The 144,179-nt window shown below is 32.1% G+C and overlaps 2 protein-coding genes and 2 long non-coding RNA genes across 9 annotated transcripts; all 4 read left to right on the top strand.

The window, feature by feature from the left end:
* The first annotated feature begins 14,133 nt into the window (after positions 1-14,133).
* LOC127714403 (uncharacterized) lies at positions 14,134-25,588 on the top strand. Of its 5 annotated transcripts, none has more exons than XR_007987717.1 (6): positions 14,134-14,290; positions 17,155-17,320; positions 19,181-19,315; positions 22,131-22,271; positions 23,069-23,223; positions 24,995-25,588. XR_007987717.1 is itself a non-coding variant. In XM_052220457.1 (6 exons), the coding sequence occupies exons 1-6, from the start codon at positions 14,206-14,208 to the stop codon at positions 25,318-25,320; spliced, it is 918 nt and encodes a 305-aa protein (XP_052076417.1). In that variant the 5' UTR covers positions 14,134-14,205; the 3' UTR covers positions 25,321-25,588. The 5 variants fall into 5 exon arrangements, 4 of the variants coding, with proteins under 4 accessions (XP_052076417.1, XP_052076416.1, XP_052076418.1 ...); XM_052220457.1 differs by having other exon boundaries at positions 22,131-22,241; positions 23,129-23,223; XM_052220456.1 differs by having other exon boundaries at positions 22,131-22,241.
* Positions 25,589-36,452: 10,864 nt separating this feature from the next.
* Positions 36,453-47,945, top strand: LOC127714411 (uncharacterized). Of its 2 annotated transcripts, none has more exons than XR_007987720.1 (5): positions 36,453-36,617; positions 44,859-44,922; positions 45,333-45,455; positions 46,818-46,978; positions 47,522-47,945. It is a non-coding gene; the product is annotated as an uncharacterized LOC127714411 (long non-coding RNA). The 2 variants fall into 2 exon arrangements; XR_007987719.1 differs by lacking the exon at positions 44,859-44,922 and adding an exon at positions 44,730-44,837.
* Positions 47,946-59,915: 11,970 nt separating this feature from the next.
* Positions 59,916-75,225, top strand: LOC127714412 (uncharacterized). Its single transcript, XR_007987721.1, has 6 exons — positions 59,916-60,210; positions 65,615-65,786; positions 66,325-66,432; positions 67,016-67,123; positions 73,015-73,196; positions 73,927-75,225. It is a non-coding gene; the product is annotated as an uncharacterized LOC127714412 (long non-coding RNA).
* Positions 75,226-81,473: 6,248 nt separating this feature from the next.
* On the top strand, positions 81,474-137,996 carry LOC127715807 (uncharacterized). The gene is made up of 10 exons (XM_052221945.1): positions 81,474-81,517; positions 82,733-82,752; positions 89,869-90,004; positions 91,216-91,329; positions 102,211-102,300; positions 105,754-105,864; positions 109,238-109,342; positions 119,725-119,823; positions 125,333-125,502; positions 136,486-137,996. The coding sequence occupies exons 1-10, from the start codon at positions 81,474-81,476 to the stop codon at positions 136,752-136,754; spliced, it is 1,158 nt and encodes a 385-aa protein (XP_052077905.1). The 3' UTR covers positions 136,755-137,996.
* Positions 137,997-144,179: the final 6,183 nt, after the last annotated feature.

Below are 144,179 nucleotides of genomic sequence, written 5' to 3'. Positions count from 1 at the left end.
GGTAATTCAGCTTTTTTCAATATAAAAATAATTACTGACATATTATGCATACTTCAAAATAAAACAACTTTAAAAGACTCTTGTTCAGTTGATACTGCCGTTCAACCCCGGTTTGAGGTGGGGTTTATGTTGCTTAGTCTTTTTCTATGTTGTGTTTTGTATACTCTTGCTTGTCTTTGGTCTTTGTCTTTTTGTGCCATGGCGTTGTCAGTTTATTGTCGACTTATTAGATTGAATGTCCCTTTGGTATCGTTCGCCTCTCTTTTAATTCACTAACATTGTAAGTAACAGAAATGTTACACAATACAAAGGTAACATTATGTATTTGCTGTCGTAGCTATACAAAAAAATCTTATAAATCATGTTTCATATCAGCATCCAATAAATGTTTAACTACACATGTCTCTGTTTTTTTTTTAATTATGCTTTTACAACTCAAAAATTAGGAAATTTATATGCATTATTGGGATTAAGATTGGTTAATATTGGTAAAGGCTTCTGGAGTTCGAAAAAATCTTTAAAAGTCTTTGATAAGTTACGATCCTTCGTTTCATGGTTGTTTTGTTTGTTGATTACGCTACCACACAGTCTAATCAAATATAAAATGTCTCTTCATAATTTTAAATGTACAGTAACAGTCTTTTCAATTCCCCTTTCGGTAATTGTATTACAATTACTGTGACTTGACTGTTAGTGTTGCTCTCCACCTATTGCAACTTATTTAAATTTTTATTGCCAAATTGCAATTTGTTTTTTAAAACCAAACTGTTCAACTGGTCACAAATTTGAACAAACTGCTGTAGAAAACAACAGTCAAGTCGTGAAAGTGCAAGGTGATAAAATAAAGCATACTTACAATCCTATAAGACTTTAATTCCACTTCAATGTTATTATGAAAAATCAGTCTAACAGTTTGTATAGAAATTTAATTGTTATTGTCATGCTAAAGGTGATGGATAGAAGTTTTGAATTTCTATAAAAATGTCCAAAATAAGGTTTCATACAATTTTTCTTTCTAAAAGTCTTCTATATTCATAAGTATCAGACATCATTAAAATTAAAACATTTTATATTCAGTAAAATATGTGTGAAATTACAATACGTTGTTAGGAAGTTTCCATGGGAGATAATCAATTTTTCTTTCGAAAAGTCTTCTATATTCAAAAGAATAATGTTTTAGGTTATCTCCCATGGAAACTTATTAACAACGTATTGTAATTTTACATATATCTTACAGAATATAAGATGTTTTATTTCAAATGATGTCTGATTCTTATAAATATAAAAGACTTTTCGAAAGAAAAATTGTATGAAAGCTTTGTTTGGACATTTGTATAGCAATTCAAAACTTCTATCCATCACTTTTAGCATGACAATAACAATAAAATTTCTATACAAACTGTTAGACTAATTTTTCATAATAACATTGAAGCCGAATTAAAGCCTTATAGGATTGTAAGTATGCTTTATTTTATCACCTTGCACTTTCACGACTTGACTGGTTTTCTACAGCAGTTTGTTCAAATTTGTGACCAGTTGAACAGTTTGGCGCTATAAAACAAATTGCAATTTGGTCAGAATTTTGAATAAGTTGCAATAGGTGGAGAGCAATACTAACCGTCAAGTCACAGTAAAAACTTACTGGACAAGACATGATTAAGACCATTAATGTTTAGCTTGATAATATGTGTGTGTTAAAGAGAAAAGGAATACAGGCAAGTGATTTGTAATTAGATGGAAACTTACTGTGTTTATCTAATTGCAAATTTATTCTTTTACTGTTTTGAATCACTATTTATGGCAAAACAACTTAGAAACCCGACAAACCACTACACTAAGATGATATATACCATATTAAAAATCAATATATTTCTAAATAGACAAAGGGGCTTCGGTGGCAAAGTTGTCTGAGTAGTTCGTCTATAGTTATCACTAACACTACAAACCTGCAAAAGTCTGAAATGGGCTTTTTTTGTACTCGACTGAGATTTACTGATCTTACAAACTAGTGAATCCATTTGAATTATGCCAATAAAAATTACACACTGAACCCCAAAACGATGTGATACCGAATATGTCGACATAATTCAACCGCCAAGCAAATCTAGAATCAAAAATGTTATGATATGGAAAAGGAGACAATCGAGATTTTGATAAATGTCGATTTCATACTTACTTCGGTTTTTTTTCGTGAGGAGTACAATCATTTTCGTATGAGTATGTGCACATGCACGCATTTACATACAACTTGAACTTAATTTATAACAAAACAATTTAAGAAAAACAAATATGACAGACATGAATCAACGACATCCACTGATCTACCAGCTCCTGACATTGGGACAGGCACATGAAGAATGTGACGGGGTTAAACATGGTAGCTGGCGCCAAACACTCTCCTAACATGGGACAGTGGTGTACCAGTACAACATAAGAACAAACTATCAAACAGTTGAGAAGGGCTAAACACATCAGATCGATGCAAAGCTGTTTGATACTGATCATCTATCTTAAGGGCTTAACTGAAATAACTTTAAAAAAGGGCATCAGAACCCCCAACCCCTTGTATCTTTTGAAAGGTTTAAATATATCTAATTTTATGATCATTAGAACAAAAGATTAACTCGTTAATTATATAGTTTTTGTTGTTTTATAACCACAGAATAAAGATGTCGACCGCACTGTAGGAATTAACACATGATATATTAATACCACTGACTTCGATGTAAAAGAGAAAGACAAAGAATTTATGGTGGACGTAAGTTCATGATGAAGCTACGATTACAAGATTTTTATTTATAATTGCTTCATTACTTCACAATTTATGAAAATGTTTTAATTGAGGTTGCCAATGCAGAACATTATATTGTTGCTGTCGCGGCATTTCAAAAGTAGTGGATTCGAAATCTGTCGTTTAGGGTTCTGACACGCATTTAATGTATTGCCATGACTTGTCAACAGTTGCCATAGTCGCTGTTCTAATTGTTTTAAGTCTTTATAGACAGCTGATCAATTTAAATGCATTTCGACTGTGTGTATAGTAAGTCAACAATAGTGTTAAATTGATAGAATTCAAGCTTTTTACACAACAGCTGGAACACTTCATGTTATCTTTATCTACCAAATATATAAACAAAGGGATATTACGTGCAATGTCGATTTCGTGTCACGTCACTGTTCTTCACAATTTGGGGTTTGGTTAGTGATAAGTAATTCGTTTTATTTTTGTTAACATTTTTATAATTATATTTGTATCCATTTTTAGCTCACTAGTTAACAAATTTTCATGTGAAACAGTTCAGTCTTTCAGTCCATTTTTCAAGCGTATTCACTGCGGTACATTCGGTACAGTACATCATATTGAATTGTCTTAATATATACTGAACATTATTGAATTGACAGCAAAATAACTGTCTGAACAGTACTGAATTGACTGCAAGCGAAATGCTTAAGCTGTACTGAATTAACTTCAATGGATAATTCTGAAAATTGACTAAAAGTCTGAACATGACCGGATAATTCATTGTTTAGACTTTTTAGATGATGTTAAGTTCAAATTGACTATGTTAGACTAAATTCATTTACTAGTGGCTGAAGTGTAAAAACAACATTAGATCAATGTCAGAAAAACATCACAATTTTGTATTCGACAGTTTCTAAGCCTTATACAAAAAAGTTGACATGTTCCTGACATTGCCCTTATATTGCATACATATATTTGTGGTAATAAAGGTAATAACTATAATCTCACTAACATAATAACATGATGTATGTCCTGAATTGTTGTCTGCCTCACTACGTGATGAGAACGAAAGCATAACTTGTAATTAAAACTGAATAAGCTGTTTATGCAAAAACTCAAATTCAAAAATTATTGTTAGTTTCTAAAAATACTTTACCAAAAAATTATTTTCAAACATTATAATATGGTTGCTAAGAAGCTATACGAAGGAAAATGCCAGTAACCAATGATTTCTTTTCACAAATATTCTTAATTCAAAATTAACATTTAAATCTATTTAGAGTAATTTAATGTTTTGCCATTTTGTAAGGGATTTTTTGTTTTGAACTTCCTTTGGAGTTCGGTATTTTTGTTATTTTACTTTTAAACCGTGCAATGAAATTGTCTTCAGACAAACAATGTACTCTGATTGGCATATAATTATAATATTTTTTAATATTGAAGCAACTGCTGCCTAGGTTAATGAAGAATCATAGAGTTAAAACACATTGTGCATATTTTCTCCAGAATGTACATGTAAATGTATATTATTTAGTTAATGGCAATATAGCATTACTGAAATTCTACATTGATATTATCCTAAACTATGTCAAATCTAGGCAAACATTTACACCACCTCAAACTAAGTGTGCTTTCATACTGATTGTTTGTATCTTAGACATTTAATGTTATTAGTTCTAATTTATATAAAGATATTTTGTATATAGGCCGAGTGGTTAGACATAGTGTAGGCGATTGAGGGAAGAACAACAATTTTGAAGATCTAATTTTGTTGGGCTAATTTCGAGACGAAATATATATATTATTAGTTACACATACAGTGTGCTAGTGCCTATTAGAGAATTTGAGGATTTTGATGTACTTTATAACGTAATTTACATTAACATTTCAAATAAATATTTATTGTCATTTCCTTTTGGCCATTACACTTGTAAATAAAACAAACATCGTATATGTTGACGTTCGTAATACGCCTAAACTTGGTGATTGTATCATTGTGTTTGTCTCCCTTTCATCATTTAGTTCAAATCAGAGAGTTTTCATTTACATTTGAACATACGAAAGGGCAACATTTGTTCGCAGGGAACACAGGTATATTCTAAATGATATACAGTTAATAATTTTTTCTATCTTCGTAGAAAAAGAGTTTATTTTCAAATAATTTGTCAATATGGCGTGATGCGTTCAAAGCGGTTACGAGAATATGAGTTTTCTGAACGTGTTTCTTCTAAAAAGGATAACGTTGATCAAAGTTTAATGACACAAGTTCAGTTATTTAGGTATATATATACCTGTAGATTGTAATATTTTTCTAATATTTAAACATATCAAAATACTCCGATTATTTCATTATCAGATCGTATTAGGGGTGATCATTTGACTGCCGTTAAGGATTTTTGTTAATATTTGAAAGATTACCAAACATGATTTTCTTTGGTCTCAGTGATAACTAAGTTATTTTTTGTAAAAATAAATGATCTGTGTCATGTGTGAGGCATTAAAAATAATCTATCAAGAAAAGCAGTTTGGAAACTTTAACCTAGGAAAGCGTGGCATGTTTTTTCCTAAATAAATAATGTTATGTTGTTTTTTGAGAAAAAAAAAATTTTGACTAGGGAGGTATAAAAAAGAAATCTCAGACTGGAATTTTACCATTTAAAATAATGTAAAAAACAATAAGATGTCGCGGTTGAAAACCAAACAAACTTCGCGAAAACATCATTCTTACTTCAAGTTTCAAGTTATATGGTGGGTCCCTAACTGATATAAATCGAAGGCGCTTACAGCACGAATATAAGACTACCTCCTTTGAGGCGGACACTTAAGACACTAGAGTAATCCTAAAACAGTTTGAAATTGAAATTTATACGAGAATATACTACGGTTACAAAGTAACTATGAAAAATCATAATACTTGTTGGCCACCTGTTGGGTAAGCTCCCTATAGAAATGCTCCTGTTATGTTTGATAGAACTCGTCGTACAGGAACTGGGATTTCTATGTGGGTGTTGTTAATCTGCGTGCAACACCCAGTGCGCCAGCACCTTAAAGTACCACAACTACAGTGTTCTGGTACAAAGCAACTATATTTTACATACAACTTTTGGCTATAATTATGTCGGCTCCAAAATGCATGCACATTCGGCTCTTAAAATATCAAACAATTTAACGCACTATAATTGCACCACCAGTTAACACGCGCTTTAACATTTTGCTTTCTAAATCCTTTCCGCACACCAACATTTGGCATTATTTTTTTTCTTTCCAAAACGGCGGAATCCTCTCAAACTTTGGCATTACATTTTTAATTTCCAAATTTCCAGTACGGGTTACGGTAGTCCTCTTTTACCATTGCGTCCTACAGTGGGTTTTTTTTGGTGTTTTTTTATATAACTTATTTAACTTTCAACATTATTACTTTTTTTTTTATTTCTTTTTGGCTTCTTTTTTTCATTATTTATAACTTTTAATTATTTTTCTTTTGTTTCTGTCTGGTTATTTAATTTTCATTTGTTGTTTTTAAATACTTATATATAGATATTTTAAAATATATCAAAGCCCGGCAAAGGACCGTCAGTTCGATTTGAACGCCGACCATGCAGACCTATTTGTATTTAGGTATAGTTATGTCGTTAAATCATTCCCGAAAAGAGGGATAAAAAGAATAAAAAGAATGAAAAAAATTGACTTTCAAACCTTTAAACAGACTTACTCAGAAGGGATATAGTTACGATACTGTTGTCAGTTCATTAAAGATGACACATTTTGGAATTAATATTGATTCACTCATATGGTTTTGCATCGGAAATAAACACATTTATTCTAAAACTAGTTGTTGGTATGATACGGGTTATGTTCTCCTCATATATTTCATGATGGTATGATACTAAACCCCTAACGGGAGGGATTGTGCTTGATTTTCATATGATGAAGACATAATCTTTCAATCAGTTTAATTGAGGTATGGAGCTGGCATGTCATTAACTGCTAGTAGTCCTTTGTTAATTTATGTATCATTGTCATTTTGCTTAGTTTGTTCTGTTACCTATTCTGATATCGGACTCGGACTTTTTTAAACTGAGTTTTACTGTGCGTATTGAAATGTGTTTGTTTATTCTACATTGGCTAGAGGTATAGGGGAGGGTTGAAATCACATAAAACATGTTTAACGCGCCGCTTTTTTGCGCCTGTCCCAAGTCAGGAGCCTCTGGTCTTTGTTGTCTGGTATGCTTTTCTTATAAATTCTAGTTCATTTACGTCCATTTTCACTAAACAAGTACACATTTTTGTTGAGGGGCCAGCTGAAGCCCGCCTCCGGTAGCAGGATTTTCTCGCTGTGTTAAAGACCCATTAGTGGCCTTGGGCTGTTTTCTGCTCTTTGGTCGGGTTGTTGTCTCTCTGACACATTCCCAATTTCCATTCTCAATTTTATTTTAAATAGTGAAAACGTTTGTGGAAAATTATTGTTTATATATATATGTGTTATTTTCTAATTCTTGTTCACATTTTACTTTCGTTCAGTTGAAAGAATGTCCATGTTTTTGATAAAGGAGCAAACATTTGATTTTTAAGAGAGAAGAGTGCTTGGATAAATTTGGATTTAGGTGCGAAACAGAATATTGTTTTGGCAAGCTTCGCCAGCCAGATGATGTTAAATTAAATATATGAAAATTTTGGTTTAAAATTATCTTAAGGAGAAAATGTGGGCCATTTGTTTTAACTTGAGGTGCTAGCCAATTTGATTTCAGTCAAAATCAGGGCCAGGATTATTTTCATCTTAAAACCCTAAGCAACACTTTTATAACTTTCTGACTAAAATGCTGAAACCGGCGAAGGGAGACAACCACAATTCATATTATGTCTTATAATTGTAAACGTTAACGTACTTTAGTATCGTTTGAAACTTAAACATTCTCTAATAGTAATTGCGATACATACGTGGTCAATAGATTACCTAATGGGCGAGAGCAACAACATTTGATTTTTCTCCACCATACTTCAAGTATTTGTACTTCCTTGTCTATTAGCATGTTAGGTTACCGATGATTTAACTATTTAAAGCGACATGATTCTAAAAAGATGATAACAATACGGTGTTATACAATGTTTGTTAGTTGTGTTTTCCGATATAAACGACAACGTTATACCCGTCTTGATAAATATTAAAAACAGGGATTTTATGTATTTGGCGTCGATTAATTACTAGTTTATCAGAAAATGTATTTAAATGCTAAAATATTTTTATAATTTTCAGCATGCAAGGAGAACGTTCCACTTTGAAAAAATTGACTAGTTATGTAACAAGACATACTCTTCCTAAAGTATCTGAGGAAAAACTAAAAAAAAAAAAAAGAAAACTACTAACAAAAACAACACTAAGACCACGGGAAATTAAACAACTATTTGATGTTGAACTCTTTGTTTAAAACGTGGTTGAAATTATATAGAGTGTATATTTGTTAAAATAAAATCTAGCGAATGATATTTTTTTAAATTTTATTCGATAGCATACGTGAACTTAATTTTGATGGAATATCAAGAGAAAAATGTCCATATTAATATTCGTAATTTTTTTTGTAGGTGAATGTGATTTAAAAGACGTTTTGACTTTGAAACATTTAGTATATATTGTTTGTTCATGCATTAGGATACATGTATTTATATGTACCGATTGATTATATATTTGTTAATTATATCTTACGGTTACACAAGAGACATCTTCTTATCCCTGATGCCTAATCCCTAAGAATGACTTGTAGACTGAATGAATAACACTGCGGGTGTCACTAGTGGCGGAGGAAATTTGTTTTTTGTTTTTTTGGGGGGCATTTTGTTCTTTTTTCTGTTCTTTTCGCATTAATTGTTTGGCTTTACCCTTGGTATATTTTAGTTATTGACCAGGCAGTTACATCATACTTGTCTTTTTGATACTAACATCATAATCGAAGTTATGTTTTGACTTTTATGTTATGCTCAATACGCTATGTTCAATATGGCAGCAAAGATTCGATATAAACAAAGAATACCAGTTGCTGACTTAGGATGGGCACATGAGCACATGGTGGGTACTACTAGTTTCTATTAGAATGTCACTCTGTCAACGTATATTTGTTCCGCCTAACAGAAGTTCTCCTGTGAACTTTGTTATAAACAATGCCATTATATCTTTTCCTATTGGAGCACATATTCTATAATCTTTATTCCGTAAGGAACAATTTCTGTAATATGTGTTCCATTGGAAATACTATTACAGATTATTTCTTCCGTTTGGAACTTATATAATGAAGGAATTTTCATTGGATAGCAACCCCACCTCTTGGGAATTACGGTCGGTGGAATAAAAAAGTACATATTTTGCTTGTGAGAGAGCTTTATATAAATGTTCTATTTCTTTTATTGAATTTTATCCCTACCCCTTAACTTCTATGTCATTTGGTCCCTTGTAGGAGTTGTCTCATTGGCACTCATGCTACATCTTCTTATTCTTACAGTTACTGCAGGGTTTGTTACTCGTTCTGTGTGGATGTAGTAGAGTGTGTCCCCGTGCCTGTAGTGTATGCCCGTATATTTTACAGTTAGGGTTTTTTGCTTGTGAAAGAGCTGTCTACATATTCCATTATATAAATTTTATATATTTCTTTTACTGTATGTTATCCCTGCCCCCTTCTATGGTTAACTTCTATGTCATTTGGTTTCTTGTTGAGAGTTGTCTCATTGGCAATCATTACACATCTTCTTATTTTTATATTTATCGAAGGGTTTGTTACTAATGCTGTGTTGTTGCAGTATAATGTGTCCCCGTGCCTTTTAGTGTATGCCCTTATATTTTACAGTTAAGTTTGTTTTGCTTGTGAGAGAATTGTCTACATATTCCATTATATAAATGTTCTATTTCTTTTACTGTATGTTATCCCTGCTCCCTTCTATGGCTAACTTCTATTTCATTTGGTCTCTTGTTGAGAATTGTCTCAATGGCAATCATTACACATCTTCTTATTTTTATATTTACTGCAGGGTTTGTTACTAATGTTGTGTGAATGCAGTGAATACAAGAGGGAACAATAAACAACATCATATCAAATTATAAGCGCAGTTACTGAAAGAAACTTCAAAGTAGCTTATTTGCTAATATGAAATGATACTGTCCACCAGTCTTATATCGATGGATTTATGTTTCATGTAAAAACACCAAAGATAGTACAGAAGGATACGATCCTGTAATATTGTCAATAAAATAAATCTATGCTGATCCAGGGCAAGTTACTGTCAGAAATTCGAAGTTTTTCTAAAATATTTCGAACAGGAACTCCGTTTACAAATATTCTTTGTAACATTTAAATGGACATCAAAAGTTAGGATTAACACCACACTAGGCTCGAACTTTAAATTTTCGTACGCACAACGGAAGCCTGGCAAATGCTGTGGCGATTTTGTGTGAAACATTTTGGATACGAAGACCAGTTGCCGCCATTTAAGATTCTTGCCTTTAAATAATAGAAATTCCCACTTGATCTGAATGTAAACCTCGTATTTAGATATTTGGTGGTAAGGAGAGGAGGAACCATACATATTTTCATTTCGTTTGTAGATCCTGAAGCTCTTATTCCTGTTGCTAAATCTGAAGTTTTAAAGAAAAAGGCATGTATGTGTCTTGTTCGGATCATACGAAACAAAGTTTTTAAACATGGAAGTTGTCAGCAGATAATAGCAAAACGGCGTCTTTACCCTACGCCTCCATTTTTGACGGTGACCTTCTTCGATAAATAACATGTAATATAAAGTATTTTGATTTGATTGAATCGTCTAATTTTTAAGAAAATAAAATTGTCTTCCATATTAAGGTCGCTAAAAGTTTCAGAGATATCACAAGCTTTTAAAACAATCATATCTTAATTCTGAATAAAAATCGCACATTAACAAAATATTTTTTACATCTTCAACATAGTTCTTAGTATAGTATATGTATATACAAGTACGCCCTTGTAAAAAAATGATTTTCTGGTGTAGCTACCGATTTTAACTGCACGTGATTAACATTCCCTTATAACGTTTACAAAACTCGTTTGTGCTGCATATACAAATGAGAGGTTTAGCTAGCTATAAAACCAGGTTTAATCCACCATTTTCTGCATAAGGAAATGCCTATACCAAGTCAGGAATATGACAATTGTTTTCCATTCGTTTGATGTGTTTGAGCTTTTGATTTTGCCATTTGATAAGGGACTTTCCGATTTGAATTTTTCTAGGAGTTCGGTATTTTTGTTATTCTACTTTTTACAAACTAGTTTTACATAAACAATATATCTAAAACATTTTGCTTTCTCTCTATAAATACGTTACTTATAACTATTACCTTGAATAACCTGGTTAGTGTGTGTTGCTGCTTGTTCATATTTTTCGTCTATACAACATTTTGTCACTCTGTTGAATATGAAGCTTGTACTATGATGTGCGATTATTCATAGTTTAAAAGCAATTATATGTTTATCTATATTGCGGTTAGCTTGTATTGTTGGTTTTAACTCTGATATTCTTTTATTCATATTACATCAAATATACACAATGTTATGGTCGTACTAAAAGCTGAAGCGATAACATAATTCATAACATACCTTTTTTAAATTATCCCTTGATAAGTTGATAGATTAAAACTAAGGTTCCAACTCGTTCGGGCAAAGTTGACCTTAGATGGATTAGGTATTTCTTTATATGTTCAGTTGGATATATAATATCTCTACAAGTCTCCAAGTATCTATACATCCTTGAATTTCGAAAGATCATAGTGAAGGTTAATCCAAAATTTACGCAAGCAAAATTGACCTCAGGCGTATCATGCTTTTCTTTATAGGCCGCCTTTGGCAATAAAGGTCCTTTAATGTTAAAGTATTCATACGTCATCTCCTTTCATAGCATTGGATTTGGGCGTTCCTGATGAAGGCAAATCCAGATAACCGCTTTAGACGCACTAGCGTTTTATAAAGTTATTTTCATTGACACAAAAAGCGTATACGTGTTTCGTTATTCCCCTTTTTGAATTTATTTTGGAGTTCGGTATTTCTTTGTTAACACTTTGTTTCTACCTTAAAAAACTATATCGTAATGTACATGTACTATTACCAAGGTTTTCTTTTTTTATTTAATCTATTATTTTCTGTGATATAAATTATGTTTCCGCAACTTGGTCAAAAGTAAAATCACAAAAATACTGAACGCCGAGGAAAATTCAAAACGGAAAGTCCCTAATCAAATGGCAAAATCATGATAAAACACATCAAACGAATGGACAACAACTGTCATATTCCTGACTTGGTACAGGCATTTTCAAATGTAGAAAATGGTGGATTGAACCTGGTTTTATAGCGCTAAACCTCTCACTTGTACGACAGTCGCATCAAATTCCATTATATTGACAACGATGCGTGAACATAATGTCACAAATAGGGGTACAACAACAACACGAACCCCACCAAAAACTGAGATTGATTTCAGGTGCTCCGGAAGCGTAAGCAGATCCTGCTCCACATGTGGCACCCGTCGTCTTCATGTTATTACAAAGCCGGTAAATAGTCTAATTCGGTAGGTCACATTCGTGAAAAGGGAACGGGATTGTAGTTACGACATAAGAAACATATCCGATATCATCTGTATAACGGATATTCTATAACGGTCAACTAACTCGTGATTGCGTTCGTAAAATTTACGAAGTGATGCTTTCAACTTCACCATTTGGAACTTTTGGTTTAAAAATGAAAAGGTCACAATTGGGAAGCTGAAATCATCTCCTTTGTCGTAAAGTTTTGTTTTCAACCAACCTTCATAGTCAATTTCTAGATATAAGTCCTAATCAAATGGCAGAATCCAAAGCTTAAACACATCAAACGAATGGATTACAACTGTCATATTCCTGACTTGGTACAGGCTTTTTCTCATGTAGAAAATGGTGGATTGAACCTGGTAAATATTGTGACAAAAAAGATACAAATTGTTGGATCGAATATAAATGTGTAATTTCATACCATTTTTAAGCATTTTATATTTTATTATTGTTTCATCGTTTACAAATGCATATGAAGATAATATAATGACATTATTGATCATTATTGTTTAAGTACGATTTTCCGTTTGGAAGATCACAGTTATAATGGATTTACCGGAAAATATTTTGAAAAAATGAAATAAAACTTGTAAATTTCGTAAACAAAGGTTTATTAATTGCCCCATTAAATTTGAAATCCAGAGTACTCTGAGGAGAAAAACACGAATTTTCATATATATTGACGGACTTTAAAAATTCAACTCTAAATTATTGTATTGAATTCTCATTTTCAAATATGCAATTTTTGTAAATAGATGTATAAACATAAATTTCATTCATTACTTGGTTGTTTAAAAAGTTTGCAGTTGAATTGATTACATCAAGTTTAATGCTCAAATCATGTAGTATGCACTGAAACCCTGGTTTTCCTCTTATCAATGGATGTTTCACCGTCGAAGGCAATGACTGCCTGTAACCAACGCCATACTTAACAATAAACAATGCATGGAATCGTTTGGAAGAATCAACATTTTGAGCAAACATGTACTTTAGGATTGGACACTATGTAATTAACCATCGAGATTGGCATTCACAGATATATATAAATGATACATGTATAAATATACAGGTAGGCACGTTCAATAGTGCAATGACGATTTTTCAAGTTCCGTTTGATTTCATATCGTAGACAAAAAAATAATTCAAATCATCATTTTACCAGTTATGGTATAAGAATGATTTTTTTAACGGTCCGATCAGACAAAGAAACCTGTCTTTCTGCTAGCTTCTCATTAATCCTCTCTCTCTCTCTCTCTCTCTCTCTCTCTCTCTCTCTCTCTCTCACGGATGAACGAACGAGCGAAGTGAAAAGGTAAATTTTTGAGTTATTGGATTGGTGTTTTATTTACGTATACTCGATATCTCCTTTACTAATTTACCAATGTAAGAGCGGCTATACAAGTCTTACGCTTAACAAAAACTAACACTAACCCTTTGATTGATATATTTAACCTCTTTGACTACTCTGTATAAATTCTATCGGTTCAAGGGTAATACAATGTACTATACTTCAGGTGTTGAACTAAATTAGTTTATCTGTGGATTTTATGGGGTTCGCAACTCTCAATCTTTAGTTATCTGTGTTGTTTTAGGACTGCTATTTGCCTGCTTGTCTTTGATTTTGTAATGTACATGTAGTTGTCTGTTTTTCTTCGATTTATCGATTATGATTGCCTGCTCTCTTCTCTTGGCAACCATTTTTATTATAGTAGTAAACAAAATACAAAAATTTACCACGTGACTCTATAGTGCTCTTGAACAACAGGGACATCCTGTTCTCTTTTATCAACGACAAACCATCAATTGATGGGTATTTTAAAGTACCAATCCACATTAGTATGTTTCCGAATAATTATGTTTCGTGTTAATGTATATGCGTGTTGGAACGGAAAGCGAAATTTCAACCATGTTTCTACAATTGATGATGCTCTGCATAATTTACAGTACCCACGGTAAGCCATGGTCAAATATGACGTTTATTGAATAAATAATCATATTATGTATTGAATTTATATGAGTATTACATGAACCAAAAACTTGTTTTACCACACTCAGTCTGTGACTTTAAATTGTGAATTGTTTATTGATATAATGCATGTATGTTTATATATCTATCCTCAAAACTTAAATAAAAGATATTAGTTGTAAAATTGAAAATTTTAGCAAGATATTAGACCTACTTAAAATTAAATCAATACACAGGAGTTTTATTATTCTTGATTTTTGTGAGTTTTCAAAATGGTGTTAAGGTTACTTCGGTCTTTAATATCGACTACTAGTATTCAGCTCGTTTTACGGAAGTTATCTAATTATTATTATTATAGTTTGAAACAATTATTCAAAATGCATGCACATTGTATTCAGTCGTTCTTAAATTCTCGGTGAATAGTTTAGTACAGTTACAATTACAAATGGACACATCGGGTGTAAGTTAACTAAACAACAACCAAACGATCAAAGCAAATTCTAAAAGACGATTTTCAAGGATATTTCACAGATTGTTTTTCTGTGTAATATTTATACTTTATCGTAAGCCCGCTTTACAAACAGGATTATATTTATTCTTTTATATTTTATTATGTGATACCTATACATCTATTTACTGCTCGATAAAAAAAATTTGCAATTCTTTTTTTTTTCTGAATCATTTAATATTAAGAAAAAATATAGTTAAATTTCCCTCATAGAATTAATTCAAAGAATCGATAGTGAATTATAATTATAGTGAATATCAGTAAAAGTCTATGGTGTTATACCATCGGATGTAATTATTTCATTCAGATTAATCGATATTTGTGTCAGGTTTCTTTTATTGCTCATTTTTGTTCGTATTACGTTCTTATGTCGTATATAGATATCTATATCCTTCCACGTCTTACTCATCCACCACTGATTCAACAAAGGTATAGGTGCACAACTTAACGTACCAGTTTATACTATATAGCCATTCTTCAAAGTTGGGTTATTTACAGATTGTTGTTAGAAACTAAGTGACTTCAGACATATCCATACATAATTAATAAGCTGTTACAAGTGTTCTAGACATTGAACGAGATGGTGCATTCCTGTTCTGTGTATGACTATGCTGAAATATCTATACTAATAAATTTTTAGACCAACATTTTTTAGCCGGTTTGTCTCCAATCTGTTTCTATACAATGAATAGATTTTGCATATTGTGATCTATAGCCTAAAGCTATCCCAACTGATCTAAAGCTAGTAAATTTGTTCCTGTTTTTATAATGAAAGGTAAAATCTTCAAAATTAATTTCATCTAAATCGTCCTGTTTTGTTTCAGTAAGACATAATGAATTATTAAATTTTAATAAATCCCTAAATTCTGAGAAATGTTTTAATCATCAGTGTTCTAGATTGTCTTCATCTTCTCTGAGTTATTTCCTCCGTTCTAGGAGCACCTGTGTAACACCGAGACAGAAGCTACTAATTGGACATTCAAACTCCTATGGAAGAAGAACTGACAAACTAATCAAAACTATCAACATAATACATCAATGCATAAAAACAGTTTAAGAAACACGAACCGAAGACTTGTATCACCATAAACATTTCAAGTAGTCTTCAAGCCGCGTTCGCGCGGGTTTTTTCATGTATACCCTCAAGTACATCAATCGGTATATGAGTGTAGAAGAGCATTAGTTTTACATCATTAGATCTAGTATTTTTAGCAGTCGTTCAGTAATTGCTAGCATTCTTTGATACGGTATCGAGTATTTTCTTTATTTTTTTAACCGCCTCGGTGGTCTTGTGGTAACGTGTTCGCCTCCAGGGGCGGGAGGTCGTGGATTCGAACCCGCTGGGTCAAACTAAAGACTTTTAAATTGGCATTTGCAGCTTCTCTGGCAAACATGCGGCATTAAGGAGCAAAATCAAAGACTGGTCGGATCGGAGTCAGCATAATGTGTTCGGGTAAGGTGGCATGTCTTCCTTCTCTCAAGGTAACAGTCCATTACCTTGAGAGCTAGCACGTTAAAAATCCGGCTCAGCGTGTCGGTCTAGTACAAAGCAGGGTAAATATTCATATTACATTAACACGTTCTCGTCCTGAATATGTATATTTATTTGCCGCAGGACGTTAAGCAGCTATCCATCATCATCATCATTTGTGTTTGTTATCTTTTTCATCGTTGTAAGAGATTTAATGGTTTTGTTGAACTGGTTTTTATAGTTCTTTTTCATGTTTGTACTCTTTTTAAGTAAACTGATCGAAATTTAACATGTTTAAAAAAGAACGGTTGACGATTTCTGTTTTATTTGAATCCTTGTTCATAAACATTATAATCTCCAAGGTTAGGAACCTAACCAGTGGTTGTCTTTAGTCATATCAGAATAATCTTTTTTTTTTCATTTTGAGAATTTTGCGTTTGTTTTTTTTTCGCAGATCTTTCATAGTCTCAGTTGAAATTGAATATATTGCATAGACATCTTTTGATGAAAGAATTATGCTGATCTCGAAATGTCTGTTGTGCTGTTCGGTTGTTTTCTCATTGCTACATACCACAAATATCCATTTATTAATATAGCTTTGATTATTTCTATTAGTTCTTTTGCCTGTCTCGTTTATTGCGGTATTCTGCTTAATATACAGTAAAATAGTATTATCTTTAATTTACTGCTTTTTAAGATTCTGTCTCGATTACGGTTGTAGAATTGAGTCTTTGTATGAAATATAGCCCAAAAATTGAAGCAGAGATATTCTCTGCAAAATGAATCTTTTGTTCCATATTTCTCTTATTATATAACTAACTTAGTTCATCTCATCATAATCTAACCTTATAATTCCTGTTTCAATATTTAGCCCAGAAATCGTGGCAGACAGTGTGCAAGCACAATGCGACTGGATCTTATTATTATTGTGGGATAATGAAAGAGTGTTGTTACATCAATGGTAAATTAAAATGCCTGGGCACAATTGGTGAATTTGGCAGTTGGTACATCCCTCGAAAATGTAATGTTTATAAAAGGTTCGTGTAAAATCCCTAAATCTTATTTTTATAATAAGATCTTTCTGTCATCATCATCATCGAACTAACTTTTTAATTTGTTTTTCGTGTAATTTATTTAGACTTCGTCTATCATTTAATTATTTTGTGGTGTACTTGTTAGTTTCGCAAAATTTCAATCAGATATTTTATTTTACGATTTCGAATGTAATGCATTTTCAAAACTCACTGCTTATTTGATAATTTTTTTTTGTAAAAGTTTATTTTTCACCAAGGCAAGGTGTGTAACTCAGGGTTGTCGGTGATTGCTGTCTGCCTTCTTCATTTTCATTTATTGTTTTAAAAATAGGTTAGGACGTTTGTATCTCTTTTGAATAGTTTTACATTAAGTCATGATTTTAATATCTTAAAAGCTTACTTTACGGCTTTGCTCATTGTTAAAGGCAGTCAGTTGTTCGTACATTCGTCCGTTAGTTTATGGTGGACTGATGTCTCATTGCCAATCATACTCATTTCCTCCTTTTTGAAATATAGAAAAATAGTATTAAATGTGCCGCAGAAAGGTTAGCATATTATATTTCAAAGTAATTAATAGTTCCCAATCGCCAGGAAACACACCATTTAAATCATGGTCTGGTTGTTAAATTCGACGTGGTGTCCGATATGAATGCTACGTACTTTTTGTTACATGAACATGAACGTGTGTTCACTTTTATTTGTTGCTTTAAGATTACTGACAGCTACAACGGCACCTAAGTTGAGAACAACCTTTCGATTGAATGGACATAAACGTTTTCATTTATGATAACACAACCATGCAAAAATAAGTTCTTTTATTCCTATTCCAATCTATAATACATAACAAATAAATTGGCCTAGATAAAGGATGTGTGAAGGATTTTGTCTCTGAAATAATTCACCATATCTCTCCTTTTCCATTACGTATCATTCAGTAAAATAATTTTACATAATATCTCATTAAAGCTGTTTTAAGTTTTTTGTAGGCGGTATTGAATTTTGAGCATTATTGCAATATAAATTGTATAAGCATATATAGTTACGACATGTAAGCTGTGAATTTTACGTTAAATAATCGCCAAAAAAAAAAGAGTAACATAAAAATAACATTACAAATAACGTGTATGCGCATATACGAATACACACATTTGCCGAACTTTGTACTTTATTTCTATTTGATTCCAAGGAAAATTGTTTTCCTCGTGTTGTTGATTTAGATGTGGACTTATTTCAATGGTAACAATGTGCAGTAAAGTGACAATAACGGATGTGGTAACAATGTGCAATAAAGTGACAATAACGGAAGTGGTCAATCTTTTATAAAGGCAGCAACAACACCTTGAAAAGCAAAATCATTGTTGTTTTGTTGCGAGTGATCTCAAAATGACAATTTAGATTCCATCACAGATATATATTTTTGTATTAAAAGTAATGTTTTAGAATTTCTGAGCAAAATTTAAACTTGAGACATTTTTTTTCTCAATGCTTTATAATATTTTTTTAACTACTGAATTTGTGTCATATCGGTTTTAAAAACTTAGAAGGATGAAAGATATCGAAGACGAAGCTGCAATATCTGATTTCGTTCTCCTTTTTAATGAAATTTATATTAGTATTGCCAAAGGCTCATAAGTGTTCGTATTCACCACAACTTTCCACCAAAGACCACACGTCAGGACAAAATATAACATGTTTACTTATCTTAAAAACTTTGATATTTAATATTGTCTACTTCAATGGAAACACATTGGACTACTAGTTACTGCAAACAAGTATTAGTTAAATAAATCCCCTTACATATCCGAACATTAAATTCGTCTTTCAAAATGTAAACACGTAACTGCACCATAATTGTATTTGAAGGTCCACATCTTATTACAAGACCACGACACCACGACATCTGATGAAGACAACTACTTTACCAGCCTACATCAAGACAACATACAACCGACGACGAAGAACTAGAAACATGAACAGGATGACCATTCGTCGAATTGGGTAAATATATTTGCAAAACCAGCTGTTGAATTTATGTGAGGAACATATAATATCCGAAAACGCCAGTGATAGAAAAGATCATTGATGTTTGGAAACAATGATTTGTCGTAATCAAAAACATATATATTCGGACTATGAATATGTAGTTAAACATTGGCAAACAAATTTTTAGTTCAATTTTCGACTGGCTTTCCTTCTTTTAATCTGATTTTTCTTTTAGTACAAAGAGAAAAATGTGGTATGAGTACCTATAAGACAACTCTCCATCCAAGGCACAATGTATAAAAGGTTAACAATTGTAGGTCAAAGTACGGCCTTCAACACGGAGCCTTGGCTCACACCGAACACCAAGCTATAAAGGGCCACAAAATGACTAGTATAAAACAATTAAAACAGGAAAACCAACGGTATAATCTATATATAAAACGAGAAACAAAAAGCACATATGAACCACAACAACAACGACAACCACTGAACAACAGATTCCTGACTTAGGACAGTCGCATACAAATGCAGCTGGTTTAAATGTTTAAACTGACGCCAACCTTAACCCTAACTTGAGACAGTAGTGTAACATTACAATATAAAAAGACACACTATATAATATTAATTGAACTCTCACCTGGTACAAAATGGCGTTAAATAAAACAACGTACACAGATACATTTAAATATAATATTTTTGTCGTTAGGAGTACGAAAGTAAACATTTTTTACAAACTTCATAAATGTGTTGTTCAGATTACAAGTACAGAAGTAAAAACGTATCGTCATACTTAATACTTATCAAAGGTGGTACACATAAAAAATAGTGAGACAAGATTTAAAACAAAATAAGTAAACATTAAAAATACAGAAATGCATTAAAAATTGTATCAACAGGTCAAATAAACACGAACGTACGATTTGACAGTACTCGCAGTAACTGAAAGATAATTAAAAGCCAAAAACAATTAACAATTACAAAATCATGCATCAGAGACTAAAATCAATTAAAACACATCCCAGGGATTAAGTGTTTTAACGTCTTTGACATTAAAAAAAGACTTAGTTTTTAATTAATTTGTTTGGTTATTTTTTCAACTCTCATCGAAATGTTGAATTTCAAATCGTTTTTGACAAACAAATATAAAAGACAGGCAATCAAAAAGCTATGCCGTATGAAACATCGAATTAAAGTATACATTTTTTTACTTCTTCACTAGACCCATTATATCTGTAATACCATAATCAGGACGAAACATGCGATATCAATATTAACCGAGATATTTACTAAAAACTTACAATTTCTGTTGGAATTTGAACGGGGTAGGTTTTAAAAGAAGTTTTTACATGGAGACATGCATTTATACTTAATCACATACAACGTACTATCATGTATTTAATTGCTCACTGACAAAACCTAACCTCAATAATATATGCGACGAATATTTCATAAATGTGTTTGATTTTAAAGAAAAGTTTTCAAAAACCAGAAAGCAAAACATCGAAGGAACTGAAAACGTGTCACTTGGTATTACACAATCAGACACAGTTTGATACATGTGTAAAAGAGAGGCAAAAGATACCAAGGGACATTCAAGCTCATAAGTTAATAATAAACTTAGAAAACAAATGACAGAGCAACACGATCCCCACCTTAAATTGCGGGTGATCTTATGTGCTCCGGAAGAGTAAGCAGGCCCTGCACCACATGTGGCACCCGTAGTGATGCTCATATTAGGATTATGTACAAACCCGGTAATAAGTTTAATTTGGTAGGTCACATTTGGGGAAAGGGGAACGGGATTGTAGTTTGTTGTTGGCAATTGGAACATATTCGCTATCATAAGTGAAACCGATATTCTATAACGGTCAACCAAATCGTGATAGCGTCCATAAAATGTACAAAGGATTGACTTCAACATCACCACTTAAAACTCTTGGTTTTATAGCTTCCTGGTGAGCAACAACCCTCTATCAAAGGAATCGCGGAAGGAAATACAAGCCCTGGAATATCGTATCAACTGGGAGATATATACTCCAATGACTTTTAAAAATGCTAAATTGACGCACGGACGAACAGACAACTTAGTATCACAACCCAGTAGTCAGCACTTCTGTGTTGACATGAGCTATCATTGATATTGTCATAATTATAAATCAACTGTTTAGAAAACTTTGAATTAGACGAAATATTTAGGATTACTACCAGGAATATATTATTCAAGCTGCACTTGGCAAAACCGTTCTGAATTTTTAGTCGTCAGTGCTGTTCAAATTCGTATTATTTTGGGGGCTTTTTAACTATGAAAATTATGGTGAAACTTACACATTACGTTAGTCTGTTATCTCCTGGTCAGAATATACAGCGAGAGCTTTTGTTGTTGAAGTCCTCATCATGACTTTGAGATGAACAATAGCAATACAAGTATTAGTCCTTTACTTATGGTTCATGTTCAAGTGCGTGTAGTTATTTTGTGTCGTGAATAGAAACAGCCTATCGTTTTTTAAGTATACTAGTCTGTCGTTAAAAACATAGGTTTACTTAAAAAAAGTCATATAACTATCTTATATGTGGCTATAGGTCTTTGGTCACTACACAGCTAAAAATACGTTTTTCTAGATAATTGGTTTTTGTTAAATAAATTTCCATCATGAACAATGAAATTGAACATCAGTTTGTTTAGGCTTTTTTTAAATCTTATTTCACAAAATATCATATAGTTAACTTGCATAAATTTGTCACAAATACATCGATATTTGAAGATGTTATTTATTAAGATATCACTTGCAAAATCAAAAAAATATAAACTGCCATATGATACATATTTTAGAACAAACACACAGTCTAGGGGATTTCCAAGATATACAAGAAGCACAACGGGATACAGATATACAGAATACACACTTTCTTCCAAGGAGCAACTTTTTACAATTCTTCCGGCGTAAGAAAGTGTATACTAACTTTAAAACGTGTAAATAAATTATTTATTTGAAAACAATCTTAATTGAAGTGAAAACATGCATATTTCATCTTCAAGTTAAGTACATATCGATTCGAAATACAACATCTAAATATAGTAAACACAAATTAAAACATTTCATTAACAACTTTTCTATACTCTATGCGATTTGATGTTTCACATATTATGACACTAGTCTATTGTAGTAGAGCATATGTTTTTCCTCAAGGTATCTTCATGTGCGTGTTGTGAGTTACTGTATCAAAGACGTATTACCCACTTCTCCATTTTACATGAACCAACTGAGTTAATCGTTCAAAATTGTGTGTGTGATTTATAGAGTATTATTATGTAAACATGGTGCATAGGAAAAAAAGATTCCAAGTCCAGGTCGTATCAGATGATGATTAAATAGACAATGCAAAAACTTAGAGAAGACAATTCATACAGCTGTGATAATTTTACATACCCCGAGTTACTTTATCTATATATAATGCATATAAACCTTGCAATCCGTTTTTTGCTAAACAAGATTGTATTCAAAAAGTCGAACCATTTACCAATTTCATTGAAAAATTGTTTTAAGTAAAAGAAAATTTCAAAATTTTATTGATTATTTACATGTAGCTTTTTCTTTTGGGGTTCCTTCTTTCGATAACCATTGATATATGGATTGCTGTCTAAAAAAGGTTTATGTAGGCTGATGTAGATAAAAGCTATAAACCGTAGTATTCAGAAATGTAATTAAGATAGACATATGAAATTTTTTTGTGAATTTGTGAATATCATCACCATTTTATTTAATGTAGAGTAATAGTAGTTGCAATGATAATTATCATCTGTATGTGTTGCTCTGTATACAACGATAGGAAACAACATAAGATGAGACTAAGAAATAGAAGACGTAGACAACAATCAAGAGCCTTACAACTAACAAATGAACAACAACATTATCGCATTATAGGTAAGAGTTAAAAAGATAACATGGAACAGATTTACCCGAGAAAAAAAAACATTACAATGACTCTTCATATCTTGACTAGTCTCTTTGTGGTCACTTAGTTGTCAGATTTTGTATTTGAATATGGTATATTATTTTGTTGTCTTATAGAAGTGTGTCTGGTGTATTAACTAAGCAGACTGGTATTTTTGCTGTCTTTACCTTTTATAAACATATTATTTTTATTTAATATCGTTTATATACTTTATAATGAATGCATTGATGCTTTCACGTTGGTCAAGATGAATGAAGTAAAGAGACATATAGAATAAAGGCATTTTTATTTTCGATACTGACTTTATAAGCAAGAATATCAAGCGAGCCCACAAGGGCGAGATGATAAAGTCAGATTCAACTTAACTGTATGCAGTTTTGATTGGGATTATGAAATAAAAAGAAATAGTTAGTAAAACTATTTTACGCGTACACATCGTGGTGATTGTTGTTCATGATCAGTTGTTTGAATGAAGTCGCGTGCATTTCATTGATAAATTGACGCAGATGGACATGAACCCGTGACGTTGATTCACTGATACATAATGTCACAAGTCCTGTCCATGATCTTGAAAACATTAGGCAGTAAGATCAAATGGAAAATGTACAAATTGCTGATAAAAAGATACCCGACAACCAACAACAAAGTTCGGGGATAAGTCGACTACGTGTGTCTATGCCAAATAGAACACAACAAATAATTTAAAATACAGCTGCAATATAAGGAGGAACAGACGTTTTCACGTCTTGCATTGAATAAATAAAAATTGTTTTATGTTACTTATGCTGTACAGTCCAAATTTATTCGTTCATTGTGTGTTAATTTACGTTTTTTGATTGAGTTAAGCCTTCTAATTGATATTTTATAGTGTGTTTTTCTATGTTGTGATGTTATACTATTGTTTCAGAAAAAGGGAGAAGGTTTGGTACCATTGAAACGTTTAGTCTCGCTGCAAATGTTTGCACCTGTCCTAAGTCAGGAATCTGATTACAGTAGTTGTCGTCTGTTTATGTAGTTCATACGTGTTTCTCGTTTCTCGTTTTTATATAGATTAGACCGTTGGTTTTTCCGTTTGAATGGTTTTACACTAGTAATTTTTGGGGCCCTTTATAGCTTGATGTTCGGTGTGAGCCAATGCTCAGTGTTGACGGCAGTACCTTGACCTATAATGGTTTACTTTTATAAATTGTAACTTGGATGGAGAGTTGTCTCATTGGCACTCATACCACATCTTCCTATATCTACCAATTGAATTAAGGTAATCGTATTCAAACTTTTACTGACTAATAGCATAATAATCATGTTTAAAATTAATGCATATATGGCATCATTTTCCTTACTTTTACCAACAACTTTTATAACATATACACTTTATATATATTCAAGATAAATTGTTTTTCCTCTTACACTGAATGTGTTGAATACCGGAAGTAAAACGATACCATGAGACATTCAAATATCAAAAGTAAATAAAAGGCCATACAAGACCGTTATTGAAATAACAAAAATTCAAAATATTGAATAAAAACTTAAAAAGAAGACATTTCATCAGAAGAACAAACTATCGGTATAATTATCTATGTGCTTCATTTAGGTAAAGATTTTGTATAAAATATGTATACTTGTGAACCTTTTAAAAACCCATTTTCGACAGGTTATTATTTCAAATAATTAACGGAATAACTCAATGAAATAGTACAGAAAAGTCAAGATCAATAACAAAAACAATTCTTACATCAGGTTTGTACTATGTCAATGGGAATGCAGCTGCCGTTGTTGCTTCTCCAAGGACGCAACTGGAGTATGGAGCCGATTGGGAAAGGCTTGTCAATTCTACCCAAAACGGTACAACATCTATACCCACTGATAATCCACCAGCATATGAAAATATCATCAATGGAAACACAGCCGCTATTGATTCATATCATCCAAGGACACACACAAGAGACGACGAGGAAAGGAACACCAATTATATACCAAATAACGGTACTATAACTAATTTACCTGATGATACAAGATATATACCCACTAATAATCCACCACCATACGAAGATATTATGAATTAAAATGCAGCCGCTATTGTTTCGTATAATCCAGACACACACAGGAGACGACGAGGAAAGGCTTGCCAATTATATAGCAAATAACGGTACTGTAACTAATTTGTGAGACGAAACAACATCGACAACAACAATAAATGCCCCAGCATACGAAGATTATATGTATAGAAATAACGAGTGCATACTTTTATATTTTTGCATTTGTACATAGTTTGTCTTATCACCTAGTTTTGTGAGCCATTTACTTGAATAAAATTATCTTTGAACTATAAAACTTTTCTATTTTCTCTTGTATTATATCATAATCATGGCAATCAAAACATAAACACTGTGTATGCTGCCACTATGAATAGTATTGCCATTAAGAAAAAATTTTCAACATATATATATACCGACTTTATCATGCAGAATGGATGATTCAATTAGGGTTCACCCCAAATTCTGTTTTTGTTAATAGTTAATTATTTGTCTTAAACAAAGCTTAAAGAAATGAAGGATTTGACGTTCTGTTTATTTGAATGACTTAGAATTCAGATAGCTGGAAAATCCTTAAATGTACAATGAAATTGAGAATGGCAATGGGGAATGTGTCAAAGAAAAAAAACCCTACCAAAGAGCAGAAAACAGCCGAAGGCCACCAATGGGTCTTCAACACAGCGAGAAAACCCGCACCCGGAGGCGGATTTCAGCTAGCCCCTAAACAAAAATGTGTACTACTTCAATGAAAATGGACGTCACACTAAACTCGAAAACATATAAATGAACTGAAATTAAAAAAAAACATACAAGACTAACAAAGGCCAGACACTCCTGACTTGGGACAGGCGCAAAAATGCGGCGGGGTTAAACATGTTTTATGAGATCTCAACCCTCCCCTATACCTGGAGCCAATGTAGAATAAACAAACACACAGCAATACGCACAGTAAAACTCATTTAAAAAGAAGTTCGACTCCGATGTCAGAATAGGTATCAAAAGAGACTATTATTATTAAGTTAGAAGCAAAATGTCAATGATACATAAATTAACAAAGGACTACTTGCAGTTACTGACATGCCAGCTCCAGACCTCAATTAAACTGATTGATTGATTATGTCTTAATTATATGAAAATCAAGCACAATCCCTCCCTTTAGGGGTTTAGTATCATACCATCATTAAATAAATGAGAAGAACATAACCCGTATCATGTCAACAACTGGTTTTAGAATAAATGTGTTTATTTCCGATGCAAAGACCCTATGAGTGAATCAATATTAATACCAAAATATGGAATCTTTAATGTCCTGTCAACTGCTGTATCGTAACTATATCCCTTCTGAATAAGTCTGTTTAAAGGTTTGGTTAGCTTTTTAGGTGAATGTCGACATTTTTTTTTGCTTTGTACAGAATATTACCGTAAAAGATTGGATGTTTGGATGTGAAATACCTGAACGTATAAGATGTCTGCATGCTGATTTATATTTACGAATGATGTCCTTGTACCGATGATAAAATTAAGCAAATGTTTTGACTAGTTTGTGATATCGAAAACCCTGGTGTGATTATTTTTCAGTAATACAGAGGTTTATTTCGTTAAAATCAAATACGTTGTTACATACACGGGCGAATCGAACAAGTTGAGATATATAAACACCATAAGATGGTGACAAGAGAACGTCACCATCTATAAATGGCTGATTAACAATAGGAAATGAAAAATCGTCTCTTTTATCATAAATTTTGGTTTTAAGCTTCCCGCTAAAGATATAGATATCAAGATCCGGGAAAGGGCAATGTTCATTTTTGGTATTAGCTTTATTCAAAGTCAGTTCAGCAGGATGCCTGTTTCACGATAGCAAGGTTGATTTCAGATGAATTTGGCTATTCTTTTTTATATATATATATAAATCAATTCCATCTCCATGCCTTATATATAATGTACTGTGTTACAACTCTAGATTCTAGAAAGCTGAATTTTAAGTTCAGTCTAGGTTGCCGAGTGGTCTAGAGCACTGGACACAGTGCAGGCGGTGTTGTTTCAATATCCCAATAGCATGAGTTCGAATTCCGACGAGGGAAGAACAAAAATTTGCTTTCGCAAATTTGAAGATTTAATATTGTTGTACTGATATTCATAATCATAAATACAATATGTGTTTTCAGCCGTGTATCACGAGCAATTGGTCGATACCGCTGCTGGGAGACTTTTATGGTATCATCAGTTCAGTAGTCCTTGCGTCGGTACTGAAATGAATATTTACATACTTAATAGTAGAAAAAAATCAGAACTCCCTTAGGCATAACTGACATAAGATTAGTTGACAAGTCTTGTTTAATCCATTTTAGTCATATAGTTCCTCACGCGTTCATGTTTTTATTCATCCTTGGCTTTTACATATTTGGGTTTGAACGTTCCTGATAGTAATAAATCCAGAACAAACCCATTGGATGTTATATCATATTTATACACGTGTTATTTTCATTTTACAGTATGAATACATTATTTTTCGTTTATACATTTATGCAGGACGATTAAAAATCATACAGTCAATCAATTTGGTATGATCTTCATGCGAAATTGGCCAATAGGGACGATATAACTGCAGAAAGGGAATGGTTGGAAGAGTAAAAAAAGAATAATAGTGTTACATTATGACCACGAGTAATGTTCATATGTACTCACTAGTGTGCAAAGAGAGCAGTACTCTCCACATTCAGAATATTGGTCATCACTTCGGATTTAAGACAGTCAAAATGACTCTTTCGATGCGATCTTTCTGGAGGACTGAAGACCTACGATTGATAATACATCTATACCAAAGTCGTACTTTCTGGTGTTTATAGCATGAAGCGATGTTATGGTTAATTTGCTTTTTTAGCTTTTTTTTTAACCTAAAAATCATTTTATTTAATTTTTCATTTCTTTTCAAAATCGACTAATATGATCGTTTGGTTAGTTTGTCATATTTTATTACTTGACTGCAACCCCTTATGTTGTATTTAAATCCTACAATTCTCACACAAAGGAACGACTTATCATTCATTCTATAACTTTTATAATCTATTCATCTTAAGCGGTCTCAACTCATTGATTTTACTATACAGAAAATTCATAGTTATCTTTCAGTTCTCTTAAACAGTTCATGTTGAACGTGTTGTTGAAAAATACTTTAGATAATAATTACATTTAAGTAGAATTTGACAACCTTAAGATTTTAACCAGTGAGTGTAACATATACAGGGGAAATTGGATCTACCTTCTTCAGATGATACATGAACTCTCGTAAACTACATGTTACACATAAAATATCAAGATTACTATTAAAAAATGGCCCAAAAAAGTGTCGTTTTTAAAAAGCAACATTTTATAATTTACGTTAACTAGTCTCGATGTAAGGACGGAGTAATATTTGTAACTGGATGTTAAAAACTATCAATCGAACAAACTATGAAGGAAAGTCATTGGAGTGATAACTTGACTGACTGGAGTAAGGAAAATATTTTACTGGGTTAAGAATATACATGCCTGTATACTGGTTAGGAGAATAACTGTAACACTATTTTTATATCCTTTTGGACGAAGAATATCGTTGTTTTTTTATATTACAATACGACTGGGTTACCATTGCATTTGGTTTACTAAGATTTAATTAAAGTAAATTAAATTCTCAAATTCAGTTAACAAAGGTCCTTTCATTTAAAATATTGCTCTTACATTAAGTTGAAATGGTTGTTTTTTTTATATAAGAAATGACAAGACAGGACAAATTCTGTGACAAGAAAAGCAATGGGATATGCAAAATATCCTGTTGTTCATGATTCACAAGATTCAAAAGACATCAAGTGTTGACGATCGAAGTGAGAGACATGAACACACAGTCGTTTTTGCAGTTGACAAAACACTGCTGCCATATACTTTACAAAATTAGATCACATTATTTTCAGTCGCATAAGGTATCAATGTTCTATACGTACGTAATAGCAGAAAAAGTTGGCGAAAGAACAAAAATATTACCCTGACAAATGAAAGAGAGATAAAAAACAGTAACAGGTCTGAACACACAGTACACATAAGAGAGAGTCGAAAGATACCAAAAATATAGTAAAACGCAGAAGTCAAAAAACGACCTGACAATGACATTGCTAAACACAAACACGACCCTTTTTGGTTGATATATTAGGGGACGACCATTTGATATTCGAAAGAGGAGGAGGGAAAAGGTTTTTCGGATTGACTATTCATTTTTATCTGTTTCTACGCATGCTTATTGTTTTGTGCGGCTTTGTGATTTTCATAACCCACTACTGAGCTTAAAGAAAAAAATTTTCAACGAATTCCTCTTATCAGTTTCTCGATTTACATATCTACTTACTCTGAGCTGAGTTTCATAAAGACATCATGAAGATCATGAAGGTCTATAAGAGAGAGGCGAAAGATACCAGAGGGACATTCAAACTCATAAGCCGAAAATAAACTGACAACGCCATGGCTAAAAAAGAAAAAGACAAACAGACAAACAATAGTACAGAAAACACAACATAGAAAACTAAAGACCGAGAAACACGTACCCCATCAAAAACTGGGGGGTGATCTCAGGTGCTCTGGAAGGGTAAGCAAATCCTGCGCCACATGTGGCACCCGTCGTGTTGCTCATGTAAGTACAAACCCGATAATAAGTCTTATTCGGTAGGTCACGTTCGGGAAAATGGGACTCGATTGTAGTTACGACATTAGGAACATATCCGCTATCATCTGTGAGACAGATATTACATAAGGGTCAACCAACTCGGAATGGCGTCCGTAAAATTTACGAAGGGATGATTTCAACTTCGCCACTTAGATTTATCTAAGGCTGCCGTACCTTTTTCCGTTGATAATTTAGTTCATTTTTGATGGTAAAGTGACACTTCAGGTTTTCCGAACATATTGAACATGATCTTTTTCAGAGATATCATTTTGATATTAAATATATTTTAAGATATCTGCAAAACCGAATTGTCATCCCCATTTTATAGACATTGAAAGATCCGAAATGTCTTGGTGTCATTTAAAAGGTCCACGGTAGTCTTTTGCAATACATTTTTAAAATGTTCATTATGGTTTTCCATCGCTAGATAATTTTCACACGTTAATAAATTGTCCGTGTTTTTATTAAAAAAAATCAGGGATGGCCATGGTCAAGTAATACGTTTATATTTTTCATTTATTCTTATCGTTTAAGATTGATAAACTATAAAGATAGAATATATGTGAAGGGTTATACTATCATCTGCTGGAGTCAGAACGATATTTTTATGGGTTTTTATATACTTTTTGAACATAGTCATCATTTTAAGAATTTTTTAAGTATCCGTGTTTTATTATTTTCAACTGATCAATTTTAAATATCGAATAATGAACAATCTGTTAACTTCACACACATCGTATAATTTAAGCAACAGGTAAATATAAGGTATATATGATTTATCCAAAACATTGTATTCACACACACAATATACGGCCAAGCTAAAAGAAGAATACTATTTATAAAGATTTGAAAAAGGCACGGGATTACTATAAAAAGAAACACACTGTATTTGTTTTTAATTTAAACATGGTTTGGGTTTTCCGTTTTAACTATGAATGAATATTATAATAGACGATTTTATTATACGTCTTACAAAACACCGGTGTATTACACAAGCACAATAAAATTGAAATTTTATGTCAATATCAGAAAAATACCGAGTGTTTGTATTTTTGTTATGAGGACTAGAAACCCGGGAGGGACGATGTTTACTTACTGTTTTTAATTCTGGGTTGGTCAAGTAATAAAACAATATTATTTTTATTCATTTCTATTGTTTAAGATTGATAAACTATAAGGATAGAATCCATAGAGGGGGCTATACAATTATCTGCTGGGTCAGATAAATTTCTATTGTTTGTATTCTTTTGATTTACTTTTGGAACATAGTCATCGTATTAAGAATGTTTTTAAATATCCATGTTTTATTATTTTCAACTGATAAATTTTCAATATCGAATGACCAACCTTCCGCTTACTTCACACACATCGTATAGTTCAATTAACAGGTGCATAATGTTAGCGATAATAAGGGAAATTATGCATTAAGCGTAAATCTTTGGCAGTAAGGTAACGCCCAGGCAGTAAGTCTTGATGTTAGGCATTACTCTTAAATCCTGAAAAATATGTTAAGACATTAATCTTAATGTCTAAAATTTAAAGGAGTTTAAATACATTTTGTACATAATAACATAATAAGAACAGAAGTTTACAATGTCAATTCCAATTACCTGGAAAATATCAATACTAAAATAGAAGATACGTAAACTTGATAGAGCATTTTAAATTTGTTAAAATTATTTATTACCACAGGCGCTGAGCTGTGGCACAAACTGCTGCACATTTTTCTGTTCTTCTTGGATTTTCACCTCATTCTGTTATTCAAGCATTTTGGATGTACATGCACTGCATTTAACAAATATAATGAAAGCGTAAATTTACGACCATTGTTACTTTGAAATTTTTTGGGCGCACCAAAATTAACGTAAGAGCTCTATTGTAGCAAAATTATCTTGGTTCACCTCGCGAAATTTATGGTTTCTATCGGGGTTTTATTGGAAATCCATTAGGTCAACCAGGGGCCTGTTTATCGAAGCGCTCTTATGACTAGGACATTTCATATGATCATCTTAGGACATATCTTTGTCCTAATGTGGATGTATCAAGTATGTCGTAACTTAAGAAGAGTCATAGGAATCGTCGTCTGTTTAGGTCACCAATTTAGGTCTATATTTTATGAAATATTTTACGATGGTTAATTTGAGAACAAATATGACCACCGCCTATATATACAGTCCGCCAAATGTTAAGCACCACCTAAATATAACTGGCAATATTTTTTTAACTATTGCGAAAAAAATATTTATGTTTGGTGTTATGAATTGCCTATAACATACACTAAGAAAATTCATTACGACCAAAAAAATAAACTCCGATCAACACGCCAAGCAATTAATTTTGTATTAAAGGTCATCTGCACTTTTTCGAATGCACTGTTTTGATGCCTTTAAATCATCTTCCTACTGCCCCGCGTACAGGTGAAATTTGACCTTCACAAAGTCATTGTGAAATATGGTAATGGGTAAGTTATTTGTGACTGAACCTTGACAAGCAATTGACATGTCAAATGCCGGTAGGAGCACTAGTTGCATAGGTAACCATTTCAATGTTAAACACATCGTCATTGTCAGATTTTTACAACGTCATGTTGACACAGGAACTGTAAATGATAGACCAAGATCCGGAAGACCCCGTTTAACTACCGATCGTGATGACAGACTCCTTATTGGTTGCGCTAAAGCCAACTCATTTAATCTTGTCCCACAACTTAGACACCACTGGCGTCAAGGTGGTCATGTTAATGTTCGAACATTGGTCCGTCGACTTCATAGAGGCTACCTAAGAGCACGTCGTGTTGTCAAGAGACCTGCCCTAACATCCAGGCACCGTATAATCAGGTTTCAAAGGGCTAATGACCATCGACGCTGGATCATGAAAAGCTGGCAAAATGTCCATTGGTCGAATGAGAGTCAGTTTCTGTTACGACCCATAGACGGCAGAATACGAGTTTGCCGTGGAAATTAAACTGCTAATGAACAAAACAGCATTTGCCCAACGACTGCATACGGTGGTGTTACAGTATGGGGTTTCTTCTCATACTGTTGTAAGGTGGGTATGCATATTCTGCAGGGTAACATGAACGGACAGACATACAGGGATTTGGTACTTAGAAACATTGTAGTCCCTCATTTTGATAATCCTCCACTTGCTTCAAGACCCTTGTGCATGTACGACAATGCTAGACCACACATGGCAAGGATTGTAACCAAGTACAAAGAGTACAAAGAGCAAGAAGCCATTGACACTATCTTTTGGCCTTCCATGTCTCCAGACATGAACCCTATCGAACATGTCTGGGATGCCATTGGCAGAAATCTCAATCGCAGAGATCCACCTTTGTAAAATCTTAGCGATTTAAGAAGCGCAATTGTTGCTGAATGGAATAAATTTGCTCAGCTAATTTTCAGAAGGCTTGTACAGAGTATGAGACTCCGTGTTATGGAACTGTACCGGCAGAGAGGGTGTTACACATCCTATTGACTCAAATATTGACATTAATTTTGCCGAACATACCAAAGATTATTTGTAGAGACTTTTAATGATATTGGGTGATTAATTGTTGTAAAAAAATAAAATCACAGTGAAACTTAATTTCCGTTTCTGATTTGTGTAATTTTCACTATTTTTTTTAACGCAAATTTCAAATGCATAGAACCTGCATACGTGAACAAACTTAAGTCTACGGTGTCTTTATGGTATATGTTAGCAAAATTGCTACATGAATATTTTCTCTTTTTCGAGGACTAACTAATTTTGTTAAATGAAAAAAAATTCGATGCAATAAAAATAGGTGGTGCTTAACTTTTGGCGGACTGTAAATATATATATATATATATATATATATATATATATAAAGTAATGAGATGTGGCATGATTGCCAATAATACAACTATCCACCAAAGTGCAAATGAAGTAGATGCAAGCAATTATTTAGGGTGCATAATAAATAATTTTCGTAGACATAGACTGCGTAGGGACTATAATAATCCACTCAATTGATGATATAGTCAAGTATAGATTATCACGTACGCAACAGAGGGGCTTGTATAGTGGATCCCGTTTATTTATTATTAACTTTTTTTGTATCTAATTTTTATTTAGTAAATATTCTTTAATGTTTTAACTTTCAGTGACTTATTGTACGTGTTCTTGTTCTTATTCCTGAGATATTACAATTGCAGTAGCTTCGATGTGCATGCTGAGACATGGCGCAAGTCGGTCCTAACATTATCCTAATTCATTCCTAAGATAGGTCGTAGGACAGATCCTAGGACAGCTTTGATCAACACGCCTCTGTCTTTTAATATGTTTAATATTATTAAGTTGTTATCGTATAGCGTGTTTTTTCGCGGGTGTAAAATTTCGCGCTTTAGGGGGCAACAAAGTATACGAAACATTTTGGCGGTTTTTATTTTGGCGGATTCGTAATTTTCAATTAAATATTTAGGCGGATACTGAAATGATTGCAGTTAAAAAAAAGTCAATCAAACAAGTGTCTATCGTCATGGATAAATGCTTTTTTTCATACTTGAATTACGTCTGATTTATTGATTAAATTACAGTTAAACAAAGGAACACAGGTTACGTAGGTATTTGTCACAGGTTAACAAACTTCTAGTAAATGTTACGGTTGATTAGTCACGAAATTGACCGGACCTTTGATATCTTAATTAGGTAATGAATTATCAAGAGTGACTTAAATCTTTTATGTAATTTGACACTTACTAATAAGGTAAAATACCTGACAGAGTACCTTATACTTTTGATTGTTTGACACTAATTAATAATGATATACAGTTTTCAAAATTAGAACTGACTACGTCACATTTATGTACAATTCCCTTTGTCATTTTAGTTGTTTAAACGAACATATACCGTTATTGACCTGCCGACCGGAAAACAATACATGGTTCACAAAACGCTTTAGCTAATAGAAAGTACTGAACGTATGCAGAAACTTTCGCGGATTTTATTTTCGCGATTTTCATTTATCCGCCAAAATAAGCGAAAATAAACCACCCGCGAAAAAATCCCGCTATACAGTATCATAAATGTAAGGTCTCTATCGACATGGTCTGTTTCTTTACGAGTCTTTCCCAAAATACAATACAATTCCTCTAGAAAAATAAAAAAAATTCTGCCATTTTTTTCCTGTACTTAAGTTATCAACTTATAAATGTATATTAATATTTGGAATAAAATAAAAACAGAAATTGTCCATCAAGAGAATTTCATCGAATGTAATGTATGTTGAAGACAAAACAAAAATCATAAATTTCACTTATTGCTTGAAATGACGTTTACTGAATGTTTGACAATAGGTTGAAAAATCTTCATCAGATTTCTGGAAATAAGCCTAATGTTTTAAAGTTTTAGGCAATAACTTTATACCTAGGTGTTAGCTTATTGCATAGAATTTAAGCTTAATGCTTAATTTCACTTATTTCCGCTAACACATATAAAGTACATATAATTTACCCAATACATTGTATGTACACATACAAATTAAGGCCAAAATCAAAAGGAGAATACTATTTAAAAAGTTTGGAAAAAGGAACGCGATCTACTATAAAATAAACACATTAACTTTTTCATTTAAACATGGGTTGGATTTCCGTTTTAACTTTGAATTAATATTATCCTGAACGATTTTATTGTAGGTCTTGCATCGTATCGGTTTATTGCTCAAGCACAATAAAATTGAAATTTTAGGTCAATATCAGAAAAATAACCGAATTTGTGTTAGATAAAATAATGTAAGGGGTTATCCGATTATCTGCTGGGGTCAGAAAAATTTCGATTTCTTGTTTTTCTTTGTATCTACTTTTTAATATAGTCATCATTTAAAGACTTTTTTTTAAATATCCATGTTTTACTATTTTCAACTGATATTAAGAATATCAAATAACGAGTTAGGAACCAGCTGCTAACTTTACACACATCGTATAATTCGTTTAACAGGTGCATAGAAAGTACATAGTTTTTATACAATACATTGTTTGCATACATACATAATGCGGCCTAGACAAAAGAAGAATACTATTTAAAAAGATTTGAAAAAGGCACGCGAACTACTGTAAAATAAACACATTGTCTTTTATTCAAACATGGTTTAAAAATGGGTTTTAACTGTGGATGAATAATGTCATGAACAATCTAATATTAGGTCTTACGAAATACAGGTTTATTGCACAAGCACCACAATAGAAATGAAATTTAAGGTCAATGTCAGGAAAAACCTAAATTTTGTATGAGGCCTAGAAACCGGCGAGGGGCGTTGTTTACTTACTTTGTTTATCAGTTCCGTTCCGAATACAAAACAAATAGTATTAGCAGACATTGATAAAGTATTATGTCTATACTTTATCTATGAAAGGCTACAATAATACGTATGAAAATATTTACAAACAACCTACATTCATTTCCGTTCCTTAATGAGCTCCCTATTCCACTATTTAAAACTTTTTTTAGGACACAATAATAACAGGAACTGTTCCTGTTGCAGTATACAATTAAATGGAATCCCTCATAAGACACTTCCGGTAATAAAATCAGACCTGTGAATGTAATGGAGATCAATATAATTTCGGCAATTGTTTTTCATTACATTTGAATTTAACTTTTCCATTATCTGGTAAGTGAGACTAATTGTCGTTGTGAACGCAACAAATATTATTGTATCATTTAATGTATAGGTTGCAATTCTGTAAATATAGACAATGCAATTTCCCATAGGAACTCCCTTTGCGGCTAAAACTGTGACACTTTTACTATGAAGTTTCGTGAAAAATAATATCCTAGAACGGAAAGTTTATATGCACTACTATTTTATTCAAAGGTCAAAATATAGGGCTGTGCGGCATATTTTCAACATTTATATGCCCTGAACTTCTAAGAGTTTAAACTTATACTAAAATTCTATACTACCCTTACCTCCATTTTTGGACCTCCTAAGAATTAAAATTTAGGCGCTACCATGTTTTTCTATACTGGTTACATTCCCAAGTGATGTCTCTATGAAATGAAACACAGAGATCATAAATGGGAACCAGTACGTTAACAAATTAACATATCTATGAATATTATATATCTCCCCAAAAGAGGCGTGGTTTGAGAAACAGCTGTATTTACAAAGTGCAACCTATACAAACATTTATTCAAATAGAAAACTCTCTAAAAACACTTTTTCTCACAACAATACTTATTTATCCGAATTATAGCCTTAAAGAAATCACTGCATATACTCTAAGTTTCCTTTTACAGTACATTTTATACCCCTACCCCTGTTTCATTTTTTTAAAGAATTTGAAAACAAGACTTTAATTATTGCCAGCTTACCCTATGTGCATGTTTTCTGACATGAACTGTCTAAAACCTGTTTGAAACTATTCTGATAACAAATTGAATGCATTTTAAAATACTTTAGATGAAATGTTTAGTAGTTAATCATTCCAACATTCAAGATTATACAAAGTATCCAATCCTGCCTGTGTCTCCAGTCTACATCTTATTGTATGCCTATTTGTCAATGAAAGTTCACAATTTCTGCCTCAAATGGTCAGTTTAGAATTCATGTTACAACAGTATCATCCCTAACCATATATCTAACATAAGTTAGTTAATATATGAACTAGAAGTGTTTAAACAAAGCTATAATTGCAAAAGTTGTATTTATGAAGATATCAGTCTGGTGCATAAATTCATTAAAAGTTTAATAGAAATGACTGCTTACATCTTATTTTTGCATAACTTCCTAGCACAGTTATTGTTTTCTTTACAAAAGACCTTTAAAATAATTAAATCATAGCATTTAGAAGTTAAATTATCTGTTTTATGACCCAGGGGGAGGCATTTTTCTCTGTTTTTTGCCCCTGGGGCCTCACATTTCCTAAATTATTTCCCTGTTTCTAGCAATGTGGAATATTTGGTATATATTCAGGATAGAACACACTGTTTTAAGTTTTATTGAGATCTTTTTGTAATTCTAGCTTGTACTTTTTATGCCGCAGTCACAAAAAAGCACATTTAGGTGTCACGGCTTACTTTTGGGTTATCGACAGGACAAAAACACCCCACCAAAAATATTTAAGAAGGATCAATGAGTTGCAATGACTGCGAAGAGTAAATATAAGCACTTCTGAACAATTTAAATTACAAATAGGCATATATTATGAATTTATTTTTAATTCAGGGCTTTAAGTATACAATGCATACTGTAAACTGTGAATTTATGCTGACTCATCATAGTTTAGGCCCAGGATTTTCTCAATCTTCATGAAATATTTATAAAACTTCATAATTGAGTTAAATTCTTCAAAATCTCTGAGATAAACAAGATTTTGTGAAATTCTGTATGTTCTAATTTTTAACCCTATATAGGTTGCAATTCTGTAAATATAGACAATGCAATTTCCAATAGGAACTCCCTTTGCGGCTAAAACTGTGACACTTTTACTATGAAGTTTCGTGAAAAATAATATCCTAGAACGGAAAGTTTATATGCACTACTATTTTATTCAAAGGTCAAAATATAGGGCTGTGCGGCATATTTTCAACATTTATATGCCCTGAACTTCTAAGAGTTTAAACTTATACTAAAATTCTATACTACCCTTACCTCCATTTTTGGACCTCCTAAGAATTAAAATTTAGGCGCTACCATGTTTTTCTATACTGGTTACATTCCCAAGTGATGAAACACAGAGATCATAAATGGGAACCAGTACGTTAACAAATTAACATATCTATGAATATTATATATCTCCCCAAAAGAGGCGTGGTTTGAGAAACAGCTGTATTTACAAAGTGCAACCTATAAGGCTTCTATATGCATCACGAATAATTGTTTATGGAACCTTTATTCCAACCGTACTATAACGCAATTTATCGCAAAATGCTAAGCGTGGGTTGGCTTTGTGTAAAGAATTTGGTAACGACATATTCTGTACCCATACGCATCATTACTATTTTGGATTCGAAAACAATATTTCTTCTAACTTGCTAGTTCAACTAGGTATTTTTCAGTGAAAAGTCGTAAAGCAAAATAAATAAAATTTTGCTTGATTTTTTTCAGTAATGGTTCATAAAATACATGTGAAAGAATTAATTGCTTGAAAGGAGATAACATAAAATAAATTGTCCTAGCTATAAATATCTGTTCAGAATTTAAAAACTTTTGCCGTATTGCTCAAAATACTCTTCAATCTTTTGCTTAAAGCTGTACCGCTTGAAATCTATCAATTGTTTTTGTTGTTGTCATGTAATATTTATAATCTAATTTATATTAATATTTTTTTCTTGAAACTATTATAATGTTTTTTTCATAGTATTCATAATACTGTTTGTGATACATATCGTTTCAAGACCGGTATTGATTACAAGTAGACAGGTATATTAAATTTGATAAACGTGATTTTGTATAGAGTATAAAAACACATCTACTACTGATGGGGAAGATACAAGATTGCATGTCATTGTTTAGCACAAATAAAATGCCAGCTCAAAATATCTAACATTATACTTGTATAAAGGAGTTTCATTTAATGTAAGAATTTGCTACTGAAAGCAAAAAGTTTAAAAAAAGCTGTTGACATGGAATTTTAAAAGGTCTTTTCTCTATTTGCCAATGTGTATACTACTCCCAAATAAGAAAACTAATGCTGATTAGTTTTCAATTCGTGTTAAAAATTCAGTTTCCTCGTATTTCACTACTTTATTGTAAACATAAACTGCTGGATTGTACTGTTCCGTTCCAGATATCAAATAAGGTTTTCTACTATAGATAAATAAAAAAAGACAAGATTTTTTATGTCATTTAATCAGTATCTAGATAACAAAAATGATCTGGGTTTTATCTACTTTGGGCCATCGTACGACTATCCACAATGAGCAAACCCTATTTTAATTATTCAATTAATTTATTCAGTTTTTCAATACACTTGGCGGATTTGTGCACCATTTCCTGACGTTGCGAATTAGAAATTTCCGCATGTAGAATTGAATTCCCTTCTTGAATTTCCGTGTTTAACGTATTCCTGTATCTGGTTCTAACACCTTTCATATGGCTCAAAGTCGTCATCTTGTATTCGTTTGAAGTTAACAGAATTGTTCCCTATTCCCGGGTTCCGGCACCATAAAATGTTGTGAAGTCCTTGTCACACAAGCATTTGAAATTGGATATTTTGATAGTATAAAAAACTCACATTACTTTTTTATTATTTATTCCATCAGTAACATCGATACATATACAATAACCTTATTTTTCTTTGATTAAGCTCTTCTGGCTTTATATAGCAAATATGAAACAATGAAAGGAGCGCATTTAACAATGACAGGATCATATTAAACAAAGGAAGGAGTTTTAAACAAAGAACGGAGTTAAGTTAAACAATTAACGGATCTTTAAATACATTATAACAAAAGGAGTAATAAGCGGAGTGCAATTTTAAATACATGTTCACGCTTCGCGACAACAAAAGGCCCCGACATGACAAAATGTACAAAACAACGGTCTGATTTATGATAAACAAAAATAAACAAGAAAAAAAGAAGAAAAAAAAAAAAAGGAGGACAACAGCCAATGATAACACCACTGAATTACATGCTCTGATTTGGATTAGACTTGAATGAACATGTTTGCAATCATTCATCCCTTCCCTAATATTGGATAGTAGTAAAACAGTGCAACGTAATAACAAGTTGTAAATATCAGTTGGAAAGGTTTTATACCCGCAGGCTTAGATGACCATAGCCATATTTGGCACAAAATTCTGAATGTATTTTTCCTACCCACAAATAATTGAGCCTTGCAACTTATTTGATAGCAAAAGAAATTTTGTGTCGAGTGTAAGCGATACGCGTGTCTGGCGTACAAAATGATAAACCTGGTATATTGTACTATATTTTTAAAACATTGGACCCAACCCCTTATATCGGTAAGTTGACCTGTTTGTGTACACCTATCTTTATCTTTCAATCTTTAAGGAGCGTAATTTCAATTATGTGATTCGAATGGGATAAACACGAGCACGTTTTACTTTAATTTAGTATATAATGTTCAGATGTATTGGTGAACCTTGTTTTAATTAGTAAGTGTAACTCTTTTGGAAACTTTTGAATTATCGTTTGAAGTGAATAAATGCATGCATCGTATACATGTAGCCTGTTTAATGCGTGCCATATTAAATGTCTAGTCGAAAACAAAAAATGCGCACTAGAGTTAACATTTTCTTTTGGGGAGGGATATATTATAGAATTGCAGGTAATTTTTAAATCACCTACGTGTTTCTCATTTTTATTTCATCGGTAGGCCATTAGTAGGCGTTCAGGTTTTCCTTTTGATATTGTTGGCTACTGGAATAAATAAAACACTTGTTGTGGTTATATATTGACTTGATATTCTAATTAAAATAATACAAATAATACAATGTTAACCTTTAATACTTTATCTCCGTAATATATACAGGAAATACCTATTGTCTACCAAATTCATTTTATATCATAAATAAGAAGATGTGGTATTATAACTAACAATGCATCACCTTCGGATTTTATACAGTAGTTGGAAATAACTCGGATCATTCAGTATAAAGAAAACAAAATTGCGATCACTATACGATAAAAACGTAATGAACTTTGCAAAAATGCGGCGGGGTTAATATAAATGAGAAGATGTGGTATGAGTGCCAATGAGACAAGTCACAATGTGAAAAGTAAACAATTATAGGTAAAAGTACGGCATTCAACACGGACACTTGGCTCACACCGAAACATGTTTTGTGAGATTTCAACCCACCCCTGTACCTCTAGCCAATGTAGAATTAAAAAACACACAACAATAAGCACAGTAAAATTCAGTTTAAAAGAACAAAAAAATGACAATGATAACATAAATTATCAAAGGACTTCAAACAGTTACTGACATGCCAGCTCGAGACATCAATTAAACTGATTGAAAGATTAAGTTTTCATCATATGAAAATCAAGCACATTTTTTTGCTTTGTATAGAATATTACCATAAAAGATTGGATGTGAAAAACCTGAACGTATAAAATGTCTGCACGTTCATTTATATTTACGAATGATGTCCTTGTACCGATGATAAAATTTAGTAAATGTTTTGAAAAGTTTGTGATATCGAAAACCCTGGTGTAATTATTTTTCAGTAATACAGCGATTTTTTTCGTTAAAATCAAATACGTTGTTACATAAAAGAGCGAATCGAACAAGTTGAGATATATAAACACCATAAGATGGTGACAAGGGAACGTTACCATCTAAAAATGGATAATTAAAAATAAGCAATAAAAATCATCTCCTTTATCGTAAATTTTGGTGAAAGTAAACAATTTATTTACCATTATTCCATATTTTATATTAAATTTCGTAACAAGAGACAGCTCCAAACAAAAAACACAATCTAAACCCATGTATATAAAAATAATGCATTAAAGGCTAGAGACGCACTTCTGCTAACTTTTTATAAAGATTTAAGTCAAACAAGAGTTTTGGAAAAATAATGCTTATGTACTTTAAGTAGTCCTCTCATCGCAAATGAAAGGAGAGAGTCCACATGGCTTACAATATAACATAGGGTACGACGTAAGTTTTGTTTATCATCTTGAAATTCCTACACAGTTTAACTGTTCGGATGGCCTCAACTCTGAACAAGGAAATAAAAGAGGCACATAATTTGGAAGACAGGGTCAAATTGTCGTTGCAATCATACCATCTCATTTCTTTTTTATGTCGTCAATACAGACCGCCAATTAAGTAAGATATTTAATCTGTTGTTTGATTGATACCACTGAAAAAAAAACCACTTATTACAGGTTTCGTAATATAATTTAATTTAAATTGGTAGATTATGTGAGAGGCCAGAAAGTTATTAAACTCGTCAAATTATCAAAAGAAATCGTCAATTTTAAAATCGATGCAAGATAAGTTTCATGTATATTATGACACATGTACAGTGATTGATTTTTCATAAACCAAAATTCCTATAATCATAGCTTGTTGTCCATCTTATTTCAAATTGCATTACCTAGAAACTGTATTTTTGGGATCTGCGTAATCCGTTTTTTTATCCCAGTTGTAACTTGATATTCACCGCACTCATGCATACACTAAAAATGTAAACGACATGCCTTTTAAAGTAAATAAAAATGCCTTCAATTGGTTTTAATTGAAGAATATAATTTTGAATTCGTATTATCTTTAACGTTGACCATTTCTGTTGAAAAATGCTGACAAATGCAGCAAAACCATCTGAAACTAAGATTTATTGAATAACATTGAATATGCAACCAACTCCTCATTTAACTAGTAATTCTTTAGAAACGAACATTTTGACTAAAGTCGTTCTAAAACCAAAAAGGCAAAAAAGGTGGGAAGATTCTAAACTTCATTATGTAGCAGGCCATCGCTTAAAAATACAAAGAGAACAATGGTGTAGTTGATACAACAATTTTGATCTCGTACGGTGATTATGACGGTATATTGATTACACTTAACATCCAAAAAACCTTGCTTATTGACGGAAGTTTAGTTGAGGTTGAGGACATTATAAGACATCAAAGTAATAGTAAAACATTATAACACTTAATGACGTTCAAGGCTCATGAACATTTGGAGAGGTCTAGATCTATTTTGAGACCTGAATCTTCCTAAATTATGTTGTCAATCTTCGGAGACGATAATGATAAAGATAAGAAATCAAATCAGTACAATAAAATCACTAAAATAAAATATAAAAGCGGTATGCCGTGTTGACAAAAAACCAAAACAAAACAACAATAAACAGATCAGTATCAAAGAACTGTTGCTGTTCCTAAAAGCAAGCAAGCTAAATTTATAAATATGTATAATATTGCTGGACCACTTCGATGATTTCTTTAACAATCAATATACATGCGCTAGGTGTATTGCCAGGTATGTTCTTACTAATACTAATACCGTGTAACGGGTTTTTTTCGCGTGTGTTTACTTTTCGCTTTGTTCGCGGCTTCTAAAGAAACGCGAAAATTTGACCCCGCGTAAATTTCCCTGCAGATTCCTTGATTTATCGCTGTCTAAACGTTTCATATATTATACTGTTAATTGTCAAGTTTACACGAAATTGATATGCAAACTCATTTCACCCTAAAGGTGAAATTACAATATTCTTTAAAATCAGTCGTTTGTGTTTCGGCAGATCACAAAAGTGTGCATCATTGATGAAGATCTCTGTTTTCATAATAATTAGATTGACTAATCATACATGTCATTCTATTGTGACAACACAACAATCAGTGGCATGTCTAAAAACGTTACGGTAATTAGCGCTGACCAATTGAGTGTTGTCATTACCCAAACATTACGTGTATTTTAGTTTGAAGTACTCGTATTTATTTGTTATCGATTCTCTGTCAGTCAATAAAGTTTATATTGTTTACAACAATTCAATACGGTGATTTTTTCGCGTGTATTTTCCCATTCAGCGAAAATTATACACAGTGAAAATTTAACCTGCCCATTTTGTGATCAAATCGCGAAAAAAAGCCGACGCGAAAAAAAAACCGATATACGGTACATATAGGAGTAGTGACTTATCCACAATGCCATGAACGGGCAACATTTCTTGTATATAATATTAATATATTACAACCGAGTACTCGCACATCAGCCATATTTTCTGTTTTCCCTAGTATTTATATAGTTTCGTAATTTGTATAGTATTTAATTACTGTTATTATTTTTTTCATCCAGATTAACAACAACGCGTCCAATTACAAAATTACCAACGCGGAGGACGGGTTTTGGATTGAATGGAGATTATTCTATACATACAAACGTTGTTCGTTCTAAACCAATAATGTAAATATTTTATTATTGTAGCGTGTTATCTATTTCCCGCATGAAGAGATATTTCTCAAATCAATCTGAACGGAGTGTGAAATAAGTAAGCTATACGATACACACGTTAATTTGGTAAACCTATCCTGCAATGGGTTACGAAATTGAGACATTGCCATAAATACTCGTTATTCCCCTTATCAATAGAAGTTATGACTTCTTCAATAATATTCAAAAGGCTCACAAAATTCAACTTTATTATTCTTTTTATCATTTTTTATTTTATTCTAAAGCGTTAAAAACTGCTAACATAACTCTGGGTTCCTGAGAAATCATCTCAAAAGTGTAAGCGGTATTATATTTCTGGTTACGTAAAATTCATTTAATGTCGTAGTCCTTCAATTTTAAGACCAGCAAAGGCAATTACTACTTTTCCGCCTTTTTTAAATTTATCTTTGTGTATGATATCAATTGCAAAACGCATTTCTTTTGTAAACTGCCATAAACAATTCATAGTTTCAGAAAACCGACACTGTCGAGAGGATCTCCAAGAAATACTAGACAGGAAACAGGATATACGATATACACGTATTCAATGGATAACTCTTATGAGACGAAGACAAGTTCTGGAACTATTGCGTAAGGAACGAGTAAACAATTAAAATTAGTTATATGTGATTTTTTTGGTATTTAGCTTGAGTTTTGAATTTCGTTTTTGTCTTTTTTTTAGTCGTATAGCTTCTAACGTTGCAGCGAATTCACGCTTTCCTGGCTTTCTAATGTTTAGGTTTAAGCGTTTCTGGTGTAGGAAAATCCAGAAAAGCTCTTCGGACGCACGAAATGTATGACCAATTAGTTCGGTTAAAGCAAAACAGTTTAATTTAGTAAACACTTATAGTGATATGATTTATATTTCTTTCTACACTTGGGGTAATTTGAAACACCCGGGCACTTGTGGTGATATCATTAATATTTCTTTCTACACTTGGGGTAATTTGAAACACCCGGGCACTTGTGGTGATATAATTTATATTTCTTTCTACACTTGAGGTAATTTGAAACACCCGGGCACTTGTGGTGATATGATTTATATTTCTTTCTACACTTGGGATAATTTGAAACGACCGGGCACTTGTGGTGATATGATTTATATTTCTTTTTACACTTGGGGTAATTTAAAACACCCGGGCACTTGTTGTGATATGATTTATATTTCTTTCTACACTTGGGGTAATTTGAAACACCTGGGCACTTGTGGTTATATGATTTATATTTCTTTCTACACTTGGGGTAATTTGAAACACCCGGGCACTTGTGGTGATATGATTTATATTTCTTTCTACACTTGGGGTAATTTGAAACACCCGGGCACTTGTGGTGATATGATTTATATTTCTTTCTACACTTGGGATAATTTGAAACAACCGGGCACTTGTCGTGATATGATTTATATTTCTTTTTACACTTGGGGTAATTTAAAACACCCGGGCATTTGTTGTGATATGATTTATATTTCTTTCTACACTTGGGGTAATTTGAAACACCTGGGCACTTGTGGTTATATGATTTATATTTCTTTCTACACTTGGGGTAATTTGAAACACCCGGGCACTTGTGGTGATATGATTTATATTTCTTTCTACACTTGGGGTAATTTGAAACACCCGGGTGTTTGTCTGGGTTCATTTTTTGCATGTGAGTTTATGACAAACAGATTCCCATTAAATAGTTTTGATGCATTCTGTAATCGAATAAAAGATTACAATTGACGGACGAAGATTTGTGAGACAGAGACAGTGAATGACAGAAGACAAAATATGATAATGTTACATCTTTTGTTTCTGATTGTTGTCTTAGAGAAGTATATTTGAACTATGATTTGAAGTTTTCAAAAATGCAATTTACACATTAAACCTTTGATTTGAAGTTTTCAGAAATACAATTTATATTTAAATATTTAGTTTGTTGTAAACAAATAATTAAACTTTTAATTCGTTTTAGAGCAGTTGTAGTGCCCTTTGCAGTTATCATCTCCTGCTGTCTGTCTTGCTGTCGATACTACGTGAGGAACGAAAATGCAAAGAAACTAAAAAATATCAGACGTATTCAACAATCAAGATCCTTACAACAAACCAACGAACACTTACAGTATCGTATTATTGGTAAGAGTTTCGGATTTGAATGTACTTTTAAGTCCTTTTTGGTATGAACACCAGGTAAAAGTTTGTATAAGATTTTGTTTTACAAAAACATGGCCTCAAGCTTAATTGAAGAGATATTTATTGTCGAAATACTCATCTGGAACAGTAAAACTTAAACAGTTAATGTTTTTATATCGGGACAAAACCATAACCGATTACAATCAGTAAAGCTATCGATCATTCAAGGTCTGTTAGAGATTTCAAAATACATGCATGTGTAATTTTAAGTTTTTTTTTCTTTTTAACCGAATACTTTTATAACAGATATAATTTGTATATTTTGTATCTTTTTTTAAAACCAGATACTTTATTCATTTCTTACGTCAATTATGATACAAATAAAAATCGAAACAAGAATATTATTCAAACAAAGCAAAATAAAGTTTCGAAGAGAACGATTTCAAAAAATGAAATACTATACAAAACAAACATACGGAATATATGTATAAAATAGTACAGAGTAGTCAAAATCATTAACAGTAATGGTAATAATTCTTACATCAGGTTTGTACCGTGAGAATGGGAATTCAGCTGCCTTTATTGCATATCCAAAGACGCAGGATGGTCATCGAATAGGTGGGGAAAGGCTTGACAATTTTACCTCAGATAATGACACTCGAATTAACTTACCAGACGAAACAACATATACTCCAACTAATAATCCACCAGCATACGAAGATATTATAAACCGAAATGCAGCTGCCATTGTTTCCTTTAATTCAAGGACACACAAAGTAGTTGACGAGGAAAGGCTCGCCATTTCAAACGATTCAACATCTATACCCACAGTCAATCCGCCAGCATACGAAGATGTTATATAGGAATGACGGGCGCATGCACTTGTATTTCATTACGATTTTACATACGGTGTCTGCTCATTTGTTTTATGTCTGAGTCATTACCTTGAATGAAATTAACTTTCAAATTATTATTGGCTTTTGTTTTATTTTCTCTACTGTTTTAATTGTAATTAAAATATAAATACTACTTATACTGTGATAACGATAGTTCTCTACAAACATGTTTATACATGTTATGTGATAGTTACACGTAGGTATTTGTCAAAAACAAAGCTCTATAGGTTGCACTTTGTAAATACAGCTGTTTCACAAACCAAGCCTCTGTTGGGGAGATATATAATATTCATAGATGATTAATTTTGTTTACGTACTGGTTCCCAGATATGATCTATAGTTTCATCTCGTAGAGACATAACTTCGGAATGTTACCAGTAAATATACATATGCATAGCGGTCAAATTGAAATCTGTGGAAAATCTAAAGTCAAGGTAGGCGTAGTACAGAATTTTAATGTAAGTTTAAACTCTTAGAAGTTCAGGGCGTATAGGTGTAATACCACCATTGATTTTCCCCTATTAGTCTTTGTTAAATTTGCACTTTTCAAAAAATTGTGCAGAATTTATCTTTGTTTCAAATAAAGAAATACTTAGCATGAGTAAAGTTTTATCCTGTCTAGTACTATAGAAAAAATTTCACATAACATTTCATTGCATATAAGAAAATAACCATCACTGGAAGTTAACCAATCAAATTTTCCCCCTTTTTTAACCTGTGTACAAGCTTTAGTAACCATGTAACCTCAAGTTTCCAAAATATTCTATTGAAACCCCAAATAAAGAAATAATGGTGCTTTGAAATACCCAAGATATATGTTTATGACTCAGAAATGTTTTACTGCAATGAAATGTAGGATCAATTACCTACAACTGTCAAATTCAAGGGAATATTTTTTTTCGACCTATTTTCGTATGCAACCGGATGTGACGTACTATGATTTGGTGGTATTACACCTAAAGAAGACTTTTTTGTTGAATAAACTGAATGTGACTTTTTTCCTTTGTAATACTGGTTATTTCAAGCATTCCTGTCAAGTTTTGTCATAATCAGTTCAATAGTTTGAGAAAAATCTAGTATAATGTAAGACGACATCTACAGCGATTCGAGCAAAATTTCTTCGAAAAATTCAAACCAAGCCGCATCATGATAGAATATAGTGTGGACCAATAAATGATCAAATATTTATCTCATCTGCCTACAAACAGTTGAATATGATACAAAAGATGACTTTAGGATGATAAATACTACTAATGGACCTCTTATTCTTCCTTATAAAGTCTCTTTTGGTCCATTTATACCTCTCATTTCCTCAAAATTTCTACTTTTTAAGCCAATAAATAAAAATTTTGGGGTAACTTTCAATCATTTATGATAGGAATGTTATTATAAATGATTAATTGAAGTATTCAAGCTGCTTGAACTATCCGTATAAAAGTTTACTGTCTCCAAGGAGGTTTCAATAAGTCCTTGCGTAAAACTTAAATTTACGCCGCGTTCCAGAGAGGGACATAAAAAACTTCTCTTTTGGTGAATAATTTGTTGTTACTGCTTTAAAAATAATTTCATTTACTTAAAACTATATATTTATTAAAGTATTTCTTAGGAAAAATTTTCTAGTATAGCAGAATATAAGAAATAAGGAGAAAAAGCTCCCCAAGACTCTAAGTATGGCTTGTTCTGTCAACTAATATTCATGGTAAAGTCCTATTTCAAGGAAATTTTCTCATAAAATGTATTTTGGAGACTCAATCCACTCAGAATATTTCATTATTTGTAATATTTCACTTAAATAGCAAGAAATTTTAACACATGAGAGTACTCACAAGGTCAAAGGTGCATGTACAGCTTCCCATATTAGGTGTAATACCACCATTGATTTTCCCCTATTAGTCTTTGTTAAATTTGCACTTTTCAAAAAATTGTGCAGAATTTATCTTTGTTTCAAATAAAGAAATACTTAGCATGAGTAAAGTTTTATCCTGTCTAGTACTATAGAAAAAATTTCACATAACATTTCATTGCATATAAGAAAATAACCATCACTGGAAGTTAACCAATCAAATTTTCCCCCTTTTTTAACCTGTGTACAAGCTTTAGTAACCATGTAACCTCAAGTTTCCAAAATATTCTATTGAAACCCCAAATAAAGAAATAATGGTGCTTTGAAATACCCAAGATATATGTTTATGACTCAGAAATGTTTTACTGCAATGAAATGTAGGATCAATTACCTACAACTGTCAAATTCAAGGGAATATTTTTTTTCGACCTATTTTCGTATGCAACCGGATGTGACGTACTATGATTTGGTGGTATTACACCTAAAGAAGACTTTTTTGTTGAATAAACTGAATGTGACTTTTTTCCTTTGTAATACTGGTTATTTCAAGCATTCCTGTCAAGTTTTGTCATAATCAGTTCAATAGTTTGAGAAAAATCTAGTATAATGTAAGACGACATCTACAGCGATTCGAGCAAAATTTCTTCGAAAAATTCAAACCAAGCCGCATCATGATAGAATATAGTGTGGACCAATAAATGATCAAATATTTATCTCATCTGCCTACAAACAGTTGAATATGATACAAAAGATGACTTTAGGATGATAAATACTACTAATGGACCTCTTATTCTTCCTTATAAAGTCTCTTTTGGTCCATTTATACCTCTCATTTCCTCAAAATTTCTACTTTTTAAGCCAATAAATAAAAATTTTGGGGTAACTTTCACTCATTTATGATAGGAATGTTATTATAAATGATTAATTGAAGTATTCAAGCTGCTTGAACTATCCGTATAAAAGTTTACTGTCTCCAAGGAGGTTTCAATAAGTCCTTGCGTAAAACTTAAATTTACGCCGCGTTCCAGAGAGGGACATAAAAAACTTCTCTTTTGGTGAATAATTTGTTGTTACTGCTTTAAAAATAATTTCATTTACTTAAAACTATATATTTATTAAAGTATTTCTTAGGAAAAATTTTCTAGTATAGCAGAATATAAGAAATAAGGAGAAAAAGGTCCCCAAGACTCTAAGTATGGCTTGTTCTGTCAACTAATATTCATGGTAAAGTCCTATTTCAAGGAAATTTTCTCATAAAATGTATTTTGGAGACTCAATCCACTCAGAATATTTCATTATTTGTAATATTTCACTTAAATAGCAAGAAATTTTAACACATGAGAGTACTCACAAGGTCAAAGGTGCATGTACAGCTTCCCATATTAGGTGTAATACCACCATTGATTTTCCCCTATTAGTCTTTGTTAAATTTGCACTTTTCAAAAAATTGTGCAGAATTTATCTTTGTTTCAAATAAAGAAATACTTAGCATGAGTAAAGTTTTATCCTGTCTAGTACTATAGAAAAAATTTCACATAACATTTCATTGCATATAAGAAAATAACCATCACTGGAAGTTAACCAATCAAATTTTCCCCCTTTTTTAACCTGTGTACAAGCTTTAGTAACCATGTAACCTCAAGTTTCCAAAATATTCTATTGAAACCCCAAATAAAGAAATAATGGTGCTTTGAAATACCCAAGATATATGTTTATGACTCAGAAATGTTTTACTGCAATGAAATGTAGGATCAATTACCTACAACTGTCAAATTCAAGGGAATATTTTTTTTCGACCTATTTTCGTATGCAACCGGATGTGACGTACTATGATTTGGTGGTATTACACCTAAAGAAGACTTTTTTGTTGAATAAACTGAATGTGACTTTTTTCCTTTGTAATACTGGTTATTTCAAGCATTCCTGTCAAGTTTTGTCATAATCAGTTCAATAGTTTGAGAAAAATCTAGTATAATGTAAGACGACATCTACAGCGATTCGAGCAAAATTTCTTCGAAAAATTCAAACCAAGCCGCATCATGATAGAATATAGTGTGGACCAATAAATGATCAAATATTTATCTCATCTGCCTACAAACAGTTGAATATGATACAAAAGATGACTTTAGGATGATAAATACTACTAATGGACCTCTTATTCTTCCTTATAAAGTCTCTTTTGGTCCATTTATACCTCTCATTTCCTCAAAATTTCTACTTTTTAAGCCAATAAATAAAAATTTTGGGGTAACTTTCACTCATTTATGATAGGAATGTTATTATAAATGATTAATTGAAGTATTCAAGCTGCTTGAACTATCCGTATAAAAGTTTACTGTCTCCAAGGAGGTTTCAATAAGTCCTTGCGTAAAACTTAAATTTACGCCGCGTTCCAGAGAGGGACATAAAAAACTTCTCTTTTGGTGAATAATTTGTTGTTACTGCTTTAAAAATAATTTCATTTACTTAAAACTATATATTTATTAAAGTATTTCTTAGGAAAAATTTTCTAGTATAGCAGAATATAAGAAATAAGGAGAAAAAGCTCCCCAAGACTCTAAGTATGGCTTGTTCTGTCAACTAATATTCATGGTAAAGTCCTATTTCAAGGAAATTTTCTCATAAAATGTATTTTGGAGACTCAATCCACTCAGAATATTTCATTATTTGTAATATTTCACTTAAATAGCAAGAAATTTTAACACATGAGAGTACTCACAAGGTCAAAGGTGCATGTACAGCTTCCCATATTAGGTGTAATACCACCATTGATTTTCCCCTATTAGTCTTTGTTAAATTTGCACTTTTCAAAAAATTGTGCAGAATTTATCTTTGTTTCAAATAAAGAAATACTTAGCATGAGTAAAGTTTTATCCTGTCTAGTACTATAGAAAAAATTTCACATAACATTTCATTGCATATAAGAAAATAACCATCACTGGAAGTTAACCAATCAAATTTTCCCCCTTTTTTAACCTGTGTACAAGCTTTAGTAACCATGTAACCTCAAGTTTCCAAAATATTCTATTGAAACCCCAAATAAAGAAATAATGGTGCTTTGAAATACCCAAGATATATGTTTATGACTCAGAAATGTTTTACTGCAATGAAATGTAGGATCAATTACCTACAACTGTCAAATTCAAGGGAATATTTTTTTTCGACCTATTTTCGTATGCAACCGGATGTGACGTACTATGATTTGGTGGTATTACACCTAAAGAAGACTTTTTTGTTGAATAAACTGAATGTGACTTTTTTCCTTTGTAATACTGGTTATTTCAAGCATTCCTGTCAAGTTTTGTCATAATCAGTTCAATAGTTTGAGAAAAATCTAGTATAATGTAAGACGACATCTACAGCGATTCGAGCAAAATTTCTTCGAAAAATTCAAACCAAGCCGCATCATGATAGAATATAGTGTGGACCAATAAATGATCAAATATTTATCTCATCTGCCTACAAACAGTTGAATATGATACAAAAGATGACTTTAGGATGATAAATACTACTAATGGACCTCTTATTCTTCCTTATAAAGTCTCTTTTGGTCCATTTATACCTCTCATTTCCTCAAAATTTCTACTTTTTAAGCCAATAAATAAAAATTTTGGGGTAACTTTCACTCATTTATGATAGGAATGTTATTATAAATGATTAATTGAAGTATTCAAGCTGCTTGAACTATCCGTATAAAAGTTTACTGTCTCCAAGGAGGTTTCAATAAGTCCTTGCGTAAAACTTAAATTTACGCCGCGTTCCAGAGAGGGACATAAAAAACTTCTCTTTTGGTGAATAATTTGTTGTTACTGCTTTAAAAATAATTTCATTTACTTAAAACTATATATTTATTAAAGTATTTCTTAGGAAGAATTTTCTAGTATAGGAGAATATAAGAAATAAGGAGAAAAAGGTCCCCAAGACTCTAAGTATGGCTTGTTCTGTCAACTAATATTCATGGTAAAGTCCTATTTCAAGGAAATTTTCTCATAAAATGTATTTTGGAGACTCAATCCACTCAGAATATTTCATTATTTGTAATATTTCACTTAAATAGCAAGAAATTTTAACACATGAGAGTACTCACAAGGTCAAAGGTGCATGTACAGCTTCCCATATTAGGTGTAATACCACCATTGATTTTCCCCTATTAGTCTTTGTTAAATTTGCACTTTTCAAAAAATTGTGCAGAATTTATCTTTGTTTCAAATAAAGAAATACTTAGCATGAGTAAAGTTTTATCCTGTCTAGTACTATAGAAAAAATTTCACATAACATTTCATTGCATATAAGAAAATAACCATCACTGGAAGTTAACCAATCAAATTTTCCCCCTTTTTTAACCTGTGTACAAGCTTTAGTAACCATGTAACCTCAAGTTTCCAAAATATTCTATTGAAACCCCAAATAAAGAAATAATGGTGCTTTGAAATACCCAAGATATATGTTTATGACTCAGAAATGTTTTACTGCAATGAAATGTAGGATCAATTACCTACAACTGTCAAATTCAAGGGAATATTTTTTTTCGACCTATTTTCGTATGCAACCGGATGTGACGTACTATGATTTGGTGGTATTACACCTAAAGAAGACTTTTTTGTTGAATAAACTGAATGTGACTTTTTTCCTTTGTAATACTGGTTATTTCAAGCATTCCTGTCAAGTTTTGTCATAATCAGTTCAATAGTTTGAGAAAAATCTAGTATAATGTAAGACGACATCTACAGCGATTCGAGCAAAATTTCTTCGAAAAATTCAAACCAAGCCGCATCATGATAGAATATAGTGTGGACCAATAAATGATCAAATATTTATCTCATCTGCCTACAAACAGTTGAATATGATACAAAAGATGACTTTAGGATGATAAATACTACTAATGGACCTCTTATTCTTCCTTATAAAGTCTCTTTTGGTCCATTTATACCTCTCATTTCCTCAAAATTTCTACTTTTTAAGCCAATAAATAAAAATTTTGGGGTAACTTTCACTCATTTATGATAGGAATGTTATTATAAATGATTAATTGAAGTATTCAAGCTGCTTGAACTATCCGTATAAAAGTTTACTGTCTCCAAGGAGGTTTCAATAAGTCCTTGCGTAAAACTTAAATTTACGCCGCGTTCCAGAGAGGGACATAAAAAACTTCTCTTTTGGTGAATAATTTGTTGTTACTGCTTTAAAAATAATTTCATTTACTTAAAACTATATATTTATTAAAGTATTTCTTAGGAAAAATTTTTCTAGTATAGCAGAATATAAGAAATAAGGAGAAAAAGGTCCCCAAGACTCTAAGTATGGCTTGTTCTGTCAACTAATATTCATGGTAAAGTCCTATTTCAAGGAAATTTTCTCATAAAATGTATTTTGGAGACTCAATCCACTCAGAATATTTCATTATTTGTAATATTTCACTTAAATAGCAAGAAATTTTAACACATGAGAGTACTCACAAGGTCAAAGGTGCATGTACAGCTTCCCATATTAGGTGTAATACCACCATTGATTTTCCCCTATTAGTCTTTGTTAAATTTGCACTTTTCAAAAAATTGTGCAGAATTTATCTTTGTTTCAAATAAAGAAATACTTAGCATGAGTAAAGTTTTATCCTGTCTAGTACTATAGAAAAAATTTCACATAACATTTCATTGCATATAAGAAAATAACCATCACTGGAAGTTAACCAATCAAATTTTCCCCCTTTTTTAACCTGTGTACAAGCTTTAGTAACCATGTAACCTCAAGTTTCCAAAATATTCTATTGAAACCCCAAATAAAGAAATAATGGTGCTTTGAAATACCCAAGATATATGTTTATGACTCAGAAATGTTTTACTGCAATGAAATGTAGGATCAAATACCTACAACTGTCAAATTCAAGGGAATATTTTTTTTCGACCTATTTTCGTATGCAACCGGATGTGACGTACTATGATTTGGTGGTATTACACCTATAAACGTTTAAAATATGCAGCACAGCCCTTTATTTTGAACTTTGAAAAAAATAGTAGTGCATATGAACTTTCCATTCTAGGATATAATTTTTTCAAAAATTCATAGTGAAATTGGTACAGTTTGAGCTGTAAAAGGAGTTCATACGGAAAATTGCATTGTCGATATTTACAGAAATGCAACCTTTAATCAAATGAATGGACGAATCTCTAATTTTAGAAGTAAACATAATGTTATCATAGCAAAAAAACCTAATACATATAGTGATAATAATAACAGTAAACAGAGACCTACGTAATAAAGGCATGACAAGCACAGACATACAACAGTTATTCATTATAATGTGCGTTAAAAGACTCTAAATAATCACCTTTAGTGGGAATGCTGAATTTATTTCACATAGGGCTTTTATCAAAAAAGTTTTTCATTCTGTACGTAAATTGACAGTACTTTGAGATTCTTACAAAATTAAACATTTTACAAACTGTTAAAAATGTTTCAAGTATACGATATAGACTTAAATATTCAAATTCCAGTAGAATTTGACAACTTTAAGACTTTTGTGATGTTGGGGAAATTTGCCCAAACTTTTTTAGTTGATAAGTTATGACTTGCAATATTAAGAAATTTTAAACTGATTTTTCCTGTTCCTCAGTTATCCAGCGGAATGCAGTTTGTTAGAGGAAAAACTGGTCGGCTCGGAGTCCCAATCATGTTTCGTGTTGGGATTGATATTTTTGTGAACTTATAAACTACAAGTAGTACGCTCAATATCTGGCATACCGTTAAAAGGCCAAAAAAAGATGCCTTTACAAAGCAACATTCATTATCATATTACGTTAACAAGCTCTTTTTGATAGTAAGCGAGTAATATTTGCCACTGGACGTTAACAAATCAATCTATCTCTAACGTACTATGAAGAACAATCGAAGAAGTGATAATTTGATTAATTGGAATAAGGACAATTACTGGATTACAAACATATATATGCATGCCTTTAAGCTGGTTAGCCGGATAACTTTACCGCTATTTTATAACCTTTCGATATCGTAATTTTGTTTTACAGGTTGACCAAGTTAAAAAGTGCATTTGATGTACTAAAATGTAAATCAAATTGTCCATATCATTTTCCTAAGTTCTATTTAAGGTATTTTTATTTTAAATAATACCTGTACATTTAGTTGGAATAGTTGTTTCTTTACATGATAAAAGGACAGTTTAGAAGACAAGAAAAGCATTCTATGTTCTTGATTCACAAGATTCATATGACATCAAGCTTTGATAGTCGAAGTGAGAAATTTAAACATACTGTCGTTCTTGCAGTTGCAAAAAACATTGCTGCCATACACTTTACAAATTTAAAACACATTATGTTTCAGTAGCTTAAGATATTAATGTTATGTCCTTACATAAAAGCAGAACAAGTTGGCGAAAAAACTAAAATATAACTCTGACTAATCATAGAGGGAAAATAAACTAGAAAAGGTCTGAAACACACAGTACACTCAGAGAGAGAGAGACAAAAGATACAAAAAAGATATTCAAACTCAATATTTCAAAAACGAACTGACAATGTCAGGACAAAAAATGAAAAACGACATTTGATGGAGGATATTTACTGCGAAAACTGGTGATTTACTCTGAAAGATAACAGTAAATGTATTATCATATTACAATGTAACTGCTGTTAGTATTTATATCTATGCCTAGCCTAACTGAAACCCAAATATTATTGACATTGGAAAATCAGGAAGGTCGCACAGTCTTCTAAGCGGTCCGTGGCAATCTTTTTCAATACATTTTGAATATCAAACTGGCCCTTTGAGCTCTCCGAGCATATTGAAGAAAAAGAGTTTCCACAAATTTTTCTTAACAGTATCTGTATTTACATATATACACTTTCCCTGTGCTTAATTTCAAGACGATTTGTAGATCATATAAGTCTAGCAAATGCATCCTGTGTTTTCTGTTGATATTCATTCATTTTATTGTATAGTAAAGAGACACTTTATGTCCCGCAAACATATTTAAAAATGAAAATTAAAAAAAAAGATGTTTTTTTGCTAGTATAAGTAAATATGCTTAGCTTTACAGTAACCAACATGTTATAGACATTGAAAGATCAGGAATAACTCACTGTCATTTAAGCGGTCCGTGGAAGTCTGTTACAATATATGTTGTATATCAAACTGGCACTTTTAGCCCTCCGTACATATTTAAGACAAATAAAAATCAAAAATTCCTATTCATAGTGAATGTATTATCATATAAACATATAACATTATTAATATTTATGCATAGCATGATTTATAACAAACCTTTCTAAAACTGTCCGTATATAAATTTTGTTAAATTATATAGAAACTAAGATTTCAACTCCCTCTGGCAAAGTTGACCTTATATGGATTTGGCTATTTTAAGGTACTTTTTGGTCATATAGCTTTTCATCTGTTTCGGTCCTTATACATCCTCGACTTTCAAATATTCGGTTTTAAGAGTTCCTGATGAAGGTAAATCCAGAAAAGCACTTCGGACGCATGAAATTAATAACGTGTTGTTTTCATTTTTTTATATAGCCTAACTGAAATCCCAATACTATAAATATTGAAAAATCAGGAAGTTCACTGTAAACCAAGCAGTCCCCTGTAGTCTTTTACAGCATATTTTGAATATCAAAGTGGCACCTTGAGACCTCTACACTATTGAAGACAAAACGTTTCCTGAAATTCCTCTTATACGTATCCGTATTTACATATTAACTGACTCTGTGCTAAATTTCATGATGATTTGAAGATTAGGGAGGTCTATCCTACCCATCCGGACCTTTTCTGTTGGTAATTTAGTTCTGTCACCCAAATTTTAAAAATGTCCATTATGGTTTTCCATAGCTAGATATTTTTCGCACGTGAATAAATTGTCCGTATTTTCATTTGAAATATTCAGTAGTGGCCAAGTAATAAATTAATATTTTTCTATCGTTTAAGATTGATACGCTATAAAGATAGAATATATGTGAGAGTAATACTATCATCTGCTGGAGTCAGAAAAAAATTTCTATCGTTTTCTTTTCTTTCTTTTTATCTACTATTTGAACATGGTCATCAGTTTAGATATCAAGTTTTTATTTTATTTAACTGATAAATTGTGAATATCTAATGACGAATAACGAATTGTTTGCTAACACACACATCGTATAGTTTAAATAACAGGTGCATATAAGGTACATACAATTTATCCAATACATTGTATGTTCACACACAAAATAAGGCAAAAACCAAAAGAAGAATACTTTTCAAAAAGATTTGAAAATGACACGCGAACCACTATAAAAAACTGGTTTTTATCTTAACATGGGCTGGGTTTACCGTTGTAACTTTGACTGCATACTATCATGAATGATTTTACTGAAAGTCTTACAAAATATCGGTTTATTGCACAAGCGCCATGAAAATGAAATTGCAGGTCATATCAGAAAAATACCGAATTTTTGTATGTTTGTATGAACACTAATAACTTGGAGGGACGATGTTTACATACTGTTTTAAGTCAGGTGTGGTCAAGTAATAAAACAATATTTTAATCGTTTCTACCGTTTAAGATTGGTAAGCTATAAAAATAAAATCACTGTGAGGGGATAAGATTCTCTGCTGGATTCGGAAAAATTTCTATCTTTTTTTTTTCTTTATATCTACTTTTTGAACATAGTCATCATTTAAAGAGTTCTTTTAAATATCCAGTTTTTATTATTTTAAACTGATAAATTTTGAATATCAAAAAAACGAATTACGAACCGTCCACTAACCTCGCACACATCGTATAATTTAATTAGCAGATACGTATAAGGTACATATGATTTATACAATACATTGTTTGCACACACACAAAATACAGCCAAGACAGAAGAAGAATACTTTTAAAAAGATTTGAAAAAGGCACGCGAATTACTAGCTATAAAATAAACACAATATTTTTTTTGTATCTTAACATGGTTTGGGTTTTCCGTTTTAACTATGAATAAATAATATCATGAATAATTTAAATATAAGTCGCACGAAATACCGGTTTACTGCACAAGCACAAAAAAAAGGAAATTTATATTCAATGTCAGGACAAAACCTATTTTTTGTATGAGGCCTAAAATCTGGGGAGGGTCGATGTTCACTTACTTTTTTGTCAGTTCCGTTCTAAATACAAAAAAGTTAATATTTCAGACATTGATTAAGTATTATTTCTTTACTCCATCTATGACAGGCTACAACAATAATACCTATGAACATGTTTACACACAACTTGCATTTATTTTCCGTCCCTTAATGAGCTTCTTATTCTGAATGAAGTTGAGAGTGTACAATTTTTTTAATTTTCTTTTGGACATAATGATAACAGAAACTGTTCCTGTTGCAGTATACAATTAAATGGAATTCCTCACAAGAACCTTCCTGTTACAGTAATAAAATACGACTTGTGAAAGCAATGGAGAGAAATATAGTTTCAGCAATTGTTTTTCTTTACATCTGTAATTTGATTTTTCCATCATCTGGTAAGTGAGACGAACATATAATTGTTTTTTGTAATGTATAACGCTTCCATATGCAGCACGAATAATTATTTATGGACCTTTTATTGCAGTGGTAATATAACGCAATTTTCAGGAAAATGCTAAGCTTTGTTTGGCGTTGTGTAAAGAATTTGATTACAACATATTCTGTACCCATACGCGACCATTCCTTCGATTAGGAGGGATAGAGCAGGTATTGGCGTATGGTCCATCTAGACGGAATAGTTTTACTATAATAGTTAATCATTATCATTACTAATTTGGACTCGAAAACGTTATTTGTTCGTATCGTGCATATTTAACAAGGTATTTGATTTAATGAATGCAGGAAAGAGAGAAAAAAAATTGAATGAATTATTCAGTAGTGGTTCACTAAATTCAATTGAAATAACCTAATTGTTTGAAAAGAGATAACATTACAAAAATGTGCGAGCTAAAATTATTTGCACAGAACTACATTCAGTTTTTACTTGATTTATATTCCTATATACTATTAACGATGGCTCAAAACGTTTGCCTCCTTGCTCAAAATATCGTTGAATCAATTCCTTATAAAGCGTCCATTTAATCTTTATATTTTCATTTATATTAATAATATTTCATTTTACAATGTGTTCTCAAACTATTTATAGTACTGTTTGCGATACGTGTCCTTGCAAGATTAGTATTAAATACTTGTAGACAGGTATTTAGATTTTTATAGACGTGGTTTTTGTATCAAGTATGACATATGATGTAAAAAAATCTAATACTTATGTGACAGATACAAGATTTCAAGATGGAAAGCTCGGTCATTGTAAAGCAAACATAAAATGCCCGTTGAAAATATTTACCATTATACTTGTAAAAAGGAGTTACATTTAATTTACGAAGTAGCTGCTACTGGATGGATGCAAAATGTTAAAAAGCTATTGCCCCTGATTTTGAAAATTCTTTTCTCTATTTGCATGTGTGTGAATACAAATTTAAGTGATGAATAGTGCATGTCGAGATTAGCTAATATCGGTAATAACTTTATTTTATGTCGGACATGTTCGTATGAGGACGGCAAAATTTCAACACCAACGGTTACCATATTTCTACGCATAATTACAGTATGTGAAGTACGTTTTCGTAATGACGCATATCGGAAGACAATTCGTTGGCATCAACAGCTCAGTTGTCAGTACTCTGATACTGACATGACATATAGCATATCCATCTGAAAATATCTGTTACTAATTTATAAATCATTAAGAAACTCATGTTTTACATCCCTCAGGCAAAGTTGATCTTAGATGCAATGGCTATAATCATTTGGGTCTTTTTTGTCGTATTGATCTTCAACTGTTTCGGTTCTTATACATCCTCGGCTTTCAAATATTCAACTTTTAGCGTTCTTGATGAAAGCTTATCCAGAAAAACGCTTCTGACGATTAATTTATGAAGTGTTGTTTTCATTTTTTTTCAAATAAGTTAATATTTTTTCCTGTTTATTGGTTTTAAGTTTAAGAAGATATATAGATATTACGTAAATATCATTAATTGATTGTAAGCTTCACGTCCTTTTTATTCAGGACAAGTTGGAGTTATATATTTCAGCTCAATTTTAATGAAAATATTACAGTGCAAAAATTATAACAAGATGCAGGAAAACTGAAAATGAAATCGATACATAAGCTTGAAGATCTGTCTGCAGTTTGTTAATTATTTTTATCATAAAAATATTTGACGATTTGGTAGGATTACCAATGGGACCAGATACTTAATGACGTAGATGTTGGCAATTTTAGCTCACCCAAATGAAACATCAGCAACATCCATACCTTATAGTAAGCTAGAAGTGGCCCCGAAATAAAAAAAAAATGTAAAACAATTCATACGAGGAAACCAACGGCCTGAATGTACAAAACAATAACCGAAAAGCAAATATGATGGACAGCGACCAACAACACCCACTAAGTTACAGGCCGCGATGACTTTGGAAATGCACAAACAGAATGTAGCGGGGTTTATATAAATAAGAAGATCTGGTATGAGTGCCAATGAAACAACTATCCATCCAAGTCACAATGTGTAAATAGTAAACAATTATAGGTCAAATTACGGCCTTCAACACGGAGCCTTGGCTCACACCGAACAGCAAGCTATAAAGGGCCCCAAAAGGAAGCATGTTTGCAAACGCTCAACCCTCCACTTAGACTGGGAACATTGTGTAACAGCACACATAAGAACAAACAAAAAGACTTAAAATATAATTAGTGAAAAATAATCCGCTCTTTTTGAAAATCCACAACGAATTGTTTAATACTGTTTTGATCAAAAGAACACATCAGGTAGAAATCAATAAAACAATAGCTAAGCAATATGTTTGTGTGTCATATTGATGCCACCATACAAATATATGAATAGATATAGGAAGATGTTGTATGAGTGCCAATGAGACAACTCTCCATCCAAGTTACAGTTTATAAAGGTAAACCGTTATAGGTCAAGGTACGGCATTCAACACGGAGCATTGGCTCCCACCGAACAGCAAGCTATAAAGGGCCGCAAAAATTACTAGTGTAAAACCATTCAAACGGATAAACCAACGGTCTAATCTATATAAAAACGAGAAACGAGAAACACGTATGAACTACATAAACAAACGACAACTACTGTTTTCAGATTCCTGACTTAGGACAGGTGCAAACATTTGCAGCGGGATTAAACGTTTTAATGGTACCAAACCTTCTCCCTTTTCTGAAACAATAGTATAACATCACAACATAGAAAAACACACTATAAAATATCAATTGGAAGGCTTAACTCACTCAAAAAAACGTAAATTAACACACAATGAACGAATAAATTTGACCTGTGACATCTGAATGCAAATACACAGTTAATAAAACATTACAAGGGATAAATAATTAAAGTCAAAAGTAAATAAACAGGTTTAAACAAAGTTAAAGTATGATATCATTGTGAAATGTCAAACAATTTTTAGAAAATCGTCACTTTTGAAGAAACCTGCGTCATATTCTACACAGGTAAATGAAAATAATTTTTTTGTTAAGTATATTTCTTCTTCTGTGTGTATAAAACTTTCCGTTAAGGAATACCAAGAAATTTCTTTAATATCAATAAAATGCATGCTTGTTGTTATTTCATTCTAATTCATTGTATTAATATAGGCATCTTAAGTAAAAATCTTTACTTTTTTAAAGATTGGTTTGTTGCATTATATATTATCTTTTGAAAGGTGTTAAATTTTCCTTGTAAAGCAAAAGAATCTTTACAAGAAAACGTCACTAAAATTGATGACTTCAGAGCTTTTGTCCACCTGTGTTATGGATTCGTTCTGTTTATATATACTTAAATTTTCTTTAACAGTATTCCATTGTTTACCGATGCATAACTTAACATATTTTTCCTGTCTTAATTTATTTTCAATTTTGAGTATTTTCCATCTTTCTTTCTTTTACCTAGTTTTGTTTGAACACAAGAATCTTCAAACTTTTCCAAACCCAATTAATACTAATATGCCTATCTAGAAAAAAGTAAAATAACGAAAATACCGAGCTCCAAGGAAAATTCAAACCAGAAGGTCCCTTATCAAATGGCAAAATCAAAAGCTCAAACACATCAAACGAATGAAAAACAACTGTCATATTCCTGACTTTTTACAGGCATTTCCTTATGTAGAAAATAGTGAATTAAACCTGGTTTTATAGCTAGCTAAACCTCTTACTTGTATGACAGTCGCATAAATTTCAATTATATTGACTACAATGTACCCTTTGTTGTTCTGTATTAAATTTCCGCACGAATGTTTTTGTCTGTGTGTTTCACAAGATAATGTCATCCTGTTCTGTTTTTGACATTGTTGTTTGAAATCTAATCTGAAGTACAGCCATCGATATATGAGTGTATGACGGTATGATTTCATATCAATACGCAGAATACAATGAACTGGTTTTCAGTAACGGTTACTGCGAACATTCTATGATTTTTTTTATTTTTTTTTGGTCTGATTTCAAAGTTTCAGATATGTAGATCAAATCAAAGTATATCCCTTTCAATAATAGTTGACGTCAATATTTTTTCTTTAAAAAGCTGCAAAACTGTAGAAAAGCAGGTAATGTTGAAATCACCAAAGTTTTACTTTTTAATTTCATCGCTATAGATTTGGTTCCAATAAGTATGCGTTCTGGTTTTCCTTTCGGTCCTGTTTTAACAAGATTGTCTTTTCTTTGTTTGTTTGTGTTCAAAAAATTGCAGCCAATGTCCCTATACATGTTCCATTCATAGAGTGATCAGTATCGGATAATTTGTGAAGTGTACCGGATTTGTATCATAAAAAAATCCCATTGATATATTTGAAACGATTTTAGTCACTGTTACAGATATCCTAAAAATTGAAGTGTTGCTATTTCGAGAATATCTTTTTTTTGTATGGCCATATTTTTTTTCATTTTTGAGAAAGACACTCGAATGAAAAGAGATTTTCTTGGCTACTGGACTAAATAGAACACTTGTAGTAGTAAAATATTGACTTGGTATTCCAAATACGATTATACAATGTCAACCTTTGATACTTTATCTCCGTCATATGCACACGGGAATACCCATTGTTAATTGAAATCAACTGTTTTGTAAATGTCTAATATAAGAACAGATTTTGTCTACCAAATTCGTCTTATAGCTTACAATGCCTAACTGTCTGATTTTATACAATAGTTTGAAATTACTCAAATCATTCAGTTTGAAGAAAACATCACTATAACACTAAACATAATGAACTGAAAACATGCCTTCGTCAAAGCAAGTTTTATAACTTCACAGTTATCAATTGTAGACAATTTATTTACCATGATTCCATATTTTATATTATAATTTCGTAGTAAGAGACATCTCCTACCGTACAAAAATAACAAATCCATACCCGTTGATATCATGAATTGCACTAACGCCAAGAAACCAAGTTCTGCTTACTTAAGTAGTCCTCTTATTGCAATTGAAAGGAGAGACTCTACATCTCAAAAACGCTAGTTTACCCTGCAACATGTACATGTTGCTGATTTCACAAACTAAGCCTATGAAAGAGATCATCTTAAACTTGCTATAAGGAACGAAATTATGCGTATCACTAACCTTTGTTTCAGAGACTTTTAATATTGAACAGCTTTTTAAGATTCTCTTTCCTTTCAGTTTATGTAACTTTTTTCAATGTATTTCTTAAATGCTGTCTCTTGTTACGAAAAAGCAAACCGACAGAAATTCAATCGGAAATATTTTTGGCCAAATGGTCAACGTATTACATATTGAACAGCAGTATACTACTGTTGTCTCTTATTTACTTATTCTATAATTAAGTACATGACATTTAACAAAACTTAGCAGTTCTTTTGATAATGTTTAGCCCAGAAGACCTGGCAGAAAATGTGTGAGTACATCTCGCCTAGATCATGTTATAATTGTATGATACCAAAAGAGTGTTGTTACGTCAACGGCAAATGGAAGTGTTTAGCCATAGATGGAAACTTCGCAAATGGCGATTGGAACATCCTACGGAATTTTGGCAATTATAAAAGGTTCGTGTAATATTATCACATCCTTGTGGAAAGAACTTTTCATTTTGTTCTCATTATTTTTTGCTCGATCGTTATTTGATTTTCTTGTGCTGTATTTTTGTTCCGCAACATATTGAAAAGATATTAAGTATACGATACAATAGAGTTATGACAAATTCAAAACACAATCTGTATAATCGAACACTTCACTATGTAAAATATAACTATTTCTTAGCTCGCCTGACCCGACGGATCAAGTGAGCTATTCTGATCACATGGTCAAGTGAGATATTCTGATCAATTGGGAGTGTCTTTTATTTTCCTGGATGACGTCGATAATTTTTATTAGTAATAATATAATTACGAACACTACAAATACATAAGTGTATAGTAAGTCATGTACTCAATCATACATGTAGGAACATAGGAGTATTGACTGTATGTTACAACCGAGTACACGCACATCCATCATCTTTTCTGCTTGTCGAAGCATTCGTGTAGTGTCTTATATATGTGACGTATTTAATATATCTTATTTATTTTTCGTTGCTTCATTCAGGTTGACTACAAAGCGTCCAACTACAAAAGTACCAACGTCGAGGACAGGTTTTGGGTCGAATGGAGACAAATCTATACGTAACAAACGGTCTCGTTCAAACACAACAATGTAAATATTTTAATAACGGAATACACTACTACATGTATACGTATTCACTATGGTTAGGCCTGTTATCTTTTTCCCACATAAGGAGATATTTCTTGTATCACACTCAATGAAAGATGATATAACTAAGCGATACGATACAAACGCTAAATTGTGTTACAAAATTGCAACATTGACATAGAATATTCGTTAAATTGAATTTTGACTTTCCAAAGTCTCATTTTCCCCTTAGCAACGGATATTATGACATCAATAATAGACAAAACACTCACAAGAAGAAACTTAAAATATTATTTTTGTCAAATTTGATTTCATTCTAAAGCGTTCATAAAACTTGAAAACATCTGAAGTTAACATTATTCTGGGTTCATGACAACATATACCGTAGTTTAAATTAGATACACGGAACAATCAAATCCTTCGACTACAAACTCTCATTGATTAATCATATTTTGCTTTTATTTCTTACATTTTAAAATGTTAAGGCCAACAAACTCCATTATTGCATCTCCGCTTTAGTTTAAAATACCGAGGAAGATATCAATTTCGAAACACATTATTTGCCATAGAAAATTCATGGTTTCAGAAAGCCACCCATGTCGAGGGGATCGTCTAGATATACAAGAAGAGAAACAGGATACAGATATTCAATGGACAACTCTTATGAGACGGAGACAAGTTCTGGAACTATTGCGTAAGGAAAGAGTCAACAATTAGAATAAGTAATAAGTGGCTTCTTGGGTATTTATTTAGAACATTAAATTAATGTGTAAAAATTACTTCGTTTATGATTGCTAAGTTCAACTCAATTTGAAGACTTTATTAGCGTATTTACGCATCCCTGGCTTTCTAACGGAATCACTCAAAGTTGACCTTACATGGACTTGGCTATTCAATTTAGGTCCTTTTTGGACGTTTAGCTTCTAAGTTGCAGTGTATGTACGCATCCCTCACTTTAAAAATGTTGAGGTTTTAGTTTATTAATCTAGAAAATGGATTCAAACGCACGAAATGTATGAAATATTTAGTTCAATTGAAGCAAAATTCTTAAATGCAGATAACACTTGTGGTGATTTAATTTGCATTTTTTTCTACACTCCGTTCAATTTGAAGCACCCGCGTGTGTGTCTGTTTATTTGTGTTTTTGTTTCTGCATGTGTCTGTATATGAGTGTATAACAAACATACTCTTATAAAATAATTTTGATGCATTGTGCATTTGAGTTAAAAGTAAAATAACAATAATACCGAACTCCAAAGAAAATTGAAAACGGAAAGTGCCTGATCAAATGACAAAAGCAAAGCTTTAACACATCAAACAACGGTCATATTCCTGACTTGGTACAGGCTTTTCCTTATGTAGAAAATGGTGGATTAAACCTGGTTTCATAGCTAGCTAAACCTCTAACTTGTATGACAGTTGCATAATTTCATTATATTGACAACAATGTGTGAACAAAACAAACAGACATAAGGGGTAAAAATATCAAAAATAGGGTACTTCTGTGTATATTTGCGTTCATTCGTTTTTAGTTTTGCAATATCAAAAACAAAATAACGGTAAAAGAAACTGTTTTCATTTTTCGTTTTTGATTTCATAAAACAAAAAAAGGAAAATCTAAATTTTTCATTTTTTATTTCTCAAAAACCAAAACGAAAAACAAAAGAGTTTTCGTTTTTCATTTTTGATATCTTAAAACAAAAAACGAAAAACAGAAGTGTTTTTGCTTTTCGTCTTTGATATCATAAAACAAAAACGATAAACGACATTTGGATTCAATGGCTGTATTTGATTCTCAATAGTTCTTGTTTAATCACCCCCAATGATTTCATTCCTTGTTTAATGATCAACAATTATTTCATTTCTTGATTCATAGCAAATAATGTCGACGTAGTTCGTTTTACATAACGGTGTATCACCAATTGGAATCATTGTAAAGAAGACAAAATAGACCGCCTGACTTATGAATTGAAATAAGGTCATTAATGAAACAAAGACTTTCAAATTTTCTTGTTTTTATCTATAATAATAAATAAAATTTTAATATCTAAATATTAAATGGATTACAATTTCAAATTATGCAATTAAATATACTATAAAGATAGTACAGTATATATATATATGTCATAACTATATCACATTCACAAGGGAGATTACTACTAAACCGATAAGACAACTATCCCAGCCGTTAAAGTATAATACACAGCGCTTCTCAGACCGATAGTATTTAAGGTTCATGGCCGTGTTTACACCGAAAAATCTACTATCAGTACAGACAAACTAATGCATCAAGGAAAGTTTTAAGGCATGGCAGGACCTAGATAAATAAAAGTTCTATGAATAGAAATAAGAAGATGTGGTATGAGTGCCAATGATACAATTCTCCATCCAAGTCTCAATGTGCAAAAAGTAATCTATGTTTCAGAAAATTCAAAACCTACCTGGATTTTGATTTGCATTTTGTTCTAGTCTGCAGAAGATAGCTTGAACTGAAAGAAATAATTTTCCGTTGGAAACTATAAAGTATTTCTCAAAACAGAATAAATGTAAAAGATTATAGTCTTATGAATTTAAATGTCCATTTGGAAATTAAAAAAAAAATGCTGTATCTCATTTTTCTTGACAAAACGTATTTTGACGCATACATCATATTGGAGTCCGTGAAATACGCGAAATGGGACGTTCTTATTGCCGAGCTGGACTCAACGTCATACAGCTTTCATGTCATAATGAAGTTGCGTTAGCTAATGCTCATAATCAATATGCTGTCTTAGCACGTATCTACTGTTGTCGTAAATACAAGAACGCATTAATTAATTGTAAATGAGTATAAAGAGGTAGCCTTATTGCCAATTCCCCCTGATTTCATTTCACACCAGGGTCATTGTGTATAAGTCTGTCAAACGTTATGTAAATTCCTAGTACATGTTTTACAGCCCAATGTATATTCTCTAGGTCCTGACTATATAATGTGTCACTTCTGAACAGTCAAAATATTTTGAAAGATTTTGGCAACTTTTGAGAAGTTATCGTAAAAATAAATAAACTAGAGGCTCTAAGAGCCTGTGTCGTTCACTTAGCTCTTAGCACATCTTCAAAAATGGATCATCTTCAACATTGTAGACCAGAATAGAATTCATAACAAAAATCTCTTTCGTGTTGATCTTGTATTGTCTTTTTTTACAGTTTCTTTAAATCTTCTTAAATTTTTGCCCAAAACATAGAAAACGGTAAAAATTCGTCATTAAAGGGTAACCACTCAATCAAGGTTTTACTAACGATTTCGACAAAATTTAACTTATAGTAGATCATGTCTTGCTGATAGTTTTTGCTATTGATTTGTCTATCTATCTTTTATAAGACAAGGTTTCCAAGATGATAAGCAGACAAGCTTACAATAAGTAAAAATTGTCATTAAAGAGCAAGAACTCCAATAATTTTAACATTTTTGCCCACGTCATATTTTCACTATTCATAGCGGTTTTTAAGATAATAAAAAAAACTTGCATTTTATCCATATGTTCTATTTTTAACCATGTCGGCCATATTGGTTGACAAGCGGCGTCATCGAACACATTTTTTAAACTAAATACTCCAATATTGCTTTTGTCCAAGTTTGGTTAGATTTTGACCCTTCGTTCAGGTCAGCTGAGATTATTTTTGAAAAAGTAAAAAAGACGACGACGGATGCAAAGAGACGAGAAAAGCTCACTTGGCCATCTGGGTCAGGTGAGCTAAAAGGCATAGTTATCCAAAATCAAAATTCTGTAAAATAATACATAATTATATGTAGGACACAGAGGTTCGATAGGGACGATATAGTGCGATGGTCACGCTAAAGTGCTGTGGTCTACGCCGAATTGTGATGGTCCTTTCGCTGACGTGTGGTTCCTGGTTATAAACCTACTATCTGGTTAGCATATAAATGTGCATTCATTAGTGTCCATCAAACAAATATGACATTTAGGTAACGATGAAATCTTTATGTATGGTTGCAAGAAAAGAATCAGTAAAAGAATTATCATATGCAATAATATAAAAATAAGGAGATGTGATATGATTGCCAATGAGACAACTATCCACCAAAGATCAAATGAAGTGGATATAAGCAATTATAGGCCATCGTACAGCCTTCAACAATGAGAAAAACCCATACCGTATAGTCGGCTATATAGGACATGGAAAATAGAAAGCAATTTAATTGAGAAAATTAACGGCCAAACAATTTACGAAAACCAATTGTGACAGATATGAACCAACGACAACCACTGAACTTCAGGCTCTTGACAGGCACATACAGAATGTGGTCAAACATCTTTGATGGCGTCAACCCTCCCCGTAACCTGGGACAGTGGTGTAACAGTACATCATAAGAATAAAGTATTAAAATCAGTTGAAAAAGGCTTAACTCATCAGATCGATACAAAGCAGAAAAACATCTAACAAAAACACAGACCGAACGTGGCAGGATACCTATACATCCCTCACAACAAAAAAGATACAGATTTGAGAGTACTATCAGTTACTGACAGATAGTTAAAGGCCAATAGCAACTGATAAAAAAATCATGTTTTCTAAGACTAAAAAGTCAATTTAAAATTATGTGATAATCGTATACTGTTTGGATATCATCTGTTAGTACCTTGCTATTGCTAATATTATAGTTTCAAGTATACCTTCCATTCCTTTAATATACATCCTTTTAAACGGTTTTTGCAACAATTTGAAATAAAAAAAAATAATATTTCATATTATGTTTGTCCTTAGTTTCATACTAGATGAGAAATCGTTCTATCTCATTTGCTCTCGATGATTTATTAAAAAATCTGAAACTATTCTTCTAACAAACAAACTGGCGTCTATATTGACATGTGAACATGAAAAACTTTGAAACATAGTTTATGTAAACCATCGCACTTTAGCGGTACCACCAACCAACTTCGGCGTAGTTATCAACCATATAGCGTCACAATGCCACCATCGCACTTCAGCGTGATCAAAAATGGACTTCAGCGTCAAATCATCGCACTTCAACGTGACCATCGCGGTTCGGAGTACCATCGGGGTTCAGAGTCCTTCATATATAGTAAATATATTATATGTATTGTCTTTTGGATACAAATTAACTCATTTTGGTTAGCATCGTCCGCCGATGTAAAAGTCTAAAACATATAAATGGGGTAGGGCCGATTACCCTTAATATATTTCACTCCAGGGGCATTTTCAAACGGTCAATCAATCTTTACTTAGTACCACAGACCAAAGTCTACACCTTTTTTTCAATATAATCGCTTAATTCTAAAAATATCAACTATAAAAGCCTAAGAATATCGGAAAACAGCGATTTTTGCAAATTTTTTAATTGTAGTATTTATTTCTGAAATGTTTTAGAAGTTCATCGGTACCCAAAACCAAAATTGCGTTGAAAGTAACGCTATATATTGTCCTTAGGGCACTAAGTTATTAATTTTTGTCATCGATATCCTTCAATGCAAAATTTGACAAAACTATATACAATTTGCAAATGTGTATCAATATGACTGTCTTTAACAGCAATATATAACGCTGAATAGCATTTTAAACTTATGGAATTTTATACGTAATATTATTAAAAACATATTTTAATTATATGATATGAACTCTTTAATATTAAATTTCAACTAGAATAAAGATATGAAAAACCAGTTTTAGACCTAGTGTGTGAAATAAGTACTGGAGAAATTTGCTCGACCCGTTTGCAATCTTCAATTTTCAGACCAATTGAAGATTTTGAGCGCTTTTGGCTATTCCTGTGGTTGACCCAACATCATGCCAAAAATTATTTTTCGATGCTTTACTGTTTGAAAAAAAATAGTCCAGCATAATTTCTTTATTGCCACCAAGCAAAGTCGAAACCAACAAAATACGTCGCCAATTATTGAGGCGACATAATAAGAAACGGACCAAACTCAATTATTCTCACAACCTTTTGTTTTGTGATTTGCGATTTGATAATAAAAAAGTCATAGCAATCATATCACATATTTTATATTTTGATATAAACTAAGTAAGACGGGAATTCCAATAATGTGCTAGAACATCGGTATTCATATCTTCTTTAAGAGTGCTTCCTGATAATTTATAAGATATTCTGCATTTGTTTTTATGTTTTCGTTTTTGAGAAATCAAAAAATGAAAACCGAAAACACTTTCCTTTTTTCGTTTTTTTTTTTATGAAATCAAAAACGAAAAATGAAAACACTTTCGTTGTCCGTTTTTTTTTATATCTCAAAACGAAAAACGAATGGATGCAAATATATACGGACCACAGCGGTCAACATTATGTTATAATCTTAATCACTATAAAACAACAGAGAAAAACAAGACACTCTATAGACAAAGTACATGGGCAAAAATGAAAGACAAGACTACACAAAAATGACCATAGCACAATAACACAATGGCGGGATGTATTAATACCGAGTCACGCCAAATTGGACATAACAAGAAAGGTTAATAATATGAGTAACTATGATTTGAAGTTTTCAGAAAAACAATTTAGGTTTTAATATCAAGTTTTTTGTAAATAAATTTAATTCTTTTTAGAGTAATTGCAGAGCCTTTGGTATTTATCGTCCCAATTTTTCTGTCTATCGTCTCAGCTTGCTATTTTTGCTGTCGATACTACGTGAGGGGCGATAGTACTAAGAAACTAGAATATATCAGACGTATCCACCAATCAAGGACCTTACAACCAACCAACGAACAATCACAGTACCGTATTATCGGTAAGAGTTTCAGATTAAGCCATACTTTAAGATCCTTTTTGGTATAAACACCAAGTAAAAATTTGTACAAGATTTTGTTTTACAAAAAAATGGCCTTGAACTACATTCAAGTGATATTTATTGGCGAAATGCGCATCTGGTGCAGTAAAGTTGATAACGTTAATGTCATTATATCGCGAAAAACGATTACCGATTACAATCAGTAAAACTATCGATCTTTCAATGTCTATTGGAGATTTTAAAATAGATGTATGTGTAATATTAAGTTTTTCTATTTTAACGAATACTTTTATAACAGATAACATTTGTATATTTAGTATCATTTTTAAAAACCAAATACTTTATTCGTTTCTTACGTGAATTCTGCTACAAATCGAAAGATGAACAATACATCGGGAAATTAAAAAAGTGAATAAAGTAAAATTATGATGAAACAAGACCATTATTCAAACAAGGCCAAAAACAAATTCGAACAGAATCGGGAAAAGAACAATACATTGGGAAATAAAAAAGTGAAAAAGGAAAATAAAAGGAAAAACAAGTCCATTATTCAAACAAAGCCGAATAAAATTTCGAAGAGAATTATCTGAAAAACAAAATACTACACAAAACAAACATACGGAATATTGGTATAAGATAGTACAGAGTAGTCAAAATAGTAACAATTGACATTTTAACATAACCATGACAATGGGAATTAAAATAGTAACAATGAACATTTTAACATCAGGTTTGCACAATGACAATGGGAATTCAGCTGCTCTTATTGCATATCCAAAGACACAGGATGGGTGTCGAAATGATGAGGAAAGGCTTGACAATTCTACCTTAGATAATGACACTGAAACTAATTTACCAGAAGAAACAACATATACTCCCACTGTTAATCGGCCAGGATACGAAGATAGTATGATTGGAAACACAGCTGCCATTGATTCTATAATCCAGGGACACACAAAGTAGTTGACGAGGAAAGGCTCGCCAATTCAGACGATTCAACATCTATACCCAAATAAATCCGCCAGCATACAAAGACATTTTAACTAGCTGTCATTAACTGCGAGTACGCTCAAATCGTACTTTCTTGTTTATTTGACCTGTTGATACTAATTGTAATGCATTTTTTGTTATTTAATGTTATTCAGGGTTATATCTGGTCTATATACCAGCTTTTATAAGTGTTTGGTACTACTATAAATTTTCACTTCGTACTATGAACATCAAAATTATTTATTTTGTAAAAATATTTCCTTTCTCTATTGGAACTGTACACGTATACCTAACAACACAATTGTTTTCATTTATCGGTGTTTAAAGTTTTTGCAAATGGCTGATATTGTTGTTCGAGCATATTATTTTTCTTAAATTGTTTAACATTTCATACCGATATAACATGTTACTTTTATTATTCTTCCCTTAGTTTATTTATTTTGTATTTACATTGTATCATAGGTCAAATTTATTTGTTCAGTGTATGTTCACTGGTGTTAATATGTCCTTTGATTGAGTTAAGCTATTTCAGTTGATATTTTATAGTGTGTCTTTCTATGTTGTGATGTAACACTATTGTTTCAGAAAAAGGGTGAAGGTTTGGTACCATTAAAACGTTTAAACCCGCTGCATTTGTTTGCACCTGTCTTAAGTCAGGAATCTGATGTTCAGTAGTTGTCGTTTGTTGATGTGGTTCATAAGTGTTTCTCGTTTCTCGTTTTTTATATAAATTAGACCGTTGGTTTTCCCCTTTGAATGGTTTTACACTAATAATTTTGGGGCCCTTTATAGCTTACTGTTCGGTGTGAGCCAAGGCACCGTGTTGAAGACCGTACTTTGACCTATAATGGTTTACTTTTATAAATTTTGACTTGGATGCAGAGTTGTCTCATTGGCACTCATACCACATCTTCTTATATCTATTATAAAGGAATAACGGGTGCATGTACTTGTAGTTCATTGCGTTTTCACATACTTTGTATTTTCATCTGTTTTGTGTCTGAGTCATAAACTTGAATAAAATAAACTTTCAATTTTATTTTTTGTTTTCTGATTTTCTTTAGTGTTATAACTATAATCAAAATATAAATACTGCGTATGCTGCTACTACACATGATAATGTCATTACAATAGTTCTCTACAACCATGTTTATAGATGACATGTTAGAATTCGTCATTAAAGGAAGTTCTAGTATTAAATGGATGGATGTATATATTATTTCAGAAGTAAACATAATGTTATCATAGCAAAATAACATAATACATATAATGATAATAATAACAGAAAACAGAGAACATCGTAATAAAGTCATAACAAGCACAGACATACAACAGTTATGCATTATAATTTGTGTTAAAAGACACTGAAAAATCTCCTTTAGTGCGAATGTTGATTTGTCGGATATGTTCGGCTTTAACCAAGATTCTGTTAACATAATTATATCTCTATCCCCAAGCTCTGCCTCCACAATATCAAGTTTTGATTTTATACTTTGAATATTAATGCAAGTTAATGTAATCAAATCGCAAAGATGAATTTGAAACTGAATCATTTAGGCTAGCATCATTTGTAATTGATGGCCCAGGATTTGTTTCAATATCACCAGAAAGCAAGATTATAAAAACTACAAGAAATATTAAATAACAAATAAGCTCAGTTTTCACAATATGGTATCTTGATACGTCTTTAAACACAGTGGAAGTTAAACGTGTACTTGAAAATGGTATTATGGGAAGTTGATCTAATTCAAATATTACAGTATATAATAGAGCAATTGTGATCCCTAAATAACTATATCGAAGCATAAGTAATACAAGAACAACAGTATTCATGTCAATACATATTTTACGATGAAGTCGAGTTGACCTCGTATAATTTAACCCCACCCTTATTATCAGTAGACATATAAAGTTACAAAAAAAAAAAAAAAAAAAAACAAGATACAAAGTATAAGGGTGGTGCTTCAACAATATAATAAACAAGTTCCGAAAGACATAAAACATGGCAAACCACAGAACAGGCATATAAAACAAAATAAAATAAAAAGAACAAGATAAACATATATACACAAATTGTTTAGTTGTTGGTTAAGGCCTTCCAGTGTGACTTTAATTATAAATTAAAATCAGTGTAGGATCGTTCCTTATGTTTTCAGTTTATGTGGACAACAAAAAAAAAACAGTTTTCTTTTTGAATCAGTATGGACAAAGTATTAAATGCAAATGTATCTGTAATAAATTTAAAAAATAAAAAAAACAACAAAAAAAACCAAGGAATTAAAAGAAAAAGAAAATATAGTTTATGTTATTGATATGCTTCGAATTAAAATAACAATGTCAAGGAATACAGAAAAAAATGTTGGCCTATTCTGTTTATTTTTTTCATCTGAAAGTAGCATGATATTAACTTTATAAAAATATCTTTTCAAACGTTTTAGCAGTACATAATACTTTCAGAATGCTGCATTATAGTATCTGTTGTCTAAGGAGACAACTTTTATTAACATGTTGAAATTGAAATAATAAAATGTAGAAAGAGAACGAGTTCTTGACAATAAATCAAGTAAAGACATTCAAACAGACCCATATTACAGTTACAGGTATTTAAAAAATAAAAAATAATATTCTTTTACTCAGAACAGTTTTAAATTACTATTTCAGACTGAGATTTGTGACAAGTAATATCTTAGTTTTTGTAGTCAGCGGTTTGCTTGAAACAAAATGGTCGAGATAGATTAAGCTCCCATTTTCAATCACTACTTCATCTGTTACAGGTTGTTTTTCAGGTGTAGATTCATCATCAGAGATGTCTGTGTCGATATTGCATACACTCAACATCTTGGAGAATTCAATTTCATTCCGGATAACGTGTCTAGTTTCTGATATATAAGTCATATACATATATTTTACCATCTACCACAAAAGTTGACTTGATTTTCTTCCTTCTCACTAACTGCCGTGCTTCGTAAGCTAGACCACTTCTGGCTACGGTGAGGTCTTGATTAATTGAAATACCTTGTAGATCAGGCCTGTTTTTTAGTTGTTTGGATGCCTTCAGCAGTTTCTTTTTTTCTCACAGTACTTTGAGATTCTTACAAAATTATACATTTTACAAACTGTGAAAAATGTTTCAAGTATATGATATAGACTTAAATATTCAAATTCCAGTAGAATTTGACAACTTTTAAGGCTTTTTTGATGCGAGGGATACCCATATAGGAGAAGTTTGCCCTACCTTTTTCAGATGATACGTTTGGACTTGCAATATTAAGATATTTTAAACTGATTTTTTCTGTTTCTCAGCTATGCAGCGGAATACAGTTTTTTAGAGGAAAAACTGATCGACTAGTAGTCACAAGCATGTTTCGTGTTGGGATTGATATTTTTGTTAAATTATAAACTCATTGTAGTATGCAAAATATCTGGCATACCCTGAAAAGGTCAGCAAGGTGTCTTTACAAAGCTTTATAACCTTTTCATATCGTAATTTGTTTTTACAGTTTAACCAAGTTAAAATTGCATTTGATATACCAAAATGAAAATCAAATTGTCCAATTCATTTTCCTATGTTCAATTTATGGTACTTTCATTTCAAATATTGCCGTTACATTTAGTTGGAATAGTTGTTTCTTTATATGATAAATGACAAGACAGGACAGGTTAGGTAACAAAAAAAGCATTTCTAGTCGTGCTGTGTGGATGCTGTAGAATGTACACTCGTGCTTGTAGTGTATGCCCTTATATTTTAGTTATGGATTTTTTGCTTGTGAGAGAGCTGTCTACTAATAGTTTTTATTAAAACATTTTTTTCTATATTTCTTTAAATTTAAATTTAGGTTATCATATTTGCCCCCTTCTGTAACATCCACCACTTCATTTGAATTTTGGTGGATAGTTGTCTCATTGGAATTCATACCACATCTCCTTATTTTTGTATTGACAATGTCAGTGCAAAATACGAAAAACGACCTTTGATGGTGGATATTTACTGTGAACACTGGTGATTTACTCTGAAAGATAATAGTAAACGTATTAACATATTAACTGTTGTTAGTATTGATATCTATGCCTAGCCTAACAGAAACCCGAATATTATTGACATTGAAAAATCAGGAAGGTCGCACTGTCTTCTAAGCGGTCCATGGCAATCTTATTTTGAATATCAAACTGGCCTTTTGAGATCTCCGAGCATATTGAAGACAAAGAGTTTTGACAAATTTCTCTTAACAGTATCTGTATTTACATATATTAACTTCTCCTGTGCTTAATTTTCAGATGATGGGTAGATCATATAAGTTTATCAAACGCGTCCTGTGTTTTCTGTTGTTTTTTTTAAATTTTATTGTATAGTAAAGGAACACTTTATGTCCCCCGATCATATTTAAAAATGAAATTAAAAAAAAAAGAGTATTAGTAAATATGCTTAGCCTTACAGTAACCAACAATTTATAGACATTGAAAGATTAGGAATGACTCATTGTCATTTCAGCGGTCCGTGGTAGTCTTTTACAACATATGTTATATATCAAACTGGCAATTTCAGCCATCTGTGCATATTCAAGACAAATAAAATTCGAAAATTCGTATTCATAGTAAATGTATTAACATATAAACATATTACATTATTGATATATATGCCTAGCTATATAGTCTAACTGAAACCCCAATTCTATAAATATTGAAAGATCAGGTCGTTCGCTGTAATCCAAGCAGTCCCCGGTAGTCTTTTACAACTATGTCCCTGTATTCCAGTTGATGGGAAACACATTTAGAAGATATCATGAATCTCTTTACATATGGTTGCTGGTAATAAGGAAGCTATTGATTCAAGGGTTCCTAGTGGTATAGTTCTCTTTTCAAAATTTTACGGACCCCATCGTGATTTGGTTAACCGTTATAGAATTTCTTTGTTACAGATGACCATGGATATGTTCATAATATCGTAGCCACAATCCAGTTCTCTTTTCCTCGATTGTGACATCACTGAATGGGACTCATCACCGAAAATGTACTTGCCATGATCAACGTGCCACATGTGGAACAGAATCTGTCTAGACTTCCGGTTTTGTTTTGTTTTTTTTTTTTTTTTGGGGGGGGGGGGGGGGTTCGTTTGTCTCAGTCTAGTTTTTCTATGTAATTACTAATGTGTTATTGGCGATTGTTTGTCGTATTGTCGTTTTTCGCTTTTAGTTGTGGTGTTGTCGGCGTTTCATCAATTTATGATTTTCATTGTTCCTTTGGTACATTTAGCCTCTTTGTTTACTTCAGTAACAATTATGATTAAAATGTATAATATTGAACCCAGAACAGTTACTACATTTCAAAAGTTTAACAATATTTGCAAATTCATATTGTCTTTTCATTATAGATCTACAATTATAAAATATCTATTTATGTATGAATAAAGAAAATTAGCTGTATATCTCTTTGGGTATAACTGCAAAATGAACATAAATTTACAAATGATTTACCATTTAAAAAGTTTGATCTAGTTGATTTACTGGCGTTAACTTTGTACAATAAATATATATTTACGGGCTAATGGCATGATTCTAAGACATATTCAGTCAAAATAGAAATACAGGGTCAGGGCCAATTTTCCTTGAATTTATTTCACATAGGGCCGTTATCAAAATAGAATTTCAATCTGTATGTTCAGTCAGGATTCTGGTTCGTCAAAATTATCTCCCCATTACGCCACCATAATCTTAAAAATGGAAGCCATTGCAGTGATGACGCGCTGTCAATTTCGCTCTTGAAAACCCATAAATGTATCCACATAGCATCACTACGATCCTTATATGCCAGTTGTATTTTAAAAGACAAATGTATCTACTAGCTATTGAGCATCATTTAATGTACTTTTATGCATTTGGTCAACTATAAACTATTATCTGATCGGTTGTCAGGGGGAATTTTCGAAAGTTCAAAAATATTTAAAAAAAATCAAATTATATTTCGTTGAAAGGCAGACAAAAAAATTTCAGATGTTGAAAACTAGTTACCCTAGACAACACACCAAAAAAATGAAGTTTTTTCGAAGTTATGCATTTTTAAAATCCACTTGAAAAGTCTGTCGTCAAGCACTTTTAGTAAAACATTGTTATTCGAACACATTTTCTCTGTTGTTATGACTCATTAGAAAGGTATTTCACTTGACCCATATATTTCATTTTTTAGTACTGTAAATTTTTAATGTTAATATATCAACCTAGAGCCTAAATATATAAAAATAATAGAATCTGAAGCGAGATGATGTATCAAATATTTTTCTTTTATATTTTTTCAAGACAGAATAGTCAACTCAAACACGCCTAAACATAAAAAAAGGTGTACTTGACGTTCTCTTTTCGATGTCATTATTGCCCATTTTGGGGAATTTTTCATCAAAAACGGTCGCCGGGGGCAGAGATGCGAACTAATGCTTTAAAAAGATCAATTTATTATCTTTCTTTGGAATTTTTTTCGGCGGAATTTATACTTATGCACAAAAAAGATCCACATGTATTTGCATATACCACAATCGACTGTTTTATGAAAATGTGTCTATAATTTAAAAGTTTACAAATATCTCGAAGCTCCATACCATAATTTAAGTAAAAACTCATATATAAGATGCATACAATCCTAAATTAGGCACTTTCATTAATCTTTTAAAGCCCATAAAAACAGATGTAAACAATTCAAATTTACCAACTTGGCCTTTTTTACATTCTCTAACAAAGAGTTCCATTTCTTTTGTTTAATTTCAACTGGGTTTCTGCCTGGTTAATCACAGCATCATAGCTTCATGTGAGTATATTGTGGTTCTTACAAAATTATACATTTTACAAACTGTTGAAAAGTGTTTCAAGTATATGATATAGACTTAAATATTCAAATTCCAGTAAAATTTGACAACTTTAAATTGTTAATAGGTGATGGAAACACATACAAGGGAAATTGGCTCAACCTTTTTCAGTTGATACGTTAGGACTTGTAATATTGCTATATTCAATATTGATTTTTCTGTTTACGCTATGCAGCGGAATGCAGTTTGTAAGAGGAAATACTGGTCGGCTCAATGTTCCAAGCACAAGGATATGTCCGGTTGGGATAGAGATTTGTTTGTGAACGTGTAAACTATATTTAGTACGCTTAATATCTGGCTTACTATTAAAAAAGGCCAACAAGGTGTTGTCTTTAAAAAGCAATATTCATTATAATATTACGTTAACATTGCTCTTGTTAGTAAGCGAGTAATGTTTGCCACTGGATTTTAAAAATTCAATCCATGTATAACGTATTATGAAGGACCAAACACCGGGGGTAATCGCAGGTGCTCTGGAATGGTTAGCAGATCCTGCACCAAATGTGGCACCCATCGTGTTGCTCATGTAAGTAAATACCCGGTGTAGGTATGTATAGGCTGGTTAGCAGAATAACTGTACTGCTATTTTATAACCTTTTGGACGATGTTATTCTTATTTTTTTTTTACAGTTTGACCATGTTTAAATTGCATTTGATTTTACTGAAACATAAGTACATTTCCCTATTGGCCATCTATTTAATAGGTTGAATAATAAATTCTTAGTATCAGGAAACAAATTCAGCAATGCATTCATGCAAAAAACCTATGTCATCTATAAGGTCGAATTAATAACAATTGTAAAGAGTGACAATTTGTGAATACCGTACTCGCAATTTTTTATTTAGAAAACAAAAATAAAAGAGTAAAGGTACAAAATCACGGGACAGGATAGGTGCGACGACATAAAAAGCATTGCCTGTTATGCATGAACCGACCGCCATATAATTATTAAGACATCAAGTGGCGAAGGTCGAGGTCAATAATTTGAAAACATCGCCATTCATTCAGATAGAAAGAAAGCACATAGTAAGTAAACTCATGAATGAAGTTTTTTTTATAATTATTTTTTTTTTCAATTTATTTCAATTATATGCTTTGGAAACTTTGAAGAACTATAGATGTCCTTCACTTAACAAAAATGCATTGTAAAGCAACATAACATGATGATAGAATATAATAATTGTATTTCGGTCAAATGTGAAAAGATTTCCACATTTGTGAAGTCATTCATATTTATGCGACACAAAATAAGGTAGTTTTAAAAAAGCATTGTATGTACACATAAAAGAAGAATATTGTTTTTTTCAATTATTGAATAAATTAAAGCCACGCGAACAATTTAAAAAAAACATTGGTGTTTCTTCATGCAGATCTTGGATTTTCCAGTGTAACTTTGAATGGAAATTTACATGAACGATCTCATTATTAGATTTACAAAATACTGGTTTATTGAACTAGCACAAACATTACCGAAGTTATTTTAAATCCCTAAATGCGTTTTTTGCTTTAAATGAAATTATAAAACATCACAGTGACTTTGCTACTATATTAAGAAAATAAAGACAACATGGACTGCCCCAACTAAAGTGTAAAGTGGGAATTTCTAACACAATAACTTCCTTATATCATATCACAGTTGTTGGGGCCTATGTAGGGCAGTTTAGTGTCATTAATTGCGCTTCTTTCTTTCTGTAGTTTGATTTATCCAGCATATGGTTAGTGAGACTAAACGTATACTTTGTTAACCAAATAAAACAAAAATAATTATTTATTAATGTTTCTAGATGCATTACAAAGAATTGTTTAATGAACCCTTGTATCGCCACGGTAATATACTACTACTTTAGCAACACAACTTATGAGTGAATATAAAATAAAACAGAATCTAGATTTTTTGGGATGTATAAATACACATCCACGTTCAATTTCTATATAGAGATTACTCTATCTATATATTACATTATACATATTTATTAACAGGTTAACTCCTAACTATCCTCCTGCATGTCGATACTTTTATTTTGGCATTGCACAAGTCATGTTTTCTTTTACTGTCCATGACGTTAAAACACTAAATCCTTGGATGTGTTTTAGTTCATTTTAATCTCTGATGCATAATTTTTTATTATCAATTGTTTTTGGCTTTTAAATAGCTTTCAGTAAATGCGAGTAATCTCAAATCGTACTTTCGTGTTAATTTGACCTGTTGATACAATTTGTAATGTATTTTTGTTATTTATTGTTTACTTATTCAGTGTTATATCTAGTCTCACTATTTTTAATATATACCACCTTTGATAAATGTTCAGTATGACGATACATTTTCACTTTTGTTCTCGTACTAGGAACAACAAAATTATTTGTTTTGTAAAAATTATTTCCGTACTCCATGTATACCTTACAACAAAATTATTTTTATTTACCTGTGTACGTTATTTTATTTGGCGGCATTTTGTCCACGGTTATGGTTGTCTTTCTGATATTGTTTTACATCTAACCCCCTTGTTTTATTAATTTTGTATTTACATTGTGCCATAGATCAAATTTATTTGTTCAGTGTATGTTCACTTGGTTTTTGTTGATATGTCTTTTGATTGAGTTAAGCCATTTCAATTGATATTTTATAGTGTGGCTTTCTATGTTGTGATGTTACACTTTTGTTTCAGGTAGGGTGAAAGTTTGCGCCTATTAAAACGTTTAAACCCGCTGCATTTGTTTGCACCTGTCCTAAGTCAGGAACCTGATGTTCAGTGGTTGTCGTTTGTTGATGTGGTTCTCGTTTTTTATATAGATTAGACCGTTGGTTTTCCTGTTTGAATGGTTTTACACTAGTCATTTTTGGGGCTCTTTATATCTTGCTGTTCGGTGTGAGCCAAGGATCCGTTTTGAAGGCAGTACTTTGACCAATACTGGTTTACTTTTACAAATTGTGACTTGGATGGGGAGTTGTCTCATTGGCACTCATACCACATCTTCTTATATTTATTATCTTTCTTTAGGTTTTCTTAATCTTCAATCACGTGTGTATTCAAAAGAACTACAGTTATGCTTAATTCAAACAGCTTAATTCACTGTGCGCAAATTTTGAGGAAGTGGTCAAAATTGAAAGTCACAATTGTACCAGTTATTTGCACATGTTCAAGTTCAAAATGCAAACAACGAACACAGTGGACGAAGTTGTGAATCTGCTGGCATAACTGATTACATATGAACAGAAGCTAACATTTCCCCCGCAAAGTTTTAACATAATTTCCTAGTATTCGTATTTAATCAACTCAACATCCTTTAAAACAGGAATGCTATTAAATCTTTTTGAGCATTTTCTTCAAAGATATTATCCCTCAAAGTTTGATTTTTCCTTTAGCATGTTTAGTGCTAAGTTTGGTTTGGTTTTTTGAGCAGAAACTTATTGCAGCGTATTCCATGCTTGTCTACGAATGGGAGGAATTAAACAGGGAATAGCAAATAGACTGATTAATACCAACAAGATTTCTGATTTAATTATCAGTAGTATTTTGGGATAAATATGCATCTGGAATGTTTTAAATTAATTCTAACTGTTTGATACTTAGGAAAACAATGGATTTTATATTTTCGCGCAATTTTTTACAGTTAAATGCAGAAGAGCAACAATATATATACTCCTTAGCGAACCTTTGGAATTAATTTCATTCACTCGTTTTATAAAAGTTGATAATTCAATATTGTACGTCCGCACACATTTATAGATGTTCGCTCAGATTGACCCTCCTGGTGCTACAACTACTTAAATGTTGCTTACAAACCTGTTCGTGCATTTTTCATTGTTATTCAAAGCAAAATAATTATCTAAGATACCTGGGACGATCTCACTACACAAAAGATCTCTTTTGTTTACTTATTGTATTCGAACTTATTAACCCGGTGTAGGTCTTTAAGTTGCAGGTTTTTTTTTACTAAAAGTCAATCGGGCATGACTAATAAGACACGCCCTCTTAAAATCGGGGGGTCCAATATCACGACCTCCGTAAAAAAATGAAATACCATTATGTACACTTTCAGAGAATCAAAGTGCTTTTGGTTGATTTGATATCTCTGATCAATATTCAAACGGTATTTGAGTGGAAATACAAACATGTCCGAAACCGGGAAATGCAGGTTGCAAAAGGAATTTATTTTCAAAATAAGTCCATATCTCATTTACTTACAGTGGCCGTTATTGATTGTGAATTCATATCGTTTCTTTTTTGGCATTTGTCTACCGGAGAAAAAAAAGGGGCGGGGGGTGGGACTCATAACTTAACTTACGATTTTGATCGTGGTTCAATTTATTCTATTACGGCATACGTTTTACCTCTAGTCAACGCTCCATCTTATTAAAGTGATGCTCTAAAATTGTTATGAATTGCTTGAGTTTGATCCACTTTACATCTCGTCGTTAATATGCATGAAATATTTGCCACTGGACTTCAAGGGAGCAATTTATTAACCAGCATCATTAAGTAATGTACAATCATTAGTCTTCAGTTGATAGTTATCTCAAGCAGTTTACCAATATATTTAAATTTGATTATCAAGCGTTAATTTCAGCATTTTTTTCCCTTATTTTTTTCTTTGCATTTAATCTTTTTGAACATAAAATAACGTAGTCCACATTAGGGGTTACATTATATCCTATCCAACCATACTAGGAGGAGGGGAGAAGAACAGAAAAAAAATCTGCATTGAATGGCAATAAATCATAAGCGTACAACGACGGCAGTCACTAAAGTGAACCGATCTATTTTAAATCGATCTAAATGCCCTGGTGTGAACGGGGTCTAAGGGACAACATTTGCTGTTTCAAGATTTTTTTTATATCTGGTATAATAGTTATAATAGAAGCAGCCGAACAACCAAACTGACACACCCCTTTAGCAAGGGTATACTGTCGACCTGGAGAGATCCAGAGATGTCAATATTTCTATACCCAAGTCAAGCCTTTGGATTTGAATGAAATGAGATAAAGGTATACTTTAATGTGGCAGCTATCCTACGACACAGAGAAATCAAAATACTAAGAGTCAACTTAGTCTTTTGTTATAGAAAGATGCGTATACAGAATAAGCTCAAAACTGTCCCATGACTAAAAATTACGGAGTTAATTTAACAATATCTATCACAACAGGGACATTTGATTTAATATTATTTACCGTTAAAGATATCCTCACAAGCACAAGTGTTTGGTTGAAAAACATCACCTGCCATTTTTTTTTTTTTTTTTTAATTTCGATCGGTGGAAATTAAAGGAGATGTAATATAAACCAGTAGAAGAAAAACACTTCACTGTTTAGAATAACGGTAAAATAAATGATGATCATGAATGACGTCAAGTGGAATATTATACAATTACTGTCTTTTGATGAGGTAAATATGTTGTTTTATTGACTTTTGAAAAAATAATATTCACTGAGGCCAACGGCCGAAGTGAATGTCACTAGGTTTTTCAAAAGTCAATTAAACCACATATTTACCGAAACAAAAGACAGTAATTGTTTTATTCAATGTTCTGAAAGAGAAAAATATGTATTCAATAACAGTTATTTATCAAAACCAATTGTACGTCAAACATTTTACCGTTATTATACACGTAAAAGCACGCGGCGTTTTCCTCGGTGAATATACCTTTTCAGCAGGTGAATATGCTTTTTTATTCAAAATCCAATTCATATAGAAAACTCTACTAAAATTCTATCAATATGGAATAATAAATGAATATTCAGGACAATTACATGTAAATATAACATGAATATTAACCCTGCTTTGTACTAGATCGACACGCTGAGTCAGTTTTTTTACGCGTAAGTTCACATGAAGATTTCATATCGCAGGAAGAATAGTCACCCTACCCGGAAACATTTCTGGCTCCGAACCGACAAGTCTGTGCTACCGCTAGTTTAAAGTTGAAACAGCAAATACATGTACCATTTTACGTCTTTGTTAGACCCAGTCGAGACTCGAACCACGACCTCCCGATCTCGAGGAGAACATACACACAAAACAAAAAAGGAGAGCGATAGTACAGAATATCATACCAAAAACTGATGTGCAGAGATAAATAAAATACAGTTTCACAAAAATTTCATATAGTTAAAAAAGTGGTGCTAAAAGTATCAAACCAAAATTAGAAATGTTAAATTATTTTAGAAACTACACGTAGATATGGATGGCCGACTTCTGAATATATTTCATGGATCAACGCTCTTTGCATATTCACTATTTTTGCACCAAATATTCAAGGGGTTCGGATGTGGCCAGGTGTTGCAAGGCTAATTTCTGTCTTTATTCAATATATTCTCAGTTTCCAGTGATATTCCAATTTTCACGTCCTACCTCAATGTCTACATCCTATTGCAAGATCTACCTATTGTATTTAAAATTCATGTGTTCTCGTCATGAACATGCATGAAATATTTGCCACTGGAGGTAAAGCAAACAAAAATCAACCAACTCCATAAATTATTCAATGTACATAGTACACGAAGACAAGATCTTGTAAAATGTTATCAGTCAGGACTCTACTTTGTCAAAATTATCTCCCCATTACGCCAGTTCATTTTTACAATCGTAAAAATGGAAGCCATTGTAGGGATGACGCGCTGCCAATTTAGCTCTTGAAAACCGATAAATTTATCCACATAGCACCATTACGATCCTTATATGCCAGCTGTATTTTAAAAGACAAATGTATCTACTAGCTATTGAGCATCAGTTAATGTACTAGTCTACATTCAGTCGACTTAAAACTATTGTCTGATCGGTTGTCAGGTGGAATTTTCAAAAATTCATAAACCTTTAATAAAATTCTAATTCAATATTTCGTGGAAGGGCAGACTAAAAATGTTCAGTGGTTGAAGACTATAAACACTAGATATCACACACAAAAAATAAAGTTTTTTCGAAGATATGCATTTTTAAGATCCAACTTAAAAGTCTGTCGTCAAGTATTTTTAGTAATAATTTGCTATTCGAACACACCTATTCTGTTTCTGTGATGCATTAGAAAGGTATTTCACTTGACCCATATATTTCATTTTTTTAGTACTGTGAATTTCCGATGTTATAAAGTCAACCTGTACCCTTGATATATAAAAATGATAGAATCTGAAGCGAGATGATATATCAAAAACTTTTGCTTTTTACGTTTTCAAGACAAAATATTCAACTCAAACACGCCCTAACATAAAAAGGTGCACTCGATTTTCTCTTTTCGATGCAATTCTTACCCATTTTTTGGAATTATTTCTTGAGTCACATAATGGAAGGGCAGAAACGAAAATTAAGGAACAAATAGATTGATATGTTCTCCGTCCTTGGTATTTATTTTTTTTTAAATCAGAGGTTATGCATTTTTTTTAGATCCGACTGAATAGACACCCATATCGTCGACTTGATATCTATTTGTTCTGCTTAATTATGTAATAGATAAATTGAAAACTTATGCAAATGGTGTTTTTATGATAAAATACATTTTTGTACTTCGTAATTTAGCCGAAAACTGTCATTTTATTTGTTTCTATTAACTTTTAAAATTTTTGTTACTATAGTAAACATTACAGTAAGCATTTATCGCCTCCTCTAACAAAGAGCTTCGATTCTTTTGTTCTGTTTCAACTGGGTTTCCGCCTGTTATTATGTAAAATTTCCATTTAAATTACTCAATGATAGTGCAAACTTTTTTTATGGTTTTGCAATTTACTACATAACTAAACACCTATACTTTTTTAATGTTTTTACTATTGTTCTTATCTACGATTTAATTGCGATTTATGATATAAGGTTTTGTCAGGCGTTTATAAAACTTAGAACGGTAAAAGGCTGTTTTCGAGTTGTTTATTTATGCTACATTTAGATGTGAAAAGGGAATGACGGACGACTAAAATATTAAAAGTGTTTGTTTTCATATGATATATTGTATTTCAATTTAAGAATGATTATCAACCTTGCGAAAATATTCCATCTATACACGTTTTGATCGAGCCTGGTATTTTTTGCTACTGAGACAACACTCCACAAAAGACTAAATGTCACAGAAATTAACAACTATAGGTCACCGTACGTCCTTCAACAATGAACAAGGCCCGTACCGCAAAATCAAACCTAAAAATACGATTTATTAATTAATTGGACTGAACAGACAACACTAATTATTTTGCATTTGCATCAGGAAAATTATAGAATCAAACCCAAAATGAAAATTTACCTGAATATTGTGAAGGACCTTATGCATCTAGGTCTGTTCGATTAGAAGTTGTGACACATGCTGTTTAAATAGCTTATTGTTGGAAGAATTTACTTACTGTTTTCATTTGGTGTCTTTACGAATCTATTTCATGATTACTGACAGATTAAAAACATCAAATATATATAACAAGAAGTTTTGGTGCATAACATTCATTTGTCAGTTGTAAATGAGGTCTGTATAGGGTTTTCGATTTCCTCATTTATAAAATAGAAAATCGTTCTATTGAAAATTTGGAATTCAAAAATATAAATTTACTCCTTAATTTCATAAAACTATCTTATGGTCCTATCTAAATGATAAAGAATTATAATAAATAAATAATTAAATGATGTAATGCTATTTAATAGGTCCGTTTTCAATGCAATTAGGTAACTGTTTTTTGTCTATATCAGTCTGAGTACTGTTTAACTATCATTTGTGTTGAATATATTTAGACTCGACCAATTCAGGGGAACAGTATACTACCTTCATTTTTATACGTACTGTTATTTATATGTAGCATTTTGTTTTTTTCGTGTTCGAATATGAGCACAATCTTAACAATTTACTACACGATTTCCAATTTCAGCTTGGAATTTGTGTGACCAACAACATTTTACGTATTATTATTGTGCGGAGGATAAAGAGTGCTGCCAAGTAGATGGAAATTGGTATTGTCTTAATGAAACACAAAGTAAACTTGGATGCAGTTTTATTAGTTATTGGTAGGTGAAGTAATTAAGTTACACCATAAATGCGAAATGTCTTAACATTTGACACATATGGCAAGCCGTTTTACTAACTTTTATTGTAACTTCAAGATATCTCATATAACATATCGGATATCTCATATAATATATAAGGTATCTCATATAATATATAAGATATCTTATATACTTTATAAGATATCTTCTAAAGTATATAAGATATCTTATAAAGTTTTTAAGATATTTTATAAATATTTTTATATAAGATATCTTATAAAGAAAATTATATGAGATATCTTATAAATTATATGAGATATCTTATTAACTATATAAGATATCTCATAAACTATATAAGATATCTTATAAAGTTTATAAGATATCTTATAAACTTAATAGGATATCTTATAAACTTTATAAGATATCTTATAAACTATATAACATTTCTTATAAACTATATGAGGTATCTTATAAAGTTTAAAAGATATCTTGAAGTCAGAATAAATAGTAAAACGGCTTGCCATAGACACAACTTTTTTATACATATTCGATACATTTTACCGAACCATGTAAATCATATCAATATTATAAGAATGTATTAAACAACCATTCTAAAAGAGAATAACTGTTTTGGCTTTTCATGCTTTTTGCAGTTTAAAAACATATTAATAAAGATAATTCATGGGGATAGAGTTTGTCTTGCAAACGATTACATGTAGGTATTGAAACTTTTTATAGACGTGTAGGTCAGCGGAGCATTTTAAAGAGACAAGCAGTGTTGGGGAACATTTTTAAGTATTAGTATTTCAAATTAAAAGTTTGCTGGAAAATACATTGAAAACAACACTTTATAAATTTCCTGTGTTCGAAGTGCTTTTCTGTATTTACCTTCACCAGGAAGACTCACAGCCAAATATTTAAAAACGCACGTTGTATAAGGTTAGAACATTGTGTTCACAACATTGATCGGACAGTGTATGATTTTATAGCACGTGCGAAACCGTTGATTCAAATGCTATCACACAAGTTATAGAAAATAATGTTTTAATTTTAACTAAATAAATTTTAAAATGTACGTGTATATTACGAAATCTCGTGAGATACGTACTGTGCATGTCAATATATTTTTATTTAAGCTTTTCATGCACTCTATTAGAAATAAAATTTATGCATGTGTAAAAAAAAGAGCTATATAGTATGGATACTTATATCATTCTTATATTTTTCTTCAGGACAAGTCTGTATAAAACTAATAACGATTGGTTGACATACACACCGAAACCAACACCTCGCTGTCGCACTGGATCAAGTTCTTCAAGTTTCAGACACACATACCGTTTTATAAGGTAATTCTTTGTTTCGCAGTTAGAGTTTAAAACATATAATTAATGTATATGAGAGGCTATCAAATAAAATCAAATAATATGTATTGACAAACGGTGAGATAGGTAACAATAGAACAAAAGCACGCTTTGGGCTTTTGAAACGACAGTAGACATTAATGTAATCAATCAAACATGTACAAAGGATGCCACACAAATAAACACATCATATAAGCACATAAAACACTAAAAATAACATACAAAATAGATAAACTAAAATATTTTTAAAGCATGTAGGGTAATATAAATAGTACATAGCATATCCAAAACACGCAACGTTCATATAACAAATTTTAAAGGCATAATTTAATAAAGCATGCAAAGCAATGTATAAAATGCAAGGTAGCACACACAAATCCCACAGAAACGTTACGAATACAAACATAACCATTCAAGAAAAGCCACTTTAAAAATCAAATGTGATAAAACAGAATATCGTATGATGTCTCATAATCACAAAATACAAATTGAATTGTTTATTTACTGTACTTTATTTTACACATTCTTCGTATTTTAATTCTGTAAAAGAATGTCAAGACAATGGACAATAATTAAGATAAGCCATCATACAAGTATGGAACATTTGGAGTCTATTCAGTTTCCTCAACCTATTACTGAAGTTGTTTACTACATGTACTGTACAATTTTAAACATATATTCCTGATATTGTTATTAAAACCTGTTATCTTTTCTTTATCTAAAGCTATGCTAAATAGTTTGAAGATAAAGAAATTGAGCGATTTTACCCTGAATATATTTCAAACAATCGCCCTTTCCAAACAATCCTCATTATAAAAGATTTAGAGTACAAAAAATATCGAACTCCAAGTTGAATTAAAAAAGGGGGAAGTCCATCGTTAGACTTTTCAACCAACACAATGGAACGGATTTCCATCGCTCCAAATCAAAAAGTACAATGCATTCATCGCTCCATGTGTGCACTATATAAAATAATGGCTTATATATTTCAAACAATCGTCGTTTTAAAAAAAGTCTTTCCAAAAAATCCTCAGTATGAAAGATCTAGGGTATAAAAAATATCGTACTTCAAGGTGAATAAAAAAAGGGGGAAGTCTATCGTCAGACTTTAAACCAACGGAACGACTGAAAAAACAATGGGATGGTGTACCACCGCTTCATGTGAGCACTATATAAAAATATGGCTTATTTATTTAAAAGATCAGCAAGGTCCGTGTATATTTGCGTCCATTCGTTTTTCATTTTGAAATATCAAATACAAAAAAACAAAAAACGAGAGTGTTTTCATTTTTCGTTTATGATTTCTCAAAAACCAAAACGAAAAACAAAAGTGTTCTCGTTTTTCGTTTTTGATTTCTCTTAAACCAAAACGGAAAACGAAAGTGTTTTCATTTTTTGTTTTTGATTTCTCTAAAACTAAAATGAAAATCAAAAGTGTTTCCGTTTTTCGTTTTTGATTTCACTAATGATGATTTTTTTATGTAATTTTAATTATTTCTCGTTTTATTATGTACAATGTTTTCCTTTCTTGTTTCACAGTCATTGATAGTAAAAAATGCCAATGTAAACACCCCGGTGTTCTTTCAACATGATGTAGACAAAATAGACCGCCTGACTTCTGAATTGAACTACGTTGATAAATGAATCAAAGCCTTTCAAATTACCTTGTTTATATCTTTATTAAAAAAAAAAATATTTTATTTAAATATTAAACGAATCATAGATTTAAATTGTACAATATAATATTGTATAAAGATGGTACAAATAGATAGATATATTACAACGGGAGGTTACTACTTTTAAAACTGATAAGAAAACTAGCCCAGTCGTTAAAGTATACATGCACAGCGTTTTTCAGATCTATAGTATTTAAATCGAAGTTAATGTCGACGGATGCAAAAGTCTTTATCAATCTGAACAATAAGGGTGCGTGATCTTTATTTTTAAGTTTAGAAAGGTTGATCTAAGATGATTAGAATTGATGACCAAGGTCCATCTGCCAGTATTGTACAAACATTCAGGACGATAATGTGTTTTGCTTGATCAATTGATTGAAAAACTAATTTGCGCAATTTCACAATTCAAACCGGGATTAGCATTCAATCATTTTGCCATTCGGAGCATATTCGGTATTAGTTTTGCTTATTTGTGAAAGCTCTTTGGTGACCTTAACTGGAGGGTGTGGATGGGGGGTTTACGGAACAGAGAATAGTGGGCAAAAATATAAATAAAAGAGACAATGAACCAAGACATACAAAAATAGAATAATGAGGTGTTTAAATATGAATAGAACAAAATAATCGGCAAAAGGTAAAACGAAATAAAGAATAGAGATAAATGGCCTAAAACACTAATTAAAGAATAGAGAAAAATGGTATAACATATCCGACTTTTTAAAATGTAAAGCGTGCAGCACGCTGTGTGATATATTGAGAGCGATTTCTATTGCATTTATATAATTAATGAACAAGAAATGAAATTTTAAAATTCATTGAATAATGTCTTTGACTGCTTAATTCTATATTAAAAACTGATGATATAGTGGTTATCTATTAATAAAACATCTGAAGAACGTTTGAATCTTATGCAACATTTGGGTTTATATAAATATTTGAAAACAGGCTGCTAGCGAAGTGGCTGCTAGCGAGTGGCTGCTTGCTTGAGCCTGGTCTTACAAACTCCGCATTTTCATTCACGTCTTCACATTACAGGTTGCATCACCTTGCCAAATTATTGGGTTCCAATAAACGTTTAGCAAATTATGCCAATGTGCTTTCCCATGGGGTTTTATGCAGATCAATTACCGAAAATCTATGGTAGATTGCAAGATAATTGTCAAAATCTAAATCTTACTGAACAAAGTAGATACCCACATTAAAAAAGGTTGAGGCATTTAAGGCCAAATAAGATTTCATATTTCAAATACTTCCGTGTCTAATTGTAATCAGACGGTCATTGTAGAGTTCCAAGAAGTTTACAAATTAATTTAATACAAAGGCAAAAAATAATGTAAAGTTTCATTGGTGAAATTAAGACTGAGAATGGAAATGAAGAATGTGTCAAAGAGACAACAACCCAACCAAAGAGCAGAAAACAGCCGAAGGCCACCAATGGTTCTTCAACACAACGGGAAAATCCCGCAATCAGAGGCGGGCTTCAGCTGGCCCCTAAATAAAAATGTTTACACCCCAGTCCTATTGTTATACTTCATAGTTTCTATTTCTGAAACAAGTGTAAATTGAATAGATCTATTGTTACGAATAACAATGGATTTTGACCACAGGGTGTGACGAGCGGGGTTTCTGGAAACCCCTGCTTCTACATCCCGCAAACAAAGTCCATTGTTATTCGTAACAATAGAAATTGATTATTTTTTAAATAGCATGAACATAAGGAATTACTAATAGTGTTCACTACAAATTGTTTCATGATATTAAACAAACACATTTTAGGAAATTCCAATAAGCAATTATATTGAATACAAAAATAATCCTTTAAATACTCTTTTGCTTGAAGGTAATTTTTTTTATCCCAGTCATATGTCTCTATTTTAAAGCATTGATCTTTAAAAAAAATGGGATTCTAACTCCCGGACCCCCCCCCCCCCCCCCCGGTTACCCAGTGGCCGATCCGGGGTTAGGGTTCCGCGGGTTGGACTCGACTTTTATTTAAAAGATCAATGAATTTGAATGGTTGGAACCCCCTTTTTCTCTTGAGTTTGGAACCCCCGGTTGGATCAGCCCCTGATTGCCCCAAAAAAAGGGAGTTCCGCAATATTAAATATTGTATGTTGAGCGTGTCTGGTAGTCGGGTTTCTAATGCAGACACACCTATCTATCCCTTAGTATGTTCGAATATGAATGTTTGTTTATTCTCGAGAAGAGGGGGGGGGCTTTTGATTTTGATAAAATCGTAAGATATAAAATACAGTTATGATTACCTTTATCTGTTTATTAAACTGATACAGGTAAGTACTTTGGGTTATAATATTGCCTTTATCTTTAGTCGCTTCTACCAAATCCAACGCTTGCCACAAAATGTCGTCCGTCTTATACCCGTCCATATTGACAACTGTATACCAGGTGCATGATGTATTTTTTGTTTGTAATAAGAATACACGAAACAGTCAACCTTGACCTGCGGATCCATATTAGCACATGGATTTAACGGGAATATGCAAAACAACTTGACATTTGTAAAATATACTCACTTGTCAAAGTTTGAACGAAGATAACCAAAGAAAGGTTACTAGTGGGGTTTCATGTAATACAAAAAATATTCTTATAAATCATGGTTTGATATTGTCAATAAATATGCTATCGTTTTTTTTTTCATTTAATAATCAATGTTAACAAATATAGGGTTTAGAATGGAGTGTAAGTAAGTTATACACCTCGGGATACGGCGTGTCTGGATAAGAAACCCCTCCGGCCTCCGGCCGACGGGGTTTCCTATCCAGACACACCTATCCCTCGGTGTATAACTATTACATACTAGTTCAGTAAAAATGGACGTCACACTAAACTAAAAATAAAAAAAAAACTTTCAAGACTAACAAAGGCCAGGGGCTCCTGACTTGGGACAGGCGCAAAAGTGCGGCGGGGTTAAACATGTTTTGTGAGATCTCAACCCTCCCCCTATACCACTATAGCTAGCCAATGTAGAGTAAACAAACACACAGCAATACGCACAGTAAAACTCAGTTTAAAAGAAGTCCGAGTCCGATGTCAGAATAGGTAACAAAAGAAACTAAGCAAAATGACAATGATTCATAACTTAACCAAGGATTACTAGCAGTAACTGACATGCTAGCTCTAGACCTCAATTAAACCGATTGAAAGATAATGTCTTCAACACATGAAAATTAATACCAAAATATGTCATCTTTAATGAGCCTCCTCGTGGCGTTTTTGATTATGTGATTACTTGGCTGTTTTTTTGTGTGTGTGATTATTTGATTACTAGACCAAATATTTCATGATTATTTGATTATCTAGGACTGTATTTTAGATTAATTAATTACCAAGTTTAAAAAATGAATTTGTGTGTATAGCAAACATATAAATTTGGCTTGAAAGACGTCAATGTTTTTCGCCTCGCTTCGCTCGGAAAAATTGTTAAGAATTAAATCCGAAGATTTACGCGTTTGTCCAGTAATCTTATTAAAATTCATACATATATTAACCTGCTCATACATATAAGTATAACGAAATCAGAGATATATCTTGTAATTAGATTGGTTCGTCTAATTAAGTATTTTTATCTGAAGAAAATTTACTAACTTCTTTAATAAAGGATTTGAACAAGAATGTGTCCATAGTACATGAATGCCCCACTCGCACTATCATTTTCTATGTCCAGTGGACCGTGAATTTGCGGTCAGAACTTCAATTGCTTTAGAATTAGAAAGATCATATCATATGGAACATGTGTAAAGAGTTTCAAGTTGAGTGGACTTCAACTTCATCAAAAACTACCTTGACCAAAAACCTTAACCTGAAGCGGAACAGACGGATGAACGGAGGAACGAACGGACGCACAAACCGAAAAACATAATGTCCATAAATGGGACATAAAAAAAGTACTGAAATTGAATGAAGGTCTGGTAAATCTCAATGAGACCATAACAGGCATATCCAAATAAAGTTCCCTGAAGTCAAAAACAACTTCCCCCGCCTGAGATCTATTTCCACTACTTCTGCAATATTGTATTTATCAATAATAATGTAAATAGAAATTGTATGCATGTAAATTAAAAACGATCAGGGTAAACTTATCAATCCTTTAAATAAACTTATTTTATAAGGTTACCAATTGAACACTGTAAATAGATCTTTGAATATTGTTTTAATTGGTATTAATATTAATTTTGTTATCAGTAACTTAAAACCATGCATACTACATATTATTGTTATACACACCAAGGTACTACAATCTGCTGATACCTATGATTTGGCATTGCACAAGGTCATGTCTTTCTCTGACTGTTAATAACGTCTTTAAACTAAGTCCATTGGATGTTGGATGTGTCCTGAATAATATTTTAGTCTTAGATACATGATTTTTGTATTAGTTGTTATTGGCTTCCAACTAGCTGTCAATACTGCGATTACTCTCAGATCTGTACTTTGTGTCCTTTTTTTGTTTGTTAAGGATGTATTAATACCCTGCCACGTCCGGTCTGTGATGTTAGATGTTTTTTTTACTGTTTTTATCGATGTGGTATGTTAAGCCCTTTTCAACTGATTTTATAGTTTGTTCTTATGTTGTGCTGTAACAAAACTGTCCCAGGTTAAGGGGAGGGTTGAGCGCTCACAAACATATTTAACCCCGCCACATACTGTATGTGCCTGTACCAAGCTAGGAGCCTGTTGTTCAGTCGTTGTTGATGTCTGTCATATTTGTTTTTTGTTTTATTGTGTTATAAATTAGGCCGGTATTTTTCTCAATTGAACTCTTTCATATTTTTCATGTGAGGGCCTAGTATACCTGACTATACTGTATGGTTTTTTTTCTCATTGTTGAAGGTGGTACGGTTGCCTACATTGTATATATAACTGCTTACATCCACTTCATTTGAACTTTGGGGATAGTTGTCACATTGGCAATCATACCACATCTCCTTATTAAAAAATGTTGAGGGGGTTGAAATTTGTATTTCTTAGGAAAGTTCCAATGTTTTCCTCCCAGGTCACCCAGTTTTAATTGGATATTTTCACATTTTGCTGTACCCTTGGATCTGTGTTTAGAGCCAACCAGAGCTTACTGCCTGTTGATGGGTAGGTAGTTGAAGACCATATTTTGAGCTCTAGGTGTCTTTTTGTGTATTGCATATGGTGATTTGGTGATGTCTTCATGCCATTGTCCCATTACTTTGTACAGACAGCTTATAAGTCAACCTTATCTATCAAAGACGACAAATGATGGCCAAAGCTCTCCTGGGCTTTTATATAGTCAGGCGAGAAACAAGATATAAACTGACTTGGCTTGTATAAACATGTATATTTAGTAAACTCGTACAAATTCAAGTCAAATTAATATTTTAAGACAACATCAAATATAAAAGTGTAAAAAAAAATGTTTTTAATAAATGTTGAAAATTTTATTAGGGCCCCGCCGAATGTCGGCGCCCTATAGTGATCAGTCTGTCCGTCCGTCCGTCCGTCTGTCTTTCTGTTCGTCCGTCCGTAACAAATTGTGTCCACTCTATGTATAGAGAACCGTTACGATTTCAAAGTTTATACTTGACATGTATATTAACCAACACCAGAGGGTGTGTCATAATGTATGTACAAATTCCTAGGTCAAAGGTCAAGGTCAAAAACTTTGGTTTCAGTTGACAACCTCATGTCCTATGGTAAAGATACAAATTTTTTAATGCACATTATTCACAGCGGGGCCCACAGAGATGGCTCCTATCTCAATGATATCTAGTTGTGTTTGTGAGTGACCGTGGATAAAGGCATGTTTTATGGTCTGGGTTAAAAAAAAGTATTAACTTCGGGTACAAATCCCTGCCACACCCCAGAGAATCAAATGGTTGCTTCCTTGGGAACAATAGAGATTGCAGATGATGAGAATGAATATCAGATAATATGTTTTTGTTCTGCGGCGACGTTAAAGGAACACCAATCAGTCAATCGATCTTTATGACTATGGCTTCAGTTGTGTAATATTTCTTGTTGTAAAAGTTCATTTTCTGCTTTGTGCAGACTTATTAAGACTTGGAATAGATCTACGAAGACTAATGAACGGTCATGTGTGGTTTTGCAATTTTATATGCCTACCGATGTCTAGATATGATACGATGCTACCGGACATAGAAAAAACTGTCCCTTTTTCATGGAAAATTAAACTGTTACAATATATAAAAGGATACTAAACTGGCTCTCTTTTCTGTAAATACAAATAAAAAGCTGACATGGGTTAAACTAAAGCTAGAAATCCTAGTCTCCCGACATAAATTCATTTAAAAAGACCATATATAGATATAAGAAGATGTGGTATTAGTGCCAACGAGATAACTCTCCATCCAAGTCACAATTTGTAAAAGAAAAACCATTAAAGGTCAAAGTACGGTCTTCAACACGGAGCCTTGGCTCACACCGAACAGCAAACTACAAAGGGCCCCAAAATGACCAGTGCAAAACCATTCAAACGGGAAAACCAATGGTCTAATCTATATACTAAACGAGAAACGAGAACACTTATGAACCACAACAACAAACGACAACTACTGAACATCAGGTTTTTGACTTAGGACAGGTGCAAACAAATGCAGCGGGTTTAAACGTTTTAATAGGTACCAAATTCACCCTTACCCGAAACAATAGTGTCACATATGACCTTAAAATTTAACATTGAAGGGCTAAACTTGCATTGAGTCTTGTTTAGGCACTAAAATAGAAAATAAAGAGATGTGGAGTAAATGTGCATGGGACAACATCGCACACAATACATAGAAAAAATGAAAATTATCAATGAACAGGGCTTTTATTCTTGTTCTTCATCTTGAAATTAGCCGGAGGGTCTTCAACGAGGCAACGAACCATTCATACCCTAAAAACAACAGCCACACACCTGACTATGTGGATTACAATGTTTTGCTTTATCCTACATATGTCTTTTGATGTTGTCCCTAAATACTAAAAGTCTTACACTGAATCTATATATTTTGATATATTGTCGAAAAAATAAATAAAACAAAACTTGCGTTTTAGATTAAGAAAAGGTCCGAAAGAAACGTTCAGAATGCACGATTTTGCGTCATTTTTTCCAGATCTTTTGGGGACCTTGAGCCCTAGACCCCTCGCCCAAAATATATTTTGCTTCACTTGTAATAGAGGCTAGTTACGGCATGTCTTATCATCTTAGATCAACCTTTCTAAACTTAAAAGTAAAGATCACGCACCCTTATTGTTCAGATTGATAAAGACTTTTGCATCCGTCGACATTAACTTCGATTTAAATACGATAGATCTGATAACTGCTGTGCATGTATACTTTAACGACTGGGCTAGTTTTCTTATCAGTTTTAAAAGTAGTAACCTCCCTTGTTAATTTGATATAATGTTGTAATATATCTATCTATTTGTACCATTTTTTATATAATATTATATTGTACAATTTAAATTTATGATTTGTTTAATATTTAAATATATATTTTTTTTTAGTAAAGATATAAACAAGTTAATTTGAAAGGCTTTGATTCATTTATCACCGTAGTTCAATTCATAAGTCAGGCGGTCTATTTTGTCTACATTATGTTGAAAGAACACCGGGGTGTTTACATTGACATTATTTACTATCAATGACTGTGAAACAAGAAAGGAAAACATTGTACATTATAAAACGAGAATAATTAGAATTACACTCAAAATTCATCTATAATGAAATCAAAAACGAAAAATGGAAACACTTTTGATTTTCATTTTGGTTTAAGAGAAATCAAAAACAAAAAATGAAAACACTTTCGTTTTCCGTTTTGTTATAAGAGAAATCAAAAACGAAAAACGAGAACACTTTAAATTTGTTTTTCGTTTTGGTTTTTGAGAAATCAAAAACGAAAAATGAAAACACTCTCGTTTTTTGTTTTTTGTTTTTGATATTTCAAAATGAAAAACGAATGGACGCAAATATACACGGACCCAGCAAGTCTGAAGATTGCTAAAAGCAGAAATTTCAGAGATTTAAGCAACGTTTGAATATTGCTACAAAATTAAACATGCATAAGGAGGACATTCCTAATCAAAATCAAAATTCTATAGAAAGTTAGCTTTATTTAACGTGCAATTTTTATAGATACGAGTATATATTAGATTATTTTTTTATCGTAATGTCTTCAAAAACAACACGTTAAGCTGAAAAACTTTGACATTTTGAACCTGTGAATTATACAAATACAGGGGAAATTGGCTCAATGACGTTCCTTTAAACGCAAGAATGTTGAAGTAACTAATGATAAGTACTGATTATCAGGTTGTTTGCATATTGATATTGTAAAATAGCAGCCGCGAGTCACAATATGAAGCTCGAAGCGAACGAGTCTAAAAAGGCTTCATATTGTGTCGAGCAGCTGATATTTTATAATATAAGTATGATGAAAATCTGGTAATCGATATATCGGATTGTTTTTTGTGTATTTGGCATGACAGACACAACTCATATCCAGAAATCAACGCCACTTTGCTTATTTGAATATTATACTAAAGAAATCGGATACGGGTCACTGAAATTAAATTGAAATGATAGGGAATTTTGAAAAAAAATGTATGTTTTAACTTTAGTTTAAGTGATAGAATGGTTGCGGGGACAGAAAATAAATATACACAACAATATACACCATTTAAACGAAACATAATGACCGTCGTTGCAAAAATCTAGGTTCCCACGTAAAGTTAAAATGCCCCTATTTCAAGAAGAAAAAATTCGCGTTCATTGATTTGATTTTGACCGCCTGACAACTTTACGGAAATATCAGAGTGATTATAAACAAGGACTCTGTGACGGGCAACTTATAATATCCGTGTTTTAAAGATTTTAATGATATCAAGCCAGTCCAGTTCAAACTATTATCACGTGGTACAATTCTCATTTACATATTATGAATATTAATTAGCAAAAGTACTACTAATTTCTGGCTATGTGTTTTACTTTGTTTCACAAGCAAACCGGAAAATGACGTGATAAGTTCGGGTCAACTTTATCAACGTCGGTGATATGTCCGGGTCAAAATTATTAAGGTGCGGGTCAACGTATTTGACGTTACAAAGCCGTGATATGCATTTTTATGAAGAGCTGAGCAGAGTGATACAGACAGTGGTAATACCGATAAACTTTCTTAACGTTTCTTTACATTTCATTAAGGCCGTTGTCAAAATTCAGAGGCAGGTGTAACAGCAGATATACAGTAAAGATACCAAGAAGACCATACACATATACGACGTCTATTCCACGGTGAGTTTAAACACTATGAATAATGGATATTATCTATAATGTTTTTTTTTTCTTAATTACAGACTTTGCGTCTTTTACTTTGAGGCACAACAAGTGTCAAATGAAAATAATCGTGGTCAGAAAATGATAGGCTAACTAACATTGTGTAAAGGTATTGTTTTGCTTTGTTCTGTTACCAGTAACTATTGTGTAAATGTATTATTTGGTGCATTACATGAGCGAGTAAAATCTTAACCGTGTGACCACTTTTATCAAATTTAGTTTAAACCCATGTCTTTAATTGAAAACAGATTAACTACACTGTAAAAGTCGTGCTTAGAAATTAAACACTTGTATTACATGTTTAGATCTAAACGTGTTTAGGATTGTGTTTAATTTCTAAACACATTTCTCAGTAAGCACATAATATCTAAACATGTCTTGAATTTAAACACTTTTAATGTGTTTAAAAATGAAAGTGTTTAGAAATTAAACACTTTTTTCTAAGCTAAACACGATTCTAAACACAATCCTAAACACATTGTACTGAGACACGTTTAGATCTAAACATGTAAAAAAAAGTGCACAAAAGATGTGCTTAGAAATGTGTTTAGGATCTAAACACCATTTTTACAGTGTATATATCTTGGATTGTAAAATAGTAGTACACAATTGGTCGTGCACTTTGCTTAAAAATTAAAATTTTGAGACAGAAAGGCAAAGTGTAAGACTGTTTATTTTTAATAAGAAATACTTATCGTTGATTTAATGTAGTATAAAGACTGCTTTAACAAATACCAAATATTTGTTTTTGATTGTTTCAATTTTTCAACAGAGCCATTTAAGGGGAGATAGCTCTTTAAGTTAATATTTTCTAAAGGAGTGTAAATGAAATTTTCATTTTTTACTTGTAGCAAAAAAAAAAAACAAGTTCGTTGACACCATTTCTTATTTTTATTTTCTAAAAGCATACTAAAAGACCTACGAAATGTATCGTCTCATATTTTATTTCATTATATCTAATAGATTTGTTTCTATTCACAAATAAGTACCTTTTTCACGAAGGATCTATGCAATTAGGAAATTTTGCATAAGTTGGCATTGTTTGCTAGAAGCTTGAATAATAGCAGTGTGACGATGCCTTTTATTATATATATTTTTTTAAAACATGGTAAAATCTACATTTTTTTGCAAAGTATAAGAAAAAATTCTATCTGGGGTAATATTTGGTGATGATCCCCCTTTTATAAACTCTAAGAAATCTGTTGAATATGGTTATCACATTTTATATAAGTATCTTTTATTTTGAAAAGTTGAAATGTATTTTTTATGGTTTTATTTTATATCATATAAATACCGTTCATATTACACCATCGCTGCGGCATTTACAGATACATTTACTTTTAATACTCACTCTTATTTTTTTAACTGTCTAGTTAAGTTTTCACAGTGACGCTTTATCGTTTGTGTTCTTTTTTTTTGAAAGATATTTGTATGCTGGGCAGGCGAGAGAATACTAGAATTAAATTCGATATTTCGATTAGATACCCAACAGAAATTTTGGCAAATTAAACAGATATTAAACATGTTCAAGGAGGGTTATTTATTGTAAACACACCAGTTTCGAAAAAAAACATCCCTCCCATTTACAAGATCGACAATTTTTTCGCAGTCTTAGATACCATAATAGTCGTCTTATCTGAACTAATCAGCCGATTGTGACATTTTTAGTGAATTTTGATTCGCTTGGCTGGTGGTGCTTGCTTAGAAAAATACGCTTACCCTGAAGACTCACCTAGTCTCGTTTCTTTAGTAGTTTTCCCTCAGTTTTTGTTTGTTACCTTTATTTATCTTCTTAACCTTAATCTTTGATTTCCCTGCAGGAACACTTGAGATCACCCCCAGTTTTTTTGTGAGGTTCGTGTTGATCAGTCTTTAGTTTTCTATGTTGTGTTGTGTATACTGCTGTTTGTTTTTTGGTATTTTTTGGTTTTTTGTCATGACGTTGTGGGTTTATTTTCGACTTATGAGTTTGAACGTCCCTTTGGTATCTTTTGCCTCTCTTTTAATCCGTATACAAGATCTGACCATTCGTAAACTACGGTTGTCCTAATTATTCAGCAGGACATTTTACCTTCTTTTAACATGTATATTTTGCAAATACTTATCAGAAACATCTTTTAGACAGTTGCGTATCAAGAAACATTAAAATGGACGTTGCATTACCTTAGTTCAAACTGATTATGAATCAATGATTTTAACTGAAACACTAGCCACGGGTACGGTTTAAAGCTACATTGTACACGATCAACATTTTACACGGTAGTTCATTCTTAAGTACTCCAAAACTGTCTGCATAAAACATAGATTAATTAATAACATAACAGTGTCCCCACAACATCATAGTATTACGTATAAATTATTTCATACGTGTAAATATATTGTTATGCGAATAATCGGTGTAAAATTACTGTTTCGCTGAATTATTTGACAATGACTATACTCTTTATTTTATTTAAAGCACATGATCTATAATGTAAGCTGGGTCAGTATAAAAATATGGAGATGTGGTATGATTGCCAATGAGACAACTATCCACAACAGTTCAAATTAAGTGGATGTAAGCAATTATAGGCAACCGTACGGCCTTCAATAATGATAAAAACACATACCGTATGGTCGACTATAGAGGCCCCGACATGAAAAATATGAAACATTCAATTGAGAAAAACTAACGGCCTAATTTATAATAAAACAGTTTACGAAAACCAAATATGACAGACATGAACCAACGACAACCACTGAACTACAGGCTCCTGATTTGGGACAGGCACATAACGAATTAACAGTATGTTAATTTCTCTAATAGCCAAGTAAAGAATTCGAATAAAACTTTTTTTAGATTGTACGTCTTACTTCACTCTCGGCGATATTCAAGGGCATGTTTTCCCATTCAAAATTTCTCTGTTAGTGTTAATACTACCACTTGTCGATACCTCTGCTGTTGAACTGTTTGTTCACCAGGAGATCACCAGCACTGTAGCCAGTACTTCGGTACTTGCATGAAAATACGGATATTGTGTTTAACTTATTAAAATTTACTATTATAAACTTTTGGAAATCATTTAAATTTAAGAATTATATATCTCCCTCGTGCAAAACTCTGATCCCTTGCCAAGCTTTGACTAGACTGTTTGTCTGCATATGCAAGGAAATACTTATAATATTACAATCGGTAGTGGTATGCAACGTTTTTTTCGAATACATGTAGTTAAACCGACGTTCTGAATTTTTGTACTTTTAAAACACAATCCTCAGAATAAAACCTTTCTAAAACATAATTGTCAAGAGTTTCGCTAATCACAAGCAGCTGCATTTTAGTGTTTAACTATCTTTAATTCAGAGATATGTCATAAAAACAACAAAGAATTACAAGTAAATGTATTCTTATCTCTATTTTATATATTACTGCAGCACAACAAGACCGACTACATCTTGGTATAGAATCAGACATCGATACAGAAACAGAAACAGATATACAACAAGCAAAACATCTACAAAGGCGGTGACTGTTGCAATTCAGTAGTGAGTTTACTGGCTTCGAATTATAGATATATACGCAATCATAGGTTTGAACATTGTTTTCAATTTAAACGTGTATATACAGATAGATATATACATATCAAACGAATAGATGTACATCATAAGCAGGTGTAATTGCAAAGAAACCAGTCGTGAGAAGACAAGAATAAGCGAGGAAAACGTCGTTTCCAAACAGGCATAAATTGAAGCATAGATAAATCATACGCCGACGTTTACTGCATATATCCATATCTAAAATGCAAGATGTATTGAATTCGATATATGTGCACATGCTCCTTCGTTTGACGTTCGCTAGAATCGCGCATCGTGATGGGTGATGATTTTATGAGGAGATGCTTATCGTTTCGACCTACTTGTTTTCACTCCATTTGAAGTTAAAAAATTCAGCTCCCATGATTTTCTGTATATACTTTCACCTAAAATATTTCGGCCGATATTGACACACAGCTGTTACATTCGAATATCATATGTTATTCAGGTCTCAGACAGGGTATATACTGTGACATTCCCGGCTTAGAGTTTATATCTGCTGAGCCGAAGGCGAAGGGGATATAAGCCCAAAGCCGGGAATGTCACAGTATATACCCTGTCTGAGACCTGATTTACATATATATTACGAATTACCCCTGTCTTAATGTTTTTTCCAGTGCACGTATTTGTTAAACATTCACAATGCAGCATGTATATTCATTACATGTTTATTGTTTCTTAATAGTTTGAGTAATCCAATTAAATGCACCTTTTTTATCTTGACAATTTTTTTTCGTTAAGAAAATGTTTTCAATAAAGATTTTAGATTTCATGTTTTGTGTTTGTATGTGTGTGTGGCATCGTTTTTTACAACATATATGTAACACTCCCAAACGTGTCCTTCCCCCCAAACGTGTCCGATTCCCCCAAACGTGTCTATTCTCCCCAAACGTGTCCGTAATATTCAATATTCCCCAAACGTGTCCGATTTCATAACCCCCAAACGTGTCCGATAATTGTTATTCGCCAAAACGTGTCCATTATTACACGCCAGAACGTCTTACGTCTTTTACCGCTAATATATGCATGTCCCAAATCAATAACGTTTACGGCACTTCTATGATGGGGGACAAAGTTGATGAAGAGGGCATTTATTAGCATTAGTTTGTTCAATGCCAGTTGTTAATGATTAGCAATAAAAAAATATTGCAAATTCAATTTGTAACATATGAATTGACTTTTGAATGAAATTGATTATTGTCCAGTTGCAAGTATTTCATGCTCATTTAGAGCGAACATACATATAATTCTTGTACTGTTGAATTAATCGTTTAATATGTAAATTATTTTGTACTAGTAAACTCCGTTGATGCATTTTATATTACTCCAAATATTGCACTTTTTTTCAGCAGAATTGACTTCCTTTCTTTCAACAGTTCTGATATTTTAAAAGCTCTTAAAATCATAAACTGGGAATCAGGTTTTTCAATAAATTTTAGGTTTCGAACATCACTAAAGACACACGAACAAGAGACATAACGTCCAGTGCCAAATATTTAATGCATTATTTGAAAGATATCATGTAAGCAATAAAATACATTTGTCATTTCGGGGCCTTTTATAGCTGAATATGCGGTAAGGTTCTTTTATCATACCGGAAATTTAAAATAAGACCTAAATTCTAACGGTTATTCGGGATTAACACTAGTTGGGATTTTAATTTAAAAAATTCAAGAGCGAGTAAAAACGATTTTTTATGACTTCAGTAAGAAACGCGCAGACAATGGGACATTCTCCCTTCACGAGGTGTCTGATTTATTATCTTTACGTATTTATGATATTGACACGAATGATAATTCCAGTAAAAAAATATGGAAATATTTGGGGGATTGGACACGTTTGGGTGGTTTTTTTTAAATGGACACGTTTGGGCGTTTATACAAATGACAAGCTTTGGCGCTGTTTTTCAATTAGACATGTTTTGCAGTTCAGTGACGTCGATGTAGACACGTTTGGGGGAATCGGACACGTTTGGGGGGAAGGACACGTTTCTGAGTGTTACATATATATTGAAAAACCCTACCTAATATGTTTCGCATACGTGAAGGATTTTGTAATTTGCTGTGAAAATAATTTTATCGTGTATGTGATCATTTATGATAACACTTCAAAACATTAAATTTTAGTAATTGAAGTGTAAATTGCGTGATTTTGTATTACAAAATTAATGAATTATTGACGGATGCACGTCATTGTTTTCCCTCTATGAGCCTCTGACATTCCTTAGTGTTCTGTATAGCTTTTGACTACGTCACATAGTGACAGGTGTAATTATGACGTTTTTGAGGTTCCAATTGGGGGTAAAAACGTCATATATACCCCGGCAGTTTCCTGAATATATACTGACATCTCTGTGTTGTTATCCAATCACAAAACTCGACACATTTGTTATTCGTAATATTTGTTAATACTTAATTACAAAGGTTGAATTAATATTTTTCCTATAAGAATTCAATCTTTTCCAAAATAAAATCGATTGTTTCCTTAAATACAAAAAACTGCTAGATAGTGTTATACTATCTTTTATCCACACGCATCTAGCTATAACAAACGAGGAAAAAGTAAAAATACTCATATTCATGCAGCACAACCAGACCAACGACATCTACGTTCAAAAACAATTATCGATACAGATATAAACAAAGATATAACACCAAAGTTTATACAAAGGCGATTGTTGCAATTCAGCAGTGAATTTACTAGTTCATAATTAAGGATACATTTATAGTTTTACAAAGTAGAAAACCCAACAAGAGATCATGTACGGATGATTGTATAAAATTTCAAACAATTAACACATTCTTACTGTGAGGTTTTTGCGTCAATGTCAAGAATTGGCGATATGACCAAGGTATCTGTTTATGGTTACATTGCAGAAATATAGTCCAGATATATTTTGTGTGGTGAAGATCCCACGACACTGTGATATAATCTACTACTGTCAGTTAAGGGTATAAAAGATATTTCTTTTTTCGAGTTTTTGAATCTTCACTCCCTTGAAATGATAGTACCCCCGCATGTTTATTCAACATCGGCACATACAGAAAGGAAGTTTATGTTTTTTGAAAATATTTCGCATTAAGTTTTGTTATGTAGGATCGTTCAACTGATATTGATTCATATTTTTTATGTTCGAATATTTGTTATAGTTAATAATGAAGGGTAAACATTATTTTGCCTATAAGAATTGTATCTTTCCCAAAACATAATCGATGGTTTCGGAACATACAAGTAACTGCTAGAAGTTGTTCGACTATCTCTAATTTAAATGCATGTCTAGCTATCGTAAACTATGAAACAGTACGATAATTTTATATGTTTTTAGCACAACAAGACCAACGACATATGTGTATAGAAATAAACATCGATATAGATATAGACAAAGATATGACAGCAAAACTTATACAAAGGCGACTATTGCTATTCCGCAGTGAGTTAACTGGCTTAGAATTATAAGTTCATTAAGATATTTTAATTTATATTTTTGCAATGTAAAAACATCAATAGATCATGAAGAGATTTTCGTTCAAGATTCTACACATGAAAAAACCTCTTACTTTTCAGGGTATAAGATAAAAATTATTGTGATTTCGTTCCCTTCGTTTTGTTATCTAACAAACATCATTCTGTACAATGACCTTTTCGTAACATATAATTTATAGATATGCCAATTCTTTTTTGTGTGTATGCCATTCTTACCAAATGCAAGTTTTATAAGAGTCTCATTTCGTATCAGGTGGCGTTATTCTGTATGCCAATTATGTGGTTATAATTGTGGTAAATTCTATCACATTGATGTATATTCAACATGTCCTTTTATCCAAATGTGATAATCGAAAGTTTGAATCATATTATTTGTCGAAAGCGATGCAAATCTGCAGAACGGAAAGCCTTCTGAATACATTTAAACGGTGTACGTTTGTCAAACAGTCTAATACCTTCGTCATAATGCGAAATCCAACACATTTTGCCTAATTTTTATGGAGTCAGTTTCCTCAGCCCAAACAGAGGGTATAAAGGGGAAATCTACAAAAAACGACTAGTGGTCAAATTAGAAAAAAAAAATTGAAGAACATTTAAAAAACAAACGAAACAAAGTTACTTTGAAATTTGCATATGAAAAAATCTTTATTCATGAGTATCTTAAAAATACGAGGCCTTTTACATTCATATAAAACATTGCGTAATTTGCTAAAAATGTGTAACCAGGAAACGTCAATTGGAGAATTAACTTACAAGGACTAGTTTGACAGTTTCCCTAAAAAGAGTCTGCGATATGAAAAAACAACAGATCACCTTGTTATTTTTGGCCTAATGACAATACATGACGACATATATAAATGCCATATAGTATGAAATTTTTAACTGTCGTGTTTTCAAGGTCATGTTAAAATTGTAACAAATTGACGCAGGGTCAAAATTAAATAATCGATGGAGACTTGCAAATATGATATATATTGTATCAAAAACCAATTGTATTTGCTAATTGAGAAGCGGAATAAAATAATTTAAGACACCAGGGAAGATTAATTATGTAGTTTTATAGCTTAGACTGATATAAATGAGTGAGAAATTTATACTGTAAATGTTTAAGATGTCTCTGTAGTGGCCAGTGGGTCAGATTTGTCTAACTTAATTATTTGATTATTTGTCTAAATTATATAACACTTTTTCACGTGAAGAGAACCAGTGTGTGAGTGGATTCCATCCTTCTAATTGGTCAATGATCTTGGCAATGCGGGGTCAGCACGAATTCACGTTTATGTGCCATGTGTGCGCTTCCTTTTATCATTAGCTTTCGTCTTGATAACTTGTAATTCTAATACATTGCGTGAAATTTAAATTCCAACCCGCAAATCTCCCTTTTAATTTATCTTTATAAGTAGTTTTATAAATATATATAAGAAGATGTGGTATGAGTGCCAATGAGACAACTCTCCACCCAAGTCAATATGTTAATTCAGTGGGGCAGATTTTTCTCCCCACCTTTGCTATTCTTTGTCATTTATTCAATTGATATGATTTAAGTTGATTTAATTTCGTATTAATTATGAATTATAATTGCATATTAATTATGAACTTTTATGTCAAATGTTTTATTTGCAAAATGTATTTTTTTGCATTTTATGATATATTTTTTGTTCGTCAATCTTGTTTTTGTACATATAGAAACAAGGTCAGACTCTGGCCTGTAGTATATATTAGTATGTTTATGGTATTTGTCTGTCAGTTTTAAAATAACTTATATTAGAGATGTTGCAGAACTGAAGTATTTAGATACGAATACGTATCGAAGTATTCATATACGTGCGATACAGTTAAAATGAGTATCTTTTTTTCTGAACCGATACCTCAATCAATGTATTGATTAAATAAAAAAAATGGTATTTTGTCATGTGTACTAGGTTTTTACTGTATGCTTAATTTATATACAATCATTGGAGTACAGAAAAATGATATTTAAAGATATAAATCAGAATAAAGTGTAATTTCGAGATTCGAGTTTACCTTACTATTTATGATTGCTCTTGAACTACGAAAGAATATCTGTAAACTTGTGTAGTTAAAAATATCTGCCGTGTTCATTATGTATTAATACATTAAAGTAAGATTTTGGAGAACAAGGTAATTTTGGCATTTTCACAAGAAAAATCTTGGCGAAATGTTAAATGATGCATTCATAAAATTACATTGAAATAAGTTTCCACATAAATGTAAGAGATTGTTCTGTAAAAACTTTGACTTGCATCTCTGTCCCGGCAACCGTATTTTGAAAAATAAAATCCTTAAAATTTGTAACAATTATATCATGTTAATGAAGTCAGGTACACCTTTTATTTTCAAGCTTGTTTTGGTCACCTGTTTTGTCCTTTAAATGTAAAATACAGAAACAAAGAGTATATCATCTTGCTTCAAATTCCTTCATTTTTTATATTTCAAAGGTATATGTTTATATTAACATTCAAATATCATATTACTAGAAAACAAAATATATGGTTCAAGTGAAATATCTTTGTAATGCGTCATCATAACAGGGTAGGCGTGTTTGAATATAAAAATAACATTGTGCTTGAATTTAATTTCATTTGATCAATTATTAAGATAAGATTAAGGCATACTAATTATCTTATTCATGAAAATGTACTTTAAGCATTTTTGCGCCTGTCCCAAGTCAGGAGCCTCTAGCCTTTGTTAGTCTTGTATTATTTTTGATTTTAGTTTCTTGTGTACAATTTGGAGTTTAGTATGGCGTTCATTATCACTGAACTAGTATATATATTTGTTTAGGGGCCAGCTGAAGGACGCCTCCGGGTGCGGGAATTTCTCGCTGCATTGAAGACCTGTTGGTGACCTTCTGCTGTTGTTTGTTCTATGGTCGGGTTGTTGTCTCTTTGACAAATTCCCCATTTCCATTCTCAATTTTATTTAAGATAGAAGTTGGATTCCCTTTTTTATGCCGAAAAACTTGATGAGCCTTTACTTTTGGATCTTTAAAATGCATAAGTTAAAACAATCGCTTTTTTATAAATGTTTTTGGTAACTATTAGCCTTAAACTTCTGAAATTTTCTTGTCTATCCTTTCACGAAATATTTCCATACATTTTTTTCAAAATTCGCCTTGACAAACAATTATACAATAACTTTAAGTTTTATAAAACATACATATATATTAAATGGAGAAACCATTGTCTTTACAAATACAACTTTCACGTACGGATCGTAATGAACCAATATATGTGAATAAAATTGACGAAAACGCGTCATCTCTACATGGTCTACGTTACCGTTTTCTTGATAAAGAAAACAAACACGATTGTATATACAGATAACAATATAAATTATAAGATTTGCGGATTCCACAATAATTTAAATCAAAGATTGGAAAGAGGAATATTTTATTTCTTTATACATTTTTGGAAAATTGATGAAATACTAAAGCAACTATTTCAATGTAACAGCTATTTCAGATGACAGCTTTTGCGTATATTTTTCATAGCAAAACTGATTTAGCCCTAGTTACACTCACTTTAGAGATTGACCTATACGTCAAATACGTCATTGGAATATTCCATTTTACTCTAAGTGCTATTTTCAACATTTGATTGGTTGTGTTAAACTTTGTGGATACATGTACATCGGATACGTTGGAGAAACATTTCATTTGTGATGCTGTTATTTCATTGATGGTTCGATACGTATAGAAGTTTCACACGAAGGTTCCATTTTATTTGTCGTGCTAATCAAGCGATCCTTGCTCGGCTTCATTGTACTCGTCATCTGATTGGTTTGTCTATACGTATAGTGGTTTACAGAAACTTTTCCAGAATATTCTATTTTAAGTCTCTATGGAGTGATATCCAATCAATCTTGGTTTATGTTTCACTTGATACATTTTTTTGAATTTTTTAGATAATAAAATTGTGAAAAAAACAAGTATCTTAAAAGATCCCATAAGACAACGTTGAATTCAAACACACCTTAATTTAAAAGTTAAAAAAGTTGAGCACAGCTTGTATAATACATGAGGCGTGTTTGAGTTAACTTTATGGATACGTTGGAGGAACATTCCATTTTTGATGTTGTTATTTCATTGGCTGCTCGATACGTAAGAGAGTTCCATTGTATTTGCCGTGCTCATTAAGCGGACCTTGCTCGGCTTCAGTGTATTCGTCTTCTTTGTTTATCTGTACATATAATGGTTTACAGAAACTTTTTTCGGAATATTTTATTTTGAGTCTCTAGAAAATGATATAAATTCATTCTTGCTCAGAATTTCACATGATAAATATGTGATTTTTTTATCTACATCAAACATGGACTAAAAGTCTCAATTCAGTTGTTCTTCTTCCTCTTGTTAAACAGGGATTGTTCTGTTCTTATTTCCTTATTATTTACTTTTATGGTCCAGTTGAGTTCTACAAATCTTCAAAAAAAAAACAATAAAAAAATCCCGATTTTCATATATGGTAGCTGAATTTTATATTCCATATGTTTCTAATTGTCATACGAACTTTGATATTGTTTACCAGACGATTTTTTCTATTAATAATGATGTTATCCATTAGGTGTTCGTGAGTTCGTACTTAACAGTATAACCACAACAGCCATTCCTTTGTTCTCAGAAGTACCATTCGCTAAAATACAAATAAAATACCCTTGACCAAGATAATCTCCATTCATATTTAAATTAAGCTCTTTAGAATTAAGAATAGACCATCTGACCAGTTGCCGCTCTCCACGTTCGACTCGTTTTCTTAATTACTGTTTATGTACCTTGTTAAGAAATTTTAAACACAAGACATAATAGCGAACGACTTAAAGACTAAAGCAAAAATTCTGAAATTAATTGTCAGAGTTCGTATACAACATGGATAAATATAAACTGCAAATTAGGCAATGTAATTAAAAAAAATGATTTTTGATAATTCATTTTAGAAGATATAGAATTCACACGGTCTATTCAAGAATTTTTCAAACTTCGCTTTAATCGTAAAAAGGTACAACGAAATACTACACTTTTATTAAAACTACACTTTTCGAGTGGCACGTCTGTTTTTTACATAACTTCACTCCGTCATGTAAGGACAAGAGAATGAACAATTCGTGTATATTACGAATACATGTAATACTCATTTTAGCATATTCACAAATACTTCATATACGTTCCGTCATATACGGATACGTCCTCGATACGTGAGTTCTGTAACAGCTGTAGTAAGCTCTCTTAAATTTAAATGTCATGAGTTTTAGATATTGGTCAGAAAAGCTACCGTCAATTTCTAAATGTGTTGCTCTTTACTATAATTTCTTTACCTTTAAAAAGCAAGTTGTCTTAAATTCAAGTTAAAATTTATTGTCATTCTTCTGTCTCAAGAAGATTATAACGTATTCCTTACTGGTAAATTTTTGAAAACGTGTATGCATTTGTTGAAATAAGTGAAAATGAAATAAAAGTTTAAATCAATCAGAAAATAAAACAAAAACTAGTTATAGATATTTCATATCTTTTGTATAGTTTTGCGGTGTTTCGTAAATTATACCATAGTTTTTGGTGAATCCCCCGGCAATAACCCCACGAGACGAAGTCGAGTGGGGTTGCCGAGGGGTTTCACCAAAAACTATGGTATAATTTACGAAACACCGCAAAACTATACAAAAGATATGAAATATCTGTTTTAACCTATCGCAGCTTTCACTGTTAAAAAAGTATATTGCATCCTATTATAACTTTTTACTTTTAAATATCTTTTTATAATAATCTGCTAAATTTCCCCTTGCTGTGCCTAACAAATGAAACCCCGCCCATTTTTTAAAACGCACGGACTTCTTAAACGGCGCGAACATCAGTTGGAAAAGAAAATTCGACAATGATGGACGCATTCATTTTGGCCTCCGATAACGTTTCTGATCAAATTATGATCAAAGAATTAGATGTTATTGATATGTTGTGTGACATAGAAACAGACATAAGCTTGACACAATTATGTGCAGATATAAGTAAAGACCAATTTCTAGGCGATGACGATGAAAATTACGGTCTATCACAGATTGCGGCCAAAGCTGAAAAAGAATTTTTCGACACGGAAGATACTTTTGATATTAATTTTGATTTGTCTATTCCCGACTTTGATAACATTAGTTATGGGGACTTTCATATTGATGGGATAGCGGATTTAAACAGTTTTGTCAAAGCCGAAGTGTCCATAGACGATGAAAGTTCTAGATTCGGCAACTTGACAACAGACGATGATAAGGACGAGTTGATATCTGAAACAATCCCGAAAAACAATAAAAAAAGTACTAATTGGGCAAGGAATGTATTCAAAGAATGGAGACATTTTAGGACATCCCGAGGGGAAGGAATTCCAGAAATTGAGGAGTTTTCTGTTGTTGATGTTAATAAATGGTTGTCTCGATTTGTTGTGGAAGTTCGAAAGAAAAATGGAGACTTTTATCCACCGAAATCACTTTATCTCTTATCTGTCGGACTATTGAGAAGCATCAGAGACTCGGGAATAAGTATGAATTTTATGGACGAAAGAGATGATAAATTTTTAAGATTTAGAAGAGTACTGGATTCCCAGATGAAAAGTTTAACTGCAAAGGCTGAGTTTTTTTTAAGAAATCAAAGTTATTTAAGTTCCAAATGTTTTTTATTTTTAATTATTTATTTACTAATCTGATGAAATTAATTTCACGAGAATCATTATTAGAATTTGAATAAACCATGATACCAGTTTAAATTTGTATCAAAACCCCAAATCGTAAATAAAAAAAAAATATTGTCACGATTAAGAAAATATGCTGCAAAGGTAGGCCTAAATATAAAGCTTCGTTTAGGATAACCAGCCCCTTTTTCATTGAATCGGTCTAAACTGTCCTTTTTACAACTTTCTCTGGCAAACTCATTAAAGTCCAGATGTCCTCAGTGTATTACATTTTTTTTGTAATTTCGTATGCACTGTAAGGACTGGGACGGGGAAGTAATCTTCCAAAGTCAGGTCACTCTAAAATTGACTTTGACATTTAATCCCTTGTTAAAAATCTATAATAAAGAAACATCCAGTCTAGCAACCTTCCCTTACCAACATACCAGAATGTATATATATTGCTTCAAACACTTTTACAGTTATTTGGCCTTGTGAATTAATTTTTTCATTTCATATAATTTATTTTATTTTTATTTACTTTTTAGGCTATTGATATAACTTACCCTTACTTACATTTTTAAATATGTTACCATACAACGCATATTTTTAAACTGACCGTAGAATTTAAAAATATTCCAAAAATAATATATGAATTTAAATTTGATCGTTTCAGGCTATGGTATGACAACTAAGCAAGCAGACCCCATTTCGCAAGAACAGGAAATGATTTTATGGGAAAAAGAAGTTGTTGGATACGATTCGTCAGCGGCTCTTTTAAACGGTGTCTTCTTTTATAATTGCAAATTATTTGGATTGCGTGGGAGAGATGAACACCATAGCTTGGATGCATCTCAGATTATTATAGGAACTGACGACCAAGGGAAGTATATTCAGTTCATAGAGACAAAAAGTAAAACATTTAAAGGTGGGTTGAAGCAGAAAAACGTTGAAAACAAGAACATTAAGCATTACACAAATGCGAGCAGCGACAAGGATTTGTTTAAGCTATACGAGCTCTACATTGGACATTCGGAAATTAGTCCGGAGGGAAATTCAAAGTTCTATAAACGTCCACTGCAAGGTTCATTGAGATTCTCCAAACAAAACCTTGGAATCAACAAACTTGAAAACCTAATGAAAACCATGTGCACCAAAGCTGGACTCTCTGGCAACTTTACCAATCATAGCGGGAAGCGTACCTGTGCAACTGCTATGTTCCAGTCTGGTATGGATGAGCAAAGTATAATGTTGCGAACTGGCCACCGTAGTGTCCAGGGTGTTCGAAAATACAAAAGGCCTTCTGATGATCAGCTACGAGATATATCAAACGTTTTGGAGCCGAACTGTAAATCATCTAAAATTAAAGTTGACAACAATTCTTCTGACGGAAAGGAAAACGACAAGTGCCATATTGTAGACCTTCAAAGTCAGTCTTAAGAGTTGCGTTCCATTCGGAGGATTTAACAATTGTAATGTTACCTTCAACATTGGGAAGTAAGAATGTCCGGTTAATGCGTTGTGAAAAAAAAAACTGGGAATACCGTTTTTTTTAGTGTTTTAATTTTAAACTTCAGTCGTGGAATCCTGAGATTTTTTGATTTGTGACAGTCTGATTAATTTTTCCGAATTATTTTTTTTAAATTAAAGTTTAAAAGAAAACTTAACTTTAAGGGAGGTTAATGTGAAATAATTCTCAATAAATCTGTTTAATACTTTTTATGAATCTGTTACGAGGAGTAATACGATTATAGCAAAAGTATGTTGTTTAGTTCTTGAGAAATAATTATGGTAAAGTCTGTTGTTATTCTGAGAAATTTTGTATTAAGTTGAACGTAAAAAAATTAATAAAAAATCAGGTATGATTGCCAAAGAGAAAACTACACCAGAGACAAAATAGCATAGAGGTAAACAACTATAGGTCACTGTACAGCCTTCAACAATGAGCAATACCCATACTACATAGTAAGTCTGTTGCTTAACTATTCTGAAAAATAACGTTTTTTTTTGTTGAAACGTATGTCTGATAAAAAGCGTAGTAATGTATAAGTTTTTTGCTTCAATTTGGTGACAATTAAGGTATTTTGCTAAAAGTTCATCGTAGCCATATATTGAGAATTGGTAATTTATGTCGTCCTATCATATCGAGAAATAGATCTAGTGAATTACTTTGAAAGTCTTTTTTTCTTATTTTTGTTCAAATTTGCTTTTTTATTGCGTTTTATGGTCACAAACTTCATTTCGGTACAACAAAAAATGATTGACATCTGCTTTTCCAAAAATAAAAACCGGAAAATCATTACAGGAACAGAGCAATGTTCTGACAAACTATGGTATAATTGTGAAAATTATACCATAGATAGCTATGGTATAATTTTCGGTTATGGAGATTTATCATATGCAACTATTCCAGTCATAATTAAGTTCGATAACTCTGCATGTTACTGGTTTAATTAGGATTATGTAAAATTTACTGGTACCCGATGAATGGTTTAAAGAAAATTGAAAAATATAGTTATTTCACCTCGGTTAATATCCATTCGAGGTCTTCTTTTATAAATATAAAATACTATCGTAATGAATTTCATTGAGAATCTGACAACACTAATCAACATAGGTATTGTCAAAACATACATCTACATAGGTATTGTCAAAACATACATCTACATAGATATTGTCAAAACTTACATCGTGATTAGGTGCCATGTTTGTTTTCTTTGATTACGTTGATGTTATGACTTAATATCTCCTTAGTCTAGCTATGTCCTTAATTGGCTATCATTATAGTGACAATAACGTACGTGTCATATTTAAGTGCAATATAAACAGTGAAATTAAATTGAATTATTTGCATGGACAAAATAAGTGTCGAACATCGTCTACGTTTGAAAATTATTTGGTCGCCATTTTTTAAAATTTTTATAAAAAAACAACAGCATGTATCAGCTTTATCAAAAGGAACCAATGTTTGATTCTATGCTGCTTTAAGGTAAGACAATGACTGAAAACGTGAGCATCCAACAGTTATTTGATTTTCATTGTAACAATCTTACAAAATATATTTTTACCAAGTCGGCCCACGCTGTCAATGTGGTCGCCATCTTGAAAAATAATACCCGATTTTCTGAAAATAGCTAATTTTCAAATCAATTTGGAAGGGACGTAATAAAAAATTAAACTATTGCATGTACGATATTTCAAATATTTATGAATATAGTAATAAGCACATATTTCCACAATTTTTCCATCTGTTTTGTTTAAATCGCAATTTTAGGTTTAACACGACAGAAAATCCAATATTTATCGGAGTTGGATGATTTAACAGTGTGAATTATCGAGGCAACAAGACAAATTTTCAAAAGCATTTGGAAGGGAGAAGACCAAAATTTAAACTTTTCCAAAAGGCATAAATATATTTCTAAATATATGAGGAATTACTATATATTTCCACACTTTTTTTATCATGAACTTAAAGTAATTTATTTTATCGATTCCTGAAAGCCCCTGTGCATTTCTATACATTTTACTTGGGCATGATACGGGTGATGTGTGACGTCGCCAATGTCACGTGATGACTGCTATAGTTGGATATGCTAGGGTTGCATTCCCATTGGATTCATTGTACAGCTATAGGTTAAGACTTAATTATAAACACATTTTTTAGTACGACAAGAAAACCAAGATCCTCAACATACTCTACTAACTCGAGATATAGAAGCCGAAATTCCGACACAAAGAAGACACCATTTATTGGTTATATACTGTGAGTATGCATTTTTGATAATTGTTATATAATCAATGTGAGATTTATTTAAATTTGACAAATTTTGAGTTAATATAGTTAAAACAAATCGTCTGACGTTTCAGTTTATATACAAGTATTTGTATTGTCACTTTAAATAAGTTTTACACAACATAGTAGGTCGATACCACTACTCGTGTAAGTTTCTTGTCAACAGTTGGACGGCGAACGATTTAATGGTTTCTAAGGTAAAGACATTGGTCACGTGACGAAAGGTCAGAGTTTGTTTTTTTTGGTAAACGTGCATGCCTCGTGGTGTTTTTGACTCTTATTGTCTTATTTTTACTCGTATACAAATAAAACTCAAGGTGTTCAAATCACTATTCTTTGTATCTATTACTGAAAAGTGTTGTTGAAGTATTCTAAATTGACGAGTGAAGTGACATTTTTTTCTGAAAATTTGTGTAGGTCCACGGAAAATCCCTAATCATTCCTTAAATATGTATGGTAACGTTTGGAGGGGTATACAATATGGAGTAAAACCTTTTTTTAGGTACGATTTTAGTTATAATTAACCCCAAATTTACCAGACACGCAATTGTGTCAGCTTATTCGTGGCGAGGTGGAGATCAAAGGGAGATAACTCCGTACACTCGTCGTAGGAAACTGCAAGTTCACAACAGTAATTTCGAGTAAAAGTGATGATTGTAGTTATATTTCGACACTTTCTTAAATAACTATTTCCATACTTCATGTTCCTTCACTTTTGTAACATTAAAATAGTCATGGAATGGTTGAATATGGCATTTTTCAAGTAATTATAGGTTTTTGAAAACTTCCAAAGATGAAAATTATATATAACTTACTTGATCTTACTTTCCTCTGAAACTTGGAACTTATAAATTGCTAAAATTCTATTCTCAAACACCCTTTTGATAGATAGAATGATACAAGTCTTTGTTTCACTTTCTTTGTAAACTTTGACTTTGTTACCAAACTATCCTTGTTTTTCTATGACCTACATAGATTGGTTCTTGTTATGTGACATCATTGATCGTCAGTCATGGTTATTTGTAGCCTTTTTTCTTGATGTAACAATAGCAAGTTCAGAGGAAAGTAAGAACCTTTCAGCGGATCAAGGACTTTTGAAAGGGGGGATTATTCCAGAAGATATATCGTCGATTTAATGCATAAAAATTATATGTGTTCCAATCTAGAGGGATTCATCAGCAGAACTCGTGTTACAATAGAATTTAACCTTGCATCACATTAAAACACAATATTGGAAAAAACACAAAATGTAGACAATAGATATAAGAAGATGTGGTATGAGTGCCAATGAGACAACTCTCCATCCAAGTCAAAATTTATAAAAGTAAACCATTATAGTTCAAAGTACGGTCTTCAACACGGAGCCTTGGCTCACACCGAGCAGCAAGCTATAAAGGGCCCCAAAAATTACTAGTGTAAAACCATTAAAACGGGAAAATCAACGGTCTAATCTATATACAAAACGAGAAACGAGAAACACTCATGAACCACATCAACAAACGACAACTACTGAACATCAGATTCAAAATTGTGAACATATATATTGAATGGAAAAAAAAGATAATTTGCAGTGGACAGCATTTAAACATTTTTGTTATACCTGCTTTAAGATTAGAAACTATATAAGACGTACAAGTTCTGCTGCTGGCTCTAAATTAAGAGAAAAAATCTGAACATCCAAAAAAAGCCAGAAAGGGATTTGAAACATTATAATCAACGCAAAGAAAACTGAACAAAAAGCTGAAATGCAATATGATATCATGCAATTCACATTATTTCTGTCATTACAAGTACTTTTGTTTATCTTAAATTTGAATTCAAAAGTACTACAAATAACTGTTCAGTCATTAAATAAATTATTGGTTGAATAATGAATGATTAGTTAAGGTGATCAGTAAATAGAGTCTGAATAGGCTTTTTTTAAATAATAGTGTTATTATGTCATACAATTCATTATTCCGATTTCGGAAAAAATCTTCATAGTATCAAACCAGAATGCGAGTTCTTATTATTGCGATGATAACTAAATCGCATTATTTACATTAATAAAAACCTCACGATAATTTCTTAATTTACAGTATTTAGCTTGTCAAACTCTTCGCTTTACATTTCCTAGGCCTAAATGTGGTTGTGACAATTTTGCTAACTTTTACCAAAAATCTTTTTTTTATTACATACCTAGATTAATACCATTTCAGAAAAAGTTGTATACAGTTATATATGTATCACATATTAGAATGCTAGTTTGTATTATTGCAATACGTTATTATTCAATTTATAAAAAAAAATATTATTTTTGAATTTATAGTTTATTTTTCGATAGCCCAAAATATTAATCTGGAATCAGTACATACATGTAATACTTTAAATTAGGGAACTTATTAAAATGTTTGCAGTTCTAAAATAAGGAGACGTGGTATGATTGTCAATGAGTTTACAGTCTGATAACTATCCACCAGAGTCCAAATAGTGTGGCTGTTAGCAGTTATAAATCACTTTACAGACATTAACAATGAACAAAACATGTTAATTGTTTTCAGGCAACATAGGAAAAAGAATTGTTGTGGCTCGGTGGCTTACAAGAAAAGATAAGAAATATAATAATAATAATATGAATAGGAAAATAAGAGAGACAAAAAAGACAGGACTAAGCCACTGGACTATATATAAAGTGCTCCCTCACTTACTAATTCTTAGAGGAGCTGCACTATAGTCTACACTTAGAAAAGAAAGATGTTGGGGACCTAGCCAGAGCAAGAAGAATTTTGAGACTTGGAAACAAAAGAGTAGATTTGGGGACACCACATATAGGCCAATCTGCCCTATTTGCTCCCACCTAATGACCTATCAAAATTAATGCCTAGGGTGGGAATTAAACCCATGTACATTTACTCTATTGTTCAATTTGTACTTATATGAAATAAATACAGCTGTAATGTAAATATGGTAATTTACATCATATTTACAGTCTCAATTTTTTATAAAGACCTAGCTAGACCTATTTCTTAGGCAAGGTGTATTATGTAACTCTTGAAAGCAATAAAATCCATTTGTAAATACTAATTATATTGCTGTTCAACAATAATAACAAAACAGTGGTTATTTCTAAGTATGCAGTAACAATAACGTGCATTTTAAGTAAACAAACATCAATTAACGACCACGTATTTGTCTGCTGTGCTTGAATTATAAAACGACCCATCAGCTTTATTTACACGAGTTTTTGCCAAGACAGACGGTTAAACGTGTCTTTTCACATTATAAGTTTTATAAACAATTCATTTGTTGTTATGACTTGTGTATGCATGGAAATATAATGAAGATAACATTGATTTTTACCGTACAAAATTGAATACACAACATATCAGACGTGTACACACCAAACACATCCTACTTTTGTAACGATGAATGGTAACGTATAGCCACTTATATAACAGTAAATTTAATTTGATAAGCTACCGGAAACAATAAATAATTTGCATATTCATGGCCGGACACGCAATTGTGTTAGCTTTTGTTTTGATGGAAAAATGTAAACATTGGAGTCCGCCATTTTGACGTAGGAAACAAACTAATTTTCAATCTTGAATTAAAGGACATTGCGCACGTTGCCAGCATATCATGCACAACCAGTCATGTGAAAATATATCTTCTAATTTGTTTTCTACACTTACTATTGTTAGTTAATTTAATGTTTTAATTTCCTACAGAACGGAACATAGTTCTCGAAGACGACGAAGACAAAAATATAGGTGGCGCTGTTTATGGGCGTGAACATTTTACATACGGGTACTTTTTGTGTCGACAGATTGACTTTTATCTGTCAGATTCAGGCGTTTGCCGTTCAACTGTCAATGGTATCACCAGCTGTCAAGTATTCAGCACTCCTGTGTTGACAAATCGTTATACAGCCATTTTCTGTTGATTGTTTTTTTAAATGTTAAATCTATCAACACACTTACTAAAGGGTTTTAAACCCATAGGTATCGATGGACTCTTTTGGTCTCAGTTTTTATGCACAATTTAGGAATTTTGGTTCACCGTTATGCCTTCAACAACTAGCAAAAACCAATACCGTATAATAATCTATAAAATGCCCCCTGGTACCGAATCGAGAAATAATTCGACAAAACATATGGAGCGGCCTGATTAAAGCTGCAAATAATAAAGGAGAAAACAAGAAAGACAGATGGCAACCAATGAGAACCATTCGGTAATATTCGATAATATGACGGATAAAATATTCTTGTGCGTCAACCCTTCCTAACATGGGATTGTGGTGTAGCAAAATCCATTGAAAAAACAATACAAATTCGTTGAAAATAGCTTGACTGAGCGTAGCAAGAACTAATAAATGAAAACGACTATCTACGGAAAAAAGCTAGTTCAATTTTTGTAATGCAGTATATTTATAGTAAATAAGTTAAATGTTGTAAGTTCCGTTAAAGATAATATTTATGAATCTCACTACAATGTTAAATTAAAAGATTAATTGATAACAACAAACAATAGAAAATTTACTACATTGAAGAAGCGAAAATCGTCTGGTTTGTTTAATGTATTTCAGTATAGAAATCTCTTTTTGTAACATCACAATCACGAAATGGACAATTATTGCTATAAATAGTAAATTCGTTAAAATTCAGTTCACTGGAGTAAAATTCTACAAGATAATGAGAGAATTCTTAAATGTTTGAAACAAAACAAATCACGTATAGTTAGCAAGTAATTCAAAAATCTGTTATGAATTATTAGAGTGTTTGCTTTTAAGAATCTTTTTAATAATAAATCAGTTCACATTTAACGAATTTAGTGTAAAGACGCCATAAACAGTCTGAGAAACGCATGTTGTGCAATGACAAAATATAAGTAAACAGGTACGACAGGATATAGGATCAGGAGTTTGCATAACTGCACATATATCGTAATATATATAAAAACAAAAAAAAAGGGCTACTGAATCAATACTAGCTGGAACCTTAAAAGGGATAGCATATAATATAAAAAAGGAAATGTGATAGGATATTTCTGAGACAACTATATACCAGAGGTCATGTTTACTTTTGCTGAAAAGTTTTAAGCTACAGGTTTTAATCGAGAACACACAAACTATATCTCAAATATAATCCATATATGACAAGACTAGAGGATTGGATATAAAGTATAAAGCATTATCCCATTTACTCGTACAAGACGATAAAATGTCCAGAAACCTACAAAACGTTACTTCGATGCACATTTTGTTGCACATCATTCGCTAACAGTGTAAGTATGAGCAAAATATAACACAAAAGTATAATTTCAAAATCTAAATAACCAAATCAAACCAAACAAAGGATCAAACAACAACAAAAAAACAATAAATAACAATTAAATTAAAGAAATAGTATTGCGTATATTAGCTTTCATAAACAATCCTTACAAGAGATCAACGTACTGCGCCTTAGACATCTTAAAACATGAAACTTTCTCGTTGTAGAGGATTTGGAATACCATTGGCAGTTGTCTTAGCGTGTTTTGCAACTGTACATTTGAATGCGACGTGTAAAGATTTAACCAGTATTAAGAAGAAAACTTCTGAAGGCATGATATTACAAAATTCATCAACACCACAACTGGCAAATGACATACCAGTATACGCTGCTGCGTGTAAGTGTGTTTAGGTTTTTGAATAAAAGCGTTACAACCAAAAAAACTTACCAGATTGGGTTTTCATTATAGCTATTCTCAACATTTTTATTTTGATACCCGTCGAAGAAATGCGTTTTTGTTTGCAAGAAATCGAACTATATTTATGAACAAAAAAGTAATAAGTTTTCATTTCTTTTGCATTATTTTTCAATTGTACATAATACATCATATTCCCCGTATCAACGTGTTGCGTTTTTAATGTTTTTATAAGCCCGGTATCGTTGATGATTTGTTTTTATAATGATAGAATACATAAAACTTGAGAAGTGTCGTGGTTTTCTAATACCATTCTGGAACTGTTTTTCCGTCCGAAACACTGCACTGATAACGGAGCCCGTATAATATCATTATGATCATGATTTTTTTCTGATAATGTTTCATATCTATAAAAATTCTACAAAAGCCTGTTTTCGATTTCATCATTTTTACCTTCACTTCGCACTAATAAGTAACATTAAAGATTTGAACATGCATAAACCTGTAAAAGCATTATTGTCTTCGACAAGGTCAAAACTAAATTAGTATCCGACATTATGCAATTCTCTTTTTACGTATTTTGCAATTTATCTTTTACATGTCCCTAGTTATGCACTCCTTGAGAATATCATTCCAGTAACAAAAATCTTGTTGAACACGGTGTATGACATTTGAGGAACAGGAAGTTTTCAACCTTGAGCATATGAATTCACTGCGGGTTTGTTGGGGTTGGTGTTGATCAGACTTTTTTAAAACAAAACTACATAATCTTTTATGTGATATATTTTACTAAGCTAATAGTATTGGGCTTGTGTGTCGTTTTCATTTAGACATGGTCTTGTCATTTTATGGAATGTATGGTTTTGTTTCGATCCCTTGTCATGTTCTATTTTTTAAAGAACTATGCATAATATTATGCATACAATATATTGAAAGAACCAATGCTTATACGATATCTTTTCCCTCTCGTTTCTAATTAATTGTAGGTCGGTCCAGAAAATCGAAGAGTGTGTATACGTTTTATTTTACAAACCATGATGATTTGAAGTAATTGTTACTTCTGAATTATTCGGGATGTAACAAGCAAAATGAATTTTACGGCAAGTTTTTGTTATCAATTATAGGTGTACGTTTGCAAAACGGCAAATATGATACAGTGATAGCATCACAAAGGCAACTGGCTGGTCAATTTGGTGAAACGGATAACAATGACAGCGTTTATAGCAATACTGCAAAGTTTCTCGATGGCTATGAGACTGAATCAGCGTTATGTAGCATTGCAGGAAATGTTCACGAAACATCGGAACATCCAGAAAATAATCCAACTGTTGATCCTCCTACATACCAAGAAGCAAGATGTTTAAATAATTGCCTATATGAAACATCGTTGTAACAATTGCATTTAATGTGTATACCAAAAGTAGTATCTCCGAAACCTGTATTTGATTTACTTTTAGTACGCAAACTTCAGATGTTTGTTTTCATCGGTCAGTTTGTCAACAACAATTAACAGGAGACAACTTGAAAACTGGTCAAAAGTACATTATAATTAATTTGTAATAATTTCTTAATCTTTAAAATGTATTCTAACAAAAATTTCGTATTTGAATAGTCCCTAATTTTATTATCCTAATTGAAAGAATTTTTCAATTGTTTTGTTGTGCTTCATACATTGTCATATCCATCCTAGATCTGGATAGATCACAATAATATTTTATATGATGGAATAATTATCATAAAAGGATACCAAATGCACGGAGGTTGCAATTTGACATTATAGGCAAAATCAATGAAATTAATGTATGTTGAAACTAAAAAAGGTACAGTTAACCGGGAAATTTTCGCGCCGTCTTTTTTTAGCGATTAACCAAGAAAATCTAAATTCGCGCTGTTTTGAATTCGCGATGTCCAGGTGTCCTATTTAAGTTTTTCAGAAACGACTCGGAAACTGTACAGTTTTACATGTATTTAAATCAAGTGATAAAATCAGAAATCCTTTTTGTCGGTTCATATTTAAACTTATTAGTCATGTTTGTTTTATAAAAACACATTCACAATAAACAGAAAGGAATGACCTAATTAAGAGTGAACTAAATGCTGACAGGATTACTGCTATTTAATTAATATTTTGATCGTATTGATCTATACAGCAGATAGACTAAGGTAATCAGTTTAAAACTGATTGATATGTGTCATTTGCATAAATTTAACGATAGTTGTTTATTTAGCAATATCCGTAATGTCCATTTGCTTGAGATGTCTTTCATGTTAATTACACTAACAGGAGCTAAAGTTGTGATTTCAGACATTGACTTTCAAATAAAGTTAGTTTTGTGGTATAGATCTGTTGTCTGTTAAACTTATCCTATTGATATACGGTCATGTATGATCACCTTTGTGTTCGGTTTTCCTTGAAATAGTCAAAGTCGTTTTATATTGCGTTTCAACTCTTACCGCAAAAATAGCAAAAATAAAACTGCCGCTAAAATTTCCCTTTTTACGAGTATCTTATGCAACAACAAGAGCTTTCCATATCCAAATACGACAGTATTTTTTTTCTTCTTCCGATACTCAAATGTACTAGTTGTATGTGTATTTACATTGGAAGCATTATTCATTAAAACAATATTGTTTTATCTCATGTTCCTGTGTGACCTATAATAGTTGGTAAATAATTCGGACATACCATTACGGATGACAATTTTATTATAGACATAATTTAGAGGTAACAGTGGTTTACCATTGTTCAAATCTCATAAATCCGTCAAGAAGATACAATCAAAGTAAAACAAACAAAACTGTGGTAATTAAGCTCTTTAGAATTAAGAATAGACCATCTGACCAGTTGCCGCTCGCCACGTTCAACTCGTTTTCTAAATTACTGTTTATGTACCTTGTTAAGAAATTTTAAACACAAGACATAATAGCGAACGACTTAAAGACTAAAGCAAAAATTCTGAAATTAATTGTCAGAGTTCGTATACAACATGGATAAATATAAACTGCAAATTAGGCAATGTAATTAAAAAAAAAAATGATTTTTGATAATTCATTTTAGAAGATATAGAATTCACACTGTCTATTCAAGAATTTTTCAAACTTCGCTTTAATCGTAAAAAAGTACAACGAAATACTACACTTTTATTAAAACTACACTTTTCGAGTGGCACGTCTGTTTTTTACATAACTTCACTCCGTCATGTAAGGACAAGAGAATGAACAATTCGTGTATATTACGAATACATGTAATACTCATTTTAGCATATTCACAAATACTTCATATACGTTCCGTCATATACGGATACGTCCTCGATACGTGAGTTCTGTAACAGCTGTAGTAAGCTCTCTTAAATTTAAATGTCATGAGTTTTAGATATTGGTCAGAAAAGCTACCGTCAATTTCTAAATGTGTTGCTCTTTACTATAATTTCTTTACCTTTGAAGTTGTCTTAAATTCAAGTTAGAATTTATTGTCATTCTTCTGTCTCAAGAAGATTATAACGTATTCCTTACTGGTAAATTTTTAAAAACGTGTATGCATTTATTGAAATAAGTGAAAATGAAATAAAAGTTTAAATCAATCAGAAAATAAAACAAAAACTAGACTTAATTATAAACACATTTTTTAGTACGACAAGAAAACCAAGATCCTCAACATACTCTACTAACTCGAGATATAGAAGCCGAAATTCCGACACAAAGAAGACACCATTTATTGGTTATATACTGTGAGTATGCATTTTTGATAATTGTTATATAATCAATGTGAGATTTATTTAAATTTGACAAATTTTGAGTTAATATAGTTAAAACAAATCGTCTGACGTTTCAGTTTATATACAAGTATTTGTATTGTCACTTTAAATAAGTTTTACACAACATAGTAGGTCGATACCACTACTCGTGTAAGTTTCTTGTCAACAGTTGGACGGCAAACGATTTAATGGTTTCTAAGGTAAAGACATTGGTCACGTGACGAAAGGTCATAGTTTATGGTTTTTTGGTAAACGTGCTAGCCTCGTGGTGTTTTTGACTCTTATTGTCTTATTTTTACTCGTATACAAATAAAACTCAAGGTGTTCAAATCACTATTCTTTGTATCTATTACTGAAAAGTGTTGTTGAAGTATTCTAAATTGACGAGTGAAGTGACATTTTTTTTCTGAAAATTTGCGTAGGTCCACGGAAAATCCCTAATCATTCCTTAAATATGTATGGTAACGTTTGGAGGGGTATACAATATGGAGTAAAACCTTTTTTTAGGTAAGATTTTAGTTATAATCGACCCCAAATTTACCAGACACGCAATTGTGTCAGCTTATTCGTGCCGAGGTGGAGATCAAAGGGAGATAACTCCGTACACTCGTCGTAGGAAACTGCAAGTTCACAACAGTAATTTCGAGTAAAAGTGATGATTGTAGTTATATTTCGACACTTTCTTAAATAACTATTTCCATACTTCATGTTCCTTCACTTTTGTAACATTAAAATAGTCATGGAATGGTTGAATATGGCATTTTTCAAGTAATTATAGGTTTTTGAAAACTTCCAAAGATGAAAATTATATATAACTTACTTGATCTTACTTTCCTCTGAAACTTGGAACTTATAAATTGCTAAATTTCTATTCTCAAACACCCTTTTGATAGATAGAAGTATACAAGTCTTTGTTTCACTTTCTTTGTATCAATATTCATAGAAAGCATATGAAAATAAACTCAGTGTACATGTAGCTTGTTTCAACTATAAACAGTTTTTTAATATTAATTTCACTGTAAAATTAAGACTTCAATTAAATTAATTTAGATTTTAAAAAATAACTTAAATAGAAAGTGTTTACTCCGGTGCACTGAAAACGTTGCATCAGTAATGAGATTTGACAAAGTTATTCAGACTGAAGAACTTATAGATTCTTTGTCACTTTGTATTGCTGTTCATATGGTGAAAAAAAATGATATTATACATTCTAACATTGCATCAATTGTGAAACAATGGCTTGCCGATCAATATAAATATTTAAGATTTCACTGTTAAGAGTGGAGAAATAACTTATTGACGGAAATTCTGTATGGGAATGTTTCTCTTGATATTTTTAAACAATACATGTATGTTACCAAACTATCTTTGTTTTTCTATGACCTACATAGATGGGTTCTTGTTATGTGACATCATTGATCGTCAGTCATGGTTATTTGTAGCCTTTTTTCTTGATGTAACAATAGCAAGTTCAGAGGAAAGTAAGAACCTTTCAGCGGATCCAGGACTTTTGAAAGGGGGGATTATTCCAGAAGATATATCGTCGATTTAATGCATAAAAATTATATGTGTTCCAATCTAGAGGGATTCATCAGCAGAACTCGTGTTACAATAGAATTTAACCTTGCATCACATTAAAACACAATATTGGAAAAAACACAAAATGTAGACAATAGATATAAGAAGATGTGGTATGAGTGCCAATGAGACAACCCTCCATCCAAGTCAAAATTTATAAAAGTTAAAGTACGGTCTTCTAAACGGAGCCTTGGCTCACACCGAACAGCAAGCTATAAAGGGCCCCAAAAATTACTAGTGTAAAACCATTAAAACGGGAAAACCAACGGTCTAATCTATATACAAAACGAGAAACGAGAAACACTCATGAACCACATCAACAAACGACAACTACTGAACATCAGATTCAAAATTGTGAACATATATATTGAATGGAAAAAAAATTTGCAGTGGACAGCATTTAAACATTTTTGTTATACCTGCTTTAAGATTAGAAACTATATAAGACGTACAAGTTCTGCTGCTGGCTCTAAATTAAGAGAAAAAATCTGAACATCCAAAAAAAGCCAGAAAGGGATTTGAAACATTATAATCAACGCAAAGAAAACTGAACAAAAAGCTGAAATGCAATATGATATCATGCAATTCACATTATTTCTGTCATTACAAGTACTTTTGTTTATCTTAAATTTGAATTCAAAAGTACTACAAATAACTGTTCAGTCATTAAATAAATTATTGGTTGAATAATGAATGATTAGTTAAGGTGATCAGTAAATAGAGTCTGAATAGGCTTTTTTTAAATAATAGTGTTATTATGTCATACAATTCATTATTCCGATTTCGGAAAAAATCTTCATAGTATCAAATCAGAATGCGAGTTATTATTGCGATGATAACTAAATCGCATTATTTACATTAATAAACCTCACGATAATTTCTTAATTTACAGTATTTAGCTTGTCAAACTCTTCGCTTTACATTTCCTAGGCCTAAATGTGGTTGTGACAATTTTGCTAACTTTTACCACAAATCTCTTTTTTATGACATAACTAGATTATTACCAATTCAGAAAAAGTTGTATACAGTTATATATGTATCACATATTAGAATGCTAGTTTGTATTATTGCAATAAGTTATTGTTCAATTTATAAAAAAAAAAATATTATTTTTGAATTTATAGTTTATTTTTCGATAGCCCAAAATATTAATCTGGAATCAGTACATACATGTAATACTTTAAATTAGGGAACTTATTAAAATGAAGTGTTTGCAGTTCTAAAATAAGGAGACGTGGTATGATTGTCAATGAGTTAACAGTCTGATAACTATCCACCAGAGTCCAAATAGTGTGGCTGTTAGCAGTTATAAATCACTTTACAGACATTAACAATGAACAAAACATGTTAATTGTTTTCAGGCAACATAGGAAAAAGAATTATTGTGGCTCGGTGGCTTACAAGAAAAGATAAGAAATATAATAATAATAATATGAATAGGAAAATAAGAGAGACAAAAAAGACAGGACTAAGCCACTGGACTATATATAAAGTGCTCCCTCACTTACTAATTCTTAGAGGAGCTGCACTATAGTCTACACTTAGAAAAGAAAGATGTTGGGGACCTAGCCAGAGCAAGAAGAATTTTGAGACTTGGGAACAACAGAGTAGATTTGGGGACACCACATATAGGCCAATCTGCCCTATTTGCTCCCACCTAATGACCTATCAAAATTAATGCCTAGGGTGGGAATTAAACCCATGTACATTTACTCTATTGTTCAATTTGTACTTATATGAAATAAATACAGCTGTAATGTAAATATGGTAATTTACATCATATTTATAGCCTCAATTTTTTATAAAGACCTAGCTAGACCTATTTCTTAGGCAAGGTGTATTATGTAACTCTTGAAAGCAATAAAATCCATTTGTAAATACTAATTATATTGCTGTTCAACAATAATAACAAAACAGTGGTTATTTCTAAGTATGCAGTAACAATAACGTGCATTTTAAGTAAACAAACATCAATTAACGACCACGTATTTGTCTGCTGTGCTTGAATTATAAAACGACCCATCAGCTTTATTTACACGAGTTTTTGATAAGACAGACGGTTAAACGTGTCTTTTTACATTATAAGTTTTATAAACAATTCATTTGTTGTTATGACTTGTGTATGCATGGAAATATAATGAAGATAACATTGATTTTTACCGTACAAAATTGAATACACAACATTCCAGAGATGTACACACCAAACACATCCTACTTTTGTAACGATGGATGGTAACGTATAGCCACTTATATAACAGTAAATTTAATTTGATAAGCTACCGGAAACAATAAATAATTTGCATATTCATGGCCGGACAAGCAATTGTGTCAGCTTTTGTTTTGATGGAAAAATGTAAACATTGGAGTCCGCCATTTTGACGTAGGAAACAAACTAATTTTCAATCTTGAATTACAGGACATTGCGCACGTTGCCAGCATATCATGCACAACCAGTCATGTGAAAATATATCTTCTAATTTGTTTTCTACACTTACTATTGTTAGTTAATTTAATGTTTTAATTTCCTACAGAACGGAACATAGTTCTCGAAGACGACGAAGACAAAAATATAGGTGGCGCTGTTTATGGGCGTGAACATTTTACATACGGGTACTTTTTGTGTCGACAGATTGACTTTTATCTGTCAGATTCAGGCGTTTGCCGTTCAACTGTCAATGGTATCACCAGCTGTCAAGTATTCAGCACTCCTGTGTTGACAAATCATTATACAGCCATTTTCTGTTGATTGTTTCTTTAAATGTTAAATCTATCAACACACTTACTAAAGGGTTTTAAACCCATAGGTATCGATGGACTCTTTTGGTCTCAGTTTTTATGCACATTTTTGGAATTTTGGTTCACCGTTATGCCTTCAACAACTAGCAAAAACCAATACCGTATAATAATCTATAAAATGCCCCCTGGTACCGAATCGAGAAATAATTCGACAAGACATATGGAGCGGCCTGATTAAAGCTGCAAATAATAAAGGAGAAAACAAGAAAGACAGATGGCAACCAATGAGAACCATACGGTAATATTCGATAATATGACGGATAACATATTCTTGTGCGTCAACCCTTCCTAACATGGGATTGTGGTGTAGCAAAATTCATTGAAAAAACAATACAAATTCGTTGAAAATAGCTTAACTGAGCGTAGCAAGAACTAATAAATGAAAACGACTATCTACGGAAAAAAGCTAGTTCAATTTTTGTAATGCAGTATATTTATAGTAAATAAGTTAAATGTTGTAAGTTCCGTTAAAGATAATATTTATGAATCTCACTACAATGTTAAATTAAAAGATTAATTGATAAACAACAAACAACAAACAATAGAAAATTTACTACATTGAAGAAGCGAAAATCGTCTGGTTTGTTTATTGTATTTCAATATAGAAATCTCTTTTTGTAACATCACAAGTACAATCACGAAATGGACAATTATTGCTATAAAAAGTAAATTCGTTAAAATTCAGTTCACTGGAGTAAAATTCTACAAGATAATGAGAGAATTCTTAAATGTTTGAAGCAAAACAAATCACGTATAGTTAGCAAGTAATTCAGAAATCTGTTATGAATTATTAGAGTGTTTGCTTTTAAGACTCTTTTTAATAATAAATCAGTTCACATTTAACGAATTTAGTGTAAAGACGCCATAAACAGTCTGAGAAACGCATGTTGTGCAATGACAAAATATAAGTAAACAGGTACGACAGGATATAGGATCATGAGTTTGCATAACTGCACATATATCGTAATATATATATATATAAAAAAAGGGCTACTGAATCAATACTAGCTGGAACCTTAAAAGGGATAGCATATAATATAAAAAAGGAAATGTGATAGGATATTTTTGAGACAACTATATACCAGAGGTCATGTTTACTTTTGCCGAAAAGTTTTAAGCTACAGGTTTTAATCGAGAACACACAAACTATATCTCAAATATAATCCATATATGACAAGACTAGAGGATTGGATATAAAGTATAAAGCATTATCCCATTTACTCGTACAAGACGATAAAATGTCCAGAAACCTACAAAACGTTACTTCGATGCACATTTTGTTGCACATCGTTCGCTAACAGTGTAAGTATGAGCAAAATATAACACAAAAGTATAATTTCAAAATCTAAATAACCAAACCAAACCAAACAAAGGATCAAACAACAACAAAAAAACAATAAATAACAATTAAATTAAAGAAATAGTATTGCGTATATTAGCTTTCATAAACAATCCTTACAAGAGATCAACGTACTGCGCCTTAGACATCTTAAAACATGAAACTTTCTCGTTGTAGAGGATTTGGAATACCATTGGCAGTTGTCTTAGCGTGTTTTGCAACTGTACATTTGAATGCGACGTGTAAAGATTTAACCAGTATTAAGAAGAAAACTTCTGAAGGCATGATATTACAAAAGTCATCAACACTACAACTGGCAAATGACATACCAGTATACGCTGCTGCGTGTAAGTGTGTTTAGGTTTTTGAATAAAAGCGTTACAACCAAAAAAACTTACCAAATTGGGTTTTCATTATAGCTATCCTCAACATTTTTATTTTGATACCCGTCGAAGAAATGCGTTTTTGTTTGCAGGAAATCGAACTATATTTATGAACAAAAAAGTAATAAGTTTTCATTTCTTTTGCATTATTTTTCATTTGTACATAATACATCATATTCCCCGTATCAACGTGTTGCCTTTTTAATGTTTTTATAAGCCCGGTATCGTTGATGATTTGTTTTTATAATGATAGAATACATAAAACTTGAGAAGTGTCGTGGTTTTCTAATACCATTCTGGAACTGTTTTTCCGTCCGAAACACTGCACTGATAACGGAGCCCGTATAATATCATTATGATCATGATTTTTTCTGATAATGTTTCATATTTATAAAAATTCCACAAAAGCCTGTTTTCGATTTCATCATTTTTACCTTCACTTTGCACTAATAAGTAACATTAAAGATTTGAACATGCATAAACTTGTAAAAGCATTATTGTCTTCGACAAGGTCAAAATTAAATTAGTATCCGACATTATGCAATTCATTTTTTACGTATTTTGCAATCTATCTTTTACATGTCCCTAGTTATGCACTCCTTGAGAATATCATTCCAGTAACAAAAATCTTGTTGAACACGGTGTATGACATTTGAGGAACAGGAAGTTTTCAACCTTGAGCATATGAATTCACTGCGGGTTTGTTGGGGTTGGTGTTGATCAGACTTTTTTTTAAAACAAAACTACATAATCTTTTATGTGATATATTTTACTAAGCTAATAGTATTGGGCCTGTGTGTCGTTTTCATTTAGACATGGTCCTGTCATTTTATGGAATGTATGGTTTTGTTTCGATCCCTTGTCATGTTCTATTTTTTTAAAGAACTATGCATAAATTTATGCATACAATATATTGAAAGAACCAATGCTTATACGATATCTTTTCCCTCTCGTTTCTAATTAAAATAATTGTAGGTCGGTCCAGAAAATCGAAGAGTGTGTATACGTTTTATTTTACAAACCATGATGATTTGAAGTAATTGTTACTTCTGAATTATTCGGGATGTAACAAGCAAAAATGGATTTTACGGCAAGTTTTTGTTATCAATTATAGGTGTACGTTTGCAAAACGGCAAATATGATACAGTGATAGCATCACAAAGGCAACTGGCTGGTCAATTTGGTGAAACGGATAACAATGACAGCGTTTATAGCAATACTGCAAAGTTTCTCGATGGCTATGAGACTGAATCAGCGTTATGTAGCATTGCAGGGAATGTTCACGAAACATCGGAACATCCAGAAAATAATCCAACTGTTGATCCTCCTACATACCAAGAAGCAAGATGTTTAAATAATTGCCTATATGAAACATCGTTGTAACAATTGCATTTAATGTGTATACCAAAAGTAGTATCTCCGAAACCTGTATTTGATTTACTTTTAGTACGCAAACTTCAGATGTTTGTTTTCATCGGTCAGTTTGTTAACAACAATTAACAGGAGACAACTTGAAAACTGGTCAAAAGTACATTATAATTAATTTGTAATAATTTCTTAATCTTTAAAATGTATTCTAACAAAAATTTCGTATTTGAATAGTCCCTAATTTTATTATCCTAATTGAAAGAATTTTTCAATTGTTTTGTTGTGCTTCATACATTGTCATATCCATCCTAGATCTGGATAGATCACAATAATATTTTATATGATGGAATAATTATCATAAAAGGATACCAAATGCACGGAGGTCGCAATTTGACATTATAGGCAAAATCAATGAAATTAATGTATGTTGAAACTAAAAAAGGTACTGTTAACCGGGAAATTTTCGCGCCGTCTTTTTTTCGCGATTAACCAAGAAAATCTAAATTCGGGCTGTTTTGAATTCGCGATGTCCAGGTGTCCTATTTAAGTTTTTCAGAAACGACTCGGAAACTGTACAGTTTTACATGTATTTAAATCAAGTGATACATTCAGAAATCCTTTTTGTCGGTTCATATTTAAACTTATTAGTCATGTTTGTTTTATAAAAACACATTCACAACAAACAGAAAGGAATGACCTAATTAAGAGTGAACTAAATGCTGACAGGATTACTGCTATTTAATTAATATTTTGATCGTATTGATCCATACAGCAGATAGACTAAGGTAATCAGTTTAAAACTGATTGATATGTGTCATTTGCATAAATTTAACGATAGTTGTTTATTTAGCAATATCCGTAATGTCCATTTGCTTGAGATGTCTTTCATGTTAATTAGACTAACAGGAGCTAAAGTTGTGATTTCAGACATTGACTTTCAAATAAAGTTAGTTTTGTGGTATAGATCTGTTGTCTGTTAAACTTATCCTATTGATATACGGTCATGTATGATCACCTTTGTGTTCGGTTTTCCTTGAAATAGTCAAAGTCGTTTTATTTTTGCGTTTCAACTCTTACCGCAAAAGTAGCGAAAACAAAACTGCCGCTAAAATTTCCCTGTTTACAGTATCTTATGCAAAAACAAGAGCTTTTCATATCCAAATACGACAGTATTTTTTTCTTCTTCCGATACTCAAATGTACTAGTTGTATATGTATTTACATTGAAAGCATTATTCATTAAAACAATATTGTTTTATCTCATATTCCTGTGTGACCTATAATAGTTGGTAAATAATTCGGACATACCATTACGGATGACAATTTTATTATAGACATAATTTAGAGGTAACAGTGGTTTACGTTTGTTCAAATCTCATTAATCCGTCAAGAAGATACAATCAAAGTAAAACAAACAAAACTGTGGTAATTACATGAACCCAAAGGGTGTGATGACTGAATTGGAAAAGTAATATTTGGTTATACTATATAGAAAAGTTCTTGTGGTGTTCTGTTGTACCACCGTTTCAGGATAAGCGGAAGGTTGGGCGCCCGCTAACATGTTTAACCGCACCACATTCTTTATGTGTATGTCCCAGGTCAGGAGCAAGTAATTCAGTGGTTGTTGTTGTTGTATATCATACTTATATTTCGTTTTTTTGTTGTTGTAGAATGTAGTAGAATGTGTCCCCGTGCTTGTGGTGTATGCCCTTATATTTTTCAATTATGGGCTGTTTGCCTGTGAGAGTTTATAAGTGTTTCTCGTTTCTCGTTTTTTATTTAGATTAGACCGTTGGTTTTCCCGTTTGAATGGTTTTACACTAGTAATTTTTGGGGCCCTTTTTAGATTGCTGTTCGGTGTGAGCCAAGGCTCCGTGTTGAAGACCGTACTTTGACCTATATTGGTTTACTTTTATAAATTTTGACTTGGATGGGGAGCTGTTTTGGGGAGGGATAAATCCTACTTTGTAAAGAATCACTCTGATTCAAACAAAAGATTTTCTGAAACTGACATTATCAAGATGCTTGATTTCTTGATTGACGACATATTTGTTACGTATGGAGGGCGTGTTTTTCAACAGACTGTCGGAATTCCAATGGGAACCAATTGTGCCCTCTTCTTGCCGACTTGTTTCTTTGTTATTATGAGGCTGACTTCATACAGGAACTTCTTAGGAAGAAAGATAAGAAGTTAGCAATATCCTTTAACTTTACGTTCCGCTATATAGATGATGTTCTCTCACTAAATAATACAAAATTTGGTGACTATGTTGAACCAATCTATCCCATCGAACTAGTGATAAAGGATACTACAGATACAGTTAAGTCTGCCTCATATCTTGACTTACATTTAGAAATTGACAAAGAGGGTCGGTTGAAAACAAAACGTTACGACAGAAGAGATGATTTCAGCTTCCCAATTGGGAACTTTCCATTTCTATGTAGCAACATTCAGCAGCGCCTGCATACGGAGTATATATATCCCAATTAATACGATATTCCAGGGCTTGTATTTCCTATCATGATTTCCTTGATAGAGGATTGCTGCTCACAAGGAAGCTATTAAACCAAGAGTTCCAAATGGTGAAGTTGAAATCATCCCTCCGTAAATTTTACGGACGCCATCACGAGTTGGTTGACCGTTATGGAAGAACCGTTTCACAGATGATATCGGATATGTACCTTATGTCGTTACTACAATACCCTTCCCTTTTTCACGAATGTGACCTACCGAATTAGACTATTTACCGGATTTGTAATAACATAAGCAACACGACGGGTGCCACATGTGGAGCAGGATCTGCTTACCCTTCCGGAGCACCTGAGATCACCCCCAGTTTTTGGTGGGGTTCGTGTTGCTTAGTCTTTAGTTTTCTATGTTGTGTCATCTGTACCATTATTTGTTTGTTTGTCTTTTTATTTTTGGCCATGGCGTTGTCAGTTTGTTTTCGATCTATGAGTTTGACTGTCCCTCTGGTATCTTTCGTCCCTCTTTTGTCTCATTGGCACTCATACCACATCTTCTTATATCTATATATATTGTACACAAATCAGGCTGTAGTGGCTTACCAAATTTTGGATTCTTAAGAACTCCTGTAAAATTTGAAATCTCGGTCATTTTCTGAAATAAATTCTATCAAAGCCTTTATTTTTTTCACCTTTTACACCGACATACAATATGAAAAATGAAAAACCTGTCTTAAAGAATATTCACAATGCTTTCCACCATAAACATGGTACCATACACTACCATTTTTTTCTTTTGGAATATAAATTTAGTTAAAAATGATCCCGAAAAAAGCATGCTACACCGAAGAACAAGTGATCAGTATGTTTCTCATTGACAACATATTTTTGATCTACAAAAAAAAAATCCTGTCGGTTGTCGGCTTCTATGGGTACCAACTGTTCACCTCTCCTAGCCAGCCTTTTCTTATTTCCATACAAGTCGGAGTTCCTTAAAAAAAAAGATCAAAGAAGCTAGATTATTTAATTTCACATACAGGTATATTGAAGATGTTCTTTCAATTAACAATCCAAAGTTTTCGGATTTTGTCCCATCAATATACCCTCTTTAACGACAGATTAACGAAACAACAGATACAGATTCCTCTTGATCATTTCTAGACATTTACATCGAATTGTACAATAGTGGTCTACTAAGTACCAGAATCTATGACAAACAAGAATATTTTAATTTTGAAATTTTCAATTTTCCTTACCTTACACTACAAACTGCTCAGAGTCTGAAAAGACCATATTTTGTGCTCGACCAGTAAGGTGGAGCACAGATTTTACTTGATTAGACTCGACATAATCTCGACAGTACTTAACTGTACATAACTGTACTCGACCTTGGTCTCGACTTTACTTAATAAGTCTGATTAAGTACTTGATAATTTTGGTATAGTCTGAATATGGTCTTGACCAGTCTCGACCAGTCTCGACTCAATCTCGACTCAGTCTTGACCTGTCTCGACCTGTCTCGATCAGTCTCGACTCAGTCATGACTAGTCTCGACCTGTCTCCACTCAGTATTGACCTTTACATTTAGTCTAGACTGGTCTGAATCAGCCCATCTAACACAATTATATATTGATCTTACAGAATGCCAGGTTGTTTGGTAGTTTGGTTCTTTACTGTCAAATGTAAGGATTTAATTAATGGTTAAAGAAATCTAGAATTTTCAGTTCGGACTTAATTCAGATAGTCACCTTTAAATTTTATTATAACTTTTTCAAATCAACTTGGATTTTCATCAAACTAAACAGCTATCTCAACTATATATTGATCTTAAAGAAAGTCAGGTTGTTTGAAGTTTGATTTATTTCTGTCAAATTCTATGATTTAAGTTGTAGGTAAAAAAAGCTGGAATTTTCAGTTCTGATTAATTCAGATAGTCACCTTTAATTATTTCTATAACTTTATAAAATCAACTTGGATTTTCATAAAACTTTACAGCTATCTCAATTATGAATAGATAAGACTGATTCGAGACTGGTTGAGACAGTTCGCGACTGATCAAGACTGAGTCGAGACTGGTCGAGACAGGTCAAGACTGAGTCGAGACAGGTCAAGACTGAGTCGAGACTGGTCAAGACTGGTCTAGACTGGTCAAGAATATATTCAGACTATACCAAAATTATCAAGTACTTAATCAGACTTATTAAGTAAAGTCGAGACCAAAGTCGAGTACATTTTAGTACTGTCGAGATTATGTCGAGTCTAATCAAGTAAAATCTGTGCTTTTTCAGACTCTGAGCAGTTTGTAGTGTTAGCAGCAATAAACCAACTTCACCTGCGTATGGGTTATATATTTCTAAACTCTTACGATATTTCAGAGCTTGTAGCTACTATTCAGACTTTGATAAACGTCATCGTTGTTTGGGCAAAAAATTAATGAGCCAGGATTTTTTCAAAGAACGTCACGCCCTTTTTCCCACAAAATTGATCGGAAAGTGCAAAGACCTAATAGATAACTATTCAGTGTGTACTAAAAACATAATACAATATGGGCCTGAGTTATAGATTCTAAATTCTGAAGTTGTGTATCTTTTTTTTTTTTACTATAGTTTCCCCGTAATTTGTCTTCGTGCTATTACGTTTCTTTTGGTCATTTGACTTTCGATGTGACTCGGTATTTATGCATCCCGCCATCGGGTTTTGGACGTTTTACCTTTTGACGTTCCTGGTGCGGGTGGGTCCTGAGGTGCAATTCGGACACAAGGGTTTTTTAAAGTGTTGGTTATAATCTGTTTATCATTGTATTTATATTTACGGTATTTACTATCAACGACAGAAACCTTTTTTTTTCGTTGACGTCATTGTCAAGTTTACGTCACCGATGAGTCTTTTGAAGTACTTAACTCTTTGACAAACGAGACGATTTCAATTTTTCAATTATACATTTTCCTCATCTTAGCAGCCATATACCAACTTCACCCATGTATGGAGTACACCTTTCTCAATTCATACGATATTCAAGAGCTTTTTTTTTTACATTGGACGTTCCTGGTGCAGGTGGGTCCTGAAGGGCGATTCAGACGCAGGATAGTTATTTTCTTTACAGTTTTGTTTCCATTGTGTTTACCCTTTTGATTTATATATACTTAAATTGTACTTTATCGAGAAGGTGTGTGCTATATACGGTATGTACCACCAACATTAAAATCTTTTTTGATGGTGTCTTTTTTAAATTTATTTGTATGTTTGTCTATTAGTTTACACATTTTTGCTGCTGGATCCTAATTATTGTCAAATTTACCTAAAATGTCAGTTTAAATCTTTAAATCCATTTTGTCAATATAGCGAAACTATACAGTACTGTCATACAAGTGGGAGGTTAAGCTATATATCTATAAAACCAGCTTTACCCCACCATTTTATTCGGTAAATGCCTGTACCAAGTCAGGCAAATGATAGTTGTCTTTCGCTCGTTCCGTTTATTGATAACTTTTGATTTTGTCAATTTTATGGACTTCCCCTTTTTGAATATACATTGGAGTTTGTTCTTTTTGTTATATTTTTTTATGACGTAGTTGATAATTATGATAAAGCAATGGTTGATAGTTCATGTGTTAGGAGGATATTTTGGTACATAATAATATAAGCAATTATAGTGGAACTTTTCCTCGAACATAATACCCCATACAGGAGGCATTTCAAATTTGTGATTTAAAGAAAAAAACTGACCTTGTCAAACAGGTAAGGTCGAACTCTGAAATTCGAGTACTGTCGGTTTTTCGAGTTTTTAATCCCGTCACGCAATTTCGTCGATAAAAGGTGATAGTTTTGATAAAAATTTGCAAGTTTCATTTGGCGAGAATTTATCAAAGTGAAAAAAAATATGAAGATCAAATTGAGAATGGAAATGGGGAATGTGTCAAAGAGACAACAACGCGACCAAAGAGCAGAAAACAGCCCAAGGACACCAATGGGTCTTCAACACAGCGAGAAAATCCCGCACGCGGAGGCGGGCTGCAGTTGGCCCCTAAACAAAAATATGTATTAATTTAGTGAAAATGGACGTCACACTAAACTCCGAAACATATAAATGAACTGAAATTAAAAAAAAAACATACAAGACTAACAAAGGCCAGAGGCTCCTGACTTGGAATAGGCCAAAAAATGCGGCGGGGTTAAACATGTTTTGTGAGATCTCAACCCTCACCCTATACCTCTAGCCGATGTAGAATAAACAAACACACAGCAATACGCACAGTAAAACTCAGTTTAAAAGAAGTCCGAGTCCGATATCAGAATAGGTTTGAGAAGAAACTAAGCGAAATGACAATGATTCATACATTAACAAAGGACTACTAGCAGTCAGTAACATGCCAGTTCTAGACCTCAATTAAACTGATTGAAAAATTATGTCTTCATCATATGAAAAAAGTTTGAACAGATTCGAAATCACCAATTTAAGCATGCAATTTATCAAGTACTTCCAACAAATTTTTAACACTTCAAAAGTAATTAATTCCACTTTTTTCAAAGGCGTTTTTTGAACAATTAATTACCAGATTTTTTATTGTACCAAGTGTACTAGTAAGTAGAATAGACAGTTTAGAAGTGGGACAATGGCTTGAAGACGAAATAAATCTATATTTGTAAGGTGTTTTGTGCAGCTTCGGAAGGCAGTACATAGTTGGAGCTTTCATTGTATTTAGTTCTGCTTGTAAAGAGGTAGGTAAAAGATTATGTTTGTTACAGATGTCATTTTCCGAAAATGGAGTCAGTTGGAATATTGGTGAATTCGTGATTTCCTTTTGCAGAACCTCAATGTGAAATTTAAGTCAAACAATAACAAATAACTTGGTGAGTTGTTTTAGCTTATGTTTGATACGAGAGATAGGGCTATTATGGTTGTCTTTAGGAGTAAAATGTTCTTTAAAATATTTAATACAAATATCAACTATGGTCATTACTGAATTAAAAAAGA

This window comes from Mytilus californianus, unplaced genomic scaffold (genome assembly GCF_021869535.1).
Source record: "Mytilus californianus isolate M0D057914Y unplaced genomic scaffold, xbMytCali1.0.p SCAF_9, whole genome shotgun sequence".
Classification (NCBI taxonomy): Eukaryota; Metazoa; Mollusca; class Bivalvia; order Mytilida; family Mytilidae; genus Mytilus; species Mytilus californianus.
This window is presented reverse-complemented; position numbering and strand designations above follow the sequence as displayed.

Bases quoted from the DNA above. Each gene is read 5' to 3' on its own strand.
- LOC127714403 (XM_052220456.1), top strand. From the start codon at position 14,206: ATGTATATGCGTGTTGGAACGGAAAGCGAAATTTCAACCATGTTTCTA. The intron at 17,321-19,180 runs GTTCGTGTAAAA...TTGTATTTGAAG, and splicing joins AAATGTAATGTTTATAAAAG to GTCCACATCTTATTACAAGA. The intron at 23,224-24,994 runs GTAAGAGTTAAA...TTCTTACATCAG, and splicing joins ACAACATTATCGCATTATAG to GTTTGTACTATGTCAATGGG.
- LOC127715807 (XM_052221945.1), top strand. From the start codon at position 81,474: ATGAAGGACCAAACACCGGGGGTAATCGCAGGTGCTCTGGAATG. The intron at 81,518-82,732 runs GTTAGCAGATCC...TTCTTTCTGTAG, and splicing joins ATCGCAGGTGCTCTGGAATG to TTTGATTTATCCAGCATATG. The intron at 82,753-89,868 runs GTTAGTGAGACT...TTCCAATTTCAG, and splicing joins TTTGATTTATCCAGCATATG to CTTGGAATTTGTGTGACCAA.